Raw genomic sequence first — 116,786 nt, forward strand, 5'->3', positions numbered from 1 at the left:
ACCTCCGCACTCTGGCAGCATTCCTCAGCCTCACTGGAGTATCGGCCAGGCCGGCTAGGTCACAGTGGTGACTCAAGACCTGTGGGCCCCTGCACCTGGCAGCCTGCCAGTACCTCCCTAGGCAGCCTAAGAGCTGGACAAGCCTCTTACTACCATGGACTCCTGTGTCCTTCACACCAGTGGGCACCCCAGACCATGTTCTGGGCTCAGAAACTGCTCCATAGCTCTGTGCCCCCAACATAGCACATTACCCCAGGAAGCAGTATTCTACCCAGTGCAGTGGTATGTCATCCTGGGGGAGACCCTCAGCTTTGTCACTAAGCTGTGAGACTTCTGGCAAATGCCTAAACCTCGCTGGGCCACAGCTTCCTCATTTAAATGAAAACATCACGTGTCCTGAGAGTTGGTGTAAGGACTCAGAGAAACCAATGACAGGCAAGCACCTCAACTGCCCTGGCACACGAGGCACAGAACCCCGTTTCCAGGGGCCTGGCTGTTTTTAAATAGACATTTATAGGCCATCTGTTAAGTGCTCTGCACTCAGGAGCCCTGCATGGGTGTCCCTCCATGCAGATATTAAAGTCCTAATTCCCAGGATCTCAGAATGTAATCTTATATGGACATAGGACATGGACAGGAAATCAAACAAAACAGCGAGTCATTAGGACAAGCTCAGATTGAACCTAAGCGGGGTCCTTGCACAGAGGGTAAATGCGGGGAAGCACGCAGCAGACATCTGGGGAGACTGTGTGAAGACAGACTTGATGGCATTGCTTAAGACAAGGAACGGAGTTGCAGCCACCAGACGCTGGGGAGCCCAGGAGGGATTCTGCCGTACAGCCCTCAGTGGCTTCCTCAGTGGCTTCAGTCTGGGGCCCTCACCTCACACCGGCCATTTCTGCCACTCAGAGATACTGCCTGCTGATGTTGCCACCGAAGCCTGTGCCCTGTGCTATGGCTCCCTAGAGGGGACATAAGGCTCAAAACAATGGTGGGGAAACACTGGGGGAGGGGCGACACTGAGGGGTGGGCGTCCTGGCCTGTAACACAAAGTTCAGAGTGGAAAATGAGGACAAGACTGCAGGTGTGACAAGGAGCATGAGGCAGGGTGAGGCGCCCAGAGGCTGGGGAAGTTCCCCCGGCAAGCACCTCACGTTATGCTGGAGGCCATTCTTGGCATCTGACTGGAGGTGTGACCAGGGACATGGGCTGCATCAGAGATCCCGACAATCAGATCTTCTCCCGCCAGCCCAAGTAGTTCCCATCCGCCTTTGCAGGCGCAGAAGGGCCTGGCTGCTCCCAATTCCCCTCAGGGTCCATCCCACGTACTTCCAGACAGGTTGGGGCAGTGATCCTGAGCCAGGACTGCAGGGAAGCCGAACAGTACCCAGCATGCCCAGCTACAGTGGGCTTCTGACCTTTGAGCAGCTGCTGGAGTTCCTTGTATCAGGGTTTGTGTAGAAGACCACTGGCAAAGCCAGGGGCAGCTCCAGCCATGCCAAGTGGGGGCCATTACCAAAGGTATCTGTTCACATGCCACCAGGAAGCCCAGCCCCATCAGACAGATTAAAGCCCAAGAGAGGCTTTGTGTGTGTACATGCGAGGATGTGTGTTTGTGAGTCTATGAATGTGTCTATGTGCTGGGGGATGTGGAGAGGCTTAGAGAAACAGGGCCTTCTCTGGGACCCTTGGTATCACCATCTGTGGGGAGACTTGACAATTTCTGCAAGCTGCACTGTGTGGCCATATCATACACACTACAGCCTGGCCTGGACCTTCTGGGACATCTCCACACTGGGGCAAACTTATGAAGTAGAGGCATGGTCATCACACCCCACAGGCGGGAGAGGAACCCATCCAGCAACATCAGCTGGGCGAGGGTCCCAGAGGGCAGTGCTACTCTGGATGAAGAGCTGAGACTCAGGCAAGACCACAGAGAGCCACAGTTTTAGGGAGATGGGCCTGCTCTGATGGGTGCTGTGGGTGGCTCATTCTGATGGGGCAGAAGGAACAGTAGTGAATGGTCACAGATTAGCAAGCCAGTATCTGTTTTCTCCTTGGGACATCTTCAACTTTTGTGATGTCCAGTGGGATGTTGGGGAGGGACAAAGTGATATCAGATGGTAACTGGGAGGCCTGTCCCCTCCCTTAGCCCATTTTCCTGTTGCCTCAGGGTGACCAGAAGGGCTTCAGGAGACTTTGGGAATTCTCCAGGCACAGTGGCACATTCCTTTAATCCCAGTACTCAGGAGGCAGAGGCAGGCAGGTCTCTGTGAGTTTGAGGCCAGCCTGGTCTACAGAGAGAGTTCCAGGCCAGAGCTACATAAAGACACCCTGTCTCAGGAAAACAAAAATTAAAAATTTCCCACCACCTGTACCCAGTTCCCCACCTGGAGAGGATGGACACTGTGGGTCAGCACCGGGCTCAGGAGTCACTGGACTGGTTTGAATCCCTGTTCCTCCAACATCAACAGTCCCAGACGAAGCTTTAGGAGAGTGTGGTTCACATAGTGGCTACTCTTTTCATGTTTGTTTTTTCAGGACAGGGTTTTTTCTGTAGCTCTGGAGCCTGCCCTGGCAATCACTCTGTAGACCAGGATGGCCTTGAACTCACAGAGATCCGCCTGCCTCTGCCTCCCAGGTGCTGGGATTAAAGGTGTGCATCACCACTGCCTGTCGTGACTACTTTTAAAGACTCCTGCTATAAAGAGACCACAGCAGACGCTGTAGACATTCACATTGCGGTCTAAGCGAGTACCGAGCTTGCTGCGTGATGCTCGCTCAGAGTGCCTGGCTTTGAGCACACATGGGGGTGGGACAGCCCAGAGGGAGTCAGGGGGAGTGAATGAACATTAGAACAGAGCAGAACTCCCATTGCTTTAATAGGTACCCAGCACCTCCTGTGGGTTGGGCTGGCCAGCTGTCCCCTATGAACTTCTTGGACCTGACTTTCCTGTGAATGGCTCCAGGTCATCTGTGTTGATGGAGAATGGATGGTTCTGCAAGAGGCTTGGCAGGTCTGACTATCAGAGGTCCCAGGAAGTTTCCCTTGCTCACCAGGGTTCTCTTCCCTCCATCCACTAGGGCCCAGACAACACCTAGACAAACATGACAGAAGAATTAGTTCTTGGGCTAGGAATGAAGTCAGAGTGAAGGATAAAAGATGCAGAGCAATAGTGGGCAGGCAGAGACTATCTGGTGATGGACAGGGTCCTTTCATGGAGTCTGAACATTGTTTTCTTGCCCATTAACAATGGACATGGGTGGTCTCTTGTTCCCAAACTGAGAATTTTGGATTGGGATGTGTGTGACTCGGTGGTACAGTGCTTGCCTAGTATGCGTGAGCCTCTGGGTTTAAACCCTAGCACTACTAAGATACAAAAAATAAAAAAATTAAAACTGAAAGAGAGCTACAGCAGGGAGTGAAGTCAAGCGGGCTTCTTACCCGGGGGCCTTGTGTGACTTCAGCAGCCATGAGGCTTACGCAGCCATGAGGCTTACCCTGCACGCGACCAGATCTCATGCTTATGTGTGAGTTGTTTTTTTCTGGGGGAAAGGGCCTCACTTGGTAAGGCTAGGGCTCAAAAAAGACAGGCAGGGACTCTGAGACACGGTGAGGGCTCTGAGGGGTGCCCGGTTCGCAGCCCCACCTCCGCCTGCCATGTAGACTGGAGAACACGGTACTTGTCCATGATTCACAGTCAGGCAGCTGTGATGACAGGCAGAAGCAGGGGTGACTACAGTGGAGGTGGAGACAGTGTCGCCAGGACCTGCTGTCATGGCTGGATGTGAAGGAGCCTGAGGCTAAGCTGGGAGCTGGGAGGCCATGGCTAGAGCAGCTGAGTCAGCTGCCCCCGAAGTGGGGGGTGAGGGAGGAAAGAGAAGGGGACAAGGCCATTGGGTGTTGGGTGGCAATGTGAGTGGAGAGTCCTACTCCAGACATGGAGAGCTCAAACAGGCAGGTGACAGAGCTCAGGGAAAGATGAAAGTGACAGCATGTATTTGGGAGTCACTGGCTGGAAATGGCATTAGCCCTGTGGGAATGGATGTCAACACTCTATTCCTCTGTTTGTTGTTTTGTTTTGTTTTGTTTTGTTTTGTTTTGTTTTGAGACAGTTTCTCTGTGTAGCTCTGGCTGTCCTGGAACTCACTCCATAGACCAGGCTGGTCTCAAACTCATAGCGATCCACCTGCCTCTGCCTCCCAAGTGCATCAAAGGCTTGCACCACCATTGCCTGGCACTCTGGGTAAATTCTTTAACCACCCTGGTACTCCAAGTTCCCAAGAGTATATGGAGGTGAGAATATCCTTGCCACAGCTCTCACAATGAGTGCAGAAGGCCACATTCCAGGACCATCAACCCCGGATGAAGACTGGCATCATGGGCTTCTGATGATGTGTGCGGGCACTGTGTGTCAGGAAGGGCTTGGGGTTTGGATGCCCCCATTGTGTTTCTGGAAGGTGGTAAGAGCTGCACCAAATGAAAGAAGTACAGGGCCGGGGGGCTTGGAGGAGGCAGTAATTTCAAACATTGGGGGAACCCCCTGACAAAGTGGCATTTGAGAAAGGCGTGGGAGGTAAGAAAGAATATCCAACAACTGTAGGAGAGGGAGGAAGCTTCTAGGCAGGGGAAGAATCAGTGCAAACCTCTGAGGAGGGCAGAGAGGAAGGGGGCAGGGCTTTGTAAGGAAACATGGCAGGGGTGACTGCTCCTCCACACACCAGGCAGGCAGCTGTCCATCAGGGGACAGTGTAGGAGCAAGTGAAATTGTGAGTGAATGTGTAGTGACATGAGCACAACTGTGCAGAGGACTCCAGTGCCACAGACCCATGAGCGCGTCCCCATTCCTAGTGGGGTAAGGCCCAGAGGGATGGCAGTCTTCCTCTGGTCTGAGGGCAATCATTCAGTGTGCAGGAATTGCCCGCCAGAGTTTTCTTTCCCCTCAAGACCACTCCCTTACTGAGACTGCACCTACAACTTTAGCTAGCCCTGCCTCCTTGTCCAGCTTTCCTTAGACCCTAACTCCTTGTAGCTTGAATGAAAATGGTCCCCTAAGCTCACAGGGACTGGCAGTATTGGAAGGTGTGGTCTTGTTGGAGGAAGTGTGTCACTGGGGTGGGCTTTGAAGTCTCAGCTCAAGTCAGGCCTAATGTATCTGTCTCTTCCTGCTGCCTGTGGATCCAGATACAGAACTCTTAGTTTCTTCTCCAGCACCACGTCTGTCTGCAAGCTGCCATGATTCCCACCATGGACTGAACCTCTGAACTGTGAGCCAGTCCCAGTTAAATGTTTTCCTTTTTAAGAGCCGCCATGGCCATGGTGTCTCTTCACAGCAGTAAAACCCCAAGACACTTCTCATCCAGCTGTATCCCATAGACCCTGCCTCATCACCCAGGCTTATCCCATAGACCCTGCCTCATCATCCAGGCTTATCCCACAGACCCTGCTGCCTCATACAAATGTATATAATAATGATGATGATGATGATGATGATGATGATAATAATGATAATAAACCATGGTCCATCCAAGGGCCCAGATCACCCACTCCAAGCTTTTCTACGTCTTTGTGTCTGTCCTTTCTTTATACCCTCGCTGCCCCAGTCAGGTCAAGTCCCCAAAGTCATGCAGAGCATGACAGACAGTCGGTTCTTCAGCATGGCCAGGGCACAGGGTGTCCATAGGGCAAGGCAGTCTGCTCCAATGAGTCAGCTGCTGAGGCTCTGGACAGGCCCCGAGTCTTCTTGCAGCCTCCTCTCCCCACCAAGGCCTTACCTGGTAGAGCAGGCTCACCAGTGGAGCCTGTCCTCCTGACCATGGATTGTCCCATCACAGCCAGACTCAGCTGGTTCTTTGTTCCAGAGCTCCCAGTTGAAACACAAGTCTGAATCATCTTCCTTCGAATCTGCGGAAACCAGAGACAAGGCTTCTGTGATAGACACAGCCTGTAGTGCTCCCCAGCCCCAGAGGAGCCACTCGTCAGGCCCTGAAGGAGGCCAGAAGCTGAGGGGCCAGCTCTGAGACTTCATGGCCTTGGATGGAGAAGGAAGGACCTAGAAATAAGATTGTCTCAAAGTGCCCATATCCACGTACTAAAACCAGAGGGACTCAAGTGGTGTGGGATGCCCACTGCTGTGGTCTGAAGGGGAAATGTCCTTTTCAGGATCATGTGACTCTTGGTCCCCAGCTGGTGGTGCTGCTGTGGAAGGCTGTAGACCCCGCAGGAGGTGGCGCCTCACTAGAGGGCATGGGGTGCAGGTACCACCATGTTACAGCCCTGCTCCTCTTACCTGTTCCTGCTTCCTGACAGAGGATGACGTGACCAGCACCTCAGGCTTGCCACGCCTCCCCCATCATGGTCCCTTCTTAAACCATGAGCCAAAATGGTAACTAATGTGCTTACTGGGCATCGTCCAGGAGGGACACTGAAGAGATGACGAGTCACTCATCTGCCCACCATTCACCATCTAGCCCAGTCATTACCAAATACCCATGATTTCTACTGCTTGGTGGTGGACACACATGTGAATGAAAGAACTCTAAAAGTGCACACATCTATCATGAGAGGCCTGGGTGACTTAACTGCCATGCTCACTTCACAGGAGGCCTGCTCCAGCCACTTGGGGACACACCCGGAGCTGATGAATGATTGACATCTACCTGCATCTTTCAGCTTGCATGATGCTAGAAAACTACAGGCCTGGGGGTCCTGAGACTGCAAGCCACCAACCACGTTGGGTCAGATCCCAGCACAAGGGCAGAACACAGAGAAACTAAGAGTTCAGAAGACAATGACGCCAGGGTGCTGTCACCTCTGAGTGGCCAACTTCACTGAAGATCAAAGGGCTTATTTCAAAGGTGGAGGCAAGATGTTTCCTCTAGAGAAGGCACCCAACTGCCATACTTCCTTCCACAATGACAAAAGCGCCACAGACTCAGCCAGCGCTGACTAGGCCTACAAGCACCTACTATGTGCCATGTACACAGGTACTTGGCTCCCTGCACCAGAGCCCTAGACCCCGTAGAGCTTTTTTTCAGCCTGAAAGATTGTGTTTTGGAATGTGACTGTCGTCAGGTGGTGGTGAGGAAACTAAGGCTTGGGCAGCCCTGGCCTAAAGTCATACAGCCAATAGACTCAGCACCAGGATTTGAAGTTTACACTGGTGACACTGCAGACTGGGACCTGGGCAAGTTGCTTCTCCTTTCCAAGCCTCAGTTTCCCCACCTCTGCAATAAGGACCCTTTCACAGGGCTCCCCTCAGGATTGGAGAGAGATGGTATGTATCACACATTAGGTATGACTCCTAAATGTTATAATAAAGAGGGTTAACTTTATTATACTCTATCTAGGAATAGATTCCAGAGGGACAGGGTATTGCTTTTGAGAGTCTCGCGTATCCCAGACTTCAAACTCACTATGTAGCTGATGAGCAGGATGGGCTAGTGTGTTTACCTCCTGAGTGCTGACACTGTGCCCTGCACTACCATGCCTGCTTTATACAATACTAGAGATCAAAACCATGGCCCCCTTCCTGCATGCTATGCAAGCACTCTTATCAACTCATACCCCCAACAGGACAGTGATAGCTCCCACAGCCAGCACACACAAAGCCTTTGCCACTCCCCAGAGACCAGGCCTAATGCCTGGGCTGGACCCCAAGGGAGGGCTCTAGCTCACCCTAGAAGTGAGGTGAATTAGCTTAAAACGTATTTTTCAGAAACCCAAGGCCCTCTGAGGCTCTTGCCAGGGAATCGCAGCGGAACCATTAGCAGGCCAGACAGGAGGGACTGTGGGGGCAGGTCATGCAGGGTGCTGCTCATGTTGTCTCAGTAACTTGTGACCAGAGCTGGCAGCAAGCTGGGAACACTGGTGCCCAGTCGGCCTAAGGTCACAGGGCCGAGAAACAGGGAAAAAAAGCCTTCAGGGAGATAGGGTGCCTCTTGCCATATCCCACCCTACCTGGCCTCTAGCCTCTTTCATGGTCAGTTATGTCTGGGCGTTTAGCTCAGTGGTTCTCAACCTTCCTAATGCTGTGACCCTTTAATACAGTTCCTCATGTTGTGGTGACCCCACCATAAAATTATTTTTGTTGCTACTTTATAATTGTAATTTTGCTGTTAAGAACTGTAAAATCTGATGTGACCCCTGTGAAAGGGTCATCTGACACACACACACACACACACACACACACACACACACACACACACCGTCATGACCCACAGGTTGAGAACTGCTGCTTTAGCTACCCTTGATAGTGTGCTAAGTCCGGACCATTGTCAACAAGCTTCCATGATCCTGCGTCCCAGGGAAGACCAGTTCTTTTCTGAGTTTGGTCTGGACAAAAACCAGGATAGTGTGAGCACTCCAAAACAGCAAGCTATTCCCTGCCCATCCGCATTGTTTACAAAGCACACAAGGGAGGGTCTGAGTGCTTTTCGCACTCAGTGCCTTTCTCACAGAAAGGGGCAACATTTTCTAATTCAGCAGCCAGCCTGTGGACTTGAGGGGCAGCAGCAGACAAGCAGACACGCATTTGCGTCAGTCAAACTCAGAGGCTCTGTTAAGAAACTCCCAACTGCTTGGCATGATGATGGCGCACACCTTTAATCCCAGCACTCGGGAGGCAGAGGCAGAGGCAGAGGCAGGTGGACTCCGTAGTGAGTTCCAGGATAGCTAGGGCTATCTAGTAAGACCTTCCCCTCCCCTCCCCCCAAATAGGGAGGAAGAAAGGAAGGGAACTTTCTCAAAGGGAGCTTCACTTAAAAGGCTGTGCCGCGCCCCTTCTGAGCCCCTTTGGAGGTTGTTTCAGGGCCCTTGACCCTGTTTAGGCCCATGCCTGGCTCCAAAAATGAAGAGTTCAGCCTGGACCAGCTCACCTTGACTAAGTAAGAAGCGTAACCAGATGATCATCAAGAGCAGCAGCAAACTCACGGGCAGGCAGAGCCAGAACACCAGGAAAGAGAGTGTGAGGTCATTCACCAGCGGCACCAGAGGGTACTTCATTGTGCACCTGCAGCCATGCGGGGCCGCCGGGCCGGGATTGAGCCGGCAGGCTGCCCCTGAGGACCTGGCAGCTTGGCCAGGCTCCGCTTTCAGCCAGGTTGTGACTTAACAGTGAGTGTGATGTAATGAGGAAGTCACAGAGAGAGCCTGCAGCAGAGGAAGCTGAAGGGGTCTGGCTGAGAGACAGGCTGTTTCTGAGAAGGATGGCCAGGGCTGGACTGACCCAGCAGCCATTGGGCTCATGTGAGCCTCTGGTCTTCTGAAAGGGAACTGAGGAATTCTTAAGTCAGAGAGACAGAAAGAACAAATGCCAGCCCATCTAAGGTACTTGCCCACTCATGTTTAGTGTGGCCAGGAACCAGGTCCCCGGGTCCTGCCTTCCAGGAGCTCATATACACATGCACTGCCACGCTTGCAGGGAGGGACTGCAGGGAACAGAGGGGGCTCGGTGCTGGAAGGTAAGAGACTGGGTAGCTCCAGCAACACTTGCTGCACAGGAAAGGCAGGTCCAGCACACTGCCTACCCCTACAACAGCCCAAACTCTGGCTTTTATGTGGAGTCTCCCAAGCTTAAAATAGGAGATAAAACACTTGCCCCACAAGTATGAAGCCCAGAGTTGGGATCTCCAGAATCTACAGAAATGGGCTTGTCAGCCTGCCTGCAGGCAGGGGACCCTAGGGTGAAGCTGGCTGGAGAACAGCTGACATGGCAAGAACCATTCAGTAAGAGCCCCTGTCTCAATATATACAGACTGATAAGGAAAACACATCGGGTGCATCCGCCCTTCCATATACAAACAGATAGGATCAAGCTTTGTTAGAACATTGTAGCTATATCTGTCTGGTCACTCACTGAGCAGCCACATAAAACTTTCACAGTAATTTATTTTTGAAGCTTCCATCACTTAGCTTTATTAGGAGTTTTAGCAGCCTTCTAAAAGCTTACCCCCTTATCTCAGTGGGCAAGACAACTCTTGTTATCCTTTCTCTACCTGGCCTGTTTTTACTAACACTTGTGGCAGAAAGTGGGCACTGGAGGTCCGGGGAAGTCTGAAATAGATGAATGGGGCCTGGACATACATTAAACATGCCAGCTCCTAGGCTGACCTTCATCTTGAGGCTCTAACCCTGAGGGTGAGTCAGGAACTGGGAAGGCACACTTGACTTGGGAGAACATAGCATCTCATAGCTGAAGAGCACAGGTTGGAGTCAGGGGAGCTGATCATCAGAGTTGGAGAAAGACTGGAGAAAGACATCAGTTTATGGGGAAGGGGAAACAAGCCAGTCTGGGTGGACCCACAGAAGGGGTCTGGGCAATCCTGGCACTTGCTCTGTAGATCAGCCTGGTCTCAAACTCATGAGAGATCCTTCAGCCTCTGCCTTCCAAGTGCTGGGATTAAGGGAGTAAGGGAGTGTGCTACCATCACCCAGCAGAGGTGGCTAGCTATGAAACTCTCATAGACACCAAAATGGGCCAAATGAAGTCAGCCCCTTCTGCCAATGGGCCCCACTGGAGGTTCTGTGGCTGGTGGGTAGAGCTGGGTAAGAAAAGGGAGGTGTTCTGGGTCCCGGGCAATATAGATGCAGTAAGAGAGCTGCTTGGTGGGGTCAGTGCCGGGTCGGAGGGGTGGCTCTGGGTAGAGGCAGGCATTCTAACAGCTCCCACTTAGGTTCCAAGATTCACCATCACCTATGACCAGGCTCATGGCCCCAACATGCTTCCTGTAAGACCCTCTGCAGCCAACCTGTGCCAAGGGGCAGCTAGAGCATGAGTGACCTCTGTGCCTTCCCTTTCTGGAAATGTCCTTACTTTTCTCTACAGGCAGAAAATCCCAGGACTCACTCATCTCCCAACTTCCAGCCTTTGTATCTTAATGCTACACACTCCTACCAGCATTAGAAGGGCAAGTCCTTTTCTCTTAAAATTAGCTTAATTTCGAGTATTTCAGGAAAACTAAAAAACCGGAGTGAAAAACCTAGATTAGTTAAAACTAGGCAGACCTTCCTGGAGAGTGAGTTAAGAGAGGCCGTGCAGGAGGCAGCCATGTGGCCTGTAACCAAAAGGACACACCAAGTTATTAGATAAGAAGCTCCTTAAAATTTAATGGATGGCATGTATTACATTCAGTATCCCGTGGGTCTCTAGTGGGTGGAGGACAGGCATAAATACGAACGGCTCTGCACCTTCTTCCCAGGCTGACGCAGGTCCAGAACAGGTAGGAGGGACACAGGCACACCTTCGTATTTACATCTCCTTTACTTTACAGATCAGTGGCAGAAATATTTACAGAAAATACAACAGGAAAAAGATCCCATCTTGGCAATATACCGAAATTCATACAAATTGGAAATATGGTTTTGAGCAAATAATGATACTTAGTTTTTAGCCACAACTGCCAAGCCCTTCAGAGGAAGATGCCTTGGTCACTGTGGGGACAAAGAACTTGATTTGCTTCAACAAATAGGTATTGGGCGCCTACTGTATGCAAGGCACTGTGGAATCCCGAATTACACATTTTCCTCATCATTAAAAAAACTTGTCTGAACAAGAAGGGTGGCTATTCTGAGAAAACCCTATGCAGTGCATGGCTCTGCCAGCAGCAAGTCCAGTGACCCCACTGTCCAGATGGATCCCTCAGGAAGAGGGGATGTCAGGGTGTGCTGGAAACAGACCAGTGGATGCCAATGGTCACTGTTAACACAGATCCTCCAGCCTGAACAGGCTTTAAATGCTAAGGGACATCTGCTGCCATGAGAGTGTCAGATGACCTCCAAGATGGTTGTCACCATTTACCCATCTCTGCCCAAGGCTGACGCTGGGGGGATGATTCCACTTTTCAACAGGAATGCACTCTGGGAAACTCATCACCATAGAGGTCAGTCTGTAGAACCTGACTGTTTCCCCAGCTTAGACAGGGGAGCTATTCTTTCAGGCTGTCCTACTACCTGTGAGCCAGACACTGACAGGGCCAGCCATAGTGTAGGTATTTTTAGAGGTGAGTCCAGAGGTGGAGCTACTCTAAAACTGGGCCGCTGGAAGAGGGAGATGCTCATATACACATGTGCATGGCACACACATCATATGGCTGGGGAGGGCTGCCCGACCATTGTAATTAACTCTTTTCAAGGGGCCAAAGGCCAGCAGGTCTTAAGAGAAAACTCTAGACAAGAGGGAAAGGTGGCTGCAAGGTTTGAAGTGGTTACAAGGTCTGTTTCCTGTGCTTCCAGGCAAAGGAGCAAGCCCCCTTACCCGCCCCAGCTTCAGAAGCAAACAGGAGGGGCCACCAGCCTAAACCTTAGGGAATGTTTTCCTCTTTGAGAGTGCCTGGGCATCCACGTACAGCAACTGAGCAGTTTAAAACCACAATCCAGACTGGTTCTAGTGTTTCTCCAACGTTTCTGAACGTGTGCTGGCAAATTTATCAAGTGAACTACTAAGATTACTGTAGGTACTAAGTATGTTCCTCTGACAAGATTCTTTTCAAAGTGATCTTAGCGCAGGCAGGAGGATAAACTCAGTGAGCAGGATTCCAAACCACACTCTGAGGCCCAAGGTTTCGCACTTGGTTGGTGGGCAGATGGTGTGGAGCAGAGGGAACCTGTGTGTGTGTGTGTGTGTGTGTGTGTGTGTGTGCGCATGTAAAGTTCTGTTGGCTATGCACACTAGGACTTCTCTGCCTCGGGTGTGTAGCCCTCGGGAAACTGCCACGTACACCAGATATTGAACTGCATCAGCCACGGTTGTTCTCTCTCAAAGTCATCAGAATTACGAAGTTAGAAATTAGAGCCAACTGAAGGGGAAAGGCCAGTAAGCCCACCCAACACATATATCCCATACGTATCTTTCTGGTTTCATTTAAACAATATCCAAAGTAAAAGTTTTCAGAAGAATCATGGTGAGGAAGTACATCTTTATCAGTTCTTTGTAGCCTATGGAATGTTGTAAGTTGCACTTGGATGCATAGATTCTTTGTTCACCTCAGATAGAACAAAGAACCCATTTTTCCCATGAAGTGACAATCTGAAAGCATCTTAAAGATTGTTCAATTTCACCTCTTTTTGCTAAGTTATGAGAATACTTTTAGGGTAAAACCCACTATTAATTTGTACCATTCCTCACCTCATGGTATCACCTGGAAACATTGGATTATTGCCTGACTTAAAAAAAAAAAAAAGTCAAAAGACAGAACACCATATGCCTTGAATGGAAACTGGACTCACAGTGGGGAGGAAGAGGAGGACACAAAGGATGAGGAAGACACAAGGCGGGTGTGTGTGTACCTGAGCTGAGAAAAAAAGGGGGTGGTGGCAAAGTTCAGACCAAGGGCTGCTGCACCCATGGTTCTTGCTCAGAGATGGCAGGACACAAGCTTCTCTACTGGAGGCACATGCACAGGGGAGCAGGTACAGCACTGCCCTGAATATTCTAGGAAAAGAACCTTGCTCTACAAGACTTGGTGACAACAGAGGGCCAGTGGGAACACCCCTGTTCAACTCTGATGATTCCTCTTTGGACTGTAAGTGTCATTTGTTTTCTAAGACAATCTTACCAAAGAAGAAAACAGAAAAATAGGTATATACTGAGCACTGTAACAGGGGTCCTTCTAAAACAGTGTGGTTCTGGCCACCTCCTATGCTTTGTCCCTGGCAGAAAAGCAGCAGTCAGAGGCAGAAATATTCCAGAGTCCTGCTAGGGACTTGTGCCTTCAGCTGAATAAGACCAGGAAACATAACAGCAAGCAGCCACCTAAGGAGATGACAGATTCTGTGGAGTGTGAACCAGATGTTCACTAAAAGAGAGCTGAGTGGCAGTGGGACATTTCTTCCTGAACCATGAACACAACCCTCTATCAACTACTGCAGCCTGCTGCTTGGCCCTGAAAAAACAATGAAGGATGAAGCCAGATAATTTTCAGCCCCTGTTGTGAACTCACATTTCTTGGTATTTAATCGAGGAACCGTGTCTACCCTGTCATCATGCCATCAAACTGAAAAGTAATGGAGACAGGAGGCACCACTGCTTGCTCATAGTTTTTAACGCAAACATGACTAGTACACCATCAGAGAACACAGCTGTGCCTCCATTTCCATCTGCTTGCTAAGAAGCTGAGGTCATATAACAGCTCCAGGGCAATGAGACGGACAACTTGCTTAAATATGGAGAGAAAATAGGAAAAATTTTAATGTCATACTTAACTGAGCAAAACCCATTTATGTTTTACCCTGTCAGTGTGACGGGTGACAAATGGATCAAAACATGAGGACAAAGCTGCAGCCTCTTTCCTTCTCCACAGTATCAACTTAAGCCTTAAAAAGTTCTGGAAGATTCTGAGACCGATCTTAGTTCTGAAACACCCTCCTAAAAAGCGAGGTATAAACTATCTTCAGCTCCTAACTTGCAAGCCTGTTGACACTACCAATGCATGTATTTAACTGATGCATTAAAGCCTTTATCCTCAAAAGGCTTGTATTTTACTAAAATTGTCACTTTAAAAGAAAGTTTATGGCTAAAATGCTTGTTGTCATTTTCAGCAGGAGTGTGACTGTGTGAGGTCCACTCATTAGAAAGCTGGCGGTCCTCAAGCCAGTGCCTTCACATCGTGTTTCTTCTGGTGATTCAACAATGTTGTTGGGAGTGATTCACTTTTATTTTTCAGGACTGTCTTGCTTTGATGTCTGAGCTCATTCTGCAGTCCATTGCCCTGGACCAACTGTGCTCTAAGAACTGCAGTTCTTGAGTCCAACCTCCTGGAAAAGGGCAGTATAAAACTCTGGCTCCAATTGCTTATTCCGGTATTTGTTGACAATGTCAGTGATTTTCTGTTTCCGACGGACATGTGGTGGGCTGTAGGAATCACTCTCGAGTCTCTTTCTTCTACAAATGTTTATTACAGTCTGCCGCACCAGAAAGCCTTGAAAACAGGTAAGAATGACTGTCAGTAAGCTACTCTTTCCCTGCAATCCCATGAGTTCCCACCTCAGAGACAAACACAGTACCAATACAAAACTGCTGAGAGATAGCAGCAAAGGACCAGAGTCAAAGCCCGCTCTTCCACAGCCCGTGTCTTCCCCTTCAGTTAGTTCACTCAGTGAGGGCCCATTGTGTCATCAAGATTATCGCTTAAACTGATGACAATACTATTCCCCTCCCATTGTCTACATGCAGCAACTATGAAGTGTTAAGACCATTTCCTTATTTGTGGTCTATGAAAGTGTTAAAGAAGGCAAACAGGTTCAGTCACCGACATCCTATACTATAATAACCTCCCACCCACACCTATACATGACACACACACACACACACACACACACACACGACATGAAAGGTTGCCAGGGCCTCAGTAGAAGAGGAATGAGGCAAGATACTGCGAAGTGAAAAAGAACTAAAATTCATTAAATACATGTATGAGATTGTCAAAGAATAAGACTAAAATAAAATTTAAAGGTGAGGGAAAAGGAAGAAAGCCAGTACCACAGCCCTTCAGCACATAAAGCCCTTACCAAGTGCTCGCCGGCTGACTATCATCCCATCAACAAGGGGGATGACCATGTTAAATTTTCCAGTGGCTCCTTGGATTTTTATCCGGAACAATCCAGTGTTTAAGGGGTGGATGAAGATAACGGGGACTTCTTTTTCAAGAGTTGTAGATCTTAGAAAAGATAAGTAGTTTTAGTTCAGACACAACTCTCTCCCTATGAGAGAGACATAAGAACTCACACCAGGGCCTGGGGACCTGTTGTCTCTTCCTGCTGTGGCCTGGAACCACGGGCCATACACACTTATTCCTGGGGCTAGGCTTTTTAAATAAAAATAGTGTGAAAAAAGATTCTTAAAGACCACTACTAAGGATGTGGGGCAGAAAGACCAGGCAAATGTATTGCAGAGGGCTAAACATCTGGCTGCCAAATAGATGGCTTTTTTTTTTTTTTTTTTTTTTTTTTAAAAACAAGACAGGGGTTGGGATAAATCTGGGTAAGAGAATTAATTCAGGCATAAAAAGATAAATACATAACATTTATCTGAAAAACAAAGTCAGGAAGTACATGCTTAAAGATGGAAATGGGAAGGTTTGTATTGTAAGAATACAAAATTTCAGTTATGCAGAGTAAGTCCTAGAAGTGTGTGCACTGTACCAAGTAAGGTTGTAATACTGTATTGTATTATTAAAAATATAAGAGGGCAGAGCAAATAATAGTAGTAGTAACAATAATAATGAATAATAATACATGATAGGTACTGTGGGTGGTAGGAGACTTCTGGAAGTGATATATATATATATTTATTTACAGGATATATTGTGGTCATGGTTTCATGTGTATAATATACCTCCAAACTTAATAGATTGAACATGTCAAATATATACAACTATATTTCAATAAGGTAAATTTTTAATTTTTTTTTTTCTGAGGCTCTCACATGATGACTTTTCCCTTCCCCAGAGCTCCTGGGATGACTGGGAACTGACTGGGAGACCAATGGAATAGCTAACAGCTATATTCACTAGTCTACCAAATATTCAAACATGGAAAAAAGGGTCAAAGTATGCCATCTTGCCAGCCCTTTCTTTGATTCTTATTTAGAAGTTGTATTTTACTTTTATTTGTATGAGTATTTTTTCGTGTGTGTATGTGTGTATGTATGTATGTATGTACACATTTGTACCTGGTGCCCCCAGAGGTCAGATAAAGGAGCTGGGGTTACAGCTGGTTGTGAATCACCATGTGGGGGCTAAGAACAAAACCAGGATCTTCTCCAAGAGCAAGTATTCTGAACCCCCAAGCCATCTCTCCATTTCCTGATTATTTATGTTTTTGCCTTAACTACTATTTGATTATAATTCTTTATTCTTTTATTAAGCTGTACCCAACAGATAAAAACAAACATGCTGACAAACTCAAGCAAATAAGAGGACATACCTCAGAGAAGTGCTACTATTTGCAGTAGTTTCCACACCAGTGCTGATCTCAGTCATAAGATCTGAGAGGGGAAAGTTTTCTGGAAGAAAACAACATTACAGCTACCACCACCTGATTTTTCCAAATTCACTTCCTAACCTCTTTACAGGCAGTAACAAGTACCATCACGTGTGCTACACCACAATGGAATCCTAATGACTCCCCACATAAAACATAGTGTCTTTCACAATATATTTTGGCCAAGTTCCCCTAAAGCAGAGGGCTTTCAGAGAATATGATCTGTGGCTGTGAGGGCCTGGTCAGAAACAGCCGTGACACTTTCCTATAAACTCTAAACTGGACAGGGTTCTAGGCTAAGCATGCATTTCTGATATTATTAAGCCACACAAAAATCCTAAGAAATGTATCCACGGCAGAACTTTTTAAGGACAAAGGAAGCAATTATATAAATGAGACAACCTGTACACATAGAAAAGGTAACCCAGAGCTCCTGGGAAGACTGGGAACACTGACTAGGAGAATAACAAAACAGCTAACAGCTTTGTATCTATTAGTCTATCAAATATTCACAACTAGAAAATAAGGGCCACAAGTATGACCAGTTAACAGGTTTTCTGAAAATGGGTAAAGAGGCTAGAATACAAAACCAGGTTTATGAACTGCAAGTCTCTGTATCCACCCTTTTCAGACATTTTTAAGTAACTGTCACCTTAATAATTCAAGAAAACATCTTTCCTCATACAGTACCTATATCATCATAGCGTTCCACCCAGACTACAGACACTCTTGTCTCAGGTCCAAGGGGAGGCACATGGCGACCCTGAGGCAGCTTCTTCATTCTGGAACTTGGACTGAGCTAAGTAAAGAGGAGAGAAGAAAGAATTTTTTTTTAAACTACCCAGTCAGACATTTATCAAAATATCTAATGACATGTCTATGTCACCAAAGTCACTTGGGAAGAAAGTGTGAAATAAATTTGCCAAAAAAACTCTTCTACATTTTCTCCAGTTAGGAGCTTGACCCAGAAAGGGAAATGAGGTTTAACAGAATCAGAGGAGGAGCAGGGAGGTGGCACTTGCCACCAAGCCTAATGACCCACATTCTAGAAGTCAGTTGTCCTCTGATGTCTACACATACACACGTGCATAGTTGGGGCACACATACACACATACCAAGTAAATGTGATACAACTTTTAAGTACCAAAGGAGTACTAAACAACTGCAATTTGCATGAATAGCAATAAGATTTGCATGTCATGTTTTAACAAAGGTTTAAAAGAATTGGATCTATCTCTGTTGTAGCCAGAAAGCTATCTATATGCTTTCTAGGTAAAGAAATATCACTACTTTGTCTGCGGATCTTAGTCTCTAAAATCAGGAAGTTATTCCTAGTTCCCAGATGACATGTGCCAGTAGCAATCTATACCTGATTTTCCTCATATTTTCTGCAAAAGACAAGAGTTCATTGGTCTTTATGGCAAGCTTATGCACAAATTTCTCTTTTCTACCACTCAACTGGCTTATTTTTACTGAACTATTTTTGCTATGTGTCTTAAGTCAACATATTAAGATGCATTTTTCATTATGCATGATGTTCTATAGTACATAAATTTTACTACTTAACATTCCCCAGTCTTTTATTTAAAAAATATATACTCCAGCAGTGCCACAATGAACATCATTGCACATACTGTATTATGCATTAGTACTTTTTAAATATTTCAGAATTTTTATGGACATATATGTTGACCACACATCATCAGCCCTCATTCCTCCATCTTTTCACCCCACTTCTGTTCCTTTAATTGCTCCACATATCCTGTATATTTCCTTTTTATATATACATACATAATTTTATGTGACTATACAAAACCTAGAACCCACAAAAAGAACATTTGTTTTTCTGAGACTAGCTTAATTCTTAGTTGCATCCATTTTCTTTTTAAAGATAATTTATGTATCTGTATGTGGGTGCCCAACCATGACAAAAAAGGGCACTGATTTCCCTGTAGCTGAGGTGATGTTCAGTTGTGAGGCACCCAAAATGGATGCTGGGAACCAAAGCAGTCCTCTGCAAGAGCAGTAACAGATTTTAATCACTGAGCCATCCCCTCTTCAGGGCTTTTAGTATGAAGATTCAGATCTTATCAAAGACTTCTGAATCTATTGAGATGATCATCTGACTTCTAGCCCTGAGAAAACATTTATGTGCTGTATTATTACATTTATTGATTTTTGTATGTAGAACCACAGAAATCTCCAGAATAAAGACAACTTGATCAAGGCCAATGATCTTTTCAATCTTGATTTGGGCATGCAAATATTTTGAGCATTTTTGCAGCTATGTAGCTTGGTCTATATCATTCCTTCTGTTGTGTCTGTGTCTTGGTATCAGAATATTAGTTCAGAACAGGCTCTGGGAGTGCTCCATCCCTTCTTATTGGTAACAGCCTGAGAAGCATGAGTGTTAGTCCTTTACAAGTCAGTGGATTCAGCAGTGAAGCTAATCCAGCCTGGCTTTCTTTTAGGAAAGACTTCTTTTTTAAGTCCTTCAACAATGTTGCTTGTTATGAATCTGTTAAAATGATCTCACCCTGATTTAATTTTGGTATTCTCTATGTACCTAGAAAACTGTTCCTGATTTTTAGATTTTCTATGGAATACACATTTTTAAGGTATGTCCCGATGATTTTCTGAATGTTATTGTTATCTGTCGCAAGAAACTCTCCTTACTTTCATTTCTAGTTTTATCCATTTGTTACTTCTCTGTTTTTTTCAGACAGTATTTCTCTGTGTAACAGCTCTAGCTGTCCTGGAACTCACTTTGTAGACTGGGCTGGCCTTAAACTCAGCGATCTACTTGCCTCTGCCTCCCCAGTACTGCCACCACACCTGGCTTTCTCTTTCTTCAGTTAGCTTGGCTGAAGGTCTGTCCATCTTCTGAAAGAACCAACTCTTTGTTGCTGTGATTCTTTGTACAGTTTTTCTGTTTCCATTTCACTAATGCTTGCTCTGATCTTAATTTTTTTCTGTCTAATGATTATAGGTTTGATCTGTTAGTTTTTCAAGATCTTAAGGTGAACTGTTAGTTTATCCATAATCTATCTGATTTCATATATGTGGGCACTTACAGCTATAATCCTCTGCTTTGGCCTGCTTTCACTGTATCCCACATTTTTGGTATTTGTTTTCATTTTCATTTGATACTTGAGATTTTTGTATTTCCTTGTTTCTTCAGTGACTTACTCATTGTTTTGTTTAATTTTCCATTAGTATTTATACTTGTTAAAACTCACTTTATATACTATTGGATGATCTGTTTTTCTGTTTATTTATTTATTTTTTTTTTTTGTTTGGATGACCTGTCTAATGGTGAATATTGGATATTTTTACTATGCTAGGGTTAATGTGAGAATTTACATTTAGTAGTATTAGCTTTATAAAGCTGTGTGCATACATTTTCAATATATGTTTTAGAATTATAATGTCCCATTAATTAACTGTTCCCTTAAAGAATATGGAGAAACTCTTCTGACTAGTTTTGGTTTGAAGCATGTTCTTATCAGATTTAGAACAACAACAAAGGCTTGATTTCTTGTTCCATTTGAGTGGATTACCTTCTCCATCCTTTAACCCTAAGGTAGTCAATTTTATCTGTCTTCTGTGGTGTGTTTCTTGGTGGCAACAACTCCCTCTTTAAAATTCAATCTGTTCAATTTGTGTTTTGATTGGAGAAATGAGATCATACTATTGAAAAGTATTAACAGGACAGTATTCATTCCTGTCATTTTGTTGATCTTAGAATGGTGTTTTCCTGTTTCTCTCTCACTTAACTAACAGAGTTTGCCTGCTCCCATATCCTCCCAGATGTATTTAGCTTTCTATTTAGTGCAATGAATTCCTTTCAGTATCTTTTATGGAGCTAGTTTAATGGTCATGAGTTCTTTTTTTTTTTTTTTTTTTTAATTTTACATGTCGATCCCAGTTCCCCCTCCTTCCCTTCCTCTCTCCCCTCCCTCCTCCCTCTTACCCTCTCTTCCCCCTCACATGCACCCTGACCACCCTCCCCTCCCATCCCCCACCCCAATTCCACATGTAGGGCAATGTCATCCATGTGGGGTCATGTAAATCTGTCAAGTCATTTGAAGAAGGGACTAGGACTTCTCTCCTGTCTCTAGGTTAAGGGAATATCTCTCCATGGGGGATGTGTCAGCAAGGTCCTTTTGTGCACCGAATACATCTTGGTTCTACTGTCTGAGGTCCCTTAGACTGCTCAGTCCTTCTGGCTGAGATCCACCATATTCAGGGGGTCTGAGTCAGTCCCATCATGCTGGATTGGGGGGCCATTAGGGCCTGTTAGCTCCTCCTTGTTCAGGTCAGCTGTCTCTACGTGTTTCTGCAACCTGGTCTTGTCCTCTCCCTCTGCATCTGGATTCTAGTTCGACTCAGTGTTTAGTTATGGGTGTTTGCTTCTGTTTCCAACAAGGTACTAGATGAGGGCTCCATGATGGATAAGTAAGTTGTTGCTCTCACTATCCGGGAAGGGCATTTATGGTAGCCTTTCCACGGTTGCTCAAATTGTTAGTTGGAGGCAGTCTTGTAGGTCTCTAGACCTTTCTTTAGGTTCAGTTCTCTTCAAACCAATAATGGCTCCCTTTTATGTTCTCTCTCTCTCTCTCTCTCCTATCTTCTATTCCTACCCTGACTCAATCTCCCTAGTCGCATGAGCTTTCCTCTCCTCCCCTTCTCTTGCTCTTCTCTCTCCATTCACGCCCCCCCCCCACTTCCCATGTGTTCTGGGGGACTTGTCCCTTCCCCCCTTCTGTGAGGGAGGTCATGAGTTCTTTTAGGCTGTTTTTATCATAGAAAGTTTCCCTTTCAATTATGACCATTTTTTTTTCTGGGTATAGTAGTCTGAGTTGACAGTTGCCTTACAAAATGCATTATTCTCCATGGTTTTAAAAAGTTTCTGTTGAAGATGGAGGAGTTAATTTAAGGAAAAAAAAAAAAAAAAAAAGAGGCCATTAATTTGAAAGAGAAAAAGGAGGGATATATGGAAATATTTGGAGGGGGAAAAGAAGGAAAGATGATATAATTATATTATACTCTTAAAAATGAAACAAAAAGAGCTGGGCATGGTGGCATACCCCTTTAATCCCAGCACTTGGGAGGCAGAGGCAGGTGGATCTCTGAGTTTGAGGCCAGCATGTTCTACAAACTGAGTTCCAGGAAAGCCAGGGCTACACAGAGAAAATCTGTCTCAAAAACAAAAATAACCTCCCCCAAAAGCAAAAAAATAATAAAAACAAAATCTTCAAAAAGAAGATTCTGTTGAAGAAATGAATCTGCGTTTACTCTAATGTGCCTTCCTTTACATATGACTTGGTGTTTCTCTTTTGATGCTTTTAGTATTTTCTTTGTATGTGTATACACGCACATTTCCTTTGAGGACAGAGTATAACTTCAGGTATTGTTCCTCTGGTGTTGTTCACTATTATAAAGATAGGATCTTTTTTAGACTAGTCAAGTGCAGTAGTGAGAAGGGGAAGTGTACAACAGGAGTTCACTCTGGACCTGACTGTGACTAATCAACTGAGATAACTCACTACCTTAGGACCAGCCAAGACAGGGTCTTGTAATGACCTGGAACTCACAAAGTAGGCTAGGCCAGTGAGCCTGAGAACTGGGAGTACGAGCACACACCTTCAATCCTAGCTTCTTTTCTAATGTGGACCAGTGATGGAACTCAGTCCTTTTGCCACTGCTTTGTCCACTGAGCCACCTCCCTAGCCCAGGGTACTATTTTTGCCCTGTATACTTAGTGATTCAATCATACTGGATAGTAGGAGGTTCATTTTCTGCTCTACTCTCATATTCTAAAAATGCTGCCTGTATCTGGATTAGCATCTCTTTCCCTAATTTTGGGAAATGTTCTGATTTTACTGAAATGGTTCTTTAGAATGAAATTCTCATTTCCCTATGCCCACAATTCTTAGATTTGGTCTTTTCATGGTATTCATACATCTTGAAAGTACTGCTCTTATTTTCTTATCTTTGTCCATGTTCAAGTGTCCCAATTTCTGTCTTGTTTTCAAACTCTGATACTCTCTTTGATCACATCTATTAGTAATGTTTTTCATGAACTTTCAATTTATCTTACTGTGTTTGGCATTTCCAGTATTTCAATTTGGTTTTTTTTTAGTATTTCTCTTTATTGAATCACTCTTTCATAGCCTGTATTGACTGTTTTAGTTAAAAACAATTTTACAGCCAGGTGGTGGTGCAACCCTTTAATCCCAGCACTCTGTGAGTTCGAGGCCAGCCTGATATATAGATTGTGTTCCAGGACAGGATCCAAAGCTACAAAGAGAAACCCTGTCTCAAAAAACCAAAACAAATTACATTTATTTATGTGTATGCTACAGCATGTATGTTGGGGTCAGAGGACAACTTGTGAGTGTTGGTCTCTTCTTCCACCATGTGAGTCACAGAGATCAGGTGTGATGACAAATATTCTTATCCTGTGCCATTTCACCTGCTACTGTATCAGCTTTCTCATTCATTCTGCTGGGTTTTTTTTTTTTTTTTTTTTTTTTTTTCGTTATAATTCATTCAGGAATTGTTTGTGTCTTCTTTAATTTCCTCCTCTGAGACTGGGTCTCATTTTGTAGCCCTGGCTGGTCACAAACTCCAGAAATGTGCCTCCTTTGCCTCCCAAGTGTTAGGATTAAGGCGTGTGTCACCACCACACCTGGCCATCTTTGAACATACAGTCATTTGTGTGAATCTCTTTTACTGAGGGATCAGTGACTTCTTTTTTTCTTCTTTTCACGACAAAAGTCTCACTGTACTTTGGCTGGTCTTGAATTGATAGAGATCGGCTTGCCAGTGTTGAGATTAAAAGCATGTGCCACCACGACCAGCCTGGATTAGTGATTTTGTTTGTTTTTGGTTTTTTTAGAGACAGGGTTACTCTATGAAGTCATAGCTGTCCTGAACTCACTCTGTGGATCAGGCTGGCCTCAAACTCAAGAGATCCACCTGCCTCTACCTCCCAAGTGCTGAGATTAAAGATGTGTGCCACCACTGCCCCACTTGGATTAGTGAGTTTTAGGAGTTATGTTGTCTTGGTTTTCCAGGCAACTTGTGTTTTTGCACTGGGCCTTGCATATCTATGTTAAGTGACTGGTTGAATTCTTTTTCAGTTATCTTTTAAATAACACTGTTATTCTTTCTGAGGGAGTGTTTTTAGGGGAGGCTACAGACAGATGTAGTTTTCCTCTGCTAGACTGGTGATGGATGCACCAAGCATAACCACAGCACTCATTTGGAATTAGAACATTACCTAAAAAACAGTCAAAGGGTAGACCCATGACAATACAAGAATAGTTTTTTGGTTATTGTTATCAAAGGGCTGTAGAGATGTCTGGCTCATTAGCATTGATGCTCTTGCAGAGAAAGGATCTGGATTTGATTCCTACCACCTTACATGGCATCTCACAACCATCTGTAATTCCAATTCCAGGAGTCTGGACACTTTCTTCTGGCCTCCTTGAGCACCAGTCATGCATATGGTGCACATACATACACACAGGCAAAATACTCATATACAAAGAAAATAATTAAGTCTTCAAAACAACAAAAAAGGAATTCAATCAAAATACGTAGGGCATTCCCAGCTCCTGAGAGAGAATATGAGGGTCAGGGCAAGCAGCCACTGAATATCTGCATTTTTTCAAACTGTGTTCTGTGAAGCCTCTTAACCTCCTGAAGTTTAAAACCAGGAGTCACATAACTTGATATTTTTACTAAATTTATTGGTGGAGAACTTAAGCATGTACTAGTGCTAAAAAATAACCTTCACAGTTACACCTAGTGATTAATGCAGCTGAGGCAGAACTAGAAGTTGAAGGTTTGTCTAAGCTACAGAATGTGTTACAGGTCAGCTGGGGCAACTTAGTAGAACCTGTCTCAAAATAAAAATAAGAGGACTGGGGATACACTTTAGTGAGAACATTTGGCAAGCATGTGTGAGTCTCTAAGCTTAATCCTCAGAATAATTTTCACTGTGCAAGGAACCAAACTAAAATGCTATATAAATTCAGGAATGACTTTGACCATGCTTACATTTCAAGTTTTTTATTATTTGTGTTAATCTTATTCTTACAGCCTAATCATGTGTTCTTGTTACCACTTAGTCATTTTTCAGTAAAGATTAAGGGGTAAACATTGATAAATAGCTATCATCCACTGACAAGTATAAAAGCAAAGGCTCTTTATATGCAGTAGGAAGTGTATGCCACACTCAATAGATTTAGCCATACACACTAGCCTCCCCCCTTTATTCATGGTGATACATTCAAAGACTCTCCAAAGTTCTTGAAATTGTAGTTACTACCTAATCCTATATGTATTCTTTTCCAGTGCACAACCACACACACACCACAGAAACACTTCAAATAAATGTATTAACAATAATAAAACAGAACAATTACAATTTATTTCAGTAAAAGCCTATGTGAATTTTGTCTCTCCCTCAAGAAACTTCATCATGCTATATTCACTCCTCTCCCTGTGATGATATAAGGTGATGCAATGCCCATATGAGTCACAGTAAAACACTGTGACACAGTGCTAGGCATTGTAAGGTTAACTTTAATATAAGCACTGCAGTACTATGTTCCATGACACCAAACCCACACTAAAGTGACAGATGAGGAATGGGTGGGGAAGCACATAGAGTGAGTACACAGGTGCTGAACAAAAGGATGATTAACATTCTAGGTGGGGAGAAGCAGGATTTTGTGAGGTTTCACCAAGCTATACAGAGGCTACATTATTTTAAACTTACAAATTGCTTATTTCTACAATTTTCCTTTTAGTATTTTTAGACCATAGTTGATCATGGGTCATAAAATGGCTAAAAGCAAAGCATCAAACAAAGGAGAACTGCAGTATTTAGAGTCTTCAAAACTGCCAGCTTTGTACAGCCAGTTCTTAGATGAATAATGTGAGATAACGAAATCTAAAGACAGCTCCTCTGCAATGCTTAGTGGATACTAAGGACAACAGAAAGCCTCAGCTAACAGGACTGAGCAAGAGAACTGACCACAGCACCAGAATGTCAAAAACAAGAAAAACACTGTCTTAGAACCAACTTTTTATCATAGATTAGAAAAATGAAAAATCCATTTTAAAATACTTCAGTTAATGAATCAGTACTCTTGCTATAACTTCTACAGTATAAAAAAATAAACTTTCAGACTTGGTTCTACAATTACTGCCACTTCACCATAAAATTTTGGGCAAATCAATAAAACAACTTACCCTCTGTGAGGAATTAAGACTGTCTGTATGATTGGGGACCAGCTCAAGTGTCAGGGGTGGCTGCTTCAGAATTCCAGGCATAAGATCCATATTTGAGTCGCTATCTTGGTCTGAGATATTACTTTCCAAAGAATCAGCTGTAAGATAAAGAAAAAAATTATTTGCTACTCCTCTGGAGCAAAGTTTAATTATGTTAACTAGTCTAACTACCCTGACTGACTGACAGCCAAGCACCGTCTCCGTAGCTAGTCTTGGCAGACATCCTATGAAAGAGCAGATGATCTTACTGCAGGATTTACTGATCCTAGAGATCTTTGCAGCATAATTTTCTTTGCATTTTATTTAAAACACTTGAAACAATGTAAAACTTGGGACCCAAGAGACAGACAGCTCAGTAGTTAAGAGCAATGGCTGCTCCTGCAGGGGAACTGGGTTTAGTTTCCAGCATCTATAAGGTGGCTTAGATCCATCTGTAACTCCAGTTCCAGGGGATCCTGCCCAGCTCTAGCCTTCATGGGCACAAAAGGCATGCATTCAAGTGTACATAATACATGCAAGCAAATCAATCATATACAGAAAAGAAAAGAAACATTTTAATCTTTCAATAACCATAAAGCTCATTCTTGGCTGAATCTGGTCTGTGCACTATAGTTTGTCATCTCCTGCTCTATAGGATAACTGAGGTAAGACTAGAAAATTATAAATTCAAAGCTATCTGTTATTCTCTGAATTATTTACATATTCAATCAAAAGCACCATCCTAAGTAGTCACTGAGACACCCGAAAGCCACCAAGGACCTAGTCTGAATTTAAAGAACAATCTGGTGGGAAATAAAAACAAAACAAATCTGGTGGGATTAAAAGACAAAAGAAATGAACAAAACACCCAAGAAAATAGAGATATTTTATTTTATGCAAACATGTTTTGCCTGCATGTATGCATATGCACTACATGTATGCTTGGTGCCCAAGAAAGTCAGGGCATTGAATACCCTGGAATGGGAATTACAGATGGTTGTAGACTACCACATAGGTACAAAAAAATCAAACCTGGATTCTCTGAAAGAGCAACAAATAATCTACATCAGAGCCCTCTTTCCAGCCCCAGAATATGAATATTAACAGGAGCTGAGTCACTGCACACAAATGTCAAGTGACATTAAGCAGATATCATGATCGTAGGCTAAGACTCAATTGTGGGAAGCCACAGTATAAACAAAGGCTCTAGGTCTGGGAAGACTGCTGGTTCAGACTATTTAAAGAAACCAGGCAGGTACTCAACTCAGCTGGGCCTCAACTATTGGAATGAGGGGGCAGATCACAGCTCTGAATGGAAGGCAGATAAATATTATGATGCTGATCATGGAAGGTCCTTCTACTATGGACCAAAGTAATAGAGTATGAAACAAATGGGAGCCTACAGTGAGAAATCAAGGTCAACTACAAAGGTGGGGAAGCTTCTAAGCTAGCCATAGCAAGTCTTCACTCTGGAGATGAGACTAGGAAGAGTAAGTGCTATTCAAGGTTGAGCCATCTCTCCAGGCTCACACAATTATTTTAAGCAAAATAAACCTGTGAGTTTAGATTAAGAGTAAGCATTAATCCATAAAAGTGTGCCATCTTTTCTAGGCTGCTCAAGTTTTTTCTGCTTATTGTCCAAAGATGACTGAGATGTCATCATGAGGTCCTGCTAGGGGCTCCATATAAAAGGTTTCACATGGGAAACAAGAGCTAGGTGGGCTTCACTCATAAATTTGTGAAAGGAATGACCAAAGCAGAAAGCAAAACCTGTACATAATGGTTAAGTTACATGGAAGACAAAGCTAGGGTTGAAGATGAGCTGTACATAAAGAATATTTGGTACTTGTCATTAGAATGCATAAAGAAAAAATGAAATTTTTGTCACATACAGGAAATTAATCATGGTTTCCAATGAAATGACTCCTAAAGACAAACATGTCATTTTCTCATATGACATCTAGACACACATAAAATCTCTGATATGAAGGAAAAAGGGAGGAATAAGCCTGATGTAAGAAGAAAACAACAGAATGCAATAGGGTAGGGGAAGATACACAAGTTAGAGCATGTTTTTTTCTTGTAAAAAGCTGATTGGCTGATAGCCGGCCAGGAAGAAATTGGGTAAGATAGCCTGAGACAGAGAATGCTGGGATGATGAGGAGTGGAGTAAAAGAGACACTGGTCAGCCACCGAGGAAGCAGGACATGTAGAAAATAAGGTGACAAGCCATGACAAAGCATAGAGAGTCTGGCTCTTATGTTATTTCTGTCAGGTATTTGGTCATAGTATCAGAAAACTAACTAACATACTACAAAACATTATGATAGGATCTCCTTCCTGTGTATAATCAAGTTACAGCACCTTTGTTCAGAACCTAAAGAATGCCTCTGATGACTTCAAAATCTCCTTCACAGCACACCATACCAAATAGTGAATATACAAAGAGATCCTAAAATAGCACTATGCACAAACGTGCTCTTACTTAAGGACTCCACGGGAGAAGGAACCACGAAAGCTATTTCCGTTAGGGCATCAGCATAATACAGCACCTTCTTCTGCCCATTGAAAATGCTAGCCCCAGCATCTTCAGAGGAAGTTACTTCATCTAGGAATAAGAAACAATGAATGGATCAGTACTTAAGAAAGTTGGGCATCTTCACCTCCTGTTCACGAGCTCTGGTCACTTTATAAAGCTACAGCAGTTCCAACAAGAACCAATTTATAGGTGAGAAGAACTAACCATGTGTGTTAAGCTCCTTACAATAATTTTATATAATTTGTAGTTTGTGAAATTACTCTATATCAGAGCTGGACACTTTACTGCAACCCTGCTTCTGGCTCTTCCTTCTATGGTAATCAGTGATGTAAAAACATACAGGGAATTTTAGTAGGAAGTATCTGCTCTATACTAGAAAGAATAAGTTGAAACACTTTGAACTAGCCTAAGTCTCAGTAAAATGAACATAAAATAACCAATATGACATCAAAGATCAGGACCTTCACAGGAAGCTGGCACATAGATTTCAGAAAAAAGGAATATATGAAGCATGCTTATTTTCCAATCACAATACTTAAGATTTCATCTAGTAGAAGATACCTAATGCTGGTTACCACATGGTAAGCAAGAATTTTAGAGCAGAGGTTGGCACACTTTTTTTTTTTTTTTTTTTTTTTTTTTTGCAAAAGACCAGATAGTGAATATTTGATGCTCTGCAGGGAATACATCTTTGCTACAACTACTTCTGTCACTGTAGGACCAGAGCAGTTATATACAACACACAAATGAGAGTATGGCTAAGTTCCAATAACATGTTACTCACAAAACTAGTTACAGGCTACAGCTGAAAGTCTCAGAAGGAGAAGGCACTGTGCATCTTCTATGGTTGTTACTCCAACATCTACTCGAAGCTAAAGTGCAGTGGGACTGACTACATACAATTTCTCTGTCAGAGTCAGGGTTAAGGAGAAAAGAGACTAGAGTCCAGCTAGTCTCCTCTTCTGACTATGGGGTTTGTGCATGTAAAGTGTGAAATTGCCTTTCTTTACTATGACAGAAGACAAATAGGGACTAAGCAAAAATTCAGAGAACAGATCTAAAGGGAAACTGCAAAAAAATGGGGTGCTGATAATTACATAAAACACTTAACCAATTTGGAATTTCTTGGTCTCCTGGAGAAATCAATGATCTTCAAAATTTAAGCCAGGTTTAGCTTGCTGTAAGGCCTAACAATCTGAGTTCAAGCCCTAGAACCCATGTTCTAGGTGAGAGGAGAGAAGTGACTCTACAATGCTGTCTGTTCTCTGACCCCTAAATGTGTAGTGTGGCATGCATGAACGCACGCACGCGCACACACACACGCACACACACACTTTAAAAACAAGGTCTTACTACATAGACCTGGCTACCCTGGAACTCTATATAAGAACCAGGCGGCCTTGAACTCAAAGAGATCCACCTACTTCTGCCTCCTAAGTACTGGGATTAAGGACATGAGTCACCATGCCAGGCCAATAATATGTTTTTAATTAATAAAAATCTCAGCAATTCTCATTCAGGTTTAATATCACTTAAAACCATAAGCATTTGAAGGATTTATTCATAAAATGGTGTAGAAAAATCTACTCAGTGGTAGAATTTGCCTAGCATATATTAGGCTATAAATTCAACTCCCAGCACCATATATACAAATAAACAAACAAACAAACAAAAAAAACAAACCCACCACACTCAGTGACATATTTATAAAAATGAAAAATGTGATTATCTTTTAAACAATTCTACTTAAAGAAATTTAATGTATACATATAATGGGTACATAGAAATTAAAATTATGGTATGCCCCACAATATTTTACTACAACTTGAGGAAAAATTAATGTGGTGACTATTTTGTTTACAATCTAATAAAGCTTGCCTGAAGAGCAGAATGCAAAGCTAGCTACAGTCATATAGCCAGGCAGTAGTGATGCACACCTTTAATCACAGCACTTAGGAGACAGAGGCAGATAGATCTCTGTGAGTTCAGGGCCTCCTGGGCTTCATGAGAATCTAAAAGACAGCTCATGCCTTTAATCCCAGCACTACAGAAAACATAAGGCAGGAGCTCAGTGCAATTGCAGAGAGCAGCTGAGGTCTTCAGCATGTCATAAGACCTAAAGGTCAAAGGTGTGGCTACAGTAGGATGTTTGGCTGTTTTATTCTAAATAACAACAGATCTGAATCTGAGGTGTTACTATTCCTGACCCTCAAGGCAAAGGAACAAGAAGTTGAAGCTAAGGTGTGGTTACTGAACCCTTAGAATAAGCGAAGAAGAAAAGTCTGTTTGTTCCATATACATGATACTGTGTTTCCCTTTTTGGTTAAGGTATGTTAGAGTGGTGAAAATTTAACTTGTAGCATTTCAGTATTGTCTGATCTGCCCTCCTGACTTAAAAAAAAAAGAAACTACTGTTTATTAGACACATCTTAGGTTTATTAACTATTTTTATAGGCAGCTGTATTTGTTTCTTTACATATAAAAGAGAACACATCAGATAGTAATAATTAAGTAGTTAATTTTGTATTAGTTAACCCTGCCATTACATCTTTCACACACATAGAAAATAGCTATAAAACTAGACAAATTAGGGATAGCAAGATGGCTCTGAAGGTTATGGCTCTTGCCTCCATTGACATGAGTTCATCCCTACAACTCACACAGTGGAAAGGCTGTCCTCACATCCACAGGTACATGAGCACCTCTCCTTACCCAACCCTCCTACACAAAATAGATAACTTACGAAAGAGAAGAGAATATACAAACTAGATGTGACCCCATGAAGTCTAGAATTGAGGAAAGACTTTTCCTCCGTATCACCTGTTTAAAATGTTAAAAAGGTTCATGGGAAAGGGGAGGGAGGAGTAAGAGAAACCAAATCAGAAATAATTAAGCTATTATAAGTTTTACCTTGTTCAGACCCTTCACCATCATCACAACTATTAATTGACCAACTGGTGGACACATGTCCCGTCCAACCAGGATGTCTGCCCACATCTACTGACCAGCCAAGGGAAAGCAAAAATTCTAGGAAATGTGGCTGAACATTTCTGGAAGACTCCACGTTCTTTAAAATCTGAAATACACAGCAAGCAACAGTTATGAGGGGAAGAAATACAAAGATATATGAAAATAACATTCAAGAACTACTGAGCTTTAAAGCTGTTGACAAATCAAGGCCTAGTTCAGAGTAAGTCTGAGAATATATGACTACACTGAAAATGAGTGTTCTAGAGTTGGTTGGCTGGACTGGCTAGCCCTTGTCTCTCCACAGCAAAGTGGGGATAATGATGGTAGTGAAGATTATGTGAGATGTTAAGTAAAATCTTAAGCTGTCCCTCTGGCAAAACAATTACTGAGGCAAGCTTGTTTATTAGGAATAAACAAAAGGGGCCAGGCTGTGGTTGAGCATGTCTTTAACCCCCGCACTTGAGAGGCAGAGGCAGGTGGATCCCTATGAGTTTGAGACCAGCCAAGGCTGTTACACAGAGAAAATCAAGTCTTGAAAAACCAAAACAAACAAACAAATGGTACAATGTCTGTGACTTCACAGTTAACAGCCTGTTAATGAAAAATGTTAAACAAGAACGTGGTAACAGCCTTTACAAATGGAATAAAACTACAAGCCTACTACAAATTCAGTACAGATTAGGTATAATAAATGAATATGAAAATGCCCTTTTCTGAGTTCAAAGAAGACAAGACAGTATAGGAAAACAACGTAACCAGAAGATTTCCTTTCCTATTGGCCAGAGAGGGGAAACCCTCATTCTCAACAGTGGTCTTGAGGTTGGCAAAATTACTCAGTGTATGAGAGAGCTTGTTACTAAGCCTGATCACCTGAGTTTGATCCCAGAAACCCAGAGTGGAAGGAGAGAACAGATTCCCACAAATCAGTCTCTGACCTTCACCTACATACCATGGCATGTGGATGGGCACAGGCACACAAATAAATAGACATGAAAACATGGAAAAAATTAAAACAGTCGTTCTCACCTGGAAGTCAAAACAACAATGGCCAGCCTGGAGAAATTTTTTGCTATCACAGTATGATGGTTAGTGTTAAGTATCAACTAGACAAAATCTGGGAAGGAAATCTTAATGAAGAATTGTCTAGATTAGAATGGTCTATGGGCAAGCCTATAGGGTTGGGTTTTTTGCTTTTTTTTTTTTTTATTCACATACTATCTGTTTGTTTGTATGTATGTTTGTGAGGTAGCCCTAGCTATCTTGGAACTCACTATGTATAAACAAGGCTGGCCTTGAACTCACAGAGATCCACCTGCTTCTGCCTCTCAGGTGCTAGGATTAAAGGTGTGCATCATCACCACTACCTGACAAGATATTCTTAATTGAGTTAACTGAGGTAGGAAGTTCCACTTTGGGTGCAGGAGGTTCCATTCATTGGCCCAGTTCTGGGATGACGTAAGGGAGAAAGAATGCAAGCCTGAATGCCATTGCTGGTTCCTGAGTATGGGTGAGATGTGACCAGCCCCATATAGCTACTGTCTGACTTCCCTGACACCACTGTGACACCTGGAACTATGAGCTAAATAAGCCCCTTTCCCCTCAAGTTGCTTCTTTCACAGTATTTTATCACAGCACACAGATAAGAAACTAAGACACAATGACAGAACAATGCTGGATCCACAGCCAAAGATGTTGCCCAATGGTCTGAAATATATTGGGCAACCCCCACAACAAAGAAACAGCTATTCTGGTTTTTTTTTTTTTTTTTTTTTTTTTTTTTTGAGACAGGGTTTCTTTGTGTAATAACCCTAGTTGTCCTGGAACTATCTCTGTAGACCAGGCTGGCCTCTGCCTCCCCAGTGTTGGGATTAAAGGTGTGTTCCATCACCATCTTGTAGGTGGTGTGTATTGTTCTTATTTGCCAGTTTTTAAGTAATAAAGTAAATTAAATTTTTTAAAAATAGAAAGAAACATAGTTAACACTTGTTCTGATTAGCTTGCTGCCACATGACAGCCTAAGCTCTCTGTGATGATACAGTTTTTTTTTTTTCACGTGCACCACCACCTCCTGGCCAAAACAGCTGCTATTAATCACTCAGTTCTTAATCTAGGAAAATAAGGAATTCCTTTTGAAATTAGAAATGAAGAAGGAGACAGGGAGAACGTGCCAAAACCATTTGGAAAATTTTCTAAAAATAAAGACTCTCTTAGCTTGCCCCAGGCCTACAATGTTAGCAAAAAACAAGATCCATATTTAATCGCCATATTTAAAAGCTCCTCTCAGATGACTGAAGCAGCTCATCCATGAATCTCTAGTCATTTATACAATTCTAACTGATGGCAACACCCTGCTCACACGCCTGAAAAAGCAAGAAGAAAAAAAAGTTATAGCTATTACTTCTCAGTCTATTATGTGTCATTTCCACAATTATCTCTTATACACAGGATCAATCTCTATACTTGTTTTATTCACTCATAGCTCTCAAATTCTTTTTAAACATTTACTACTTATGCAGTGTGAGAGAGCCAGACAGCAAAAAAGAGTGAGAAAGTACAAGAGTGTGCAAATTGCCACGGTATGCATGTGAAGGTCAGAACACAATTCTGGGAGTCACTTTCTCCTTAGTGTAGGTCTAGGGATCTAACTCAGACCACTAGACGAGGTTGGCAGTAAGCTCCTTTACCCAAGGAGCCATCTCACTGGCCCCTCCTTTGGCAGTAGGAAACAGGGCCTCACTACATAACCCCAGTTCTCTTTTTAAGTTTTGATGTGAAGTCTGTAAGTAAATAACTTGTGAGATGTTGTCAAAAAGCAGCAGCAGATGATTCAAATATAGACCTTGCCGCTTACCTGCTAGCAGCCAGAAATTACTCTCCACTGGCTAGGAAAAGGAAGGTTTCAGATATTCTTGAGAAGTCTCCAGAAACCTTCATTGTTTCCTGATCACCCACAGCTCCCAGAAGCCCAAAGAAACTAAATGGATTAGGAAGTGCCTCAGGGCTTTCGTCCTTTACAGGTAGGAGAAAAACTGCCTGATAATTTCATGTGAGCAATACCCTAGTCTTATTAATACAATTTACAGGGTTCTAACAAACACAAAGTCATTACTGCTGCCACCATCCTGCCTTCTCAAAAGCTTTGAGCATATTGACACCGTGATTAATTTCAAAAGATGCAAATACTCTCGATCTCTGGAGAATTTATGCTGTGGTCAGTGTATACTCAGAAAACGCTAAATGACCTAATCTCAGAACCTTAAAATTAGGTTAGGTCTCTCAGGCTTCTAAGACACAATTGAATACCCCTATTGACATGTTAAATAAACTGTGAGTGCTTCTTCATGCCTGCCTTCCCTTAGATAATTCTACCACCTGTTTACTGTAAATCTTGTTTACCTGTAACCCTGGAGCCCACCAGAAAGCGGAAACTTGAGCGTGTGCTGAGTCAGTAACACAAATAAAAAGAACTTTCTCATGAAGTCTTCAGCAGCTCACTAATGCTAGTTAAAACAGTGCTTCTTATGGAATGGAAACATTCTGTAGCGCTGGTAAATTTCTACAAGTGTAAAGTGTGTTAATTTAATGACTTAGGTTAATGATACTGCAATTCAAATCATATGGTCACAGCACCCTAACATCTTCCTTTGACCTAGTCACAGCCACCGTTTAGCCCATGTTACTTGCCTCCAACAGAAACTTCATATCTCCTGCCATTCCTCTCAGCTCTCCATTCTCACCCAATTATACATCCCTTCACCCTCCTTGTCTTTTCAGTTACCAATATCCAACTGTGTTTTACTTCATGTTTTAAGCTTTACCTGGGCTGAAACGGCTTGGCTTGAAGAGAAAACCTCACACTAGTTGGCAGGAGCCCAGGGAAAATGGTAAGAAAGTGTTTAGCTCTGGCTCCCTGTGGTTAACCTTCAGAGTTTGTTTTACCTCATGAGTATGAATTCCTTAGGGAAACGGAATCCACACTGACTCCTATCTAGCTATGGTTCTTTAGAGTGAAAAGGCTCAGGAAACTAGGCTTCAGAGTCATAAGCATTCAAGTTTCTAAATGAAACAAGTCTTAAGCACAGAATACAAAATTCTCATGTCAAGTACGAACAGCTGACATAAAGTCTTGGATACTTATAACACAGAAGAAAGGAAAAATTCAGAACTCTTACCTCTTGGTTCGTCTTCTGACCTGGTTTCATATAGAAAATAAAAACTGTGTCGAAAGGACGACATGGCAAGAGATCCAGATACCCAATGTCATCAAAAAACCCAGGTATGGTAGAATCGAGTGCAATGAGGTGAGGAGGTAGACGACTATTTGCAGGTTCCTGTCATACAAGAGAGGAACAATTGTTAATCACCACACTACTTTAACCATAAAGCAGCATTTACAGTTTGGTTGGTCAGTCAGTCATCCATTCTAGTACAGTGTCTCAATATAGCTTGGCAGCCAGGGTAGCTTCCAACTCACTATGTAGCCTTGGCTGTCCTTGAACTTGCAATCCTTCTGCTTCAGCCTCTTAAGTACTAGGATTACAGAGTTTGTCACCACACCCACTTTTTCTCATTTTAATAAAAATTAAATTATAATGCAGCAGGAGTAAATACAACCACAATCCTAAAGTAACTGATTAATATGTTTATACCTAAAGTTATTTTTATTTGCTTCAGACAATTGAGGTTATAGTATGTATGTAATTTGAGAGCCTGTTTTCTCTAGAATATAATGCTTAATAAATATAAAAAGTTTTGAGATTTAATTTTATTTTACATATGTATGTGCACCACATGTGTGCCTAATACCCATAGAGGCCAAAAGAGGGTATAGGATACTCTGAGACAGGAGTTACAGGTGGTTGTTAGTAATAACCATGTGGGTGCTGGACATTCCCATTTGTGTCCTCTTGAGCAGCTAGTGCTCTTAAAAGCTGAGCCATCCCTCCAGCTCCTCTAAAACTTTATAAAATAGATTTTAAAAACTCATCCATTGCTCATACAGATGCAACAGTATAGTTACACTTTCTTGCCAACACACTGTCTTAAATACAACCAAGGTAGCAACTGCATACCTTGGTATTTTTCTCCAATGAGAGAAAAACATAACCACAGAAAATGATGGGACATGAATTTTATAGCAACTTCATTCATAACTGCTAACATGTACAAGTAGCCAAAATGTTTTTCAATAGGTGAATAGATAAATTGCTTATTAATGAAAATAAATGACATATTAAGTCCTAAAAAGTCATGGAAGAATTTTAAATGCATTGTTGCTAAGTGGAAAAATAACAGTGTGAGACAGCATTGTACATGATTCCAATCATGTCATTCTGGAACAGGCAAAACAACACAGAAAATAGCAGAAAGACCAGTGTTTACAGGGATCTGTGGTGGCAGTGGGCACTCTGCACATGGGAGCATACATATGCCCATACATGCATATACACACAAAATCCACATATACACAAAACACATAATATTTTTGAAGTACTGCAATGGTAAGCACATTATACAATTTGTCAAAACCTATTGACCTGTACAATACTGAATTCTAATGTAAATTAGAGACTAGTTTATAACCCATGACTACTACAGCAACACATCAATGCAAGTGGTTAACCCAGAAAACTCTGGGGGCAGGTAGGTGTAAAGGACCCTCTACACTTCTTGCTTGATTGTTCTGTAAACCTAAAGGTTCTTGAAAAATACAAAATCCATTAACTTTCATCTTCTTTGTCCTGACAAAACTTTAACAAAACAAGGTTTTGCCACGTGATTTTTGTTGTCGCTGTTGCTGCTTTAGGAAAGGCACTCCCAGGAGTGGTAAGAATTAACTCTTTTTCACACAGTAGGGATTCCAATCTTGATCTGTGAATATGATACTTAAAATTCCTGCCAAGGTTTGTGAAACACTGACCACAGACATTATCTCCCTGATATAAACAGAGAAGAAGTCATAGTAGAAGATTTCAAATAGTCCCATGCCAATTCAAGGCAGATTTTTTTTATTTCGAGTTTTAGAGATAAGGTCCTATTATGTATCCTTGCTTGATCTGAACTTGCTATGTAGATGAGGCTGGCCTCAATCTCAGAGATGCACCTACCTCTGCTTCCCAAGTGCTGGGACTAAATGTGTGCTCAGATTTTTCCACTCAGTGAATTTTCTTAAAATATAGTTAGACCTCCCATTTTTCCTTTTACTTTGAAATTGTGGAAAAGGAATGTGGGTACTGGCATGCTGTACACACCATGTAAGCAGTGTTCACATACTTGTGTTTTTCCATTATGTTTCTTCCTGTAGCTTTTGCATAAATTTTTTTAATGTATGTATTTTTATGTTAGTATTTCACCTGCAGATGAAGTATTGTGTGTATATATGTCCATTTATTTTTTGAAACAGGATCTCACTATGTAGCCTTAGTTAGCCTGAAACTCAACTACGTAGACCAGGCTGGCCACAAACTCATAGAAATCTGCCTGCCTCTGCCTCCTGGGTGCTGGGATTAAAAGTGTATACTGCCACATCTAGCTTCACAATGCAATTAAAATTTTTATTTTTACTTATCTTGTAAAGTGTATGCACCCACCTATATGAAGGTAAGAGAACTTTGGGAGTCAGCTCTCTACTAGCCCTGTGGGGTCCAGGATCAAACTGTGTTTGCACAGGCCTTTGCACGCACACCTCTCCCAGCTAAGGCATCAATAGTTCATCACATTGTACTTTGAGGTGTATTTTATAAATAGCCATTAACCTTTTAATGCATTTATTTTAAATATTTTGATGGCTACCTAGTTAAGAAGTTATACTCCCTTCAAACTGTCTCCATTTCAATGCAATCTCTTATGTAGTTTATTTTCATTCTTATTTCATTTTCCCATTGTCCTAGGGGGTAAATCTTCCTCAACATTCATTTACCAATAATTATTTAAGAGGAAAAGTTAAAAAATGCTCACTGTCTAAAAATTTCTCATTGTTATATATTGCCATATGGTCGAGGTACAAATTGTCAGATTTTTCAAAAAGTGCCTCTAACTTGTTAGAGAGGCTTGACACTTCTAAGATGTTTAATGTATGAACCCATACTATGCATAAACTTTAAGATCAAATCAGTATTATTCTACAAAATCCTGATTTACTTTACTGTTTGATGGGGTCAAATTACTTTCTTAGTTGTTTTACTAATATTTCCCAATAATCAATTCCCCTTACATTCTTTGACAAATCATACTAAGTTGTAAGAGAATTCACTTAACATGATTCTGACTCAAAATTCAGTGTTCATTCCCTTTAATACTTTTGCACATATATTCCTAAAATTGGTTTGCATTTGCTTCTTAAAGTATGCAATATCTTAAATTATTAGACATATGCTAAAATTTATAAAAATAAACTTGTAATTTTCTAACTTTTCCCTAAACTCTGGTAGAAAATTTAAAAAAAATGAACATAATTTTCTTGGATCTTAGAAAAGGCTGAGAAGCAATGAACATTATTTTCTTAAAACCTTAAATATTCTAAAATATTAACAAGAATAGAAAAATTACACTCTCGTCTTTTATCTCAATCTCTAGCCCTTCGCCCGATTAGTGGAACAGATTGTAGTGTCAGCGCTACAGAATTTAGAATTTTCATCCCAAATATTTTGATTTACTGCTTCTACTATGGTAATTTACTCCACAAGGAATATCACTAATCATTTGTAAGCTGGACCTTTGTTTGTGCCCTCCTTATTTACTTCTATAGCTATTGTTTTCCATTATCTAGTCTTTTATTTTGCATTTATTTTATTCAGAGATAAGGTCTCACTAGGAACTGGTTTAAAACCCAGTTTATAGACCAGGGTGGCCTCTAAGAGGTCTAGGTACCTGCTCTGTCAAGCACTAGGATTAAAGGTGTGTTCCACCATGCCAGGCTCTTTCCTTTTTCACTTTAAGAGATTTTATGTTTACATTACACATCTCAAACTATTTTCTACATTATAAAATATATTCTCTCTACATGATGAAATCTAAATCAAACAGCAATGTCTTTCTGCTTTCCTAAAAAAATTAAATGACTTATAGTTAGGTTAGTTGCACTTTTCAGGCAAGTTATCTACCTACCTACCTACCTACCTACCTACAGATACTAGGGCACAGAACCCCAGCCTATTTTAAATTTTTTTTTTTTAAAGATAGGCTCTCATTATGTAACTCAGGCGGTCTTTTTGTCTCCACACTATAAGCACGAGCCACCATAATCAGCTAATCTTACCAACTATACAACACAATAGTACAGAACTGGGGCTGAGAATGTAACTCACTGGCCTAGCATGTGCATGGCCCTGTCTTCAATCCTGAGAACTAAAAACCAAAGACCAAACACGAAAATTTTAGAGAACTACAGAATTGCCTTCATTCTTTTAAAGAGTGACAGGAAAAAGCCAATTCAGAGCTGAACTTACCATTGAAGCAGTCCCCTCACAGGTGCACTGTCCTGGAGCCCATACTGAACCCACAACAACAGCATAAAACTCCACTGATTTTCATGCAGAGTAAGTATAGGCTGGGTTTTTTTGTTTGTTCACTTGTTTTAAACCTCTCTTCATTTTGTTAAAAGTATTATAGCTATCATCAGCTGGTGATTAATTTGTGAATACATTTATAATCATAGAAATTCCTAAAAATTACCTTCAATGCCTCTAAGGACAAAAATCCAAAGTGAGAAAGGAAAAGGCGAGCTGTTTGGAATTCTTGGGCAGGAGGTGGGGGCTTACAATCCGTAACAGGATCAGGGAAGCTTCTCTTCTGCAATTCTCCCTCGCTCTGCTGTTCCAGGTGTATTTCATATGCAATCTGCTGGGCCATACCACTCCTTAGTTTTTCATGCCTCTCTTCTAACTAAAAGAAGTCAGATATTTTTAAAGTGTTTTCTTAAAATGAAATGTTTCTTTTAATTTTAAAACAAAAATAAAGCAAAACACAACAAAGAAAATGATAAGTTTTGCTGACCAACATTACGTTTCAGCTAAACAGAGTATAGAATTAAACAGACATGGTTCAAAGTTGACTTATAGCCAAAAATTCTTCCCCAGGGCCTAACCAATTGCTTCTTCATCTCCTGGCTATAGAATCTCTCCTGACACTAGATCTTTGCTCTTGGAAGGACAGAGCTGTTTTCTCACTAAACCTGCAGATGGTTGGTTATCTTCACCCTTGTATCCATCCTTCACAAGGTATCTATCCTTATGTTTTAAAATACTTACCCATATGAACTCCTTACCTTTTGGTCAATCCTACTTTAAAGTTTCACCTCCTCATGTGTGAAGATACTTCTAAACAAATTGACTTAATTACACAACCACCTCAATCTTAACTACTTAGATCACACATGAACAAATGCTCTAAGCCTCAGATGTGAGCCATTTTCAAGGGTTATATTAATCTCCAATCCTGTACTAACCAAATATCTGCCTTTAATACCAGAGTTTGATCATGTTATCATATTATTGAAACGTTCTGCGAGCAGTCCAGGCAATCAAAGATCCTGTCTCTAAAAGTTGTTTAGTTCTTATCAACTGGCCCAAATCCACACATCCATCCTTTGACATGGCAACCTCCTGATGACAGAAACCCAAGTTGTCATCTGCCTCTCCTAACACTAACAGCAATGCCTGAACACATATACCGTCTAAAAATGTTTCCATTTATCCTTTTAGAAAGACCTAACAGTAACTTGTCTTACTTCTTCGGTGACAATTTCATGTAAATCTGGAATGCTCAAGTCTGCTTTTACAAAAGGAATCTTGTCCACCTCTTCAGGAAATGGTCGATGTTTCACAGAATACTTAAATCCAACATCATTTTTAGGAACTGGGCGAGGTTCTGGCACAAAAAGCTGTTAAAATAACACAAATGGCATTATAGGTATTAGACATTATACAACAACTATCTCTGATGACATGTCTTCTAGCCATGTCCCTGGTCTGTTTTAATGCTTCTATTTTCCTATGCATGCATATCACTAACACTCAGCAAGAAACTGCACATGCTGTACTATGGTACTAGCAGAAAATCTATAAACTGTGTACTCAATTTCATTTTTCTAAAAATTTTTGTCAATTTAAGAGATTTCATGACTAATAAATAGCTTGCAAGCCTCTACTGACCAGGCCTCAGTCATCTGCATCCAAGTTAATGATTAAAGCAGTTTAGAGTTTTAAGACTCAAACTTCCAGCCAGGTGTGGTGGGGCATGCCTTTAATCTTAGTACATGAGAGACAGAGGCAGGTGGATCTCTGTGAGTTCCAAGCCAGCCTGGTCTACAGAGCAAGTTCTAGGACAGCAAGGGCTACACAGACAAACCCTGTCCTGGAAAGAAAAAAAAAGATCCAAACTTTCTTAATATGTGAGCCTTTTTTCCTAAGAGCTCTCAAGTCATTCCACACAGGACCTTCAGTGAATTCAGTTCCTTTCCCATTCTGCTTCCCCTTGAGTTTTACAGAGTAACTGATGTAACACAATTTGTTCAGATCACTAATAGACTCAACTCAGGACTTAAATTTAGAGAGAATCCAAATGCTAGGGAATTTCATTATAATATTTAAAAGTCATTTTTAGTAACATAAGTAAGCTTTTAAAAGTAATCATTTAAAATCAGTATAGCAAATGCTTATTTCTTTAAGCTGTAAAACTTACACAGAAAGAAAAATGATTTGAAGAAAACTCAGTAAAACATGATCAAACTATGGCTAGCTCTCGATGAAAGTGACTGTAGGTGATTTAACATTTCCTTTATCTAAACTTTCCAACAAGCAGAAAATAGCCACATAGTTTTAAATTTATAAAATACTGCAATAAATTGTATAGTATATCAGTAATTATACAGAATGAATCATGCAAAACAATGTGAAATTAAGTCTTACATGTTAAAACTCTCAAAGGCCAATACAAAATTTCCCCATATATGGTATGCATCTAACTTTTAAAGCTGAACAGAAATGCCTGGGACCACTATTTAGGATAGTAGTCCTTATTCCTAATTGAGCATCACCATCACTAGGAAACTTTTGAAAACTATCCTTGCCTTACAAGTACCTGTAAGGAGTTCAGTAGACCTGAATTCTAGGTTCCTCGGATGATTATTATGTAAATTCATGATCCCTCACTAGGGATCAGAAACATGTAACCTATGACTTTCTGTTGGAATGTTATTTAGTCTTTAAATCATCCACACACGCGGACACACACATGTACACAATCATATGCACCCATGTATATGTACTCACACACACACTGTAACTTCTGATGTACCTTCTGATTTGCTTTTGCTCCTCTGGGTAAAAGGCAAAGTTGCTGAGCCCATGCAAGTCTTCCAGACATTCCCCGGACCAACACAGTGACAGAGGGGAAAAAATCATCTAGAATAAAATGGATGTGTAAAAACTTTTACTTCAGATAACAACCATTTAATATACAACCTGCTATCAACTGCAGAACATTTCATGATCAAAGCCCAAGCACAATGCCTCCTATGTTGCAATGACACAGCTAAGTGCCATGAGTACTTCTACCCCACTCTGTATCAACCACCCTATTTTAACCTTCCTAACATGCTCATATACCTCTAAACGTATGTGTTGGTGAAATGGTATCTATCATGGCAAACACACTTAACTTTCCAGTGTTGGACAACTTTTATGAAAGAAACAGGCTGGATATCTACAGTGTTGACATACATCTGCTCAAAGATCGGGGTGCTGCAACTCTAGGCACTGTTTCCTCTCAGTGTAAGTTCGGGGGTAGAAATATAAAAATTCAGGATCCTTTTTATTCCCTTTCTTTGTATCAGTTATGAGAATTAGATGTAGTTCAAATGATCTCATTTCTTCTGCTATTAACTATTTCAATGAACAAAATATCCTTAATTATATAAAATTGTTCATTGTTTAATTTTATTTTTTGTAGACTACCTATGCAGTATAAGTACTTGGAATAAAAGTAAGGCAATCCTAAAAGAACTGGCAAGAGAACCTGGAAGCTTAAAGGAGACACTAGGATTTTGCAGGCTATTCAGCAGATGGATTAGGGGTGGGAGGGTGGTGGGATAATGAAAAGGGCAGCTGGGATAAAAGGCAAAGTTGACCAATGATGAATAGTGCCATCGTACTTCATACTAACACCACTAAACTTAATCACAATGTGATGGAAATAGTGTCCTTTTATTGCAATCAGGGCTAGGTCTCTCATTCTGTAGAATCATGGCATCCTGCTTATAGTCACAGCAACCACACAGGACTCACAGACTCTACTTACCTTTGCATATGTCTTTAGTCACTGAGGAGTCCTAGTGTGGTGGTACAACAACAGAAAATAGTATTGTTTGGAAAACATGAACTTGAATCCTAGTTGTATGCTTTTCAAGTTACCCTAGGCAAATCACACACCCTGTGATCCTCCTAACTAAGGGACAGTGCATGTCTTGTCAATGAACAATCACTGAAGGTTCTTTAGCAGACACATCTACATGCTTAAGGATGAACACTATAGTACAAGGAGGGCAGTGGTAAGGGCAAGCAAATTTTTGAACTGCCAAAGGGGCTATCAGACCAGGTAGAAAGAAAATACAACAAATTGACGTAAGAAATTAATAAGGCCTTTCTTTCATTTAGATGTATTGGGAGGAATACAGAGGAAAGAGTCAAGAGTCACTGCGGTAGTAGAGACAGTGAGACTAATTATATAAGTAACAGGAGGAGGAAGCAAAGATGACTTTTCAAATTTCTAGCCTGTGTGGGTAGTAGTAACCGAAACAGAACAATGATGGGTGAAGGGAAAGGGAGAAGAGGGGGAGGATCCAAGGTTCATAAGGAAAGAAAGAACAATAATGATTTTTATAAATAGTAAATATAAAACATCTCACTAAGGTAAACTTTACATAAAAATTTGAGACACTTTGCTATTTTGAGCATATGTAAAGAATCTTTAAACAGTTCTACTTTATTTGCATAGTCTATTTTCTGACCTGTTTCTCCAGTGATGTTATCCTATAGCTTCAAGTCTTTCTGACAAATAGTTACTTGGGATTCACAGTCTTTGCTTCCCTGACAGAACTGAGAACACACTGTTTGAGCAGTAGAGAAAGCTAAGAGTACTACAACTTACTCTGCTCATTTCCAAGCGGTTGCTCCAGCATTGCCAGGATGACACTGTTATCCAAGACAAAGTACCGGAAACTATGCTTGTTTATGGTTGGCAGCCTGGAGTATTTGATCAGAGTGGTCTCATTCACCAGACTACAAGGAGAGGCAGGACCACTGGGTGAAGGAAATGCGCCAAGCAACTGCATGATACTACGGAGAATGGAATAAAGAACAATTAATTCTCAAAGAAAATTCTAACTTTACCTTTTGGATCTACATACTCTTCTGCTCTTCTGAATTAACTGAACACAGATATGCTTCCTCTTCACAGGTCAGATTTATTATCTGTGACAAAAGAATTGCCCTGGCATACTGGGTAGAATTTGTACCCCAAGAATGAAAGGTCACTCTCCCAGATGCAGGGAAACAGTACCCACAGCTTTCAACTAGCCTAAGAACTGCCCTCAGCCATGCATGCCTCACTTAGGACCACTGCTTCTTTCTGGAACAGACCACATTCAACACCTAGTTAGAGCAAGGTTTCTAGGTCCCAGTTCCCTCCCAGCTAGAAAGAACACTCAAGGTCAAATCAGGTTTAGTATTTTGTTGCAACTGCTTCTATTGTCCAGCAGTTTTGTTCTTCTGCCTGCCCAATCCTGCTTCATCTCAACAAAAGACAGCAAGCAAAATTCTTTCTTTTAACCAGGAAATATAACTAACTACAGGTCCAGATCAGGAAACCCCTAAAGATACATTTAAAACTCTGCTTGGGTGCTCCAGGTTTCAGGATTATTATATCTGAATTATCTTAGGCCTAGAAAGGGACAAAATGATCAGCCAACGCCCATCACTTTTCAGATAAGAAAACTTAAAATTCCAAAGAGCTAAGTGATTATTAAGAGGCCAAATTCCGGAACCTGCTGCCTTCTTCCTGCATGTCCAGGATATATCCTCATTTCAGGTAAGGAACCTGAGGCACTAACAGTTAAATCTCAAAACTGTCATAAATAAATCTATAACACAAAATGCTTTAAAAAGCAGTTTCACTGATCAAGACTTACCATTCAGAAATGTTTGCGTGTGTGTATATAGTGTGTGTATACACTACACACACAGAGAGGGAATGCAGATTTATGCATATAAGCAATCAACTTAATAACTCAATCTAGCTCTTTACATCAAGTACTGTTCTAGGCACTTTATATACATTTTTCATATAGTTTCATAATAACCATATGAAATAGGTACCATCATTATTTCCATTTCTATTACCATCATATATAATAAACCAAAACTCAAAGGAAAAGCATTCTGTACTTAAACAGAAAGATTTTTACCATATAATGTCAATGTGGCCTTTCATATGCATCCCGTTCAGAAAACTATTCCTCAACACCTATGTGTATAATGTGTATAAATGTAACTATGTATTGCATGTTATATGCATACATGATGGTGCATATATGCAGGACATGAAATATCCTGTTCTATCATTTCCTGCCTTAACCCCTTGAGACAGTGTCTCTTACGGAATGTGGAACTAGGCTGGCAGCCAATAAGCCCCAATGATCCTCCTGATTCTGCCTTCCCTTGTAGCATTGAGGTTACTGGAATACACACAGCCATGTCCAGTTTTTGACACAGGTACTGGAGATCTGAACCCAGGCACTCCACCCTGTATAGCAAGTGCTCTAACCCAATGAGCCATCTCCATAACCCTCAACAGCATTTATCAATCGATCTTCAGCTTGGATAGCCTGGTTTCAGCTCTCTAAGGTCTCTGATGATGGAAGGCACTGTTTTCCAGCAGAGGTCTCCCTTGCAGTTTTCACGCTTCCTTAAAAGACTGCTACAAGTCAATCAACAAGGGAACTCAGCAAGCTCAGTGGACTGTGGAAAACAGGAGCCACCCCAGGAGGCTAGTACTAAGAAAATAGAGCTTTGGCTTTCTCCAGTAGAACAGAGGCAGATGTCACAAAGCATACAGACCAGGTGAACTTGACATGATCTGTGTAAGATCTATGATGTTATCAAACAGGCTTCTGGGAGAGGTTAGGCCACTTAAATGAAATCATTACTATAGCCTTAACACATTCTTCTTTTCCTGGTAGTGACTACAGTGGAATATTGAGTAAACATCTCTGAAATTAAGACAAGTATTTGACTGTGTCATGATGAACCTGTACATACAGACTGAGGTCCTTGTGAACCTCCAGGGAGTCTCTGCTGATATGCTCTGAGGTTCAACCTCTGCTTTCTATAAGCAGCGTTCTAATAAGAACACACAAAACAAGCTCATACTGTTTGCTCATGCCTGTAATGCCAACCAACACCCAGGAAACTGAGGCAGGATGAGGCTAGCTTGGGCTAAAAAGTGAGAATCTGCCTCAAAAACAAACAAGAACCAGTAAGATGGCTCAGTGGGCAAAGACTATTGCCATCAATCCCAACAACTAGAGTTAGATTCCCTGAGATTCACATGAAAAGGAAAAAAGACTCTCAAAAATTGTCTTCTGATACACACATACATGCCCATGCACACATACAAATACACGTTTTGGTTTGTTTTTTAAAACAGCAGGGTGTAGTGGCATATACCTTTAATCCCAGTTGAGAGGCAGAGGCAGGTGGAACTCTGAGAGTTCAAGGACAGCCTGGACTACACAGTAATTCCCAGGACAGCCAGAACTCCCTGACTGGGGAGGGGGGTGGTTAAAATAATTAAGAACAAACCAAAAGCCTACAATAGATTAGAACTGCAGAGACCATATCATATCAGAATAAGAGTTAGGATTTAAAAAGACTACAGATAATGTGGACTATCTTACAAAGAGAAATTTCAACACTCCTAAACAAATAAGCACAGGATGAGAACAACAGAAAACATGAAAAAGACTCAAGAGTCCAGTTAACTTAATGCAAATCTCCAGTGCTCAAAGTCTTGGTGCTGTCTCCCAATAGAGTTTGATAAACTATACTGTTTCTTCTACAGAGTTCTACAGCCCCATACAGAACACTGTACTCAGTAATGTACCTGAGAGATACATGGCCAAAGCTATACCAGTTGAGTGACAGGATGATAAAAGTACTCAAATTCATGTAATACAAAAACCATGTGAAAGCACAAGCAGAAAGGAACCAGAGAAATATAAACATTGTCTTTGTACACTGTCGCTGGCTGAGTAAGAACCAATGAGAACAAGTTAACATAAGAGATTTTAGTTTGATATAGAACATCAAGCTTTTAATAATTGAAATGAAGTGGGAAATCTTAAGAGGCTAGGCTCTAAACCTAAATTAAAGGCTAAGCACTTAGTAAATGTGCCTTAAGCAGAGGGACCACTGAAATGACTTCTAAGAATACAAATTGTGAATTTATACTTTAATATACCATGGTCAAGAAACCCAACAAGTTAATATGTACATTATAAAGGTTATCAAAGACAGACTGGCACGTACCAAATAAATTTGGTATGACTATGACAGTATGGAACTCCACACTATGTAAAATAAGCAAACAGTGAGTGTAGAGGTAATGAAAACCAAGGGCCTTCAAAAATGAGAATGACAGAAAGAGGTTCCTACAAGTAGCTAGATTTACTGTGAGCATGGAACAGTGTATGATGTCGGTGGAAAGCGATGCATAAGCAGGTATGAGCATGCCCAGTTCACCACTACAAGTGGCCCAACTATGGCAAGGGAGCGCTGGAAGCAGTGGTGGAACAAATGAATCACCTTCTTGAACCCCCACTGGAATTCAGACATGGTAGGAAATGGGAGATGTACTCAAGGCCTTAATCACTCAAGCAATGGGATGAAACAGTGTTGAAGATTTAGCCAGAGTGCAAGACAAACAGGAAGAGTTGAGAGACTGCAAATGGAAATCATGCAGGAAGTGAGGTGACCTAGTACAGAATACTACCTGAGGCTTCAAGGGACAGTGGGGAGACCTTACAAAGATAGTCTATTGGACTCTGTTGCTCACCTCATGAAGAATGACAGACATACAAATCAGAGAAGAAGAAAAAACAAAACAAAACAAAAACCCAACTGAAAACAACTAAAGCTAGGAGGCATGGTGCACGCGCCTTTAATCCCAGCACTTGGGAGGCAGAGTTCGAGACCTGCTTGATCTACACACAGTAAGTTCCAGGACAGCCAGAGACAGTGAAACCCTACCTGGAAAAAAATCAAAACAAAAGAGAATCAATGGTGATGCTGACGAGCAGCAACTGTGGGAGAACAGAAACTTGTTGGGAATATGCTCCACCAAGATGGACCTCTGCACTATTGAAGAGTGAAAACTAAAGACATCATGGCAGACTTGTTTGTAGATACAAGACAGCAAAAAGATGAAGACAAGTCATTCAGATAACTATAGTCTGAGAGAAAGACCCCAGACACATAGCCAGTCCCCAACAGCAACTGTGCCCTCTTAGGAACAATCAGGCCAGAGTAGAACAAAGTTCTTGCAGCATGGACAAATCAAGAACTCCTAGTGAGCAAGATTCTCCTTGCTTATCTTCTAGCCTTCTTCCTCTTTCTGTTATATCATCAAGTCCCAGTACTATGGCACTTTATGCCCCCCCCCCAGCCCATACGTTGCATAAGCACATGCTGTCACAGCTATCTTCACCAATTTTCTAGTTATTAGCTAAACCTCAACAAAGGCACTGAAAGTCTAGCTGTTACCATAGTGTACAGTTCTAAAGAAAAACAAGCATCCTTAAAATTATGACCTAAGCCCAAGAACAACAGAAACAAAGCCAACTAATTTAAATATAACCCCCAAAAGCAAAGGACACTGAACTCATAAAAGATGTCAGGCAGGGCTGATTTACACACAAATCTTCAAGCCAGCCCTTACTAACCTGACATTCTTCCTTTCTGCGGTTCTGTTTTTCAAGGTTTTCATTCATATTTATTCTTGCACAAGGCACTTATTTACATATTCTATGAATCTATGCAATCTCTACTTATTCAGTTCCTTCAATCTGCAGATGTGCCCAAACTCAATCCTCTTTCCAGTCCCCCCACCCACCAAGTACAAAGAACTTTCTCAGCTCTTTCTGCCATTCTTTCAAAGAAACAACCCCTTGTTTCCAAGTGACATACATTCTTAATTGCCTGCAATGCTGCTCATGGGTTAAATGTTACCATCCTCTCAGTAAGGGCCAATGTGGGTCCATAAACATGTTACTTTGCTTTCACTTTATCTCAAAGTATTCACTTCCTCCTCCCAGCTCCCTGCCATTTTATTTATATCTCTTCTTTTGGGGTACTTCTTATCCACCTGATATTGAGGAACTTTGTGTTTCTTTTTCATCTTTCCTACTCACCAGATAGTATTCATTCAGTAACCAAATCTGACTTATCTACATGATTCTATTACCAAGCCCTTAAGAAAGTTTAAAAAAAATCTTAGTTGAATAGAACATAAAAGATGTATTAGTGACCAACACTGGGTATCAGATGTGATGCTGTAACACATCTCATCTCTAGGCTAAGCCATCAAAGAAGGGAATGGAGCAGCTCCAAGATACTTCCTGGCTCCAAAATGATCTGACCTGAGTTATCACCCAGTACAGAAATACAAAGACTCCAATTTCTGGCGTCTTGTTGGTCTAAGAATGAGCACAAAAAGAGTATTTCCTTTAACTTTGTGTCTGGAGACACAGCACCCTAGAGGGGCCAAGATACTCCATGATGAACAAGGAGGACAGAGCAGCCCAGACCACTGCTGTCCCGTCTGTTACAGCTCAGTTTTCAGCAGCTGCTTCCATACCATGTTAAAGTGGCTTCTGCAGCATCCTTTACCCTCATGGACGCAGGGTTTGGCTCCTTATCTCCTTTGTATTTGACCTCTTGCTCACTGTTCTTGGACTTGCTTCCTGAGATACCCAGTTCTACAATCTCCAGTACTTCTTTAAGGCAATCCTAGAAGCGGAAAAAGATAGAATCATTATTTAAAACATTTCAAACACACTTATTTACTTTAAGAGAGGGCGTATGTATGCTTGTGCATAAGTTCATAAAACAACTTTTGAGAGTTGGTTCTCTCCTCCCACCATAGAGAGAAAACTCAGTCATCAAACTCAAGTCATCAAATTTGGAGGCAAGCACTTTTACCTGCTCAGCCATCTTACCAACCCCAGGTCAACTTTTACATACATTACTTAAGAGAAGACAAGGAACTCATACACTGGTTATATTTTGGAGGTGAAGCTCCAGTTTCTAATGCTCTTTAACAGATATGTTTGTATCATAATAAACTTAAACTTCCATTAAGTTCCTCTTAAAAGAACTAAATGTGTATGTTCAGAAAGAGACTAATGACAGGTTTTAATTTTACCAGTCACAGGGCTCACAAAATTGTCATGTCTGTCATAAACCCTGAACTGCTAATAAATAAAATAGATTCAGAAGTAATTCCACTAGATTCAGATGGCTTAAGATACATCAGATTACCTAATATAACAAAGAGATTAGTTATTTATTTTTTGAGGCAAAATCTCTCTATGGAACCCAGGCTGGTTTCAAACTCACTATGTAAACCAAGCTGACCCTCTGCCTCTGCTTCTTTAAGTGCTAAGATTACAGGCATGTACCACCATCACCAACTCCAATGATTAATATCTTAAACTAATTTCTATTTAAAACTGTTTTTATAACAGTTTCATGTAGCCCAGGCTGGCCTCTAATTATGTAGCCAGAGATGACTGATCTTCTGGTCCTCCTTCTTCTACCTCCCAAGTGCCTGGAATAGGATCATCATAGCTGATTAATGTAGTGTTAGGGATTAAACTGAGCACTTCAAAAACACTAAGCAAGCATTACATTAAATCTGGCTACAAGTCCAGTCCTGTAAACAGTTTTTGATACCATAATTTTAAAAGCAACAATGAAAATAACTTAGATTTCACGATATTACTTACAAAGATCTCTATCTTTTTTCTAAATATCCAGTGACCTTGGGAAGCTCTATTGTCACTGAGCTCATTATGCCCTGCTTCCCTGCAAGGAAATTACAGCACCAGAAAAAACAGACTAGATATCTGTGCCCATTTAAAAGTGTAGAAACCTATGAGAAATACAATGTTTCAATAAAAGTAACTTTTATAACCAAGCTGTGCCCTAGCTTTGCAGATTCACAATTAGGTGCTCTTCTGTTTGATAATAGGAAACCAAATAGCTTTAACAGCTATCTCCTCTGTTGTCCTATCCAAAAAAAAAAAAAAAAAAAAAATATTTTTCCAGATACAACAGTTGCATAGCAACTGTGAAGGCATGCATAAGACTTGAGCAAGCTCAAGCCAAACCAAAATTCCAGCACAGAGGCAGTGGAAATGGGCAAACATGTTATCACTATCCAGAGAACTACTGGCATGTGTGATCACATTTGACAGCTGCTGGGAGAGGTAGAATCAGCTTTCTTTGATGACATGATCATTGGTAGGCTGACCACACTCCAGGGCAGACCACACTCCAGGGCAGGCCCCACTCCTAACAGTAGCTACAAAACACAAACTAGACTCAATATAGGGGGAAAAGAGAGATGGAAAAATGTCTCAAAATTGGATAGGTAGAAAATGAGGGTAGATCTTAGTAAAAGAGGATGAGTATATTCAAAATACAATGAATTTTTACAAGAACTAATGAGAATTTTATTCTTATAAAAGAAGTCTCGCTGGTTTAGAAATATTAGGCAAGGTCTTCTCTTTCATAAAGAACGTCTCTGTGGGATTATTTGAAAACATATCTAAGCATGATAATAGTTTACAAGTTATATTCAAAAGAGTAAGTGTTCTACTGAAATCAAACAAATACATTCCAGGTGTATGACACTGTATTTAAATTCACATATTCTCTTTCAAATGTATTTTTTCAACAAGTGGTTCTAGTCCTACTTGGTGTTTCATGACTGAAGCTCACCTTCTCATCCAGCATATCAGGGTGCTCTGTCAGCCAGACACAGAGACACTGAAATGCTGCCACTATCATGGAGTGCAGATCCCGGGAGTGAAGAGGAGCTGGCCGACTGCACTGGTATACAATATAACTGCACACAGAACTGATGGCACGCTTCCGGTCTCCCAAGTCAACCATCACCTTCACCTAAGCATGTCCATTTAAGGAACAAAACCAGTTAGTCAGGAACCACTACACCAAGCATTTGCTCTGCAACTGAGCCTATCTGATAATGTGATACACAAGAGGCCTTGTTTTTAAATATTATTTATATACAGGTACAGAATATTATAAACATACTACAAAAAAGTGGCATTTTCAAACCCTAAAACAGTACTTTACGGTAGCATGGTTGTTCACAACTTAAAACCCAAAGCTTTTGGATGCACTTACCCATATTGTAAAATGTGCAGGAATGGCCAGCAAAGGAACATGTGTGTGTTTTTAAAGTCCCTAACCCAACCTCACAGGGATGGTTTTTGCTCTGCAAGAAGTCTAGTGAAACAACTTAAAGGTTCAATTATTATATAGTAAGTTACACATGTTCAAAGTATGTAACCTCAAAGAACTGTTATTGCAATCAGATAACATCACCCCAAAATGTCCTCATGCACCTCTGTAAGCTTCCTCCCATTCCTCTTGTGAGGATTGCTTATCTGCTGCCATATTTTATATATATAGATATGTGTGTCTGATCTACAGTATCTACTTTGGGGAAAGATCTTTAGCTAGCTTCTTCTGTTTAGCATAAATAATTACTTCCAGATGTTATCTATTTTTGTAATATTTCTTACTTTTTATTGAGTGTATTCCAGTATATAAATACAGCACAATTTGTCTACCCAGTAACCTGTTAATGGACATCTGGGTTATTTCCATCCCGTGGGTATTACAAATGTATTTGCCATGAACATCCATCCCACTTTATTGGCTGGATGTATGTTCTCTTATATACTAGGATTGGAATGACAGGGTCATAAGATACATGTAATTTAATTTTTAAGGATCTGTCAAACTGTTTTCCAAAATGGTTATTATAATTAACATTCTCATTTAACAGTTTCCTTATATCCTTGTCAACATTTGAATGGTCAAGTCTTTTTAAATTTAGCCTGTGTTTGTTTCCTTCCCTCTCTCTCTCTCTCTCTCTCTCTCTCTCTCTCTCTCTCTCTCTCTGTGTGTGTGTGTGTGTGTGTATGTGTGTGTGTGTATCAAGTTTCTATGAGTAAATACATCTGTGTGTATGCAGGGGCCACAGGAGGACTGCTGGGTGCTTTCCCTATCATAGTGGTTCTCAATCTTCCCAAAGTTGCAACCCTTCAATACAGTTCCTCATATTGTGGTAACCCCAATCATAATTTTTGTTGTTGTTGATACTTCATAACTGTAATTTTGCTACTGTTATTAATAGTAATGTAAATATTTGTGTTTTCCGATGGTCTTACACAACCCCTATGAAAGGGTTATTCAACCCCCAAAGTAGTCTTGACCCATAGCTCTATCACTTTCTACATTATCTCTTGAGGTGGGGTCTCTCATACAACCTAAAGCTTCCTGTTTCAGCTAGGCTGACAGGCTAGGAAACTCCTTCAATCTGTCTATCTCCACTTGCCACTCTGAGGTCCATGTGGTCATTCCCAGCTTTTATGTGGGTGTTGGGGAGATGAGTTTAGGTCATCATGCTTACACAGCAAGCACTCTTACCCTAAGCTAGTTCCTAGCCCTGAATTTTAGCCATTCTATTAGGTATGTAATAGTATTTCAATGTGAATCTAATTATATTTCCCTAACAACTAATGATATTGAGGTAGGAAAACTCACCTTAAAGGAGAGTGGCACTATTCCCTGGGTTTGGGTCCTGGACTGCATAAAAAGGAGGAAGCCAGCTGAGCACAAGTATTCATCTGCTCTCTTCTTCCTGACTGCAGACTCAACGTGACTAGCTATTTCAAGCTCCTGCCACCTTGACATACCCACCATAATGGACTGGACCCTTGAACTGTGAGCCAAACTAAACCCTTCCATCCTTAAGTTGCTTTTGTCAGGGTATTTTGTCACAGCATGAGACAAGTAACTAATACATTTTTACATTTAAGTCTACAATCCATTTTTAGCTTATTTTTGTAACTACCATATACAAAACAGGTATGAAACCAAGTTTTCTACTGGTACCATCGGTCAAAAAAACTAACCTTTCTCCTTAGAGTTAAAAACCAGACAGCCACATAAGTATGGTCATGAAGTCTCAACTATAGACCACTGATCTATTCATTCACCCCTGTTCTAACACCAGATGGTTTTAATCAACTTTATCTTTACAGAGAATTATGCAATCAGGTAATATTAGCCCATATATATATGATGACACAGGTCCAGAGCAGTGCTCCATTCAAGCTAATTGCATCTTAAACTGAAAGTGGACCACAAGTCCTGGGGAGCAGCACCTCCCTCGCTCTCTGTATGGTTCACCATGTCTCATGAATGGCTATCCTAACATTTAAATCAGCAATTGCCTCTCACATATTACATTTGGGAATTTCTGAGTTAAGTCCCAAGTGGTGTTGAGACTATACTAAGTAAGTTTTCTTGTCTATTATGTCTCTCACAGTTTGAAAGACAACTTTGAAGTAAAGGCCTAAGCTTCATCTCAAACACTACCACTCTGTGATGAGTATCACTATATGACCACAGTGTATTTTATACTTTCATCTCATCTGATTTTTATAACACCAAGTAGTACATGAAAAATAATTCTTTCCATTTTAATAATAAAAAGTATTCAGATGCTAGTGAGAATGTGGAAAAAAATGGAACCCTGTATGTTGCTGAAAGGAACCCTGTATGTAGATGTGGAAAACAATCTACAGTTCTTCAAAAGTTAAACATAATTACCATAAACCTAAGAATTTCACTCCTTAGTGCATATTTCAAAGAACTGAAAACAGATATTCCAAACAAATACACATTCCCATATATCCAAACAGCTCTACTAGTAATAGTCTAAAGATGGAAACAGTCTAAATACCTCTCAATTTGATGAGCAGGCAAACCACTGCCTGAATAATTACATTCAGCATGGTGCTGTGCAATCATAAAAAAGGGCTAAAATTCAAAAAAGTACTCAAGTAAGAAAGATAGCCACTCTTGAAATGACATACATTGTGTGATTTTCCTACTGGTCCCTTTCTGTGAATGGTCCTGATTGGTTAAAGCTAAAGAAACAAAATGAAGATCAATGACTGTCAGAGGATGTGATGGTTGTGAGAGTGGGCAAGAAAGCAACTGCTCTGGAGCTTAGGAACTTCCCTGCAGGGTGACAAACACACTTGGAAATGTAGCTGGTGGGTTGCATTACACTGAAAATGTGTTCATTGCCACAGAATCGCCTGCTTTAAAATGGTTAGTATCATGCTACATGAATTTCAGAGAGAGACTGAGGCTTAAGTGCAAGTGAACCCCATTTCTTAGGTTCCACAAAACTGAAGTAACTGTGAGAGAAAACTGAATATATAGTTTGCTTACTATTGATAACAGAAAATAGTAACAGAAATACTTCACAATAAATGCTCTTTATACAAGCAATAAATATACTATATATGGAAATAGTCACCAGTTTTAAAATGCTTCCTGTACCTTAATAAAAACATTCATATTCTTTGCACCTACTTTTCATTTTGCAAAATTTCACTTGGAGGCTCGATTTTGTATACTCTGAATGTAAAATACACACACACACTGACAACCCTAAAATACCTATACAAGGGTGGTGGGTGTCAGGAAAGAAAGAAAGAAAGGAAGGAAGGAAGGAAGGAAGGAAGGAAGGAAGGAAGGAAGGAAGGTTGCAAGTCTGCTGGACTAAAATAAGGGACTATCCTCACCTTTGCCAGGCCGGAGAGGAGCTCTAGAGCTGCCAAGGATATGCTCATGTCTTGCCGCCACTGTGAGTTGAGTCTTTGGGTGACGAGATGAATGCTGCGAATCAGGAGCCCAGCAGCTGAATCTGTATTAAGAGCTAGGATATAACCCAATGCCACATCCACAGGGAGGGAAAACAACTAAGCATTAGTAACAGAAGCACAACATTCCACTAGGCACAGACCACAGCAGCCACAGTGAGCACAATGGGCACCCATACAGAGCTATGCTCCCCGCCCAACAGCCTGAGTACCAGGCCTGGCACAAAAGGGGCTGGGCCAGCTTCTAGTTCCCAATCCACATGTTGACAAAGAACACTATAGACTTGGCAGTTTCAGTAACATCCTTATAGTGAAAAATGGTGTCTTGAATTTTTAAATAAATAACTTATAGAGTTTAATTTTAAAAAAGAACAATGAAAAGGCAACCAAGTATTTCTTTAGAGTTTTACAGTGGCAAGAATTCAACCTGATAGCCTCCTCAGATGCTAGAAATTACCTTAAAGCATCTGTTGAAATGACAGGGCTTAAACCAGTAAAAACCACATGCAATGCCTTTTCAAACCTGTGTTTGTATTTAGCTCTTTACCACTATTTTAATGCCTTTAAAAAGGTTAAATAACCAAGTCACTGTTTTTATTTGGATTTCAATTTTATATTTAAAATAATGGTTACTTAGTTAAGAGTGAGTTCCAAGAAATTAAAGTAGGATAAATTAAATTAAATAGGAAGCTTTAGGGGCATTATACCTGTGGATCCTATCAGAAAGAGGGCAGTGACAACAGAAAAAGGAATGATCATTAAAAAGAGACAGTCATGCGACACTAACACAAATCTGGATTTTTTTTTTTTAGTAAAAAATATGACATAACAAGCAGAGCTCACTAACACCAGCTGAAAATGCTGGAACAAACAATCAGTTCAAACACTTATATACAACACATGCAGTAATGCAAAATTATCTTTAGTCTTAAACTGTCTTAGAAAGTACAAGAAACAATTCAAACTAGAAAATGCCTAAATAATACACAGAGTAATAATTTAAATGTATCAAATATCCACATAATGACTCTATGTATTTGACATGCTGACCAGTAATAGATCATAAATTCAATTATGAAAGCATGCACAATGAACATAGCTCATGGATTCTCCAGGTTATTAAAAAGTCAAGCTCACATCTAGGGAATTAGATATTCTAAACTCAAGGAATAAACACAGATTCAATCAATATCAGCATTTGTACATAAAACATTATAAAGTTGCTGGGTGGTGGTGGCACATGCCTTTAGTCCCAGCACTCAGGAGGCAGAGGCAGGTGGATCTCTGTGAGTTCAAGGCCAGCTTGGTCTACAGAGTGAGTTAAAGGACAGGCTCCAAAGCTACAGAGAAACCCTGTTTCAAAAAAAAAAAAAAAAAAAAAAACAAAAATACTAAGTCCATAAAATAACTGCTCAGTGTAAAGGACATTACTGAACAGCATGCTTTGCCAGCAAGTGTTTTATTTAGCAGGGTAGAAAAGTGTCTCTTTATTCTTATAACTGTAAAACCTAACAAGACAGAATATCTAAGTAACTTTTATTATGGAGACACATGCTTCTCTGGGTCTTCTCTAATACAAACTCCATCACTTCCCTCATAACTGCAATTATGGAGCTCACTGACCATCTCTGCCATTATTCGTAGAGCTCTGAAGCAAGGCCCACATCTTATGTGAGCCTGTTATCACCAGCACCTGGTATAGAACCTAAACACCTCCTTACCTCTCATCATAAACATCTGTATGATCTAACAAACTCCAAAACAAGCTTCAAGAAATCAAGAATACTTTTTCCTTAGTTTTTTTTTTTAAACTAACATCTTTTGTCAACTATACCTAAGTAGATAAAGTTTTTATTTTGTTTTTGATTATTGAAAAGTTTTAACTTTGCTTATTTTTGTTAATCAGAGAATGCTAACAGGCTGTTTTAAACACAGCTTACCGTAATCCCTTAGGAGAGCTTGAGCGGGTCTCTCACTATCAGGCGTTGTAGGTTCTGTGCTTCCTCCACTTGCTGAACTAATGCCACTATTAGTGCGACTATGACTCTTTAGGTTGTTTTCTCCACCACCCTATCAAATGCAAACAAACAAAGATGAACAATTTACAAGCACAAAAAGAAGTTAATTACTAAAAATTTGTTGGATAGGGGTTGATGCATATGCCTTTAATCCCAGCAGTTGGGAGGCAAAGGCAGGTAGATCTCTTGATTCAAGGCCAGCCTGGTCTACAAATCAGTTTCAGGACAGCCAGGGCTACACAGAGAAACCCTGTCTTGGAAAGCAAAAACTGTTAAGATTTGGGGCCATGGCTCAAGAGTATAGCACTTGCTTCACATGCATGAGGCTGTAGGTTCATTTCCAATAATGCAAACATTAACAGGCTAACTAGCACAAGGGGTCAGAATCACCGGTATTGTTGCTCTGATGCCATCTCTTAAAAGGGCATACAGGGTTTGATAACTACAGGCATCCATACTAGGGTCTCCCATTCTGCTTTTTAAAGAGTCACCTCAGAGCCCTTCACATACACTACTGTTTACTAGCTAGTTACTCTGAGTCATTAGTGATTTGGGCAACTGTACACTTTTGTCCACAGGAACTACAAAAAAGATAGCAGTCCTGACAGGTAGTCCTATATCTGTTAGGGATAGTAGGAACTAGGAAGGTCTTTTCTAGAGTATTCAGACAAAACAATCCAGCTGGGTTTCTCTCATGCAGGATTTCCCAAGGACCTGATGAACAAGCAGAAATCTCAAAAATGTGTGATATTTTAGATAGGCTCCTTCTGAGTCTATGAGCTGAAATTTATAAACAAAATGCCTTTTAAAAAAACCACATGTGGTGCACACCTGTGGAGACAGGAGGACCAGGAGTTTATGATCATCTTCAGCTATAGACACAGTTTGAGACTTGCCTGGGCCTCAAAGAAATAAAAACAAGCTGAGCAGTGGTGGCATACTCCTTTGATACCAGCACTCAGGAGGCAGAGGCAGGTGGATCTCTGTGAGTTCCAGGCCAGTCTGGTCTACAGAGTGAGTTCTGGGACAGGCTTCAATGCTACATAGAGAAACCCTATCTCTAAAAACAAAACAGAACAAAGAATTAAAATTTAAGAAAAAACAAAACAAAACAAAACAATGGATTAAGGACATAGCTCAGTGGTAGACAGCTTGGTAAGCATGTGTGAGGCCTAGATTCAATTCCAGCACTGTTGAGTATGATTTACATAAAATCAGAAGCAGATAGTCTATGGCAGATTATCTAAGCTTCTTACCATCTCCATTTGACAACCAATGGCTTCTAAAAGTGCAGAATCCTGAACAATATTTAACATAGCTCCTGAAATAGCAAAATAAAACAGTTTACATGACATATAATTACAATACAATGGCTCAGTCAGAGCAAAGAGGATATGATTTGGAGCTAGAAGTGGTCATACATATAACCCTAGCACTTGGAGGCCTGAGACAGGAGGGCTGCTATCTGCTGAAGCCACTTGGACTATACAAGACCCTATGTCTCCTCCCCTTCCTCTAAAAAAAGAAAGGAGAAATTTTGGTAAAGCATTCCTGAATTCTCTGAAGACTATGAATAAACATATTGATGGCTTAAAAAAAAAAAAAAAAAAAGGATAATGCTTTAGAAATCCCCAAATTCTGATATGCCTGCAAAGATTTTATTTTATTTTTATTTGGGGTATGGGAGGGGGGAATTTGCACACATATGCATGCCATAGTATATGTAGATGTTAGAAAACAACTTTCAGAAATCAGGTCTCTCCTTCCAGGAATGAAACTCAGGTCATCAATTTTGCAAGACCAATAAGATATTTTGCTGCCCAAATCCAAAGCATTCCCCTCCCCCAAACATACTGGCCTAAACTTTTTATATTCCTTTATTTTTGACAATGCCATCCAAGTGAACATTATTTTTTTCTCTCTCTTTGGTTTAAAATATTTTTCTAGCATGTAAAATTTGTATACAATTTCCAAGTATAAACTTTAAATGGCCCAATTCTCTTATATTTATGGTTGTGAGCCTAGCCTTTAACGGCTGAGCTATCCCTTCAGCCCATGGCTCAATTCTCTAGCTTCCAGATTTCCTTCTTGACCTTTTTCTGCTTCTATAATCTCAACACTAACATGAAAAACCTGTTCCAAGTCAGCTCCTTGTCAAAGTAAATAATTTACCATTCACTACGGAGTCCACCTTCTCACTACTTCACATACCAGACTTCCTAAGCGCTCACCCCAACTACTGAAAGGCAAAACAGAAGAGAGGGAAGAAAGCTAGGACAAAGGAAGGCAGCAGGGAGAGCATAAACAAGACAACCAAGTGCTTTCCTTGCCTCATCTCATCTAACTCTTTCAATTATTTACTACATTTATGTATTTATTTATGTATTTATTGGGGGGGGGGCTCTGCACATACCATGGCATTGTGTGGAAGTCAAAGGACAACTAAAAAGAACTAGTTTTTTCCTTTCACCTTGTGGGACCTGGGATCAAACTCAAGTCTCTAAGACTTGATGGCAAGCATCTTTAACCACTGAGCAATCTTGCCAGCTCACCTTAAATCTTTTTCTATAAAAAGCAAAATACAAAAACAGAAAAACTCTACTTCTGGTCAGAATAATAAGAGCTGTATCCGGCTTAGGTTCCTCTCGCCTGTCTTCCCAGCATGCCTGCAGTCATTAGTACCTGAGTTTCACTTACCAAAAACAAACAAAGAAAAGACTCTCTGAACACAAACCTAGTATCATTTGGGTGTTGTTAGGGTCCGTTTCTGTTTGCAAGGCACCTATTAGTATATTCACAAGTCTCAACTTCAGGGACAGAAAAGTTATTGGTTTATCATAAGAAGAGCTGTCATCATTACTAAACTTTCCTTCTAGGACCACCTGGAGGAAAAAAAAAAAAAAAAACACATCAGCTACTGTACATGATGCCCATTTAGAAGCAAGAAAGGACAGAAGGAGAACAGGAGGCTAATGATCCAGACTTCTAGTCTTCTTGTAGGTAGCTCCTATTCGACAGGTGTCGAATAGACTAATCAGATGTCATTAGTCTATAAACACATGAATAGTAAGCCAAGGCATGTTGGTACTTCCAAAAGAAGAAATACCTAAACCAGAAAAACTTCATTAATCTATTAGAAATATTGTATTAATTCATTAGAAATGTGTAGTTTAAAATAATTGTTATTTAATGTTGAGACAGGGTCTCACTGTGTAGCCCAGGATGACCTCAAACTTCCCTATCTGCCTCTACTTCCAAGTGCTGGGATTAAAGAATTGTGTGAGTATGCAGGGCTAAAAAAACACTTTTCAAAAGCCCCTGTTCCAATTTGTTAAAAATCTCAATTTGACTTAAATTAGCATACAAAAATGTTAATAGTAAAGCCATGTAAAGATGAAAAGCACACAAAGAGTCTGGATACTGTATGTTATTGTGTTGTCTTTAAATTGCTCAATTGCTAAGGAAGAAACAACAATTGCTAAAACACTTGATTATTAATGCTACTAACTTAATCCAACATATATTTTAAAAATGCCTTGACTTCAAAATTTAAGTCTAAGGAGAGGTTACTGGGGAAAAGAAATTCTATTTTGTTTCCACATAAAAATGAAAAGCTGTGGATTCCTTCCAGACTAACATGGTTTGGTCAAGCAAGATGGCAGAAACAGTGCCCCAGGGACCCAACATTCAAAACAGCTGAGATAAGGCAGCCTTACAGACTACAGATAGGATTTCTGCATCTTCTTAGGATTCCCATGTTATTACAGGGTTCCCAACCAGCAGGAAGCAGTTTGGAAAGAATGACACCCAAATTCCCAAAGATTGACTACAAATGTTTGTTTTAATTTAAATGGGGTTGGTTATAAATGGTTAATGATCACAACCAATCTCTTTTTAAAGATTTTTAAATAGATTTTCACTTACTGATACAAATTTAAGGTCAATTTTGTGATATGTTTCTCCCCTTATTTATATAGCTCATTTTAAAATGTAATGTATAATTAAGTACAGACTGTAGATAGTCACCTATGATAGTCAAAGCTTATAGTTAGATTGGTTAGGTTTTCCAGATATATAGAGATATATTAAAATTGGATAGGCATTCTTCAAACCTTTCAAAGACCTACAGAATATGGCATTTAAAATGGTTTAGGGTTTTTCTTGACAGTGAGACATAACTGCTCCTGAAAACAGCACCTGCGTCAGAAAGGAAGATGGACATCGAAGAAACTCATTATTAAGTTTGCTTCCAATATGGCAAGACTAGCCATTTGAGCAAGATACTACTTTTGTCTGGACTGTTTGACTTTATGCTATTTAAACCCATAGAAAAGTGACTGTTAAAACAAGATGGACAGTGCTACAGGGTTCCTGCTTCATAGAAGAGTCTGCCAGACATTCTACAGGACACACACACACACACACACGCACGCACGCACGCACGCACGCACGCACACGCACACACACAAAAGTGACTGACAAACTGTCAACACAGGTGGGACAGTTTGAAATTTCCTACTTTGCTGAGAAGTCTGCCAGATACACTGTGGCCTATGGGCTGAAGGTGGAAGAGCTTTAAATAACTGTCCAGGAAGCGAGATGTCTCTGTCATTTCTAGAGTTTATATATTATCCTTCTGTGGTCTTTGATGGAGTTGAAGACAGATAGTTATGGTTATAATTTTCCTTAGTTAGGGTTAAAGATAAGTTATATATAAGGCTTTAGAGTCACAAAAATAGGATAAATGATGGAATATTTTCTTTAAATCTTGCTAAATGTTAATGAACTAAATTTTGTTAACTATAGTTCTTATTTGATAACTGTTTTGTTATATATTTTATTATGTTAAAGTTAAACCTTTCTTTTTATTTTAGATAGAAAAGAGGAGATGATGGGAGTTGTCATTCTGTAAATATGTTTCTCTTATTGGTTAATGAATAAAGCACTGTTAGCCTATAGGAAAGCAAGACAGGTGGGACTAAGAGACAAGGAGGATTCTGGTAGATGTAGTAGAGAGGAGTCAAGATGTAGGGTGCAAGAGAAGAGGTCCAGGACCCTTTCTCCAGTAAGACCATTTGGAAACACTTAGATTGATAGAAATGGGTTAATATTTAAGACAGAGCTAGCCAGTAAGAAGCTCTAGCCATTGGCCAACAGCTTTATAATTAATAGAGTCTCTGTGTGTTATTTTGGGACTGATGTGGCTCTGGGACCAGACTGGTAGAAAAGTGCTCGTAACAGCAAGATGCTAAGACAGAAGGGTTTCAAGTTTACAACCAAACTGGGCTACCTAGCAAGACCTTGCATCATCAAACAAAAAAAGTGGGGGAGTGTAATATTTAAAGAAACATTACCTCAGATCTGACTGTGCCAAAATGATGAGGGAGGGGCAACAAAGAAAGCAGGATATTAATGGAGGATCTTCTCAATTCTGTTGGATTTACATAGCTTTTGAATTTTGAGAGTTCTCTGCCAAGAAATAAAAAGCTATTAGTATTTTTCAGTTAGAGTATTTTTACCTACTGCCAAATATATAATATTGCTATTATTCCCTACAACCCAAGCATTGTATATATGAGAACTTCTAAGTTACACTATTACTTGTATATACAAGAACCTCTATGCTATACTATTACTTGTACATATGAGAACTTCTATGTTACATTATTACTGAATTACATTAGAAGTTGACTGAAAATGTAAGGCCTTACATTATAACAGTAAGACCTCGGGCTGGGTTTTTTCTGACCCATCTAGACCAACCCAGAAAGGATCCAGGAAAGCCCATGGACATATCAGAACTGAAGGCATTCAGGGACTGAGGGTTTGGATGCTCTTTACTCAATTTAATGTAGCCTGGGTCCCACTGGACTGTGGAAACAACTAGATAGGATAAATTAGCAAACAAGAGGAAGTAGCAAAATAGACTAAGCCAAACTAGACACAGTAGTACAAAATGGCAGCTTACCTGTCAGGCAAAATGGTTTCAAGAGCTGAAATAAAGTAAGGAACCACAACATCAATCCCTTTCAAGTCACAGCAGAACAAAGGAGGGGAGTTTAGAATAACGCTGGCCAAGACAGGATGGCACACATAATCATTTATCTGCAAACCTTGAATTAAAAGCATGTAAAATCTAGGAAAGCAAGAAAAAAATTTTAAACAAACTGCTAGTCAAATGTTTCCAGAATTATCAATATTTTCTACATAGTTATCTGAAGAGCCTTTGTCCACTCTTCACTCTAGTTTACAGACTTTAAAGGTACTACTAGGATTTAACAATTAAGAATCCTAAGATGCATATCTACTATACTGTTTTAAATTTTTGTAAATCAAATCACAGGTTGAGGTACCCATAACAAAACAAATGTCTGGGTACTTATAATTAAATTACTGGAATCATTAATTGAATTCTAAAGCAATACATTTTTGTAGTAGTCACAGTCCTAGGAAACAGGTGAGTTTGTATCTTTTTATTCCTCTACTGCTTCTGAGGGGTTAGGAGACAAAGAAACCCCACTAAACTCTGCATTCATCATAACATAAAAATTGTGCAAAGGGTCTTTTGAGGAATCTACCTGAAGTATCTTCCTTTTTCTACAACCTCCAAGCGAGCCACTGAGCATTCAGGCACCTGCTATTCAAGAGCAACAACACTGCTGTATTCTTCTTACCACTAGACACTTCTTTCTTCTCTGTAAAACTCTTTGGAAACAATCTTCTCATTCACTGCTACCTGTTCAACTTATTTCAATCTATCTTCTGTGCATAGAACTTAACTAAAAACAGGCACTTAATATGCAGTTCTTGAATATTCCACATGCCCGTGAAATGAAACAGTAAAACTTAAATACATCATTTGTACTCTCAATAACATACTGAGTTTGTTCCATGGCCCCCTCACCCAGTCTCCTGGACTGGACAGAAAGTTCATGTTCATAGCTTTCTCCCTTACTTCTATTGATATAATTTGGGATATCTCTCTAGTTCAAGGTCTCCCTCAGAGAAATGGGTCATCCTCATGAGGAGTAAACTCCAACATCCTATAAGACCTTCTCTCACAGCTATACAAAGCTAGAGCAGAGACAGACACCTAATTAATCAGCGCTTCTTTCCCACGAATCTCACATTATTTCAGAGATGTTAACTGACCTCACTGGTCTTCTAGACCAAGGCTATGACAACTAGGAACTTAGAAGCACACTGCAGTGTAAGAAAAACGATCTATAGAGAAGAATGAAGCAGTTTTAGGAGACAAGCGGCACAGAAAGCAGGAGCGTTGTTCTGGTCCCCGAACACTTTCCAGTCCCTGGTTGCTTACTTTTTATATCCCTCACTGTACTGCTTGACCTTAGACTTTGTCAAGTACCACTAGTGTCTTGTAACTTATTCACTGTCTTAAACCAGATACAAAGATAAGAGCCCATGGTTAAGGTTGTTCTGACCAGTACACATCATGTTTTTCTATGCCTTATGTTTCATACTTGGTTCCCTTTGCTGGGAGTTAATTGACCTAATGTTTCCTGAGCACCTAGCAGTATAGGAATCTCAATGTTCTACTTGACTGTAACCTGACTTCAACAGCCTCGTTAAACAAGTAGTGGAGAAGAGCAAAGCAGAATCGAAAATTATAAATTCAGGAAGAATAACAAAGTCTGAAGTGGCATGGTGAGAACAGAGTTCAGAGAGAAATAAGAGAGTCAAATGCTACAAGGCAGGAGTTGAATAATCAAGTCAAGATAGAGGAAGCAGAGGCCAATGATGGCTAGGTTCTGGACTGAGCAGCTAAACTGATGGCAGAGCCACTCACAGATGATGGAAGCCACAGATTTGGAAAGGATAACCCTACCCAACCTCCCAACAGTCTAAACAATACCCATCCTTTCTAAATGTAGCACAAACATCTAACAATATGCCAGAACTCTTTATTGAACCCTCTAGGCTAAGAATGAGTGCTACTTCCTCCAAACATTCAAAACCATTTGTCTGTGTCTCTCTCCTGCCAATTTCTGGCTCCTACTGAATCACTGTTATTTTTGCATCAACCTATTCACCACAGTCACTAAACTCCTTAAAGATTCACAGCTGGCTTATTTCTGGACTGTATATAGAACCTAATGTTGTGCCAAAAATCTATTAACAAACTATTGTGGTATTTCTAAATCTCTCCAGAATTTATAAATGATAGAATAAATAATAGCTCTAGAATAGAACCTTGGAAGTTTTTATCAAATCTGATGAGGCAGGTAAGATGGAAGAATTCAATCAAGTTTCAATTAAATTAAGATACCAGTAGGCATTCAGACCAACAATAGCTTATTGATTTAGCCTACCAAGCCATGCCACAAAAGTGTTTCACCATCAAATAATATAAATGCAAAAATAAACAAAAAATTCTAAAACCTGGATAAATAAGCTGGCAGAATCTCTTCTCCAGTCTTCTTGCTACAAAAAATTCTACATAATGTCCCACAAGCCTCAGCTCTTCCTGCTTCATAGTTATCAGGAAATTCACTTGCATCAAACACGGGATTGGAAACCATGGTGTCTGTGGACATTTGGGACCCTTTTCGCCGAAACTCCATGCTAGCTTGTGTTGCAATGGCTGGGGAGAGAAAAGGAGCATTTTATTACTTTTGTCAAAATGCCAAATAGGCTCATGGGACCCTGGACACAAAGATCAAATACTGGTGTCATTACATAACTACTTCAATAAATTCCAATAATGCTTTTGTTTAGCAACTATGTCTTAATTTATATTTTTAAAAGGGCTCTCTGATATCTTCTTTGAAATGGGTAACAATTTACAATCGCTTTGTCAACTTAACAGATTCTACAAAAATTATTTTTTTCTTTGAATTTCCAGTCAGAAGACTACATTTGTATACATCTGCATACAGATATATACAGAATTTGCCTTTTCTATTATTTTGGGTTTTTTTTTTTTTTCCTCCTTCTATAGAATGATGCTTAACCATTAAGAAGAGTAGCAATTACAATTTAAACAGTTAACTCAAATGGACAAAGTAATTAAGAGGGCAACTCTTAGTTTGAATATGACAGGGAAAGAATGAGAACTGAGCAAGGGAGGAAGAGAGGGCATTCCCACCACCCACCCAGCTGCAAAACACACACCAAAGAGCTGCCGAACCAAGCAAATGAGAATGAATTTTAACAACCACAGACAGCAGCAAACTTGAGGTTGATAAATCAGAAAACTGGGTTGGTAAGGAGGATTATCATGGTCATTCACTGTTACCAAAACAGAAGCCCTTCGAAAGTTGCTTTTAACAAAAGATTTCATAGCACACAGATCACTCTGAAATCTTTTATTACTCTACATAAAATGTTTAAATTGTTTTGTAATGATAGGAGGCTTAATAAATGCAGAGTCAAGCATAAATCTTTATGCAACTTCCCATGAGCCATTTTAGTCCTGAATAAGCTATCCAGCAATAATACATTTGGAAAACACTACATGCAGAATGCATACAAATCAAACACTAAATCTGTATAAAAATAAGCTTAAAGCTTAAAAAAAAGAAAGAAAAAGAAAAGAAAAAAGCCAAAACACAGTTAGTGCAAAGTCCTGGAATTCATGACATGACCAGACTAGTATACAGAAATAATGGGATTGATTCAGGCAGATTAATTTGCTTTTGCCAACAATCTTCCCCATTCAAAACACAGAAAAAATATTTTCCTTCCCAAGTGCAATAACTACAATAGACAATGACAATCAAAAATTTTAATGGAATTATGGAAAAAATAAAAACATGACTGCAATTAAGGAGAAGCTTCTGGTTCCTACTTACAAGATTTATAAGAAAGAAGAATTTGGATAAAAGATGCTGCAAGATAATAGAAATAAATGGAAACAAATCAAAGGACAGCAGTAATTATAAAATACTTTAAAGATGGTGAAATTTTACAATAAATTAAGAAGCTTTTTAGCTTTTTCAAAGTTAGATTTAAAGTTTATGATACCACAAGCTAGTTCAAAAACATAGGAAATTGTGCATTCAGGTCCAAAATTATGATTCTGTATCATGCAAAACAATGAACAAAGAAAATTACATAGCTACAAAGAATTGAGGTTTTGAACTGCCCATATCGTGCATCAAAATTTTTAGTTCATTAACCCTTCCCAGCTCAATGTTACTTTTACAAAGCACAGTGCATCAGGTAAACTGAAAGCTAACAAGTTGAAAGAAGCAAATACTTGAGTTAAAGGTGAACTGCATGGCAGAATTCCTTGATGGCAGCCAGTACTTAGAAAACCCACGATACTCCAATCCCCCCACCTCCCATCCAAGGCTTCCAGACTGGCACTCAAGAGCACTCTAAGTTCACTTTAACTATTTGGACACCTCAAATCTCCTGGATAATGTGACAGCCTTTAGCATCTCTGGACATAGACAGGAGGAGTGTCTCTCCTTCCTCCACCAGGCAGAAAGTTAAGAAGGGAAAGTGAGATGTTGCTCACTTATCATTTGAATTCTTCTAGTGCAGTGAGCTATCAAAGCTGTTACAAACTCCCCAGAGATAGGTCTAGATACTCATTATACAAGCCTACCAAAAAGCAGCAGATTAAGTCAGGCTAGACTCAGCAATTGCAAAGCCAATAGCTCCATACTCAACAGTTAGGTTACGTTGTAAGAAATACACCTTATCAAAAAAATTAAAGGCTGACTCACTCAGGACAGTACTATATAAATTAATAAACACAGTCCAGAAACTTCAAAATATATAGCACATAACATAATGAAAATATACCCATGAATGTTTTTTAAAACTTTTCAATTAATCGAGCTCATGAATAAACCATAATGTGGAAATGGCAAAATATAAACTGCCTGAACTTGAACAAAATAAAGCAAGCAAAAGAATCTCTAACTCACTCATGCACCTCATATCCCATACCAACCTCATACTTACAACTTTCCTAAATTATTTACAAGATTCTAAGAACATCCAAAATAATCAACTTACAAAATTCACAAACATAAACCTAGCTGTGAATGAGTTTCTGAGAAAAAGCAAAAACCCTTATGAACACTTAATTTTATCCCTGAATTCAACTGGAGAATAATACTATCAGAAAAAATCTTTTTACCTCAATCTGTCTCCAACCCCTGTAGAAAAGTATTTTTTAGAAAACAACTAATACACTCATTAATGTATAAACATGAGGCCTGCAACACACTAACAGTAGCAGCTCAGTAAATGCCAGCCATTATTATTATTCAACTGTGCAAGACAGATGATAACCATTCCAAACATTCTGCCCTGCCTTACCCATACATCTGGCACTAGTTCCAAGCATAGTAGTAAGTTAACAAAATAAATCCAATTTCATTTAGACAACTTCATTCTATAGTAAAATCTAATGAAGAAACTGGATTGATTTATTAAGAAAATAGAAAATTCTTGATATTTACATGTAATGATGATTAAATGGCCGTGAAAGATCTAAGAAAACATTTCAATGAGTAAACTTTCACGCAAAATCTTTAATTATTCATATATCTATTATTATCCTGGCTGACATGAAGGGAATTTCCAGGTCACCTACAAGAAGGAATCTGATTCAGCAAAAACTGGCTAACCTGAAGAGTCCCTAATAAAACCAAACAAAGGTTCAAACTTCATAAAGTATACATAAAAAGGACAGATAGGAATACTTCACAAGTTTCTATTGGTTCAGCTGGAAGGGGTTAAGCACAGCATATTGCTTGGTGAGAAACAGGGTAATTTTCAAGAGCTGTATTAATCTTGCAGGTAGGAAAGACTAAAGAGAAAGAAACAGAAAGGGAATAATGACTACATGTTTCTGGGCATATTTACCAGTCATGCTGCTGTCTCTGTTTATCCCATTATGAAGTTTGCAGTGAACAAATGCTGCATCGAATAACCATGATCCAAAGAGATTCAAGATGCTGTTAACCTTTGGTCTCCGAGGGGCAGGCAGTGGCCTGGGCTCTGAACTAGTCTGATTTGGACTTGACAGAGGAGAAGTAGAGGATGCCTGGTGCTGGACTTTCGAGGTGTGAACAGTAGTAGCCTAGCAGAAGAACACAAGTAAGCGTCTACAGTCATGAAAAGTTGGAGGAAGTTTCAGAACTTATAAAAGTTAACCTTCGTAAAGCAAAACAATGATGGTGAATGATCTTACTGCACTTGTCTTCATGGTGGTCTTATTCACAGTAACAGCCCTATGCCTCCGGTTATGTGGTGGTGTGGTATTCACAGCAGTGCTCTGAGGCATACTTAATCTGTTCACGGGTGTTGGAGGAGCACTGTCTGATCTTGGTCGAGAAATGCCTACCAAAAAAAAAAGTTTTTAAGAAAAATGGAGCTTCCCCCCAAGATCAACATACTCTTTCTTGTGAGTAACAGAACCCTCTTTCAGTTGAACAGGGAATGACTTGACTACCCTCTTAAGCTTCCCTTACAATAGGTGTGGCCATGTTTAAGCTTAGAGAAGTAGGCAACTACTAGACAAGTCTCCCAGGAGGTTCATAAGACAAGCAGGCTTCCCTGTCCTTCCTGACTCCTAAAGTATACTGCTGGGCTCCTCATGCATGAAAGTCCATCAGGACATGCACAACAAAATGGACACCCACCAAACAGAAGGGCCTTGATCCCTGAAAGTGACAAAATTACAGCAAGCATTTTGCCTGGCCTACTTCACATATGTGGAAAAAAACTTGTGTGTTAATCACAGAAAACTTAGGCTGTCATGTGGCAGCAATCTAATCAGAAAAAGTGTTAACTATGTTTCTTTCTATTTTAAAAAATTTTAATAAACTTTATTATTTAAAAACTGGCAAATAAGAACAATACACACCACTCACAGGGTGATGATGGAACACACCTTTAATCCCAGCACTGGGAAGGCAGAGGCAGGTGGATCATCTCTGTGAGTTCCAGGACAGCCTGGTCTACAGAGTGAGTTCTAGGACAGCCAAGGCTACACAGAGAAATCCTATCTTGAAAAACCAAGAAAAAAAAAAAAAAAAAAAGGACAGTTTTTGTGTATCTTCCCTATGAAAAAGTTCACAAGGTTTGTTTACCAATATCTATGAAAACAGTCACCAGAGCATTTTAAACTATTTTTGTAAGTAACTCGTGGAATGAGTTTTGCAATTTACAATATTTTGCAAATTATTTGTGCTTTTTACCTACTAGGTTACTGTCTTTTTCATGGTATTTTTTTTTATTTACATAAACACAGTAGCATTCTAGCTATCGCAATTTGCTAAAAATAATTTTCCCTAGATCATTATTTGTCATGAAGTTTGTTCCTCTTCCTCTGGGTTTTCCTAAGAGCTTCCAGCATTAAACTGTAGAGTATCTACACACAGCTCTCAAACATCTAAGAAATATACACAAAATTCACCTAAGAATGCATCCACCAGACAGCTGATTCCACGCATGGCACGAAAGAATATCTGAGGCAGATGTTTAAGGCAGGGGTACTGGCTCAGCTCCTGCGGCATCCCGCTTACACTCAAGAACTGTTCCTGAAACTTGGGGGTTGAGCTTATAATGGCTGGGTTACTTAGGTCCACAGGATTACTATTAAAAAGGAGAAAGAATTCATTACACACTTAGAAATGTCTATAGCAATAAAAATGCATGCAATCCAATTTAAGAACTAGGACTATTGCCCAGACATGGTGACACACAACTTTAATTCCATTACTTGGGATGCAAAAGAGGGCAGATCTCTGAGTTTGAGGCCAGCCTGGTCTATACAATGAGTTAATTCCAAGACAGCCACGAACAAACAAAAAAAACGAAACAAAGCAACAAGAAAAAAAGAAGCGGACTATTTGTGCCCGTTTCTTTGATGTGAAGAAGAAAGTGACTGTATTTGATGAGCTAGGGACTCAAACATGAATGCTTCTTCATAGGCTTGCAGGTTTGTTCATTTGCTTTTTAAATAATTTTTATTAATTCTTTGAGAATTTAATACAACGTTTTTCTTTTTGTTGAGACAGGGTCTCATTATGTAGCCCTGCTTGGCCCAAAGCTGTCTATACAGACCATGCTGGCCTTCAACTCTGCTGCCCAACCTCTGCCTTCCTGCTTCTTCCTCCCAAGTGCTCGGTTTAAAGGTATGAGCCATCATGAGCAGCCTGTTCTTTTATTTATTTTAAAATAAGAACCTACTTTCTTCATAGAATGAGAATCAAAGTAAGACAAGAAAGTTTTAATGTTTTAGAATATTTTTTCTGATGGTCAGTGGTGGTGCACGCCTTTAATCTCAGTACTCAGGAAGCAGATGGATGATCCCTGTGAGTTCAAGCCCTGCCTGGTCTACAAAGAGAATTCCAGGACAGCTCAGACATAACACAGAGGAACCCTGTCTAAGAAGAAACAAGAAAAGAAAGAAAGTGGAAGGGACGGATAGAAGGAGGGAGGGAAGGAGAGAAGGAAGAGAAAGAATGAATATTTTTTTTTCTAATGTTTGGAACTAAATAATAGAAAACTAAAGTCAAAATTAAGAAAATTTTAATATAAATATCTGTCTGTATGTTTGGACATACCAACAAGTGCAAGCGAGAATAACACTAGTAAAATCAATGGGAATCTAGTTGTTTTCCTAGAAAAAGATGAAGTTACCATACTGAACAAGATTATATTTGTATTCCACATGGCTTTTGTAAGGATTCAGGCATTACGCTGGCCTGCCCCTATCACCTGGCAGAATGCACTCAGGCAGTACTCTGGTCAGCCCAGGGTTCCATGAGTACTAGTCTGCTGGCAGGTGTAAAGGACCCCTTCAAAAGACAGACCCCGCCCACTTACAATCTCTCTTTTGCCCTTTACTCCTCACCTCTCCCTCTCTTCTCTTTTGTTCCCCGTGTCTCTATGTCTCTTTTCTCTTCCTCCTCATTCCCCCTTCTGCCTGGCATGTTATTTCCTCCACCTTGATCACCCTCTCCTGCTATGGAACCTGCTATGCTCTCCCATGTGGTCCTTCCCTTGAGAACCCCCCCAACGGGGCACCCTCCCCCCTTCTCCAGCTTTATCCTAGAAGTGTAACAAAACAACAGCTTTCAGCTCTCTTCCCAGGAAATCTGCCAATGGACAAAGTGGTCCCTCCTGAGTGATCCTCTTAAGTCATCCACAGCTCACTTAAACAAAGACATAGAACTTATCCAAAGGAGTCAGTCCATCCAAAGGTCTGTAAGAAACCCACCATCATTTTAGCCTAATTAACAAAAGGAATTTGGCCTAATCTATATTTCTTTTTTTCAGTGGATGGGGTGGTTTGGGGCCTTTTTTGTTTGCCTGCTTTTCGAGACAGGGTTTTTCTGTGTTGCCCCAGCTGTTCTGGAACTCCCTCTATAAACCAGGCTGGCGTCAAATTCACAGAGAACTACCTGCCTCTCTGCCTCTCTCTGCCAAACTCTCTGCCTCTGCCTCCTGAGTGCTGGAATGAAAGGCATGCCACCACTGCCTGCCTAAAGCATCTCTTTTGAGAGTCTGAGCAAAGGGAATGTCCTAGTAACTAAAAGAGCTAGAACAGGAGCCACATAGTGTTACAGCCACTAATACCAATGAGTCACACACTCCTGAAAGGCAGAGAAAACCAGAAACAGGGGAAACAGTATGCCAGAGATAATATGTACATAAAAGAGAAGAAGCCAGGCAGTGATGGCACACAGCTTTAGTCCCAGCACTTGGAAGGGAGAGGCAGGTGGAGCTCTGTGAGTTCAAGGCCAGCCTGGTCTACAAAGCTACACAGAGAATCCCTGTCCCCAAAAATAAATAACAAATAAAATAGAAGTACGAAAGCTGAGAAAGGGAAGTCTGAGTCTTCTTGATTCAAGAATAAAACTAAAAGCTTGACCTTTCCCCAGCTATTTCTTAAGAGCCTAATAGGGCTTTCCATAGATTCATAGTAACCTCCCTCACACCAGTGCGTGCATGCATGCGTGCGTGCATATGTTGTGTGTGTGTGTGTGTGTGTGTACATGTGCTTATCCAAGCTTTTATTATTTATAAGAAAACAAACCCTGACAAAAACATCAGTGTTACCCCAAGAACAAAGACAAAACCTAACAGATCAATTACGAATATGAAATTAGAAAATATTATACAACATTTTTTTAGTTAAAAGAAAACTTTTTTGGAACAGGGTCTCACAATGAAGTGTTGGACTAGTGTGAAACCCACTACATAGCCCATACTGGCTTCAAACTTGTAATGCTCCTGCCTCATATAAGGATATAGCAACACAAAAAAGGCTAGCTTCCCACTATCTTAGCAGCAACGATGTAAGAAATATGCAAATTTTGTGAATAAAATACTTCTGTTAGCTATGTAAAATTCTTAAAAGGGGGACTGCAGGGAAACTAAGCATGGTGCCTCAATCCCAGTACTCAGAAAGCTAAGGTAAGGATTGTAAGTTCAAGGCCAGGCCAGCCTGAGCTACACAGCAAGGCCCTGTCTCAAAAAAATAAAGGAGGGAAGTATATCTAAGTGGTAGACTACATACTTAGCATGTGCAAAGTCAAGTTCAATTCCTAGCACCAAATAAACAAAATGTTTAAAAAAGAGGCTGGAGAGATGGCTCAATGGTCAGGAGTACATACTGCTATTCCAGAGGACCCTAGTTTAGTTACCAGCATCCACGTCATGACTCACAATCTTCTTTAACTCCAGTTCTAGGGATGTGATTCTTTCTTTTGCTACTTAAGGGTACCCAAATACACAGCATACACTCGTACACAGAAATACATATACAAACACATAAATAAAAATATTTTTAAAGGAAGATTTAAAAGTGGATCCTAGATATACCACAGTTCTTGTATTTGATAGGGTCTATGCTATCTTATACTTTCCTTTTCCTCCTCTGTTCTCTTTCTAAAAGTTTTATTTTATTGAGCCAATGAGATGTTTGTGGGCTAAAGCACTTGCCACTCATTGGATGATGCAAGCATGATGGCCTGAGATCAACTCACAGAACCCATGTAAAGTAGAAGAAGACCAACTTTACAAGGTTGGCTTTGGGGCCTCATATATGTGCCACACATGTACCTGCACCCACACTTACATCTTAATATAAACACAAACTAAACAAATGTCACTTTAAAAAGAAATAGCAGGAGGGGAGGGAGATTTACTCTTCTGTAAAATGTAAGGTCTATTTTTCAGAGAAATTTTAAATGAGGCTACTAGAGAAGGGCACTGAGATCAAGACTAACGAACCAGTACTGACAAAGAAAGGAACACGGCATGGTGAAATTCCCAAAGAACATGACATAATCCTAGGAGAGAAATCATCATCTAAGATGAACAACAGGCCAGAGAACAAGCTTCTAGAGAGGGTTCAAAGAGAGCAAGGGCAACCTAACCACACAAGAATGGGGACAGCAGGAGATGCACAATGCAGACATGTATCAGCATGCAGACATGCACTACTGTCCAGTTTGGCTCCATCCAGCGGACTGTATTTAGCATTCACATGATGCATTCCAACAGAGCAGTATGGCTCTTGTCTAAGACACTTATTGGGTAAAGAACACATGAAATAACATGACAATACCTTAACATGTGCAAAAATCGAAACCATGTTTGTGCAACACACTCATTGTCCATTTCTGGAGGGATCAGATTGGCATCTTCATCGGGAACTTTAAAAGGAGGAAATGAAGGACCGTATGTAAAGCGGAGCAATCTGAAAAATAAAGCCACACACCACTAAGTCCATTTCTCTCTTTCAGGTTTTGGTCTTGGGTTTTGTCCCCCCTCCCCCTTCTTTCTTTTTTATTTATTTATTTATTTTTCTTATTTTACATAGCGATCCAAGTTCCCTCTCCTTCCCTCCATCCCTCCCTCTCTTCCATCCTCCCATACCCCCTCCCATCCCATCCCCCCCCCCCACAATCCACATGTAGGGCAATGCCTTCCAGGAGGGGTCATCTAAATCTGTCAAGTCATTTGGAATAGGGATCAGGCCTTCCCTCCTGACTCTAGGCTAAGGGAGTATCCCTTAGCTCCCAAAGTCTTTTTGTGCACCAGGGATACATCCTGGTTCCACTGTCAAAGGTCCCTTAGACTGCCCAGGCCTTCTAGCTAAGACCCATGTTCAGGGGGTCTGAGTCTGTCCAATGCTAGTTTCCCAGCTATCAGTCTGGAGACCCATTAGTTCCTCCTTGTTCCGGTCAGCTGTCTCTGTGGATTTCTGTAGCCTAATCTTGTCCTCCCTCTCTGCATCTGTATTCCAGTTCAGCTCAATGTTTAGCTGTGGGTGTCTGTTTCTGTTACCTTCAGCTACTAGATGAGGGTTCTATGATGGTGGATAAGTTAGTCATCAATCTCATTATCGGGGAAGGGCATTTATGATAGCCTTTCCACTGTTGCTCAAAATGTTGGGGTCAGTCTTGTAGGTCTCTGGATGTTTCTCTAGAGTCGAGTTTTCTCTTGAAACATATAATGGCTCCCTCTTTTATGATCTCTCCCTCTCTCTCCCTCTTTCTCTCTCTGATTTTCTTTTCATGCTATTAAGGACTGAACCTAGCTCAAACATTCTAGGCAAGTGCTCTATCACTGAGTGATTTTAATTTAATTTAGTCCCAGTTTTAATTTTTTGAGACAACATCTCATTAAATTGTAGAAGCTGGCCATGAACTTCTGATCCTACTGTCTCTTCCCGATTAACAAAGGTTATATAGTTCTGTACCATCAGGTGCAGCTACCAAGTCCATTATTCACAAAATTAAGCATACATTCAACCATTATATGAGAAAACAGATTTAACATACCTCACCTAAGTGAAAAAGCTATATGAAAATCCTGGTTTGTAAAAATGATAAACTACAAGGGATTTCCAGCTTTTATAAGATGAAATAAACTTTTATCAGAAATATTCACACTGTTTAAGTTAACTTATTATTTATATTACTTGCAAGTAATAAATTATGTATTTTTGTTATTGTACCTAAATAATTACATCATTAAACATGGAAGTAATATATAAATTATTTTTTTCCTGTTTTGTTTGGATGGTTATGGTTTTTGTTTGTCTGTTTTAAGGCAGGGTCTTACTATGTAGTTCTGGCTGGCATGAAATTGACTATGTAAGACCAGGTTGGACTCAAACTCAAGAGATCTGTTTGCTCCTTCCTCCTGAATGCTGGGATTGAAGGTGTATGCTACTACACCAGCTTTCTATTACTTTTAAAAAATTGATACTACTGTAAATCCTTCAATACAACAAAGGTATAATTTATTCACAACAACTTTATAGGAAGTCCAGAACTTAGTATTTGTATGTTTAAAATATAGTACATTTTTATTATGTACCATAAAAGCTAACTGATTTCAACAACTTATTTACTAATAGTAATATTCTACATGTACTAGGACTTTTCAAAGCCATTTGTCTCAATTACTCTGTCTCTAAGGATTTTATCTTAGTAAAACATCAAAATATATATAAAACTGTATAAACTATTCCTTCAACAAAATTTCTAAAGTAAAAAGCATTCAGAACAGAATTTTTATCAAAATATAAATTATTAATTATATAAGACTACAAAACTAACTAAAAACACAACCTCAAAAATTATTTACAAATAAATTCAGGCAATTAAAATGACTCAAATCAGGCATCAAATGAAAAACATAGGTAACAGTATTAAATCAGTTTTTTGTTTTGTTATGCTTTTAATAATTTGGTTTTATTTTATGTGCACTGGTGTTTTGCCTGCATGTATGTTTGCGTGAGAGTGTTGGATTCCTCAGAACTGGAGTTACAGACAATTGTAGGTTGCTGTGTGAGTTCTGGGAATTGAACCCAGTCCTTTGGAAAAGCAGCCAATGCTCTTAGACCACTGAGCATCTCTTCATCATCACCCCACCTCATTGTTTTTAATAAAAGGGAAATGGGGAAAGTTTTTTTTTTAACATTTCCATACATTTAAAAACAATTTTAAATGATGGGATGTTCCTTTCACTCTATATTTTCCAATTATTTTATTATCAGTCCATATGGCTTTTGCAATCAAAACTAATTAAAAGACACAGTATTAGCCATCACCACAACATACCACCACATTGGGATCAGAGGACAACTCTGTGGAATCTGTTCTCTCCTTTCACCTTTACATGAGTTCTGGGGATCAAACTCAGGTTGTGAGGCTTGCATGGCAAGTGCCTATGCCATGAGCCACCTCCCTGGCTTCCTTATTTCTTTTACATTGGCTCAGTCTACAAAAGTACAATAATGACGGGTCCAGGCTTTTCAAAATACATTCTATCAAGAGAGAACCTAGGAGAGTCGCCCCAAGGGCACATGCATTAGGAAAGCAAGGGCCTACCTGGATGTGAGTGCACAGATGACTTTGCTCCACTGCTCCACCACTGCAGGGTGGTGCCTCCAGTTAGCCACCATCTCCTTGGCTGTCTTCCAATAAGGAGGCGTTGGGAAGCACCGGGTGCAAGCTAGCAACCAAACTTCAAAGAGAACACCAATCAACTTCTCTGCTAGGTTCTCAGCAATGCCACCTGGTCAATGGAAAAACAAAAAACAAAAACATATCTTTGGTGTATTTATTTTTAAAGAAGAATCTTTCATTGATTATATGGGGAAATTGATCAAAAATTAAAGTTATAATATTAATATCAATTCTTCTAATAACTAAATTGAGAAGTTTGGGAGCAAGCTCTTATGAAAGAATCACAGAGAACATCAATGATTACTTTTTGAGAATTTTCAAACTGTCCTGCTAGTTTTTAGTGCAGATCTTAAGGTTCCAGCATGGGAGAAACAGGAGAAAGGAAAAGATGAATGCCAACAATGAGTGATCACTACAAGTCACACATTACCTCAACAGAATCCTCCCACTTCTTTCTATAGGACAGGTATTTATAAATACCTATTAGTTTTTTGTTTAAAGACGCAGTCCTATAATGTAACTCAAGTTAGCTGTGTGGCAAAGGGTAACCCTGAACTTCTAATCTTACTGCTTCCACCTGTCCAGTGCTAGGATTGTAGCTGTGAGAGCCACCATGCCAGTATGTCCCCACTCCATTCAGCTAATAAAAAAGGAACCAGAACAAATGCCAAGTCTCCCTGACTCCAAAGTTTGTAACAAAAAGCTCCAGGTACTTAAAGCTGCTCCTGAGTGGAAAAAGACAAAAGGAAAGCTAAGCTATGGCACCAGGCAAGGGCAAATCTTAAACAGAATGCAGAGCTGTCCTTCTAGTCAAAGCCCTGAAACCAGAAGGGACAGTGAACTTTAATCTGCACAGCTCAAGAAAGTAAAGTTAGGACTAGAAGGAAGAGTAAATAGAATGTGCGCATCAAACAAGCAAAATCAAAGTTCCAATAATAAAAAAGCTCAAGGAAGGGAAACGTTACCTGATTTCACACTTCTGAGATCAAGTCACTGACATGAGGAACCAACAGCAGAGAGCCAATGAATCTGTGCTATGGCTGTCAAGCTATTATCATTACCAGATCAACTGTATTCCTATTATGGGTCATTTCCCACATTACAATTCCATGATTCCTTCTAAACCCTTCCTTGGTCACTGCATCTATTTGACAACACAAGGGCACACTAACTTTTGTTAGTAGAGAGAATATAAAGAGAGTAAAAACAACAGAACCTGGAACTATAAGTTTATAACTTATAGTTTATGTATACTCTGCCTTAATGTACAAAGCAGGACTTCTGAAATGCTGCAAAACTATATAAAACTAGAGGCTTCTTTTTTTTTTTTTTTTTTTTTTTTTTTAATTTATATGTATACAATGTTCTGCCTGAATGTATGCCTGTATGCCAGAAGAGGGCACCAGATCTTTACAGACAGTTGTGAGCCACCAAATCGTTGTTAGGAATTGAACTCAGAACCTTTGGAACAGCAGCAGCCAGTGCTCTTAACTGCTAAGTTATCTCTCCAGCCCCTAAAACTAGAGGCTTTTAATGGCTAGCTAATAAATGTCGTACTTCCAAACCAAACTCCTTAAGACTTTGAAGGTTTTATTTTCCAAACAATATGTTTTCAGGGCTGGAGGTAAAGCTCAGTTTTGGTGGTTAAGTGTTTGCCGGACAAGGCCCTGGGTCACTTGCTTAAGTACCTCAGGGAGAAAACAAAGCATACATACATACACACACACACACACACACACACACACACACTCACTCACTATCATCACTATCAAGCTATCTACCTATTATCTACTACGATAACACTATCTAATCTAACAACAACTTTTTCACCCAGTATATTATCATAGATCCTAATTTAGCATTTTCTGTTTCCTATAGAGGCTCTATACTACTGCAAAAAAAAGCTAATTGTTCCTATCCGTCTCCAACATGCTTAATTATGAGTCCTTCTCTACATTAGCAAAGTAATCCGTGAAGGTAAAATAACACACACACACACACACACACACACATATACACACACACCCCTCCCCCACCTCCCCCAGACATGGTTTCTCTGTATAGCCCTGGCTGTCCTGGAACTTGCTGTGTACACCAGACTGTCCTCAAACTTAAGAGATCTGCCTGTGCCCCCTGTGATAATATTAAAGGTATGTACCACCACTGCCTGACTTTTTAAAGGCAGAGTCTCTGTTAGCATCCATGCAATTACAAACCCAGCCCCACCCCCCACATGGCACATGGCACATGGCCCCACATGGCACAAAGACAGGAAGCACCCTGGCTCTGTATGCAGGTACAAAGGTCTCTTTAAGAGACAAGCTCCATCTACTTTATCTCTTTCCTGCTGTTTCTCTGAGGAGGCAACCCTCTGCCTCTGTCTCTCTTTCTCCCTTCTCTCTTCCTGTCCTTTACTCCCTTACCTTCCCCCAATAAACTTCCCACATAAGTTTTGTCTACAGGTCTCTGTCTGTCTCTCACCTGCCATTTATCCCTCACTCAACATGGGGCCTGCTAAAGGTCCCACCTTGCCCTGTATTATTACAGTCTCACTATGTCAATCTAGCTGGCCTGGAACTCACTATATAGAGCAAGCTGGCCTTGAATTCAGAGATCCACCTGCCTCTGCCTCCTGAGCTCTGGGATTAAAGGCATGCTCTGCCACCACACCCAGCCCATATTGTGTCTTTCCAGTATTAATTGATAACTTTTGTTTGTCAACAGTCTTACTAAAACTTAAAAAGTCCACTGAGTCTATCATTCACTAAGTTTAAATGTGAACTATGTTTGGAATTCAGAAATATAAGGCAAAAAGGTTAATTAACAAACCTTGAACAGTTGGTGGGGCCAGAAGAATGTCATTAATTTGCAGAAGAAACAACAGTAAAACTTCCCAGGTTTCTCGAGCCATGATGGATGACTCACGGGCCAGTTTCTGAATGGCTCTCAGAACCTGTAAGCATAGTCGGATCTGACTGGAGCCTTGTTCCTGTCTGAAGAAGACAGACAGATATCACTGACAGGCCTGGAAGAGAGACAGCAACAGCCAAAGAACAGGAAGCTTACTGACATAGAACAGTGGTCAGTCCAATGACATTGCCTAAGTACCAGTGGACAGTACAACTCTCCTCGGTTTACAGCTAGTTTCCCCCCATTATTCAGTTCAGTACCCTGAGACCTCCACCTACCTCTCCAGTGAGAAATTAGCTTCTGTGAGAAAAAAGGAAAATCTGGCATGCAAACTTCACCCCTGGATTTTCTTTCTGAAATGTGTCTGGCACAGAAGAGCAGCTATTCAACTAGTTTCTGCTCGATTAGTAAATACCTAGTTACCTCTGATCTCACACTGGAGCTGGAAAACCCTTACATTCTTTTTCAGTTTTCTGAAACACACATTCACAGAATTCAAGTGTTTACAGTTTTCACAGTCACCCTAAAGCTAGTATTACAAGGCCCAAAGGAGTGTCCAAAATTGACAAGACATGACAGCATTTCCTCAGTGGAGAACACCTGCTACCCTGGCTTTAATAAAAACACAGCATTCCAAACGGATCCAAGGGTTCCCCAAACAACAGTTGCAAAATTCTCTTTAGTCCATAGGACACATTTGCTCCCTAAGAGAAGACTTGCTGGGTGGTGACACAATGCCTCTAATAGCCACACTTGAAAGGCAGAGGCAGGAAGATCTCTGTGAGTTGGAGGCCAGCCTGGTCTACAGAGTGAGTTCCAGCACAGCCAGAGCTACATAGTAAGATCCTGTCTTGAAAAAGAAAGGGAGAAAGAGAAGAAAATAACTATTCCATAAAATTGGGTGGAAGAGATAGCTAGAGGTCCAGAGCCTAGACCTTGCCTCACTTTCCAAGCTGCCCCACCTGAGAATTTAAAGAACAGCTTAAACGATTGGTGATCTGGCCTTTGGCTTTCTCACAATAAACCCAATACAATACAGATATAAACTCTAAAGTCATTTAAAGTCAATTTCTATAAATTGTGACGACACAAAGAGCTAGAGAGTCCTGAAGAAATGCCAGCAAATCATCTGTTAAAACTCCCACTACTTAGACACTGGCCATAACACAGAAATCTGGATCCTACCTTAAAGTTGCATACAAATGACACAACTAAATGACTAAATGTTTCCTAAAGAAATCAAAGCTGGGCCAGAGAGATAGCTCAATAAGCAACATCACTCACTGTAAAATCATAAAAGGATCTAAGTTTCAATCCCAAGGACCTAAGTTTGAATTCCTAGCACCCACACAAAAGGCTGGACATGGCTGTGCATACCTGCAAACCAATATTATGGGGTGGAGACAATGGATTCTGGAAGCTCACTAGCCAGGCAACTTAGCTAAAATGGCAAGCTTCTGGTTCAAAAAAGTCCCTGTCTCAAGGGAATAAAGCAAAGGAAGATACCCAATCTCCTCCTCTGATCTCTGGAGGTGGGTGTATCAACACTTATGCATGGATCATATAGACACATACATGGAGAGGGAGATGTCCATCCACAGTCATCTAGAGGTGAACTTGACTAACACCTGCCTTTGTAACACTCTATTATTTATTTTTACTTTTTTTTGCGGGCATTCTACCTTCAGGTATGTCTGTGTACCAGGTATGTGTACTGCCCACAGAGGTCAAATTAGATCCCCTGGACTAGAGTTACAGAAGGTTGTGAGCCACCAAGTAGAGTGCTAGGAATCAAACCCAGGTCCTCTAGTACAGCCAGTATAATTAACTGCTGAGCTATCTCCCCAGCTGCCTTTGCAAGTAAAGTTTTTGTTTCTTAATTTAGTAATCTATGGCCATTTTTCTGCTCTACCACAGAGCTGAGGAGTTACAACACCATATGGCCTGTAATATAGGAAACATTTACTAGCTAGCTTTTTTACTTTTTACAGAAAAAAAGAAAAGAAATTGTGGACTGTTGCTTCTGGAGACATATGCATGTGGATGGAGGAGGGATACTGCATTTCTTAAAGATTCTCCTTTTTTTTTTTTTTTTAGTGCATATATCTAAGCAATTAAAATTCCAGTTTCAACTGGTACTCATTTTTTACTCAATTATGAAAAAAGTTAGGCTAATGGGCAAAAAAAAAAAAAAAAAGTCAAATTAACTTAATCTCTAACAAAAGGTAAAGGCAGTTTCCTCTATTTTGAGAATCAGTTCATATAAAAACAACTAAGTAAGCAAGTTCTGATACAACTGGATGAACTATCTAATTTTTTTAAACTGAAACTTCTAGTAATTGAAGATTAGATCAGAAGTCCCAATATATAGCATTGAAAAATTCACTTAATCTTCATAACTCTAATACTTAAATCAGTGCCTTTCAGAATTCACTGACCTACATGTACACATACTTCTGAGAAACAGGCTGATTATCAAATAATAAAAACATTTACAGTTATACTTTTCAAAAGAGAAAGTAAAATCAAAGCACAATTTATTCAAATTCCATTACTGTTTTTTAGCAATACAAACTGAGCATGAAAAGGAAAGAGATGAAAGAGATATACAGTGACAACATTCCAAACAAGATCATTTCATCCACAGAGGGAAAAATATTGTAAATTAATTTTCTGGTGGGATAACAAGAAAGATTAAAACTATACCATTTTAGACAAGCCTGCTTAGCTGCAAATATACATTTCCTGTTGTTTCCATTTAAGGCCAACAAATACAAGCAACAAACATTTAATCCGTACGTAAGGCCAGTACTACATTATACTTATTATAGATGCCCCCAAATACAGAAAGTGGACTGAATTCCTGTCTTCAAGTTGGTTAGATGTAAAAATGAAACATAACAAGTTAAAGGACATGAAACAAAACAATGAGAGATAAAAGAGTAAAATGGGAAGTACCAAGCAAATTCCTAGGAGATATGATCCAGAAGGTCTGTGTGGTCATATAACACTTCTAAGACAGACTTTACTGGAAATCAGGAAGAGCGAGTTAGGCAGCCAAGCAATAGTCAGAGAGAGAAAGAAAATGATGTAAGAACAGGTGAAGACAGAAAAGAGCTCTGAGGGGACTTAGGGGAATGTTTACAAGGCTGACTAAAGAGCAGGACTCACACAAAATGAACAGCAGCTAGTTAGTTAGGGCCAGAAGGCCCTGAGTGACACTTTGTATGGAGGATTTTATATCTGATCCATAGAACAGAGTTATAACAGACTTTTCTTTTTCAACTTGGATTTCTAAAACAAAAATTTCCTTCTAAATTTACAAAGCTAAAAATTTAAAGACCCAGTTTTTGAGTAATTCACCAGACTGAAAGCTCTAGCAAAAACTTTTCCATATGGAGATGAGCCCCACAGCCTCTTTCACAAAACACAAAATTGCTGAAAACACTCTCATGAGCAAGTGGGGGAGCTACTGCTTTTTTCTACACACTCATTTCTATATTTCTCAAAGATCTGTCATAAGGATATATACATATGCTAAAGGTGAAAGCCACAGCTCTTGGGTATGCAGGTAAATAGTCTGGCTAAGCTATAGCTTTAGCCTCAGATGGAACATTCCTTTGTTGTTATTGTTTATTTTTTGAGACAGGGTATCTGTAGCCCTGGCAAACCTGGAACTCACTATATAGACCAGGCTAGCTTCTAACTCACAGAGATCCACCTAATTCTACCTCATGAGTCTTGGGATTAAATGCATGAGCCACTACACAGGACTAGAATGTAACATTCTTAACAATTAAGAAAAAAAATATTAAGATAAATAACTTGCATTTTGGCATCTAACACCTTTACCTCAGAATATAGAGAAGAAATTAGTAACAAACTTTCAAGGGTAATCTTTTGGTTTACCATAAATGTCTGTAATTTCCAGTTTGCTCACCAGGTATTGGGGTATGCAGGCTTAATCCCAGCACTTGGGAGGCATGGGTATGTAGATCCCTATAAGTTTAAGGCCAGTCTGGCCTACAAAGTGAGTATCAGGCCAGGGATCTACAGTAAGACTTTATCTCAAAATAAAAGAAAGAAGGAAGGAAGGAAAAGGAAATCCAGTATCTTTATTTCTTCATTTTTTTAGTTAGCTTACTTTTTTAAAAGAGATTTTAAATTTTATTTCAAACTTTTAATTTCAAACTTTTACACTTGTGCCAGGCAGTGGTAGTATACAGGTTTAGTCCCAGCACTTGGGAAGCAGAGGCAGATGGATCTCTGTCAGTTAGAGGCCAGCCTGATCTATCTATATAGCAAGTTCCAGAATAGCCTCCAAAGCTACACAGAGAAACCCTGTCTCACAAAACAAAATTTTTTACATTTGTATATGTGGGGGAAAGACATATACATGCCATGTCACACATGTGAAAGTAAGGGGCCAACTAGCAGCAATTAGTTCTCTCCTTTTTTCATGTAGACTCCTGGTGAACTTAGTCCATCAGACTTGGTGACAAGTACTTTTATCCAATGATTCTTTGAAACAGGGTCTCATGATATGATATAGTTCAGGTTGGGCTTCAACTCCTTCTGTAGAAAAGGCTGTCTTCAACTCCTGATCTTGACTCCACCTTTAAAGTGCTGGGATTAGAGGTATGAGCCACCATGCCTGACCTGTTTGCTTAATTTTATGCCTTCATACTCCACAGGATCATGTTAAGGTAAGAATAGTTGCTTTGGGTGTATGTGGAGATAATTATGATATATGCCAGATGGAGGTGGCACATACCTTTAATCCAAGCACTTGGGAGGCAGAGACAGGAGGATCTCTATGAGTTCGAGGCCAGCCTGGTCTACAGAGCAAATTCCAGGACAGGCTCCAAAGCTACACAGAGAAACTTTATCAGGAAAAAAAAGAAAGAAAGAAAGAAAAGAAGAAGGAATTATGATATACAAAAATATGCAGACGTTGGATATTTATTTTAAATATTTAACTGGTGTGCATGTGTGTGCACACATACCATGAGGCACATATGGAGGTCAGAGTACACCCAAAGTGTCCTCCTCTCCTTCCACCATATATGGGTCCCAGAGATCAAACTTCGATCACTGGGCTTAGTGGCCAGCACCACTATCACACCAGCAAAAATAAAAAGAAATGTTTAACAAGGGAAAGAAATATATCACCATCACACATTTTATTATCCAACATCTACAGAGTTCAGAAACAAGGCCAAAAAGTATTTAAAATAAAGATCCAGCTATTAAAAAAATTGTGCTAAATCTAAGAGTGATAGAACATTCCCATAATCTCAGATCTCAAAAGCCTAAAACAAAAGGATTGTAAATTTGAGTCAACATGGGTTATAAAGAAAGTTCAAGACCATTCTAGGCTACACAGTGAGATGCTATCTCAAAACAAACAAACAAAAACTTCCTAGTAAACCTTACGTAAACCTGTGAGCCTATCTCCTTTAGTCATATTAATAGAATCCATAAGAGAATGAGTAAAGTTCAAAGGACTAACAATAAAATCAGCACCTATATTTAATAAAGCAACATTGACAAATACTTTATTATGACCTTGATAATAACCAGATAGGAGTAACTTACCTTGGTACAAAAAGATTTTGTAGGTGTTTTAATATACTTTGAACATACAGATTAGGCTCTTTAATAATTGGTAATGGAATAGAATCTTTCGGCAACACCAAAGCCATAATCCAATCTGTATATACATCAACACAGTATTTTACAGTCTCTCCATCTAAAGGAAGGGTCAGTCCATAGCAAATTACTTCCATGGTCCATTTTACCTAAGCAAAAGAAAATATTCACAAAGATTATAGATCTTTATCTGTACTTCACTAGATTAATTTAAAATATATTATCTCCTAGTACCCAGATGCTTTAAGTTGAAGTTACAGTCATCTTAACATATATATCAAATTTACTCTAGACACATACTTTCTATGTATTAGACATTCATGTCATATTTGCCAAGCAAATTTCTGGAAAAATCAAATTCATTATTTGTAAATATTAAGCCTATGTAAGCTTTTACCCTTTTGATGTTATTACCATTCATTCTATGAAATGATCCTTTCAATTTTCTACAGATACTAAAAATATAAAAATAGAAAATGTAGCCAGGCATTGGTGGAGCACGCCTTTAGTCCCAGCACTCAGGAGGCAGAGGCAGGCAGATCTCTGTAAGTTCAAGGCCAGCCTGGTCTACAAATCGAGTTCCAGGACAGGCTCCAAAACCACAGAGAAACCCTGTCTTGAAAATCCAAAAAAAAAAAAAAAAAAAAGAAAAAAAAAGAAAACGTAGGATTTTTAATTGTTCAATTTGCATATGTAAATATATATCATTTAAGAAATCAAATGTATAAACTCAATTACATTCCCATCTTCAGATTATGCAATAGGAACAAATGACAGGAAGGAAGATGAATCATTCAACTTATACAACTTGTTTTCTTTGTCAAAAAATGTAACACTAAAATGGACAGAACACATATAAGTGAAGTGGGACTGAATGGGTAAGGTCTTAACTAGGCATCTAGCCACACTTAACCTGATCACCTGAAACACATACTTGTTGTGCTTTGAGAAATTAGATGCTAAGAGAAAGGAAAAAACTCTCCCAATTTGGAAAAGAAACTATATTCTTAGACACCAAAGTCTAAAAGGTTTAAGTGAATTCCAGACAAAAAATCTGGGACAAATACTAAGCAGATGATCAGTAAACACTTAACAAAAAGAGTGCATGATCAGGCTGCTCAAAAAGACCACATCAAGCCAGATAAACTTCATTCCTTTACCAACAGTCTTATTTTGAAGACAGCAACAATTACACAATCATTGCAGTTAAAACAGTACCTTCATAAATGTCAATACCACAATACCCTGGTGCAACAGAGTAAACTGGCCTCATTTCATACATCAGAAAAAAAAATTAGCATGCTTAAGTAATTCAGCCCACCACTGGTTTATAAATAGTGAAGCTGAAGACAAACCTTGCCTTCCAATGAGAAACATGAATCCAGTTTTCCAACCATAAGTTTTGAAGTGTCTCACCAACCCACTAACGGGTGTTTCTGGCATAGAGGTATTTTATGGATTATAGAATGGCCAGACTTATAAGTGGCCAAAATACCACACAAGACAGTAACAAGGTGAAGGTTCTGAAATTATTGGGGAAACGATGCCGCTGGTTTACCAAAGGCCACACCTACCAAGCTCCAGTTGTTGCTGCTACTGTTTTGTGCTGCTAGGGATTAAACCCAGGGAAGAACTCTACTCCTGATCTATATCACCAGCCTACCTTGCCAAAATTTTTATTTAGGTGGTTGATGCTGCATGCCTATAATCCCAGCACTCATGATACTAAAGCAGGGAGATTTCAAGTTCAAGGCAGCCTGAGCTACACACTGAGTCCAAGACAGCCTGAACTAAACAGAAAGATCCTATCTCAATAATAATAATAATATAATGGACAACCATCTGTAAACATCACAAAGACAAAAAGGATAGTCAGCCTGCTGGATAGAATTCAGGGTTCAAAGACTTTAAAGGCTTGCAAAATTTGAATCTGACAAGATAAATACATATGCTGAATTTTGGGGTTAGAGGGTGGGTGGAACTGGAACAGGGTCTTGTTAGAACGCTCTGGCTGTCTGACACTCATGATCCTCTTGCCTAAGCCTTCCAAAGGCTGAGACTTCAAGCGCATATCACTATACTAAGCTTTTGTCTTTAACTCAAAAACAAATACAAAAGGCCAAAGGTAGGCAATTTATGATTAGTAGTGATAAATACTAAAGAAAACTGTAACTGCAGTAAGGCTGTAACAAATTCTGAGCAGGTATGTTGGATGTTAAGCCACATAAGAGAACAGAGTGTAGATGTATTCATGTATGCATGGATATGTTATGCACGTGTGCCTGTGCCTACATATAGAAGCCAGAGGTCTACCTCAGGTGTCACTGCTCAAGTGCTCTCCACCTTGTGTGTTGTGACTAAACTTTAGGCTAGGCTGGCTGGACAGTGAGCCCCAGGAACCCTCCTGTCTCTTCATCCCCAGGGCCGGAATGAAAGTGATTAAAGTATATGCCTCTATGCTGTTTTTTTTTTTTTCTTTTTGTAGGGGTTTTTTTTTTTTTTTTTTTTTTCTTTCTCCCCAAGACAGGGTCCCTGCTACCTGCTACAAGCCACAAGCTCACATAGTAATTAATCAGCCTCATTTCACAAGACCAACCCATAAGAATTAAGAATTCTTCTGGAGGATTAAACCAGGATGCAAGGTGTATTGGAATGTAGTCTTGTGAATTAATTAGCTGTTTCTTGCTATAGATTCTTCCTGTAACTTACTCCTCTCTGTAACAAACTTGGGATTTACTTCTCACAGTTTAGCACTATCTGATCATTTACTGAACACAATTTCTCCCATGATTTGGAGTTTACTGATTACATTCTCTAGCTATGTGTGAAACCTTTTTCCAATAGCAGGTCTTAATTTACCGATTACATCCCTTAGCTATTTCCCACTACCAGGTTCTTGTTCCCCTCTGCTATATTTAGCCCTGGCTGGCCTAGAACTTTCAATGTAGACCAGGCTGGCCTCGAACTCAAGAGACCTGCAAACTTCTGCCTCTGCAGTGCTGGAATTAAGTGTGTGTGCACCATGCCCAGATTACATGGGTTCTGAGGATTAAACTTAGATCTCTATGTTCCACGGGAAGCACTTTATCAACCAAGCTCTCAAATTCAATGGCTAAAAAGATGGCTCAGTGGTTATGAGCACTGGTTAATCTTCCAAAGGACCGGAGTTCAATTCCCAGCTCCCACATGGCAGTTCACAAACGTCTGTAATTCCAGTTCCAGGGAGCCTGATACCTTTACACCAATATATGTTAAATAAATAAATTATTTTTAAAAAATATCTCAAATTGAAGACAGCCTGAACTACACAGTCATCTCTCCAGCCCCAGAAAGGAATCTTAAAAGGAGTTACAGGCCAGGTGGTGGTGGCACATGCCTTTGATCCCAACACTTGGGAGGCAGAGGAAGGCGGAAGATGGATCTCAGTGTGTCTGAGGCCAGCCTGGTCTACAAATCAAGTTCCAGGATAGCTAGGACTGATGTACAGAGAAACCCTGTCTTGAAAAACCAAAACTAAATGCATCCCCCCCCCACAGATTCCTAATTATTAGATGAAAGAAAGAAGACAAGTTAGCTTTGGTGATGATGTCATAGTAATTTCATTGTTCTAAAAGAAAAGTGCCCATGATGGCTCAGTGGTAAAACCATTTGCTGATCATCTGTAGCCTGAGTTTGACTGTGAGGACCAAAAGTGAGAACTGACCTCCACAATCTGTCCTCTGACCTCCACATGTGCACCAGGGCACACATGTCCCCTTGCTCCCCCAACTCTCCCACAATAATAAGATCTGAAAAGCGGTACCTTTTCAGCATCTCCTGAGGGTGGTAAAGATAATAACCAAGGGCTACACTAGATCACTTTCCATCTATCAAATGACATCTCATCTAAGAAGGCAGCAAGGGATCATAACTAAAGCCAGAGCTTATGTGGGTGCCCAAAGGAAGCTAGGGTACTCTGATGAGAGAACTGCAAAGACTGAAGGACTTCAACCTTTGGTACTCCTTGGCCAGGGGAGGATAAACAAACGGCCTCTGAAGCTGAAGGCTAAGTCTGATATTTCATGAATGACCAAAAGTAAGAAGAGCTAGGTAGGCATGGTGGCTCATACCTATAATCCCAACACTTGAGAGGCTGAGACAGGAGAATAACTGCAAGTTTAAGACTACTTTATTTACATAGTGAGTTCTAGGCCAATCTAATCTATAGAATGAGACCTTGTCTTTAAAACAATACTACTACTTCTTCTTATAGTGGATATATTATTTATGATTTATTAAAGCTTAACTGGGGATTCAGAGAAGCAAAGTCAGCCTCCAACTATAGAGATCATGCTTTGATGAAACACACCTTTAATCCCATCAGCCAGAAGCTAAGAGGTAGTGGTACACACCTTTAATCCTAGGACTCCTGATTAAGAGGTAGATGGATCTCTCTGAGTTCAAGGCTACCCAGGGATACATGAGATTGAATCAGTCTAAGAGTAAAGATCACATGCCTTTAATCCCAGCACTAGAAGGTTATAAAAGATAGAAGCAGGAAACTTCAGAATTCAGTATGAGGCATTTGTTCTCCAGCCACACTGAGGAGAAGCAGCAGTTTGAGACTTGATGAAGAGCTTGTACATGGATCAGCCCTTTCAGCCTGAGCTAGAGGTGAGAGCTAGTGGCCAGCTGCTTTGCTTTTCTGATATTCAGCTTGAAGCTTGAACCCCAGTATCTGTCTCTGCATATTTTATTTTTCATGTTACAACAACAACAACAACAAATACTACTACTACTACTACTAATAATAATAATAAAGCATATACCTATAATCCCAACACTTGGGAGATAGAGGCAAATTCAAGTCCATCCTGGTCTACAAAGTGAATTCTAGGCCAGTCAGGAACATACAATAAAACCCTGCCACCAAAAAAACATATAAAACAAAACAAAACAACAACAACAAAAAATGGAGGGGGGGGTGGGGTCCTGAGAATAGGCCTAAAACCATGCATAATCTTTTTAAAGCAGAGAGTACAAAGTTCTACTCATACAAAGAATCACACCATTCTCAGGGTTCCTTTAGAACTCCCACTGAGGTTTAATGTCACCTTAGTGCCCTGAACCCAAGAACAGAAAACTATCTCCTAGACAAGTCATCCTAAGATCCCTTTGGTCAGCAAGTTTAGGAATAGCAATTCTAAACCCAGTTCCCACAATTCTAAACCCAGTTCCCACTACCTAGACTTACAACCAGTAAGGGTAAGCCAAATAAACCCTTTCCTACCCAATTTGCTTTTGGTCTTGGTGTTTCATCATAACAATAGTATCCCTAACTAGGACAGGGACTTGGAAATAGAAACAGAAATCTGAAGACTGAGCCTAGTGCTTAAGGGTCTGACACATGACTCTCTGTCTTGACTACTTAGCTCAAATGGAGAACTAGGTGTGACCAGTGAGAATTGTCAACAGCAAAAAGGTACAAGCCCGTCTTTATATCTTCATAGGCCCATGTCCCATCATACAACCCAAGTGATATAAAAACTAGAACTCCAAATCAGGCACCAATCCATTAAAAAGTCAGCACTGTAACAGGGCATACTGCTCCTGCAGAGGACCTAACTTTGATTCCCATATACCATGCCCTATGCTCACGACTGGCCCCAACTCCAGCTGCAGAGGGATCCAACAACACTGGCTTCCACAGACACCCACACTAATGTGCACATACTCATACACAGACTTACATACATATACAAAATTAAAAATAATAAAACAATTTTTAACTACTTTCTACAAGGTCAATACTAAATGTTTAGTAAACAATTCACATGTTCACACCACGGAATGAAATGAAGAAACACTTACTTCTTTGTCAGTTTTTAACAAACTCTCACTACCAGCCACTGAAGAGGTACCTAATGCCTGCCCAAGAGGACGGACCACTGCATTTGCCACCTCTCGCCCAACACTCTCTGGATAGCTGTGTAGCACACTGGTATGGCCTTGATCATTCTGAATCACCAAATGCAGTGACCGCCACTCAGAGTACATCGTGCCGCTAAAGTACTATCCAAATGGCACCTGAAAAGACAAAACAGATATGCATGTCAAATTATGATTACTGCTAATTATGTGTGTGTGTGTATATATATAAATATATATACTTATACTAGGCAACATAATAAAATAGGCTTCAACACACTGACTCTAAAATCATATTGTTTCAGAAAAATTAAGAAATCGGCTAGAGGGGCTATAGAGATGGCTCAGAGGTTGGGTATACTTGCTGCTCTTCCAGAGGAACTGACTCAATTCTTAGCACCTACATCAGGTGGCTCACTTCCTGTAACTCCAGTTCAAGGGAATCCAATGCCCTCTTCTAGCCTGTACAAGAACTTGCATTCCCATGTACACACTCCACACAGACACATACAAGCATATATAATTAATTACAAATAAACTGTAAAACATATCTAAATGTTTTGATCTATTGTGAGATCAAGTGACAAGATGAACCCTGAGAGGTAGTTGTATGGGCACCTAGATTACAGAGTTCCTCTGCTTCTGAGTGAATTCAAGCCCAGCCAAGGCAATTTAGTAAGACCCCCATCTCAAAAAAAAAAATTAAATAAAAGGAGAAACTGAGAATATACACCAGTGGCAGAATACTTGCCTCACATGCTCAAGGCCCTAGATTCAAAACATCAGTAGTGGAAAGGGAAGCAACACAAAAAGGCCTCAGAAACTCTGAAGCAAATCTGAGGAAGATGCCATTACACAAAGAAATGGAAAGCTGAGATCCAGAAGCCCCCATGAGGTGAGGACTTCTCCCCTTCAACAATCCTAAGACCAGAAAACAAATGCAAGACAAAGTGCCCTAAGGAGATAAGGGAGATTTATGTGTACACACAGCCTCTTAGGTTCTCCTTCAATGTTCGTCACACTTAAGTTTTATGCTCATCTGGAATTTACTTCTACAAGTAATGTAAGAAAGACTATCTTCCAGGTGTGCAGCTGGGTATGGCATCATCTACTCAAAATACATCCTTGGTGCCACCTATCCCCTCTGCCTTTTACAATCTTTCCACTTCCTCATCTGCAGAGGAGAGGGGTTTGATGAAGACATCCCATTTTGAACTCAGTATTCCAAAGACTCACTCTCTACCTACCCATTGTCCAGTTGTGAGTCTCTATCTCCAATTGACAACAGCTTGTAGAGGAAAAATCAGTTTTCTCTAATGTAGTCCCTCTGGGTATACAAACAACGCATAAAGGTAAGCCCTACGACGCCCAACACAAAACAAAGCCAATGATGTTTGTGTGGACTGTTTTTTTCTCTTACTACTTTCTCTGGGCATCTTTTATCTTACTGATTTTGTGGTTTTTATGAGTTCATTTATGTGTCTGTGTGTTTCTTACTTTCTCATTTTGTTTGGGGTATTTTATTCTGGTTTGTCCACCCACCCTTTTCTGTTTGTTTGTTTTTGAGACAGAGTGTCTCTGCATAGCTCTGGCTGTCCTGGAAATCCATAGACCAGTATGGCCTTGAACTAACAGAGATCCACCTGCCTCTTCATCTCCAGTTCCAGGATTAATGGCATGTACCACCACTGTCCAGCTTGTTTCCCTTTTTATTTGCCTGTTTGTTTTCTAAAAAGAAAGAAGAAAAGGTGTAGATATTATTATTCAGGCATCTGTACTGACCTGTCCCTGGGGTTCTGGCAGGATACACCCTCAGCTGTAGCCACTAAGAGCACCACCTGTGTACATTCACTATGATCCCTTTTAAAAGGGCCCTGCCCTCCTTCCATCCTTCTTTCTCTCCCTCCATCTGTTGTCTCCCCTCCTCCCCCCTCTCCCTCTCTTCTCTCTCCTGCTGCTCCTGTCTCCAGAGGCTAGGCTCCCCTTTTCCCTTTTCCTAATTTAAAAAAAAACCTCTGCTTGAACACTGTTGCAAGGCATCTGTCTCTTGAATGCCACTTTTCTTAAATTACAACAGCAGAGTTGGATGGTTGGAGAAGTAAGGAGGATCTGAGAGGAGATGAGGGGAGGAATGATCAGAATATATTATATGAATTTTCAATAAAAAAAATTCTTATTTCATTAAATTGAACTAACTTTTTTTGTCATGTACTATGCAAAAGACAAGATATTTTTAAATTGCAAAGAAAATCTCCCCATCATTCATTTTAAAAATTTTATTGGCTATTATAGGCATTTGTCCTTTTATGTAAAATTTACAGGTTTTTTTTCTATTTAAAAAAAATATGACAAAAACTTGCTAATTGAAATTACTTACACACTATGCTGGGGATCAAACCCAGGGCTTTGTATGTTAGGCAACTCTTTTACCACTGAGACACAACTCTAGCCCTTGCAATTTCTCACACCATTTTGTTGGCCAATGTCCCACAATCCCTGCGTCTATGCAACAGCTTCAAAGGACTACTGATAACTGCCTAAGCCCACCAATCTACTATAATCTGTAGAACTGTTTTTTGCTACTTCTACTGAATGACAATTTTGACCCACCTTATGAAGTTTCATTTTTCAAAGCCCAGCTCAGACACTATGCGTTTGCTAAAACTTTTACTCTTAAAACCAGCTCTTCCCCATTAAGAGTGCCTATTAGTCTATTTATAGAGCTTCACGTTCAATTACTCACTGGTTGTGTATAGGTTCTCCACCAAGGCAACTTCAGTCTTCAGAAAAACCTCAATTCCTAACATATGAAGGATACTAGTTATTTTATTTTATATGCATGGTTGTTTTGTCTACATGTCTACCTGTGCACCTAATGTATTCAATGCCTATAAGAGGCCAGGGGGGTGTCAGGTTCTCTGGAACTGTTATGCTCTGCAGGGTTAGGAACTGAACCTAGGTCTTCTACAAAAGAAACAAGTGCTCTTAATGTGAGCCATTTCTTCCGTCCCATAAAAGTTACTTGTCCCCTGTATCTGAGCACCCATACTTGTAAAAATAAATATTCATGGGAGAAAAGCCTGCTTCACTGGTATTGCAAGAATTAAAGAATTATATACATCTTATATTTGGGACTTGTCCTAGTTAACAGTAAGGAACCAGTGAGTGATAGCTATTAAGTGAAGAAAATTATATATTATATCAACTAGGCAAACATGTATAACTTCAGATTAGAAAGATAAATGAAGGTAGTACTATTAGTACAATTTGATGCATTAAGTTTATACTAATAATGATGTCAGAGAATTGATAAAAATGTCAGCACCTTGATTATTTGTGACCATTCAGTCACTGGCAGAAATCAGAAAGTTGACTCATTTAACCATCTATTACATACAATGAACAATGCTAACACGGTTGAAATGACTAAGAGATATGGTTCCTGTTTTCAATTAGGTTACAGTTTAACACACAATAACTATGATGCAAATTGGAACATTAAGGTGCTAAATGCAAAAATTATAAACAACTATAGAAATTTAGAGAAAAAAATTACTTTTGATTCAAGAGAGTGGATGAAAATGGTAGGTTTGGGGTAAAAAGAAAGATATGGGGCATATAAATTGGACACTGATTATAAGAAAACTGGGTGGATAGGAATGAGAGTAAGAAAGGGCAACCATAAAATTAAAGACATAAAAAAGGGAGCAGATTATAATGGCAGACTGCAGTAATTCCAACACTTGAAAGGCAAAGACTGCAAGTTCAAAGATACCATAGGCCTTCTGCTAAAAACCAAAAAAGAACAAAAAAAAAAAAAAAAAAAAAAAAAACCAAAAGTAAACAGGACCAGTGAGATGGTCCAGCAGTCACTGCTCTTCCAGGGGACCTGAGTTCAAACCCCAACACCACATTAAGCGGGACTGCTTATAACTCAAGCTCCAGGGATCTGATAAGCTTTTCTGCCCTCCCTGCCACACCTAGGCCTTATACATACAGACAGAAAGAACGACAGATGCACACACACACTTTTCTAATGTTTTCAAACAAATCCATATAGGAAAAAGATGTTTAGGGTGGAAGGAGTTCTGATGTAGAAGGTAACAGGATTTTTTTGTTTGTTTTTGCTTTCAAGATAGGGTTTCTCTGTGTGTCCCTGGCTGTCCTGGAACTCACTCTGTAGTGAGTAGTGGTCTCAAACTCAGAGATACAGTTGCTTCTGCCTCCTGATTACTGTGGTTAAAGGCATGTGCCACCACTGCAGGCCAGATTTTTTTTTTTAAAAAGGGACAGATGTGGGGGTGGCATGCCTTTAATCTCAGTACTAGAGGGGAAGGCCAACTCATCTTTTTAACTTTAGGCCAACCTGGTTTACATAATGAATTCCAGGCTTGAAGTGAGACCCTGCCTCAAAAAAAAAAAAAAAAAATTTTTTTTAAAGTAAGTAATGCCCAATTTTGAAGGATTTTGAAAGCTAGGATTGAAGATTTATAATTAATTAAGTAAATACTGGAGGCAAGGCCTTGAGATGACTCAGCACGGCACTTCCTATGAAAACTGAGCAAGTTCAGTCCATAGGATCCACACAGTGAAAGAAAAGAACAGACTGCTGCAAAATGTCCTCAAACCAAATATGCACAGTGGCATACACTCACTAATTCACAAACAAAAACAAAAGACTATGCTCAGACTATGTCCACATGAACTAAAACTTTCCAACAAAGGAAAAGTGCAAGTATATCCAACTGCAGACATGAGATGCAGAAAATTAAACCATCCTCCAAGGAAGATATACTCTGAAGGCCCAACTCATCAGCCCCTTCTACAACCACACCACCAGTCATTCATGTACAGTGTTCTAGAAGAATTCTACACGCCTATCTGTCAGATCAATGCATATATACAGGGACTGAATAATCATCTGGGAAGCAGTCAATGAATCCACTTGCTGAATACCAATACAGAGAAAGCCCAGAGGACCAAGTGTGTGTCTAGTCACAGACATGACTAAAGTGTGCAGCTGTGGGGAGTTGTGCTGGTAGACTAAAGGGCATCAAGTGGCCCAAAAGTCTACAACTTGCTCCCTTCTCCAACTCTTCCTACCTAGTTAAGTTTACTTTACCACAGCAACGATGCAACAGGAACTAAACTTCCATTAATTCATGTGATGGAAGTGTCCAAGACAGGCAGCAGATCAGCAAGCTCCAATGTCACTAATACACTGGGTGAAGGACAGTCAGTCACTGTAGCTCATATGAGATAACGAACAAAACTGAAGGCAGATGATGAATCTCCTCCTATCTGCTATCAACCTCAGCTGCCAGCAGAGCTGTCTCCACCTTCAGTGCTCTAGAAGCAAACACTATGGGAAGACCAAGTGCACTCTGCAGACTGCTAGTTTCCTCCTCAACTCCACATGGACCCTTTCCCAAGTATCTTCTCTGAAGATTGTCATCGTATGACTCTGTGCTGCCTACCAGCTTACAGTTTATAAGCACTCCATAGTAACAATGTAGGTCCAATCTAAATGACAATAACCAAACAATCAATACAGTGGTGACCCACAAAGACCACAACCTAATATTAGTCTCATCAACTGACTCAAGCAACAGTCATCACATCTATCTATATAGTACCACAATAATAATCAAACTATTCCCAAGGAGCTTTAAATCAAACTATAAAAAAAATTCGTTTGCAAACTTTCTGAAGTAAATCTAGACATCTGTTATGTCATTAAGAAAATATAATTAAACACCTGTACACATCAAGTTGTTCTAGGATTTAGGTGTGCAGATATAAACAGAGCATGACTGTTGCCCAAGACAAAGTTTTATAATGATGAAGACAGAAATCAATGAGACATCATCATATAACAACACTTAATATGATCAATGATATAATCAGCTATAAGACAGCAGATTAGAACCACCAGAGATCTTGATTTGATAATAATGTGCCTTTGTGTAACTGTAATTGATCACTTTCCAAGAACTTTCACATTTTACTTCATTTTATTACAACAAGTGCCCTAGATGCTTAAGTTAGAAAGAAGACTCACTAGCCATTAGAAAAGCAAACAAAATAAGATTATAGCTTGCTCAGGGTCACATCAAGTAGCTGCAATGTTGGGACAAGAAAATCTACCTCTTGCCTTAAGGTCCAATGCTTCTGAATCTGTGCCTTACCATATGACCTTGGACAAGTCACTCTATGTTTATTTTTCAGTCTCCCTGGCTCTAAAACAGGGAGAACACCTTCAGTGCCTATCTAAAGTAACTAGAGAAAAGGATCAAAGAAAGCAGCCTAAGTCAACACACTTCAGGACATACAAATAAAGGAACATGTTAAGATACGCCTGTTCCTCTGGAGAAAAACATGGTATAGGGAGGGTACCAGTGTGCTGAGTAAATAAAGTGTTACTGAACAGAAGAACCACATTTCTTAATTCTGTTGCGGTCTCATTTCAATGACCCCACAAGGCAAACATCCATCGAGCTGGCATTAAAAAAAAAAGGAATGGACTCAACTATGCACCAGATAGTAACTGCCCAGAATCTTATCAAGCATCTGAATTACAAAGGACAGGTTATGCCTGCATTTCTTCCCAAAGATGAAAACAGATGGGTTTTGTTAGTCTATGAAAGAAAATGTTAATACACTGTCTGCTCCCAGCCAGCACCATCACAACTATCATCCGTGTCTAACCTGATATTCCCAATTTCATATCTACTGGCATGGGTAACTATAAATTTAGAACTCAGTTCCTTTATTGCATTTAAAGTGTTTAGTAGCCACATAGAACTAGTAAACAGTGTATTGTACTGTTCAGGCATGACAGATAATTCTACTTCATAGGGATGCTTAAGATACTATACTTTTATTTTTACTGCAATTCTAACTATAGAATTTCTTAGGGACAGAAGATATGTCTTGTATTCAGTACCTCCAGTTTATATAACAAAATGCATATCACACACCACCAAACATTCACTACAGTTCTAATTGGTTAACTTAAAATACAGCAGATAACTGTCCACTTTTCCCATCTCCAATTTTCTTTCAACAAAAAGAACATGTCCCTCATATGAGGGACAGCAGGGATGATGTGGAACAGGATACAGAGTCTAGCAGGAGAAGGTCCATTTTTCAGTCCTGGATGTGCCAGAAGGTCACCATGTAGCTTTAGGCATGATAATTCATCTCAAAAGTTAAAATTAAACTATGCAGACACTAATTTTAAAACTTCATCTTGGAAGAACGTGAGACAGGCTCCTCACTATACAACCCAGGCTGGCCTCAACCTTGCCCAGTCCTCTTGTCTTAGCTAAGATTACAGTGTGAGCATTAAAACCAGCTTAAAACTATCTTATACCACAAGAAATCATTCATTCTGTCTACAAGACCTTTGTATGTGTCAAGAACATACCAACATACCAATAGGTACCTCAAATTAGACAGATGTCTTGCCAAAGTCATAGGTTATTGTGATTAGAACTACTTTTGGTCCACTAACTGAGCATGTGAACATTTTATCCAAACACTGGAAGTCATCTAAAGACTTAATAAGCCTCAAGCTTAAAAAAAACTGAGTTTCTTCCATGTGCCAAGACCAGAACTGAATACTCTGTCCTTATCTGATCAGAGAAACAAGGGCAAGTTTCTTGAGCAGCTAAATTTAACACCTCTTGTCCCATCACCTTCTATATTAGCCTCTGCCTAAAAACCAAGTAAACAGTACATAAATAAGACAAGAAAATCTCCCCCTAACAATATTATTTTATGAAATAGGTATTTTTATTCAATCTACATTCTTCACATTTAACTTGGAGGGAAAAAAAAAATCACAAATAGCATGCTGGTACAGACCTACAATCCCAGCTACTCAGGAAGTTGAGCCAGGAGGATCTTAAGTTCAAGGCCTGCTTGGAATACAGACTAAGTTCAAGGTCAACCCAAGTAGCTTGGTATGACCTTGTTTCAAAGTAAAAAATATAGCCAGGTATGGTGGCACATGCCTTTAGTCCTTTGGGAGGCAGAGGCAGAAAAATCTTAGGACGACCTGATCTACATAGCCATTTCTAGGTCAGTCACTGCTACAATAGTGAAACCCTATTCAGAAAAAAAAAAAAAAAAAAAAAAACATGTGTGTGAGTGTGTGCGTGTGTGGACACAGTGGCAGAGCACTTATGTTCAATTCCTAGTACCAACATAATGTGTGTTGGTAGCATCTTCATTGTAAACAAACTTCTTCATAATGACCTTCCCATAATATTTAACCTCCTTGCTTTTATCAATTTTATATGGCTTCAAGAGTAACGAAGAACAAAGAACTACAGAATCGACTACTCAGTGGTTAAGAGCACTTATTAGCTGTTCTTAAAATGGTCCCAGTGTCAATTCCCAGCAACCACATGGAAGCTCACAATTCTCTGTAACTTTAGTTTCAGAGGCTCTGACACCCTCTTCTGGCCTCTGCAAGAATCAGGCATCTAACTGGTACACACACATGCATGCAGGCAAAACACCCATTCACATAAAAATAAATTTTAAATGGGGAACCAAAAACAGATGCAATGTGAATTATTGCCTTGACTTCCTTTAAAGTTAGAAAACATGTGCAGCAATGTCAGTTCAGACATGATGTAATAAGATTACACCAACTCTGTCCGTTGCTGATACTAAATTTTTACTCTGTCTCCCACTGAGTGGGATGAACAATAACTGAGTTATCCCACCTGCGTGTGTTTATACATATTCACAAGGCAACAGCGTTTAGTCAATACTTCTTTCAGACGATGAGGAAGGAACACATGCAAAACCATAATGGCAATAAAAAGTTCCCACCATAGAAACGATCGTCTGAGATGAAGTTAACATTAAAACCCAACCATTGTTTTTAAGGCAGGTCTCTGTATGTAGCTATGGCTGTCCTGGCACTCAATATGCAGAACAGGCTAGCCTGGAACTCACAGAGATCCACCTGCTTCTGCCTCCAGGGTGCTGGGATTAAAGGTGTGTGTCACCTCACCCAGGTAAACCAACCAATGTGGTTGGAACAGTCATACATAGTGCCTTGCCATGGATAGAATTCAACATTTTATTCTTTTTCTGAATAAATGGATAAGCCTACAGTATTCCTAAGGAAAAAGAACAAAACTCCAATGCTAAGAACATCAAATATCTTTTACAAAAATAGAAACAGATGTCTCTGCAGCATGAGATCTACCTGTCACATAAAGGGACATTTAATCCCAGCACTCAGGAGGCAGAGGCAGGCGGATCTCTGTCAGTTCGAGGCCAGCCGGGCCTACAAGAGCTAGTTACAGGACAGCTTCCAAAGCCACAAAGAAATCCTGTCTCAAAACACACACACAAAACACTGTATTCAAAAAAGGTTTAAAGGTTTGCCTTCCTCTATATCAAGGAACTCAAAGAAACAGTGACCAAGAAAACATGGTCCTTGCCTGAAAGCCCATCAAAATCTCTAAGAAGAGCTAAAACTACAACACACAAAAATAAAATAAACAAATAAATAAAAAGGAAAGAAGCAGTAAGCTACATTAACACAGTGTCAAAAGCTGTTAGGAAAAATGAAGGTGGGGAGGGGTTGGGGAGGAGATGTTAAGAGCTAGGCAGCAGACAGAAAAGATTACGTGTATGAGAGAAACAGAGTATGTGTTTGGGTAGAGTGCTGAGAAAGCATGGAGGACTGTCTTGGAGAAAGAACTGTATACTCAAAAGCCCAGAGGAAAGAGAAACCATAAGCAGAGTACTGCATACTAAGGAAAACTGCAAACCAAAAGTTTTTACAGGAGATGTATACATCTTTTTAAAAGCTCAGATGACTAAATTCATAATTACTTCTCACCCTCAAGGAGGCCTACCTACCAAAGAGGTGGGAACCAGTGCACCCAAGGAAAAGCTCTCTTGTGGCATACAGCTACAGTTCTAGCACACAGGAGGCTGAGGCAGAAAAACAGAGTTCCAGCAACAGAACGAGGGCGCACTGTGGGGACAGGAGTAACAATATGAATCTCTGCCAATAGAATCCGCACTTTAAGCATCCTCCTGCACATCTAAACTGGAGAGGCACTCTAGGATGAAGATTCTCTACATTCACAGTTGCCAAACCTTACTACATCCCAGAACTACTAGGGGATCTCCAGAAAGATACTGGTATTTGGCTGCCCCCTGCCCTCTAGGCATGGTGGTTTAATTAGTTTGGGGTGCGGTGGTACCTGGAATCGTTTCAAAACTCCCCAAGTGATTTTCCCGTGCATCAAAGTTGGAGAGCCTATGACCTAATTGTTAAGAACCTGGACTGGGGCTGTCAAGGCTGCTTGAGTTCAAATTACCCAGCTAGATGACCTTGGGCACCAAAGGTGCCCGATCGCTCTGGGTCTCGGTTGCCTGGTCGGTAGAATGGGGTAACAGTCCTGCCAAGTCCTGCCATGCAGAGTGATGAAGTTCCCTGTCTAGCCTGGGGCCTGGCAGACGGACGGCAAGCGCTTGCTAAGGGTGGCTGTTTACTCTCCCCCAAGCGTCACCGTGCCCCCGACAGCAGTATCCTCACCGGACGGCAGCAACTCCGCCAGCCCAGCGGTGGACCGCATTCTCCTCGGAGTTGCCGCCACCACTCCAGACCCGCCCCTGTCCCCAGGCTGCCAGGGGCGCGCGCGGCCAGTCCGACCCTCCTGGGTCCGCTCACACCCGGCAGGAGCCGCGGGCCAGGACTGCGCTCCCGTGCCCGGCGCGTCCGCTTCAGAACCCAGGGATGAGCTTGCCAAGGCCCGGCACCGGGAGCACCGGAGAGCGCGAGAGCCCCCGCCTCAGCGGCCGCGAGGAAAAACACACACACACAGCGAGAGGGGAGGGTCCGGCCGCGCCGGCCGCCGCGTACCTGAGGCGACGGGCGGGGCCCGCATCGCTGGGCGGGCGCACCGCGGGCCGCACTCGGCCTGCCGCCTCACGCGACCCGCGCCATCGGGCCCGAGTTGCCACCGCCCAGGCCGGCCGTCCTCCGGCGGTCAGTCCGTCCACCCGTCGGTGACTCGCACACGGCGCCCGGGGGACGAAGAAGACCGGTCTCTTGGCCGGCCGGCTGGGCTCCGTTCAAGCAACTTCCGACTGCCAGGGGCGGTGGCGTCAAATAATTCCCCCAGCCGAAGGGACCACTGCGCCTGCGCGGCGCGTCTGACCCAAGATTTGTGTGGGAACCGAACGGGCAGCGTCAAATAAATCTCGAGACCAGGAGCCGGAAGCTGCGCGTGCGCAGCCGTCCCAGAGGGCCGCGCGAAGCGCGGCTACCCGCCCCCTCCTTTTCGGGCTCCAGGGGAGAGGGAGGAGTAAAGTGACGGAGCAGTTACCTCATCGCGGTGCTGGCTCAGAAGGCAGCCTGATGGAAAAGTCGGGATTTTCTCTGTGAAAAGTCATCTGCCATTCAGGCTCAAGGAATATGTCGCATGCCAGTATTATAGCTCTTCCTGTGCTCGACCCCTTATTACATGGGCGCAGCATTATTATGAGCAATACCCTCGCCAGGCCTGGTTGTGCATTAAAAGGATGAATCAGACTTCAGATTCAGAACCTGTCATCAACGAGTTGAATCCGATCTAGGAGATAAGACATTAATAGCGAGACATACAAGTTTAAGCACCTGCAATGTAGTGGACGTTTTGCGAACAGTACCATTTTCAATAATTTGATTTCAAATTCCACGAAGGAAGTAACAGCAGTAGAGAGGTACTTTCCTTGTCGGACTGAGAGGAAAGAGGGATGGTGAAGTCTTCATTGGAGGGACCTGGCCTTGTAACTGACCTTGGAATTCAGGGATGGAGGGATCAGTTTGTCAAGTTGTACAAAGAGACACGTTTGTATGGACAGAACAGAGAAAATAGTGATTCTCATCCTCAGAAGAGACTGTGGATCACAATAGTAATGAAGAAGAAACTGGTGCCCTCGTGGAAGAGATGAAGCAAGAATTTCTTCAAGACCACAGCTACCTCCAGGAAAGTAGCTAAAGGAAGGAAGAAGGGAACAGTGGCTAAGAAGGTGCCAGGACAGTATATAGATGAAACAATATAGTTTAATTAAACATGATTTTGACAAGTGCTTTGAAAAGCTCAGTCATTATTACTCCAAGCACCTCTCCTTCCCGTTTCTACACTACAGAGGCCAAAAAGCAAATCCCTCTTGACAGAGCATAACAGTGAAACAAAGTCCTAGTTCATAAAGCATAGACCAAAGTTCCAAGAGAGACTCGGGATATAAAGGAAGTCCTGGAGAAAACTGTCCTTCAACTTTCCCCTACTTCATGATTGGAATCATATCATACAATAACAGCAGATGTATCGGTCATTTTGAGACCTTGAGAAAGGCTGTGCTAAGAACTGTAAAACAAGGCAAGGAAGGCTTCTTCTTTAAGATATACTAAGGTAGATGTACTACCTTCCTGCTTTAAGGAGGGAGTAATGGATCTTATTTATACCACTTTCAACCACATCCCTAATGTGATTATTGAAAATCTATAGTATATTACTTGTGACTGATAGATTTGAAGATCAGCAGATGATAGGAATTGAAAGTGACAGACACAGAGGACTTGAAACTTTTTTAAAGCCCATGGGATGGGGCCTGGAGAGATGACTCAGAGGTTAAGAGCACTGGCTGCCCTTCCAGAGGTCCTGAGCAACCTCATGGTGGCTCACAACAATCTGTAATGAGATCTGGTCTGGTGCCCTCTTATGGCATGCAGGCATACATGCAGGTAGAACACTGTTTAAATAATAAGCAAATCTAAAATTAAAAAAGAAGTACACACGGGATGTAGCTTAATTGGTAGAGTGCTTGCTGGTGTGCATGAGGTCCTGGGATTCAATTCCCAGCATTGCACAAACTGTACATGATGGCATATTTGTCTTTGAACTCGTTGCACAGAGTGTTTTAGGACAGCTTTGGGCTACATGAAATCATGTCTTAAAGAATACTTGGGAAAGTGAAAATACCTCTACCCCTCCACCTTGAGATTTTAATTCATGGACAGCATTGCTCCTTTAAGGGGAGCTGTGAGGGAAGGATGTTTCTACTACTTTAAATAGGGAAAACAAACTGTGTTTATTTCTGACTTGAGGCTCCTGGAGTTTTTTATCAGTCTTATTTCACCAAAAAAAAAAAAACTGTAAGAGAACAGAAGTAAAATAAATATGAATTTTAAAACTCAAAACTTCCCAGCTATAAATTACCTAGTTGTTTTTTTCTGGTCATTTTCATATATATATTTATAATTGCACTTGCCACGGTAGATACAAATTTAAATTGAGATTCTTTTCTACTCTATAACATGTAATTTATAACATGTTTTAATATTCTTTTTAATTGACAACTAGTAATTTTACATGATATACATATTTTGAGGTTCAGGTGGCATTTCAAATATATACATGTATTCATGTAAACAATGGATAATGAACAAACAGAATGCCTTAACTTAGTATCTTGTTGTTGTAGTGTTCTCTGCTAGTAGCAGAGAAAAAGGGGTTTCTTTTACTTCATAATTCCAAGTTGCCATCCATTATTCATGGGGAAGTTGAGGCAGCAGGAACTTGAAGCAACTAGTCACTTCAACAGTCAAGAGCAGAGAGAGAATGAAGGAATGCATGTTTATGTTCAGCTCCTCCAGTTCACATTTATACAGTCCAGAACCCAAGCCAAGAGAATGGTGCTGCCTACAGTGGGCTGACTCCTCCCACATCAAACTGTCACTGAGACTCTTCTCAGATGATTCTAGATTGTAGCAAGCTGACAATCAAAACTGACCATCACACAGGGTAATTAGCATATCTATTATCAGATACACAGCATTTCGTGTGTGTGTGTGTGTGTGTGTGTGTGTGTGTGTGTGTGTGTGTGTGTTGGAAGTGCTCAGTTTCTCTTCACTGGGTATTTTGAAGTACGTCATTAACTATTATCAACTATGGTTATCCCACTGTTCAAAGTAAGACATAATAAATTACTCTTACCCAACTGCATCTCAGTACCATTAGTTTCCCTCTCTCCATTTGCCCTCCCCATGTCCCCCTCTACTTTGAGATTAACTTGCTAGCTGCCATGTGTATGTAAGGATGTTTGGTGTTTGTCTTTTTGTGCCTGTCTTATTTTTCTTCCCATTATGACATTCAATTCCATCCACATTGCTGTAAGGCCGAATGTCATTCTCTATGGCTCTTTACTATTCCATAGGGTATTGTACTGGCTGGTTTTGTGTGTAAACTTGTCACAAGCCAGAGTCGTCAGAGAAGAAGTATCCTCAGTTGAGGAAATACCCCCATGAGATTCATCTGTAGGCATTTTCTCAATTAGTGATCAAAGTGGGAAGGGCCCAGCCCATGGCAGATGGTGCCATTCCTAGCCTGGTGGTCCTGGGTTCTATAAGAAAGCAGGCTGAACAAACCTAAGGGAAGCAAGCCAGTTAGCAGCCCTCCTCCATGGCCTCTGCATCAGCTCCTGCCTCCTCCAGGTTTCAGCCCTGTTTGAGTTTCTGTTCTGACTTCCTCCAATGATGGACCATGATCTGCAATGTAAGCCAAATAAGTCCTTTCCTACCCAACTTGTGTTTTGGCCCTGGTGTTTTGCTGCAGCAATAGAAACCCTAAGACCGGTATGCACACCACATAGATACTGAAGCTGGTTCTATTCCTTGGCTGCTGTGAACAGTGCTGCCATAATGTGAAAATGCAAGTTCCCTTTGACATTCTGATTTCAATTCAATTCCTTTAAATGTGTTCTCTCCCAGCAGTGGGGTTGTTAGATGAGATATTTTTCTGCTTTTTTTTAAAAGGGAAATTCTCATAATGTCTGTAGTAATTTATATTTCCTCATACAATGAATGAGAGTTGCCTTTCTCTCGAGTCTTACCAACACTTACTTTATTCTTTTTAATTTTTAAAATGTTTTATTTTGTGTGGATGGATGTTTTGCATGTATGTATATCTGTGCACCACTTTTGTGTGTAGTTTCCATGGAGGCCAGAATAGGGTGGCTCACAACTGTCAGAGTTACAGATAGTTGTGAGCCACGATGTGGATTCAGGGAATCAAACCCTGGTCTTGCTGGGCATTGGTGGCACACACCTTTAGTCCCAGCACTTGGGAGGCAGAGGCAGGTGGATCTCTGTGAGATCAAGGCCAGCCTGGTCTACAGCACAAGTTTCAGGACAGCCTCCAAAGCAATATAGAGAAACCCTGTCTCAAAAAATAAAATAAAATAAAAACAAAACAACAACAACAAAAAAAACAAAAAACAAAACAAAACAAAAAACCCTGGTCTTCTGGAAGAGCAGGCCATACTCTTAACTAATGAGCTATCTCTCCAGCCCAACCTTTAGTCTCTTTTATAATATCCATTCTAAATTGGGTAAAATGACATCTTCCGGGGTTCCTGTGTAGTTCTTGATAATTCTTCAATTAATCTTTTCTTCATAGACTTCTTTTTTGGTCATTTGGCTAATTTTTTTTTAATGTCTACTCATGATATTTGCCCATTTTAAAATCAAATTCATTGCTTTTTTACTATTGAAATGAGTTTCTTATTATAGTCTACTTATTAATCCTCTTTCTTGGATGATTTGCAAATATTTCTCCCCTCCCACAGGTGGTCACATATCTCTGTTTCGTTTTCTCTGCAGGAAATTTGTAATGTGATCAATTCAATTTACGATTTTTTGCTTTTGTTATCTGTAGCCCAAGTTCTAATTGGTCTTAATAATAATAATAATAATAATAATAATAATAATAATAATAATAATAAAAACCCAGAGCCATGTATTGGAGTAAATGCTGAAAGATCAGAGAGACAAAGGAACAAGCCACAGTCACCTTTTACCTTGACAACTTCTCAGCCAAAAAGAGCCCAACCTACTGTCTCCTCCTGCCTTATATTCTTCTCTCCACCATCAATATCGCTTGCTGTCTGTCTGTATAGACTTCTAGACCTCTATGGTTAACTAGTGGCTAGCTCCGCCCTCTGATCTTTAGGCAAGCTTTATTCATTAGAGTACAAACAGTATATCACCACAATTGTCTATTTCTAAAAACCAAAAAAAACTCTTCCTGAACCAAAGCCCTGAGCAATTCACCCACATTTTCTTTTAGTAGTTTGATAGTTAAGCCTTTGTTCCATTTTAAGGTTTGGAATTTTGTTTGGTTGATTGGTTTTTGGTTTTGTTGTTATTTAATTTTTTTCTTTTATGTGTATGTTTTAGCTGCATGTATGTATGTGTACCATATGCATGCCTGGTGGCTGCAGAGACCAGAAGAGAGTGTTGGATTTCCTGGAAGTGGAGTTACAAATGGTATGAGCCACCATGTGGGTTCTGGGAACCAAACCTGGGTCCTCTACAAGAGTGGTATGTTCTCTTAATTGTTGAGACATCTCTCTAGCCCCTTAAGCTATTTTTTATATAGTAAGAGATGAAGAGATGTATCAATAGGTAAAAGCAGGTGTCACTCTTTCAGAGGACCTAGGCTCATTTCTCAACACCCACATAGCAGCTCACCACCTCTGTAACTCCAGTTCCAGAGAATCCAACCCTCTCTTCACACCACCAGGCATGCATGTACGCATGCATGAATGCAAGCAAAACACTCATACACATAAAATAAATTGTTTTTTAATCAAATGACTGTAATTATGTACCTTTATTTCTTGATCTATATTGTGCCCACTGGTCTATGTGTCTATTTTTATGCCAGTGCCTGTTTTGGTTACTATTACTTTGAGATACGTGTGTGTGTGTGTGTGTGTGTGTGTGTGTGTGTGTGTGTGTGTGTGTATTCTGTTTGTTTTCTCGAGACAGGGTTTCTCTGTGTAACAGCTCTGGCTATCCTGGAACTTGCTTTGAATACCACGTTGGCCTTGAACTCACAGAGATCTGCATGCCTCTGCCTCTCTAGTGCTGGGATTAAAGGTGTATATCATCATCACTAGGCACTTTGTAGTATAATTAAAGCATGGTATTATAATGGAATTCCACTTGCTTTTCTTTCCTTTTGTTTTCTCACCTACTAAATATTTTAGCCATAAATTACATGAATGTAAGAATACAAATAGACACCATAAACTTAGTAACCTTAAAATATGGCTTTTAATGATAAAGACTTACTGTGTGGCTGAGAAGGCAAAGTTTAGTATCAAGGGTTGGTGTAAGAGAGATTCAAATGAATTTTTTTGTAAATGGTGATATTTTTTAAATACACATGCACACACATTCCTTGAGGGAAAATTAAAGATTAAATATCTGAACACTTTGAAACATGAGCACATCGAGCATATAATAAACTAGAAGACACAGGAGATGCTGGACAGAGTAAAACACTGTTTTCTCCATGCACAGTATGATTCTCATTTGTTCCACAGCATACTCACTGACTAGAAGTGCAGAGTAAATGGGGGATGTATTTGTATGGAACCACAATGTCAAAATGTCACTTTGTATAGTGTTTTAAAGGTATTGCCCTGGAAAGAAGGAAGGACCAATGGTATGAGCTCTCAGAGCAGACTGTTTTCCAAAGATGGACATCAAACAATGGTATGACCCATCCTACAGGTTTCATTACATTTATCCCACTAACAGGCAAATCAGAGTTTCAGCTCTCTTTGGATCTGGCTGAACTCATTCCAATCTATAGGGCAGAAGTGATGCTATCCAAAAAGAGTCAGGAGACTTTCTGGAGCCAGTTTCAGCATCTGGGAAGGGTGCCTGAAGTATTTCTGTGTGTGCATTGGTCGCATTAGCCAGGATTTTATACCTTAAATTTTTCTCAGTCCTGTGATTGGATGGGCCAGGGTCATGAGTGCCAGCTTGCAGAATAATTGGGCCCCAGACCAAGTCCACCCTACGTGCGTCCCAACTGTCATGTTTTCCTCTTCAGAGTACTTGTGTACAGAGTGAATATGGGTGGATGTGTTGACTGACTGACTCTCACATTCCACTCAGGATGAGTTCAGGGCTCTCACCTACAAGTGGCCTTCTTGAGTTTTTTGTTTCCAGGGTGGTCCCAGCCTTGGCTTTTACCTTGTGTTCAGAATTCATCATTACAGCCAGGTGGGAGTGGTGCACTTCTTTGATCCCAGCACTAGGCAGGCAAACAGGTAGATCTCTGAGAGTTTGAGGCCAACCTGACCTACAGAATGAGTTCCAGGACAGCCAGGCCTACGCAGAGAAACCCTGTCTCAGAAAAAAAAATCATCACACCTGACCTTTTGCAGCCCAGATGGTGTACCCAAGGCATCCTTTGGTCAGTCTGTCCTCCCAGGTCAGCAAGCCTGTTCTGTCTCAGTCTGCTGTGGCTGCTGTGGCAAAACACAACAGACTGGGTATCTTATTTCTCAAAGATTTGGAAGCCTGGAGTCCAAATTCAAGGAGCTAGTCAACTAAATTCCTGGTGAGGTCTGTTCCTGGTTTGCCTTCTTGCTGTGTCTGTGCTTGGCAGAGGGGGGAAACTCTGGTGTCTCTCTCAGGAAGACACTAACCCCATCATTAGAGCCCCACTCACAGAGCCTCATTGGAACTTAATTACCTACTGGGATGGGTAGTGTTGTCAGCTTAATAGGATCTAGAATCACCTGGGAGATAGGCCTCCTAGGTCAATTGATGTGGGAAGATCCATCTTAATTGTGGACAGGACCATTCCTGGAGCAGGGATCCTAGACTGCTGAGCAGCGTGCATCTGTCCCTATCTGTTTTTTGACTACAGATGCAACACGACCAGCTCTCTAGCTCCTGCCCCTGTGACTTCCATCATGATGGACTATAACCTGGACTGTGAGTCAGAATACCCCCCTTCTCCCTTAAGATGCTTGGTCAAACTATTTTATCACAGCCACAAGAAAAGAAACAGACACCTTCCAAGGCCCTGCTTCCTAATACAACCACAGTGGAGCACAGGATGTTAACATACACATCAGAAGCCATGCATGTCCAACCATAATGCCTATCTTCGTTACTGTTCTATGACTATGAAGAGACACCATGACAAAGGCAACTCTTACAAAAGAAAGCAGTTAGCTGAGAGCTACAGGCAGGAGAATGTGTGTGTGTGTGTGACAGAGAGAGAGAGAGAGAGGGAGAGAGAGAGAGAGAGAAACTCACTTGACACCAGCTTTTGAAACCTCAAAGTCCACTCCCAGTGACACCTTTTCCAACAAGGCCATACCTCTTACTCGTTCCCAAACAGTGTCACTAACTGGGGAGCAAGCATTCAGACATGAGCCCATGGTAATCATTTTCATTTAAATCAACACTCTGCCAGCACTTGGAGGCTTGTTATGACTTCATGACACTAAAGTGCACCTCCCACAGCTGTACTCCAAATGTCTCCAAATGACACAATGACATTCTCTCAATGACCTTGATGCGTGGAAAGGAGACAGGTGCATTTAGTAAACCTTGGACACGTGAAACTGTCTCTGCTCACTGCTTCCCTGCTATGCTGCCTACTGGTGGCAGCAAATGAGAGGCAGAGACAAATCAACAATGGAAGTAATCACTTGAAGGAAGGCAGCAATCTTGGACTAAAAAGTTCATAAGACTGTTGGAAAAATGTGTTCCTCTATGTCTGCGTGTTCTTTTATTATTATTATTATTATTATTATTATTATTATTATTATTATTATTATTTTAATGTTTTGCAGAGCTACTAGGTCGAGTGTCCTACTTCATGCCCAGCTCCTTGTTCTATGACTATGAAACAAAGTCTAAATGATATATGTGGTATGACTAAAAAAAAAGAAATGATTGGCATTTTTACACAGATTCTGGTTAAAATGTCTATCTGATGTTTTCCTTGGGGAATTGTACTGCTCTGGTTTCATTTCTATTCCCTTGATAAAATATCCCAACCGAAGCAATTTAAGGGAGAAAAGGCTTTGTCAAGGCAGAAACTCAAAGAGCAGTCACATCACATCCACAGTCAAGAACAAAGAGAAAGAAATGCACTCTTGCTGCCTGTTTGCATAGAGCTCTCTGTATTTTCACACAGTTCAGGACCCAGCTAGTGAGGTGGTGCCACCCACACCCATGGTGGAACTTCCCATTTCAATTAACAATCAAGACAGTCCCCCCTAGACACTCCCCCAGACTGACCTGATCAAGATAATTCTTTACAGAGACTTTCTTCCCAGGTGATTTTAGACTCATCAGGTTGAGGTTAAAAATAACCAGCCTACATAGTAACATTGTTTGTTTGAGACAGAATCTCATATATCCCATATAGGCTTTGAACTTGCCTTGTCAAAGATGTTGGTAAACTTCTGATTCTCCTGCCTCTACTTCCTGAATACTGATTTTTTTTAAGGCATGTGGCATCTTGCCCAGTTTCACAGTCTTTAAGAACTAGTCATCCACCCATAGGTGATGAAACATGAGAAGTAATGATGCATCCAGCATTAAAGAAATGTGAGGACACTGCAAAGCCAAGGCCACCTGCCACCTTTGCTGCCAAACCAGCTGTATTTTGTGCTGAGAAATGAGAAACGAAGCAGGAGGGCTCAGTAGTTACCAGCACTGATTGCTCTTCCAGAGGACCTGGTTCAATTCCAAGCACCTGCATGGCAGCTCACAACTGTCTGTAACTTCAGTTCCAGAAAAATCCCAAATCCTCACAGACATATATGCACACAAAATACTAGTGCACATAAAAAATAAAATTTCTTAAAAAGGAAATGAAGCAGGAATAGAATAGTTTCAAACAAGATTGAGTCATTTGGAGACTTGAACAGGAAGAGATAGAAACCCCACGAAATAACAGTGACCAAGAGTCTTTCTTGTTCATGAAGGTCTGCCTTGGCTGATGTCTCCTCTTACCCATAATCCCCTCATACTCACCTGAGTCTATGTCCTATTGCCCACCTAAACCCTCTTTTGTAACTCAGATTACCAAAACACCCAACATGCCCAATTCACTTCTCCTGCTTGGAGGAAATGGGTCTGCAATTGTGTGTGTGTGTGTGTGTGTGTGTGTGTGTGTGTGTTTGTACATTATCTGTGTACTTGTGTGTAGGTGTGCATGTGGAGGCCAGAGATCAACATCTGATATCTTCCTCCATCACTTAATCTTTGAGACAAGGTTTCTCACTAGACCTGAAGCTCATTGATTCAATGACTAACAGATCAGCTTGCAGGCCCACCTGATGGGGGATGTTCTGTATATATGTTTCTCCTATTGGTTGGTGAATAACATACTTATTGGCCAGTAGCCAGGCAGAAAGGATAGGTGGGGCTGCCAGGCAAGGAGAAGGCTAGGAAGAAGGCAGAGGGAGGCCACTAAGAGACACCATGCTGCTGAAGGAATAACATGCTGGATTACTGGTAAGCCACATCTTCGTGGCAATACATATATTAACAGAAACGGGTTAATAATTAAGACAGAGCTAGCCAATAAGAAGCCTGAGCAATCGGCCAAACATTTTACACTTAATATAAGACTTTGCGTTTCTCTTTGGGGCCAAGTAACTCTGACAGAAACCTCTATCTTCATCTACCTGTCCCTATGTGTGTACCCCAAGCTCTGGGGTTACATATCACCCTGCTGCACCAATCTGTTGTTGTTTTTATGAGGATACTGTGAACCCAAGCCCAGGTCCTCATGCTTGCTCAGCAGGTACTTTACACACTGAGCCATCTCTCCATCCCTCTATGCTGCATTTTTAATACCTGCAGCTATGTTTGGTGGTCAGTGAGTGCTGGAGAGTCACTGAGGACTGCAGTCTCAGTGCTATATACAAAGGCTATCATCAAAGCAAGGTCACCTTCATACAAAGCCTATCAAAGCAAGGTCACCTTCATACCCAGGCTTGCTGCTCTTCTGTATTCTGGAATCTCTAGGTGAGTAGGTCAGTGTCACGTGTGAGGAAGTCACCTGGATAAGCAAAGTGTCCACAAAATGTTGCATGACAGCCACACCCCAATGACACACCTTAATGACTGACTATCTGGGCAAGTGAAACTAAAGACTCCAGGTTTAACCACGACTCCTTGGTGAAGGGGAAAAGGTGAGTGGTTACTGGGGTGTTTGTGTTCAAAGATGAGAAGGAGAGCAAAGGTTGGGCTGGACTTGCAAGTCAACCTCAGAGAGCAGAATCCTGTCCTATGTTGTGCCCCTAAGCGTGTGTGGACTTCTGATTTCATATTTATCTGGTTCCATGTATATGTGAGAAATGCTAGGCTTTCCCTAGGGTCCATCCCCACCCATCTTCTGCGGAGGGAAGGACATACTGCCATGCATAGTTTGGCAGTTGCTACAATGCACAGCTCATCTCAGGAACCTGCTGATGTGACATGATGAAGGACCTTCAGCTTTGGAGTAATCTCCCCCTAAACCTGCAGCCTCCAGTCTTGATTGTGAGAAAACAGCAGAAGAACCTAAGCTGAGCAGCACCCTACAGGACCCTTTTCAGGTGATGGAAATAGGCTAATATGAATTCCTTAGTTTTAAGAATTATTTCATAAGACACTGGCTTTAGGGGAAGCTTTGTGGAAATTTTCTGTACTGAGTTTTACATTTTTCTATAAATCTAAAATTATTCTAAAATAGAGGGCTTGCTTTTATAATAAAATTATTTTATTTTATATGTATGGGCATTTTGTTTGTATGTGTGTCCCCATACCACATTCATGCCTGCTGTTCTCTGAGGCCAGAAGAGGGCATCGGACTCCTTACACTGGAGTTAGAGATGGTTGCTTGGAATCTAGACAACTCCAGTCCTCCAGAAGAGCAGCAACTGCTCTTAACCACTGATCCATCTCTCAAGCCCTCACAAGGCTTATCTTTAAAATAAAGTCAAGTTTGCTAGGCAGGTAAGATGGTTCAGTGCATAAGGGTGCTTGATGCCAAGCTTGATCCTCTGAATGTGGTAAGAAAGAACCAATATCCTACAAGTTGTCCTCTGGTTTCCACATATGAATCACAGAACACACATGCACACAAGTAAATTATCAGAATAGAAGTTGTCAATCAGGTTTGCTGATTGCATAGTCCAAATATTTATTAATATTTTA

General features: G+C 40.6%; 2 protein-coding genes across 11 annotated transcripts; both read right to left on the bottom strand.

Moving 5' to 3' along the window:
- Positions 1-2,861: 2,861 nt before the first annotated feature.
- On the bottom strand, positions 2,862-9,058 carry Adig (adipogenin). The gene is made up of 3 exons (XM_051187537.1): positions 8,878-9,058; positions 5,776-5,905; positions 2,862-3,098 (listed from the first exon to the last, which is right to left on the bottom strand). Exons 1-2 carry the CDS (start codon positions 9,002-9,004, stop codon positions 5,790-5,792), a joined length of 243 nt encoding a protein of 80 aa, XP_051043494.1. The 5' UTR covers positions 9,005-9,058; the 3' UTR covers positions 2,862-3,098; positions 5,776-5,789.
- Positions 9,059-11,242: 2,184 nt separating this feature from the next.
- Ralgapb (Ral GTPase activating protein non-catalytic subunit beta) lies at positions 11,243-104,783 on the bottom strand. 10 transcript variants are annotated; one of them, XM_051187477.1, is made up of 32 exons: positions 104,634-104,783; positions 93,674-93,889; positions 87,770-87,972; positions 82,091-82,254; positions 79,184-79,370; positions 76,408-76,539; positions 72,244-72,422; positions 71,017-71,165; positions 70,689-70,905; positions 68,657-68,692; positions 67,245-67,446; positions 64,810-64,977; positions 64,196-64,310; positions 61,576-61,723; positions 60,098-60,162; positions 58,764-58,893; positions 56,746-56,867; positions 54,689-54,730; positions 52,832-53,014; positions 50,685-50,836; positions 44,922-45,109; positions 43,071-43,177; positions 41,503-41,655; positions 40,449-40,658; positions 35,948-36,106; positions 31,716-31,881; positions 28,752-28,874; positions 26,249-26,385; positions 17,669-17,777; positions 16,922-17,000; positions 15,506-15,654; positions 11,243-14,916 (listed from the first exon to the last, which is right to left on the bottom strand). In XM_051187477.1, exons 2-32 carry the CDS (start codon positions 93,857-93,859, stop codon positions 14,723-14,725), a joined length of 4,554 nt encoding a protein of 1,517 aa, XP_051043434.1. In that variant the 5' UTR covers positions 93,860-93,889; positions 104,634-104,783; the 3' UTR covers positions 11,243-14,722. The 10 variants fall into 10 exon arrangements, with proteins under 10 accessions (XP_051043434.1, XP_051043425.1, XP_051043431.1 ...); XM_051187468.1 differs by having other exon boundaries at positions 56,746-56,879; XM_051187474.1 differs by lacking the exon at positions 104,634-104,783 and adding an exon at positions 104,307-104,446 and having other exon boundaries at positions 56,746-56,879.
- Between the last annotated feature and the right edge of the window lie 12,003 nt (positions 104,784-116,786).

This window comes from Phodopus roborovskii, unplaced genomic scaffold (genome assembly GCF_943737965.1).
Source record: "Phodopus roborovskii unplaced genomic scaffold, PHOROB, whole genome shotgun sequence".
NCBI lineage: Eukaryota > Metazoa > Chordata > Mammalia > Rodentia > Cricetidae > Phodopus > Phodopus roborovskii.

What these genes read in the sequence shown, in the direction of transcription:
- Adig (XM_051187537.1), bottom strand. Translation starts at nt 9,004, where the DNA reads ATGAAGTACCCTCTGGTGCCGCTGGTGAATGACCTCACACTCTCTTTC. An exon ending in ACGCTTCTTACTTAGTCAAG is followed by an intron (nt 5,906 to 8,877) that starts GTGAGCTGGTCC and finishes TGGTTTCCGCAG; the next exon opens with ATTCGAAGGAAGATGATTCA.
- Ralgapb (XM_051187468.1), bottom strand. Translation starts at nt 93,859, where the DNA reads ATGTACTCTGAGTGGCGGTCACTGCATTTGGTGATTCAGAATGATCAA. An exon ending in TAGTGCCACTCTCCTTTAAG is followed by an intron (nt 53,015 to 54,688) that starts GTGAGTTTTCCT and finishes GGACATGCTTAG; the next exon opens with GTGAAGGTGATGGTTGACTT. An exon ending in TGTCCTTAGAGGCATTGAAG is followed by an intron (nt 36,107 to 40,448) that starts GTAATTTTTAGG and finishes CTTGTATGACAG; the next exon opens with GAACCTGCAAATAGTCGTCT.